The following is a 138560-nucleotide window of genomic DNA, read 5'->3' as shown; positions in this document are numbered from 1 at the left end:
GCAGCCAGGGAAGGAAGGCTCTAAACCAGCAGTCAGACATCCCCCCAAGGGGTCCTGGATTGCAAGAGGGTGCAGGTGGCTGAGGGACATCCCCCCCTGCTTGATATTCCTAAACCATCTTTACATTTACAGTTCAACTCTTCTTAGTCACTTTTTGAACCCAAGTAGTGGTGTGTGTGTGTGTGTGTGTGTGTGTGTGTGTGTGTGTACAACATAATCTTTTATGCTTCAAGAGTATGGGGAATGCAGTGTGAGAGTGCTCTGTTCTGAGAACAGCACCCTTAAGGGATTAGTTACAATGGTGCCATCTTGTGGACATTCTGAGAACAGCACCCTAAAGGGATTAGTTACAATGGTGCCCTCTTGCGGACATTCTGAGAATACTGTCCCCAAGAGTGCTCTGGACTTTTCTTCCAAAGTACTGATACCCAGATGTAAATTTGATGCTGGCACTTTGTCTTACCAGCAGGGACAACTACTTCACTCCTGGCATCTAACCCACAGCCGTTATATGAGCTCACTAGATTTCAAAATGAATCTGCACTTTAGAATGGATGAAAACTGAAACTCTGCTAAACATTATTTCCAGTATCTGTGCTTACATACAAAAGAATAATGAATGGATAAGTGAGAGAAAGTTTTAGATAAGGTTAGACAGAAATAATTTGGTAAAAATTGATCCCTATTCTACACTTTATCAACATGCAAGATTATCATCAAATTCAACAGCAGAAAAAGACCTGAAGAAAATGTAGTTTAAATATTTTCCCATCATATGGTATATTGATTACTAAAAGATCCTGCCCCCCAGGGTTAAGGAAAAATGATTATGAAAAACCATAAAGAGGTGAGAGTCATTGATTTCTCAAATCTCATGGTTCAATTTTAGACAGTATTGATTGATTCCCTGCTTCAAAAGGTGAGGTGGTTAGCACAGTTACATGTCCTCCCATTATTGATTGCCCAATTTGTTACTTCTGTTGATTTTCCTCTCATAGGGATATACAATATATATATTTTTTTCTGTCCTGTATAATAATTTCCATATTATATAGTTAAATGTGTCTGTTGCTGACTGCCCAGTCTTTTGATACTGGCATTTAAAAAATATTTTATTGATTTTGTACAGAGAGGAAGGGAGAGAGATAGTTAGAAACATCGATGAGAGAGTCATCAATCAGCCGCCTCTCGCACACCCCACTGGGGATGTGCCCACAATCAAAGTTCATGCCCTTTACTGGAATCAAACCTGGGACCTTTCAGTTTGCAGACTGATGCTCTATCCACTGAGCCAAACCAGTTAGGGCTGGCATCTCCATTCTTAAGTTCTTTTGTTTTTGTAATTATTTCCTTTTAAAGCAATATATAAAAAATATAAAAAACTTGATTTAAAAGTCAAGTTTTACCACTTGACTCTCAATGAAAGATAGCCTGTCTTTGCTCCATGTCCTTACCCATCCATTCCTCACTGCTCTGGGGGTGCAGTCCCCATCTACCGCGATCTCTTTGCCATCACATCCACACCCCAAAGCAGTGGCTTCCCCGCTGTGGCAGTGGAGGCTCTCTAGATCATTTACTGGGCCCTTTCCCTAATGCACACACACACACTCAACCTGCTCTCATCCTCCAAAAATAATGATCACCACTTTCCACTGAATCAATATCCAGTACATTTGGGTATGGCAGCATGTGACCATTTTTTTGACATCAGTAATAATCATGAAATAAAACAAATAATAACAACAGTCAGAAAAGAAATACAGAGTAAAAATGTTCTTTTATTGAACTTTCTATAGATAATGCCAGTCAAAATAATTCAAATTACAGTACAAAAAAGGAAAAAGTAATCACCCAATTTTATTGTCTCAAGCATAGTGCTTTGGGTGTCTCAACTTGAATTTCTTAAGATTTTTTCATTACCTTTATGTAATGTTGAAGGTATTATATGTTTTACAATAGATCCAAATATTGCTTTTGTACATTTTCCTTATTGAACTCTACTGGGTTAATATTGATTCATGTTAATGTGGGTATTGCACTTCAAGTTTCTTTATGAAATTCAAAATAATTACGGGCTGAATCAGTGGCTGGTTTCACAACCATATCACAAATGTTGATAAGTTCTTCCAAGTTCACACAGGACAAAAAAATACAACAATTTATCTAACAAGTTTTATAGGTACTTAATAAATGTTTATCCTTTGTTAAAGTCTGATAAAATATTTTAGATAAGTAATTCTACAATAAGCCATCAAGTGTTTTTCTTTTGTTTCAGTGTGAAGTTTTTGTAAAAATGAAAGGTACATTCAGGAAATTACTACTAACTGCTCTAATGCCACATTTGATTTTCTGGATTCATTCTTTGGTTTAAAAACATAATAAAATTAGAAAGAATACATTTTGAATTATTCAAATTAAGTCAAACATCTTGTATAAACTAAAATTTGAATTTACCAACCAAATACACCTTGCAGTTTGCACAATGTTTCACTGTTTTATATTTTAAGCACAAACAAGAACTCTGAGTGGTCACATGGAATGGCAGGATTAAAGTAACTTGAGAACAACCAAAAAGCAGGATAACTTCAACAAAAAAATTTAGTCTTGACAAAAATGCAAAGACAATTCAAAGGGGAAAAAGAATATTCGTTTCAACAAATGCTGTTGCAACATTGGACATCCAGATACAGAAAAATGAACTTTGCCTTAAATTTCACACCTTATACAAAATTTTCAATTTTGGTGGATGTTTTCAGAATGAATTCATATACAGAAACCTAAGTAAACAAAAAAAGAGGCAATTATGAACTCCAGAAAATACAAAACTTGAAATGTAATTGTAGTACAATATATGGCTCACCCATCAATATTAATTGTATTATCCTATCTAATAAAAGAGTAATATGCAAAATGACTATACATCCGCCACACCCACCAGCCACATGCACCAGCCACACCCACCAGCCAATCAGAAGCGAGTATTTAAATTAACCCAACCAAGATGGCTGCAGCCATGGAGCAAGCAAGAGGCTTGGGTTTCCCTGGCAATGGAGGAAGCCAAGCTTTCTGCACACTCTGGCCAGTCCAGGCCTCTGCTCAAGGCTACAAAGTTTCAATTATAGAAGATAAATAAATCACAACAAAAATGGCTGCAGCCACAGAGCGAGCAGGAGGCTTGGGTTTACCTGGCAATGGAGGAAGCCAAACTTTCTGGTTGGCTCTGACCTCCACTCAAGGCTACAAAGTTTCAATTATAGAATATAAATAAGTCCCAGATTCCAGGGCCTCTGCTTGGGTCACCGGGAGGCATGGCCAGCCTGCAAACCACCTCACGCCCCAAGGGAACCCCCATCCTGATCCAGGACACCCTTCAGGGCAAACCAGTTGCCCTCACCTGTGCACCAGGCTTCTATCTTATCTAATAAAAGAGTAATATGCAAATTGACCATCACTTCAACACACAAGATGACTGCCCCCATGTGGTCAAAGATGGCCACCACAAGATGGCCAGCAGGAGAGGTCAGTTAGGGGTGACCAGGCAAGCAGAGAAGTTGGGGGTTACCGGGTCTACAGGGAAGGGCAGTTGGGGGGAGGGGGACCAGGCCTGCAGGGGAGGGCAGTTAGAGGCAATCAGGCTGGCAGGGGAGCAGTTAGGTATCAATCAGGATAGCAGAGGAGTGGTTAGGGGAGGAAGGCAGGCAGGTGAACAGATGGGAGCCAGCAGTCCTGGATTGTGAGAGGGATGTCCAACTGCAGCCAGACATCCCTCAAGGGGTTCCAGATTGGAGAGGGTGCAGGTTGGGCTGAGGGTCACACCGCCCTGTGCACGAATTTTGTGCACTGGGTCGCTATTCTTAATAATATAAACACCCAGGGGCAGGATGGTAGAGCAATCTGCTCCAAGTGCAAGCAGTAAGCATGCATTCTCTCAGACAAATTAAGAGCAATAATAAAATTTGGATATCCTATTCTTTGGTTGTTCTTTTTTCTTTTAATATTGAATAATTTTGGATTGTATCCTGAAAATATCAGATTGTGACAAAAATGTGAGTGCATTTCTAGACTCTATTCTATTTCGTTGATCTGTGTGTTTATTCCTTTACCAATATCACACTGTATTTATCACTGTGGCTTTATAGTAACTCTTAAAATCAAGGAGTGTGATTCCTTCAACCTTATCCTTTTAACATTTGGCTATTCTAGTGCTTTTGCCTTTCCACAGGCATCTTGCAATCATCTTGTCAGTATCTACCACAAAACCTGCTGGGATTTTTGTCGTGTTTGCATTGTATCTACACATTAGTTGGGGGAGAATTGACATCTTAACAATATTGTGTCTTCCAGATCATGAACATGGTATGTCTCTCCATCTATTTAGATCTTCTTTTATTTCTTTGATCATCATTTTATAGTTTTCAGCATACAAATCCTATACACATTTTGTTAGATTTATACTTAAGCTCTGCATTTTCAGAGCTATTTTAAATGTTTTTCTTTACATTTTGATGTTCAATTGTTCATTGCTAGCATACTGCCATCTTGCTAAACTTATTAATCTTAGGTTTACTTTTGTGGATTCCTTAGGAACTTCTATATAGACAATCATATTTTTTGAGAATATGGATATCAGTATACTTTTTAAAATGTATTTTTATTGCTTTAGTGCTGGGACTTCAGTATGATGTTAAATAGCACTGGTGAGAGTGGGCATTTAAAAAAATATATATTTTATTGATTTTTCACAGAGAGGAAGGGAGAGGGATAGAGAGAAACATCGATGAGAGAGAATCATCGATCAGCTGCCTCTTGCACACCCCCTACTGGGGATGTGCCCACAACCAAGGTACATGCCCTTGACCGGAATCGAACCTGGGACCTTTCAGTCCGCAGGCCGACGCTCTATCCACTGAGCCAAACCAGTCTTGGCGAGAGTGGGCATTTCCAACTCTTACAGCTTCTTACACACAAATGCCTAGACATGCCTCTTGCAGGTCTTTAAGTCTTCAAGAAATTTCATTTCAAATTATTAATTTCATCATATTTAACAAGTTTGCTGAAAGCCTATAATAGATCAAGTTTGATATGCCAAAACAATAAATCACATTGCAATCCATTTGTAAAATAGAGAAAGAAAGAGAATAAACACCATGTCCCTTGACATTGGGTTGTTGAGATCTGGGTATTGACTCTGGTTATTTTTGAACAACACAACTTTTAAAGTGGTTCCAGCGAGCCTTGTTAGTTGCAGTGGCCATGGCTCTCTGCCCAGTGTTTCCTTTAAAAGTTTATCGGCCTCAGGAGAGGTAGAAGAGGTAGCTTAGACCTCTCTTGGGTTCTGACCTTCCGCTGGGGCACAGCAGAGAATCAGTTTCCAGTGGGAATTACCAATAAACTACCTCTCGTTTGAATATGATTTTCTATTTCCCATGTTCCTAGAGCAGTTTTAGGTCATTTGTTCTCATCTATAATCCTCACTGTGCCCATTGTATAGATGAGGAAATGGAGGCAATCAGCAAGGGGTGATGGAAAGAGCATTGATATTATAGTCCTGAGTGTACCCAGATATGCCATTAACCAACCACATGACTGGGAGCAGGTTCTGTCAGGTCTCAGGCCTCACTTTCTGTGAAGGTAGAAAGTTGGCGTAGATGACCTCTTAAACTACGGCCCGTGGGCCACATGCGGCCCGCAGAGGAGTCTGATCTGGCCCGCCAGGTTTTTTGGGCAGTGAGCGCAGCCGAGGTGTTACAGTAGGAATTAGTAGTTCATATAGTCCGGCCCTCCAGCTCTCTGAGGGACCGTGATCTGGCCCCCACTTTAAAAAGTTTGAGGACCCCTGTCTTAAGGCTTCAGAGAGCTTCAAAATTCCATGACTCTAAGTCCCAGTTCAAGGTTACATGGCTTGATGTGGCTTGTTTGACTTGGTCAGTGCTTATCTGATCACATCACAAATAACCCGAGTTCCTCCATGAGAATTTCCTCCAGAATGTGTGGGTGCTGTGGCTTCTGTCGCCTTCTCCTCTGTCCTGTGTTGAGCTAGAAAGACTTGGCTGGAGGGAAGGAAAGGGGAGAGGTCTGGGTGGATGAAAAAAACAAACAAACAGAGCTATGTAACAATTTGCACTTAAGCTGAAGCCGGTTTGGCTCAGTGGTAGAGTGTCAGTCTGCGGACTGAAGGGTCCCAGGTTCAATTCCGGTCAGGGGTATGTACGTTGGTTGCGGGCACATCCCTGGTTGGTGTTTCTCTCTCATCGACGTTTCTAGCTCTCTATCTCTCTCCCTTCCTCTCTGTAAAAAATCAATAAAAATATATTTAAAAAAACAAAAAAACAATTTGCACTTAAATCTGGGCTATAAAGAAGAATGATCCAGGGCAGAAGTGGTGAAAATCTTGGAGGAAAGTAGCCAAGTCACTTTTTGGAGCATTTTTTGGGGGAGAAAGGAATGCAACTCGATCACGTATCCTCAACCTTGAGCAAAGCAGCTTTTAAGCATGAGAAGAAAACAAGTCTGATTCCACAAGAAGAGATGTTTCTGAAAGACAGTGTATCGTAAGGAGAGGCACCTGCCCAGTGGCAGACATGAACGTTCTGTGAACCTGTAAAATAGGCTCAAGGTTAAAGCAGGAATGAGCTGAGTCTTTGGAGAAGGAAAACGAATCCAGGGAAGTCCAGAGAGCACAGAGTTACTCCAGCAAGGGCGACATTGAAAGCAGAAAAGGGACGGGCACACACACAGGGAATGAAACCCTGGAAAAGTGGAAGATGTGGCGTTGGGAACATGGACCCAGACACACAGTCTCCTGGGCAAACTCTGACCATGTGCGAACTCAGCCATGACGGTGTTCTCTCTCTGTTTTCAGATGGGATATTATCGATGGCTCTACCTTCAAATTCACAGACTCTTTCCTCTGTCATCTCCATTGAGTTCCTTCAGTGAATTTTGTATTTCTACTGTACTTTTTTCAGTTCTAAACTTTCCATTTGGTTCTTTAAAAAAGTTTTATATATATATATAAATAATTGATTTTACAAAGAGGAAGGAAGAGGGATAGAGAGTTAGAAACATCAATCAGCTGCCTCCTGCACACCCCCTATGGGGGATGTGCCCACAACCAAGGTACATGACCTTGATTGGAATCGAACATGGGACCCTTCAATCTGCAGGCCGACGCTCTATCCACTGAGCCAAACTGGATAGGGCCATTTGGTTCTTTTTTTAGAGTTTTTACTTTTTGGTGAGAACTGCTATCTTTCCACAGGTTTCAAGGGTGTTCACTTTTACCTCTTTGGTCATTTCAACATTAACATCATGTGAAAGTTGATATTTGTTAATTGTTTTCCTTGCAAATTGTTGAAGTTATCCAATTTTTTTTTTGTTTTTTCCTTTAATGTTAAATAATTTTGGATTGTATCCTGAAAATATCAGATTGTGGAATATCAGCCCTATCAGTATCCTCTGAAAAATGTTGATTTTGTTGGTTTGTTTGTTTGATTGTTTTAGCTGTCCGTTAACCCTGACCTGTCTTGTGTGAGGTGGGGTACCAATATCAGCAAACTTTTCAAAGCCTTTGTGGGCTATTTGGGTGTGCTCCACATGTGAGACCTGGCCTTAGTCCACACTATCCCTCAGATTTCAGGGTCCTTTTTTCTCTGTGATTTGTGCCATCTGGCTCCTAGGGTCCCCTTTCTCTGGCTGCAAAGACAGGTTATGCCTTCCTGTGCTGTCACAAACCTCCCATGACTGGGCTGTCTCTGTGCCAAGTGGTGAAAGTATAGAGAGAGAAAAAAAAAAAATCCTGGGGAATCTTCCCGTGATTTGGACTCTGTGAACCTGTTTTTCCAAGACTTCTAGCACGAGAAGGGTTTTCGTTCAGAATCTGAGTGCTTGTGCAGCCGCTGCAGGATGGTAGCTCCATGACTGGAGGTTAGGAGCAGGAGAAAAAGAGGATTTCCCTACACATTCTCAGCTCTGCAGGGGCTCCTTTTCCCAATCCTCTGGCCATAAAGAGAGGGGGCTTTTCTTGGAGTCTTGTTTTGCCTGTACATTTCTAGGGTTCTACAGTTTAAGTCATCCACCCAGCCATGGAAGGAAAAAAGATCAGGGAACCAATCACTGTATTGGTTGTTGAGTCAAGTTTTGACTTCCCTCCCCAGACTGCCAGCTGTTGTTCTCTTTTCAGTATCCTCAGCTTTTATTTGTAGCACCGTAAGGGGGAGGGAGTCTTAGATCTCTAAGTTGTAGGCTTGTGTTTTTATTTTTATTTTTTTTAGAGAGAGAAAGGAGAGGAGGGGAGAGGAGAGGAGGGGAAGGGAGGGGAGGGGAGAGAGGGGGGGGAACTATTGAAGTGAGAGTGAATTGATCAATGGGCCATCTCTTGCAAAACCCCAACCAGTGATCGAGTCCACAACCTGGCATGTGCCCTGACGGGAACCAAACTGGCAACCTTTCAGTACAGGGAGGACTCCCAGCCAACTGAGCCACACTGCCCAGGGCTAAGTCCAGTTTTGATTTGTTTGGTGGCCTTTCTGGTGTGATCTCATTGTCCGTGGGATATTATTCTGCTCTTTAGTCATTTATTTCTGATAACAACTTTGTGTGCGATTTTTCCTGGATATCTTTCTGTGGCTCATTTTTATGTAAAAGTAATTTTGATGAACTTTTAGAAGGAAGCACAATTCACACCTCTCCCAGCCCCTTCCATTGTTTTTATGTAGTATTTTTTAAAATGTGATTTCTTGCTTTCTGAGAATGACCATCTCTGTCAGAGCTCACTCTGTCCTCCCAGGCTTTTTGGTATGTACCTTCTGTTCCCTTTGTCTCTGTTGTCTCATCTGGATCTGTTTTGATCCCATCCCCAGCAGTACCTCTTTCCTGTTGGGTGTGTGCTGGGAGGAGGCTCTGGTTGGTTGGTTCTGAGGGCTCCTGTGACTGAGACAGCTCCGGTCCCTTCAGGGGGGACTCCAGAATCCTTGCACTCTCACTCCACATTAGGGAACTAGAAGAGCAAACTAAACCCAAAGTCAGAAGAAAAAAAAGAAATAATAAAGGTTAGAACAGACATAAATGAAATAGAGGAAAAACAACGGAAAGAATCAATGGAACCAAAGGTGATTCTTTGAAAAAATGAACAAAATTTACAAATCTGTAGCTAAACTGATTTAAAAAGAGAAGACACAAATAAGTTAAATTAGAAATGAAAGTGGGAGCTTTACTACCAGCCTTATGGAAATCAAAAGGATTATAATAGAATATTACCCTGTCTCCCCGAAAATAAGACAGTGTCTTATATTAATTTTTGCTCCCAAAGATGCGCTAGGTCTTATTTTCAGGGGATGTCTTATTTTTCCATGAAGAAGAATACAGTACACATTTATTGTTAAATGAAAATAAAGGGAATTTATTACCTGTATATGGTACGGTAATACGGTAGTTGTCAACACAAACCAGACAAACTGTGAATCCTACAGTATCAAGAATTTACTAATTTATTCAATGACAATCATGTCATTATCTTCTGGAACATCATCATAACAATCCAATTCCTGAATTTCCTGGTGAATTTCTTGTGACTCCATTTCTTTCAGAATCAGTGGACCAAATCTCTCATGTTTAGCAATAGCACTGTCTTTAAATGAGTACTTCTTGTCAAGGTAGCCTGCTCGCAGTGCATTTGCAATGCAACTGTCAGTGATTTTCTCCGATGAATTCTTCACCCAAGTCACAACTTCTTGCAGTTTAGGTTTTACAAAGTTTCTGAGACAGAGCCTGGGGGGGCCTTATTTTCGGGGGGATGCCTTATATTTCACTCAGAAGGAAACCTGTAAGTAGGTCTTATTTTCTGAGGATGTCTTATTTTTGGGGAAACACGGTAGGAGGAATTCTATACCAATAAATTAGATTATCTAGATTAAATGGACAAATTCCTAAAAACACACAAATTACCAAAGTAATTACTTAAGAAGTAATAGAAAATCTCACCAGACCTAAAAGAAGTAAAAGTGCATTAAAAAAAATCTCCCAACAAAGAAAAGTCCAGAACCAGTTGGTTTTATTAGGTGAATTTTACCAAAAAATTAAAGAAGTAATACCAATACTACTCAAATGCTTCAAAAAAAAAAAAAAAAAAAAAAAAAAAGGAGTAAAGAGAACATTTCCTAACAACATTCTATCAGATCTTTACCCTGATATCAAAGTCAAAAAAAGATACCACAAGAAAATAAAAAAACACAGACTATTTCTTATACATATAGATGCAAAAATCCTCAACACACACACATACACACACACACACACACAAACAACTAGCAAACCAAGTTCAACAGTGAAGTAAAAGGATTATACACCATGCCCAAGTGTGATCTATCCCAGAAATGCAAAGATGGTTTAGCATAAGAAAAATGAATCAGTGTAATACATGACATTAATAAAATAAAGGAAAACCCACATAATCATCTCAATAGATGCAGAAGAAACATTTGAAAAAATTTAAGACCATTTCATGAGAAAAAAAAAATTAGCAAATTAGGAATGTAAGGGGGTTATTTGTGAAAAACCCATAACAAACATTATCCTCAATAGTGAAAACTAAAAGTTTCCCCCACTAAGATAAAGAACAATAAAAAGATGCCTATTTCATCCCTGCTATTCAATATTCTACTGGAAGTTCTAGCCAGAGCAATTAGATAAGAAGAGGAAAAGATACCCACATTAGGAAGGAAGAAAGAAAACTGTCTCTATTTGCAGATGACATGATTCTATATATAGAAAATCCCATATAATCCACAAAAATCTATTAGAGGTAATAAGCAAATTTGGCAAAGTTGCAGAGTCCAAGATCAACATAAAAATATCAGTTGTGCTTCTATAAACTAGTAAGACACTTATAAAAAGAAGTTTAAAAATACCATTTAAAATAGCATCCAAAAGAATAAAATACCTAGGAAAACGTTAACCAAGATGATGAAAGACTTGAAGGCTACAAAACATTGCTGGGGGGAAAAAAAGAGCTAAATAAATTAAAAAGACATCCCATGTTCATATATTGGAAAGCTTATTATTATTAAGATAGCAATACTCCCCAAAGTGATCTACAAATTCAATACAATCCCTATCAAAATTCCAATGGCCTTTTTTTTTTTTTGCATAAATGGAACATCCAATTCTCAAATTCATATGCAATTACAAGGTCCTCCAATCAGCAAAACAACATTGAAAAAGAAAAACAGAGTAGAAGAATTCACACTTCCTAATCTCAAAGCTTATTAAAGCTACAGTAATTGAAATAGTGTGGCATCAGCCCAACAGATAAACATATAGCCCAATGGGATAGAATTGAGTGTTCAGAAATAACCCAAAATATATATGGTCAATTGATTTTATTTACAACTAGGGGCCCAGTGCACGAATTTGTGCACTTTGAAAGGAACTGTGGGCTGTGAGGCTGCAGTGGGCACCTGGCCAGATCTCGGTCCATCCTCCATGCCCTTGCCTAGCGCCTCCTACTGAAGCCTCTGGTCTCCTGTCTCCTGGCAGCCCCATTCCCATGCACTGGCAGCACCAGCCCTGCTCACACCCGCCAAAGGCGTGGAGCGATTGGGGCCGGCATCAGCAGCGGGTGTGAACGGCAGCTGCTGTCTCAATCACCCCTCAGAAGGAGGGGAGGTGGAGAAGCCCTGAGGAGCAATTGGGGCCAGCAGCCGCCACTTGCACCTGCTGACGGTGCTGATGCTGAACGATCGGGTGGTGCCAGGCGCCGTCAGCGGTGCGAGCAGTGGCTCTGGCACTGGCAGCAGGTGCGAGTGCCTGGTGGGACTGCAGTGCACAGGAGCAAAGAATTTTCAGTAACCACCAGAGGCTCGCCCTGATGACAGCAACCGGTGCCCTGCCTTGGTCTGGCAGCCCGCTCACCTGCTCTACCATCCTGCCACAGCCATGCCCGCCATCTTCCGCACTCTGCCGCCTGCTGCTAATGCCCCCCATGTTCTGCGTGCACCCCCTGGTGATCAGCGCAGATCATAGTGACCGGTTGTTTGGTTGTTCTGCCTTTTGGTCTATTTGCATATTAGGGTTTTATATATATGGGACTGTGGCCATTCAATGGAGAAAGAATAGTTTCTTCAAAAATTGGTGGGGACAACTGGATAACCACATGCAAAACAATAAAATTGGACCCTTACTTCATTCCATATATAAAAATTAACTCAACATGAATCAACTATCTAAATATAAGAACTAAAAATATAAAACTCTTAAAGAAGTAAATTTTCATGATCTTGAATTTGTCAATGAATTAAAAAATTTGACACTAAAAGCACGAGCAACAAAAGAAAAAAATAGGTGTATTAGACTTCATAAAAATGAAAATATTTTGTACTTCAAAGCACATTATCGAAACATGAAAAAATAACCTACAGAGAAAATATTTGTAAACCACGTATCTTATAAGGGTCTAATATCCAGAATGCAGAAGGAACTCTTATAACTCAACAACAAAAAGATAAATGACCCAACTGAAAAGTGAGCAAAGAACTAGAACAGACATTCCTCCAAAGAAAATATGCAAATGGCCAACAAGCATATAAAAAGATGTTCAATACCATTAAGGAGATGCAAATCAAAACCACACTGAATACCACTTCACTCCCACTAAGACAATTATAATATAAAGACAGATAGTAAGAGGTGTTGGTGATGATGTGTAGAGATCATCACTCTTCATGCACTGTATTGGGAATATTAAATGGTGCAGCCATTGGAAAACAGGCTGGCAGTTCCTTCAAAAGTTGAACATAAACTTATCATATGACCCAGTACTTCCACTGCTAAGTATATACCCAAGATAATTCAAAACATATGTTCACACAAAAACTTGTGTATAAATGGTATAGCAGCATTATTTATAATAGTAAAAAAGTAGAAACAATTCAAATGTTCAAGAACAGATTGATGGATAAACAAAAGTGCTATATCCATACAATGGAATATTACTCAGGCAAAAAGGAATGCAGTTGACCCATGCTACAACATGGATGAACCTTAAAAACATTATACTAAGAGAAAGAAGCAAGACATAAAATACCACATATTATATGATTCCATTTATACAAAATTTCCAGAATATACTAATTTATATGGACAGAAAATTAGTTTAGTTGTTGCCAGGGATTGGGGAGAGAACAGAGTGGGTAGTGACTACTAAAAAAAAATAAAAAAAATATGAGGTTTCTTTTGGGGTCATAAAAAATTTCTGGAGTCACATAGTGGCAATGGTTACAAAAGCTTGTGGACATACTAAATAACCCACTGAACTGTGCACTGTAAAATGGTGAGCTGTATGGCATGGGAATTATATCTTGAAGGTAAATGACACCCATCTATATTGGGAAGGTCACGATGGCTGTAAGCACAGACCAGAGATGTTGGAGTGAGAGATACCTTAACAACCGTACAGGTGACAAAGGCCTCAAAGGGTGTGACCTGGACATGTCCCAGGACGAAGTTCACTCTTTCACCCACAGTGGTGGTGGCAGAGGGTGGAGCCATGGTGCTGATTTTAGGGAGTTATTTCTTATAACCCTTCCTGAGAACTCATTTTCCTTAAGGGCTCTGAGCCTCCTTCATCTGGGTCCGAGGCTCCGTGCCCCTGAAGAGCTTATAATGGGGCATCTGATGCAACAGCTCACATACTTTTTAATAACTCCCATTGCTCTTACCCTCCGCAGCCTGAGCCCAGCGCCAATGCACAAGTTAAGCCTAACTTTTGTCCTCTGAGGCATGCCCCTTCCCTGAAGGCCAATCCTATATGTGTTCCTGGTCTTAGAGGGGCCAGAAACATGGAGCTGCAGGAGGAGGGTGGCCTGGAAGACGGGAGGCTGTAAGCCCACTTGGGGCTGGAGGTAGGTGATGGGCCCAGTGTCCTTCCCATGGACAAGTAAGTCAGCACTGAGAATGCTCCTGGCCAGAACCTATTGTAAGACAAGCATGGGGCCCTAGCCAATTTGGCTCAGTGGATAGAGCGTCGGCCTGTGGACTGAAGGGTCCCGGGTTCGATTCTGGTCAAGGGCATATGCACACGTTGCGAGCTCAATCCCCATTGGAGGGTGTGCAGGAGGCAGCTGATCAATGATTCTCTCTCATCATTGATGTTTCTCTCTCTCCCTCTTCCTTCCTCTCTGAAATCAATAAAAATGTTTTAAAAATATTTTTAAAGTAACATAAACATGGGGTAGAGGGGAGTTATGGGAATTCATTGGGCAAGAATGCTGGGAGGGAGGCAGGATTTGGGGACAGTTGATTTTATCTAGAACTAAGACTTTTTGTCTGTACTGGCTTATACGTTGGGTGGAATTCAGGAGAGAGGGTGGGAGGGAGAGAGGAATATAGATGCAGCTGCTTTCGCCCCTGCCTCCCACAAACCATCCACAGTGAATTCCCACACCGCCGAGAAAACAAACCAAGCCTTTCTCACACCTCCCACCCTGTGATGTTTCCCTTTTAATCCTCTTTTATTCCTTCACCTTCCTCCTTCTCCTGCTTCTCCCACTCACTCCGGGTTTGCATTCCTTCTCCATTGCTGTGCCTCCATCTTATTTTTCCTGAAATCTTGTGTTTAAGAAAACTTATTAGTGCTCCCCAGATGCCCACCAACCAGATTCACCCCCATTTTTTGGAACCACTTATTCCTCCTCCTCCTCCCCTCCTCTCTCCGAGTCCTGTGCGGACTGATCTGAGAGCAGGACAGATGGGAGACAAGAGTGAGTAACACCGGAAAGGATCCTGAGCCCTCCCGTTACCCCACACGTATCAGGTCCCCTTTTTAGGTCTCTCTGTTTTCTCTCCCAGCTAGACCCCCCTCTACAGTTATTCTCTGTGTGGGTGGGTGGAAGAATCATTTCCAAAGAATATTATGGGTGTGTAGAAAGAACGCTGGCCGTGCTAAGACAATGCTCCCAGGCTCATCCATCTGGTGATGCTGGGAATGTGGATCCGTGGACGCCCTTCAAGGTCCCTTAAGCTGAACCTTTTCATGCGGTGGCTGCTCCGTCTCCTTCACCTCTCTCAGTGGTCTGACCCACCCCTGGCTCCATCCACTAGAAACATATCCAGCGTTCTTTTGGAAAACACCCATGAGAACGGTTATGTGTGCACTAGGAACTGTGTAGCCCCAAACACATCAGCTTTACACTGAATTTGCAAACACATGTGAAGCGACAGAGGCTTCCTTATGGAAAAACACCAAGACCTGGCAATGCACGGGAGAGCTAATCCTCTTGGGCCTTGAAGGAGGGTTAGAATCCAGATGAGCGTACAGGAAGGGATGGCGATCAGGTTGGGCCCTGGCTTGACAAAAGGCACTGAGACCTGAGGCATCGAGGGGTGCGCCAGGACTCTTAGAGGGGGAGCAAGGAAAAAGAGAATTATAGTTGTGAATACAATTCCGGGACTGATCATCCTCTGTGTGACCTGGGGCAACCTCTTTCAGCCTCAGTCTACTTATCTGTAAAGTGGGGATAATTAATAGTACTTAATTGTCAGGGATTTAGTTCTTGTAAGTTCTTGACATTTTATTTACAATGGTATCAAGGCCATTCAATGGAGAAAAATAGTCTCTTCAAAGAAATGGGGGCAACTGGATAACCACATGCAAAACAATAGGGTTGGACCCTCACTTCATGCCATCTGTAAAAATGAACTCAACGTGAATCAACTATCTGAATATAAAAACTAAGAACATATCTATATTTTATAAGCATGAGAACAATGCGTGAAAATCAAACAGGACAATGCTTACAAAACGCTCAGCATGGGGAATAGCACATAATGTAAACACAATACGTGCTTACTCCTGCAACGGCCACAATTACTGCCGCCAACAACGGGCATTTCATTGCTTCTGCTGCCGCTGAGGGGCAGACGGGTCTGCGAAGACAGGTAGGGGCCAGGTGGTGAGGAAGCCCCTGAAAACCCATCTAAGTATGAATTCTTTCCTGTAGACAATGAAGAACCACAGGATTTTTTTTTTTTTTTTTGAGGAATTCATAATCAATTTGATTGGGTTCAGACCAGAAGTCCATGGGTGTTGAGGACCTTTATATTTGTCCTTCTCTCTCGCCCCCCTCCCCCTTATGTTCTTTTGGGCTTGTTTCTTATAAGCTGGGTTTTTGTTTGTTTGTTTGTTTGTTTGTTTTTCTTCCAGTAAAACTCTTGGCCTTCTCCTTCCTCTTCACCAGAGAGGCTGTGACTGCCTGATAGTTCCAGCCAACTCCAGGAGCCCGGCGCCCCAGGAAGGCAAGCTTCCATACAGGTTTCAGACGCACAACTTGGAGGGCGGCAGGAACTACTGTTTGCTTTTTCTTGTCATGGGGCGGCTGGATTCCAATGAATACCCGGAGGCGGTCCAGGGAAGCCAGGCCTCCCCTGGTCTTGGGCAGCAGCGTGCCCAGCACAGTCTGCCTGAAGAAGTAGCTGGGGGCCGGCTAGGAAGCGGGAGGGGCCGTGGGATGGGGTGATGTGCAACTGCTTGCTGGGGAAAGCCAGACACTTCAGCTTGTTTGCCGGATACATGGATGCCCTCACAGTGTGCATCTCTGACTGATAAAGGTGTATAAGAGGGGATGATAGTTGGAATCTTCATACGGACAAAGATAAAAAGAGAGATCCTAAAGCTATGCTGTTGGCATTTTAGGAATCAATGACCAGGTGAGAGTTGGGTTGGGGATGAAGGGTCAGGGGTCAGGGGTCAGGGGCTTTCTCAGAGAGACTAAACCACTCCATTGAGGCTGCAGCCCACGCAGTCTCACCTCCACGCGGACACAAAGCCAGAGACAAAGCCTAATCGCCCTCTGCGGGGCGGGGGGGGGGGGGGGGGGGGGGGGGGGGGCGGGGGGCGTGGTTGCTGTGACAAGGGCCCAGAAGTGTCAGCTCCCCAATTGCCTGCCTCAGGGCTTCCCGCCCTGATGAGCTGGGACACGCCCACCATAACGGGCACCAACAGGTCGTTTTCCTTCAGAAGTCTGCCAGGGCTTCTCCGCTGCCCATGGAGACACCTTTCAAAGGGTCCTGTGCCAGAGTCAGGGAGCCACAGGACAAACAGATGCCTCTCCCTGAAGCATCATCTTTACACAGCTCTTTAGGATAAATGCGAGTTTTGAATGAGACAAATACGGCCATATTTTGAGGGCCGTAATACCTCACAGATAATGTTAGAGATAATTCTGCTTTCTATTTGTGTAATAAGTTGATAGAACTTCTTTTTGCATATATTTTTTTCAACTCCCTTGTGAAAAGGGCATCCGTGGAATTCTGCTGTCCCTGCCCTCGAATCAGGTGGGAGGCAGGGAGGGGAGAGTGTCCGTGGTTACGATCTTCCTTGGGGGAGAAGGGGATTTGGCAAATTTTTCTGAACAATTACATTTTGGAAAAGTGTAACCCAAGGGGATTGGTTTCAACACCAAAGAACTCAGTTCATTTTTCAGAACCTCCACCTGCTGAACTAAAGAACCTTCCCTACCCTATATTTATTTTATATATAACACCTTGGGCTTACCAAAGTTTTACAAGCCACAACACTTAAATTACAGATTTTGTAACATAGAGATCCACGCGTGAAACCTATTGTGTTCCTGTTGACCCATGTCACCCCAGTAAAATTTAATTTAAAAACACACACAAAACCCTCTCAAAATATGCTCTAGAAACACAATAGAAAATTCACATCCATGTAAAAATAGAACACATATGAGTTCAAGGAAGTTTTGCACTTGTCCTGGGCTGCGTGGGCTCCCTCTGCACGCGGCTCCCTGGTGAGCTGGGACACGCCCCCTACAGGACAAATGCCATTAGAGAAATATTTCTGCACAAACGTTTGAGAAGCACTGACCACCCCACCTCGACTACAGTCCGGATCTGCTTGTTTTTCTTTACATTTGTCTCTGAGTTGGCCCACGACAATTTTGTCAAGTGCACACCCCTTTTCCTTCCACAATGAGCCATACGAATCTTTTGAAACCCCTGTGGTGAAGAAGCATCTATTTGTGTATTTAAAATGATTCGTCTCTACTTTTCATACTCTAGGTTTTTGCACTGAGGTTGGTGATATTTGTGGTCAGTGGTACTTGCTGGCATGTTGATTCATGGATTAATTCAGGAGTCAGCAACCTTTAAGACATAAAGAGCCACTTGGACCCATTTTTGAAGGAAAAAAAAACACCTTGGAGCCGCAAAACCATTGCGACATAAGTGATACAGCTCCCCGCCCCACCCTGCTATCTGCCCTGCTAGTGTCGGACCTGCTGGGGGCCGCAGCAAAGGTTCAAAAGAGCCGCATGCGGCTCCGGAGCCGCAGGTTGCCGACCCCTGGTCATTAATTGATTCAACTGTATCTGTGGAGCCTGTGGTTCACAAGGTACATATTGGGGTCAGCGGGTAGGAGTCAGAGATGAAACCCACGGACAAGGACAGCATGGTTCAAAGGGGGCCATGCCAGCAACACAATGTAGGGTGTGGTTAGGGAGATGAGCCTGGGAGAGCTTCGAGAAATAGATTCAACTCCACGCCAGGCTCTCCTACGCTTCCTCTTGGGATAATACAGAATAATGACTTTGATCAACTCCATCCTGACACGCCACAGGAAATCGAGTGAATTTTCGTCATTTTTGCTTTGCAGGTTCCTCTCTGGGCATGTGGGGAAGGCCCCATGGAACCACGGAACCTCACATGGGTGTCCGAGTTTGTCCTCTTAGGGCTCTCCCAGACCCAGGAGCTCCAGAAACTCCTGTTCCTGGTGTTCCTCCTTGTCTATGTCATCACTGTCGTGGGAAACCTCCTTATCATGATCACGGTGACTTTTGACTTCCGGCTTCACATGCCCATGTATTTTCTGCTTCGGAATCTGGCTGTCATAGACCTCTGCTATTCCACGGTCACTTCTCCGAGGATGCTGGTGGACTTCTTCCGTGAGACCAAGACCATCTCCTACCAGGGCTGCATGGCCCAGATCTTCTTCTTTCATCTCCTGGGAGGTGGGACCGTCTTCTTCCTCTCCGTGATGGCCTATGACCGCTACATTGCCATCTCCCGGCCCCTCCGCTATGCCACCATCATGAACACTCGGCTGTGTGTGGGGTTGGTGGTGGCTGCTTGGGTAGGGGGCTTTGTCCACTCCATTGTCCAGCTGGCTCTGATGCTTCCGTTGCCTTTCTGTGGCCCCAATGTCCTGGATAACTTCTACTGTGACGTCCCACAAGTGCTGAGACTCGCCTGCATGGACACATCCCTCCTAGAGTTCCTCATGATCTCCAACAGCGGGCTGCTGGTCCTGGTCTGGTTCCTCCTCCTCCTGGCCTCGTACACGGTCATCCTGGTGATGCTGAGGTCCCACTCGGGACAGGCCCGAAGGAAGGCAGCATCCACCTGCACCACCCACATCATTGTGGTGTCCATGATCTTCATTCCCTGCATCTACATCTACTCCCGGCCCTTCACGCCCTTCCCCATGGACAAGGCTGTGTCCATCAGCTACACCGTCATGACCCCCATGCTCAACCCCATGATCTACACCCTGAGGAACCAGGAGATGCAGGCGGCCATGAAGAGGCTAGGCAGACACCTAGTGATGTGCAACAGGGAGTGAACTTTAAAAAGGTCGACTTGAAATGGCAAACTTCCCTCTGAACGTTTGTTACCCCAGGTGGAAAGTGGAGGGAAAGTCTTTATGAGAGTGTGACAATTAAGATTAAATGAATATTTCTACGGACACACTCCTGTGTCAGATACTGTGTTGGGCACTGTTATACTTTTATCTCATTCTCATAAAGTTCATAAGGAATACCCTATTTTTATATCAAACGGTTTCACCAACGAGGAAACTCAGAGAGAAATGACTTGCTCAATAATGAACCGCAAGGGGGTTCCTCTGACTCCAAGATTAGAGGTATGAGGCATGGATGGGATTTAAAATTCATGATTGCCCTAGCCGGTTTGGCTCAGTGGATAGAGCGTTGGCCTGTTGACTGAAGGGTCCCAGGTTCGATTCCGGTCAAGGGCATGTTCCTTGGTTGCAGGCACATCCCCAGTAGGAGGTGTGCAGGAGGCAGCTGATCAATGTTTCTAACTCTATCCCTCTCCCTTCCTCTCTGTAAAAAAAAAAAAAAATCAATAAAATATATATAAATTTTTAAAAAACAACAAAATTCAGGGTCTCCTCATCCATGGATCAACATCTGTGATAACTAGTCAACAGTTTCATCTTACCTCTGGACCAATCATTCTTTTTCTCTCCCTGCCTCATTATCCATTGTGGTATTTGGGAAGTGGTCTTACTTTTAACATTATATAAATATTTCCCATAAGGACATTTGCCCTTAGGATTTCTTTTCCTACCAAATACCCCTTGTATAACCTGCGAACTGTTCTACTTTTCCAACACGGTCTTTACATCAGTTGGATGAGTTGGTTGGGAGGAGAAGTATGGAGTTTGGGGGACCAAGGTCAGAGAAGGCAGGGCATGTCTATCCACGTTCGGGTCTGGGGTGGGGCGCTCAGTCTGAGGCTCACACCTGGTGGGCGTTCTCTTTGATTTCCTGCCCTGGGACGGGAACCCCAAGAGGGCAGATGCTCTGCTTCCTTCACCTTTAAGTCCTCCCAGCGCCTTGAGCAGTACCTTCCACAGAGAGGCGTTCCAGTTTTTCCTGCATCTTGTTCTTCCCCCTGCCAATTTCAGAATCTACGTTTTCTGTCTCTCTCTGTTAGCATTTATTCCCTCCATCTCCTTTGAAGTATCCTTCACTTTGTAAAAATCTCTGGTCAGGTGTTCTGTTGATTCAAAGTTAAGAAGATAATGTAGAAGCTTTTTTGTTCCTTCCTCCCTTCTGGAAACCATCCCATCCCAAGAAATAAAAGTCCTTTGGGGCTCTCTCTAAGCCATCATGGCAACTCTGACTCCACCCTCTTCCACCTCCACTTTCCTGTCCTCGTTTCTCACATTTCTCCCTACTCACAGTGGACCTAAGGAGATGAGGGGAGAGAGAATGGACTTAGTGTCATATTTGATCTGTGTGGTCCCTCAGAACAGCTTTTCTTGCTTTTATGTTAATTTTTTTTTTTAAACGACTGATGATACGTTTCTCATCCTCCAATTTGCTCTTCTCCGGATGCAGCGTCTGTATTCCTTCAATTGTCCCTGTTGTGACAAGTTTCCCTACTCCACCATCCTCTGTGACATCACCCTCATATGACAACATCCTCCTTACGATGAGATGCTCCTCTCATGACACACTGCTGCGCTGGGGGTCTGAACTCTTTAGAAAATGGTTATCCCACTTTAAATATATATTACTAGAGGCCCAGAGGCCCAGTGCATGACATTCATACACTGGAGGGGCCGGCGGGGGGAGGGGGTGTGAAGGGGGCATTCCTCAGCCCAGCTTGCACCTTCTTGCAGTCTGGGGTGTCAACTGCTGTGGAGGTGGGAGAGGTTCCCGCCACTGCCTCTGCGCTGGCCAGCTGTGAGCCTGGCTTCTGGCTGACCACCAGGGGGCAGCTCCTGTGTTGAGTGTCTGCCCCCTGGTGGTCAGTGCACATCACAGTGACTGTTCAGTTGATTTGCATATTAGGGTTTTATTATATAGGAGGATAAAAATGCTTTTGACTGCAAATAGCAGAACAACAACAACAAAACAGTGGCAAAAATAATGAGGAAATTATCTCACTGTAAAAGAAAGACTAGAAGATAGGAAATTCCAAAGTTGGTTAATTCAACAGCTCAAACATTTTAGGGCTCTGGGTTGGCTGTTCTGAAATTCCTTGCTTTTCTCCTCATGATGGCACTATGACTGCCAAACTTCCAGGCATCAGATCTTTATATTCAAGTAATCGAGCGAGAAGGACTAGAAGAGGCGTCCATGTGGTTTTTCATTTTTACCAGGGGACAGAAATTTTCCCTGAACCACTTCAGCAGAATTTTCCTATGATGTGATGCCAGAACTGGGTCATATGGTCATCCCAGTCTGCAAAGGGAAATGGAAGGGCGAATGTCTGGCTTTTTCAGTCAGGAAGAAAGGGTTTGGGAATGGCCATCAGTGGTGTCTGTCATAGGTATAAGCTCCTGGAAGTAGAGACATGATTGGCCTGACTCAAAAATATTTTTAAAAAAATATATTTAATGGAGAACCAAAATGGCCTGTACTGGTTGCCTCCTACAACCACATCAAAATTACAACTAAAATAGAGCACATCATCCAGAATCACCTGAAAGCTGACTAAATTTAGTCTTACAACTAGAGAAGAAAGCACATCAAGATGGGTAGGAGGGGAGATGGGTAGGAGGGGCAGAGGCCCACGGACTAGGCTGGTTGACACCCACATGTGCAGTTTTTAATCCTGAGGGTCATGTCTCTGTGGAGGCCGCCCCTGAGGAGCAAGGGGTCCCAGCCCCACACCACACCCCAGCCCAGGGTCCCAGAGCTGGGGAGAGAAGTCCCCGTAACTTTGGGCCTTAAAAACCAGAGGGGATTTTGGCTGAGTGACACAGAGGCTGCTGAATCCCAGGTGTTCCTCTTAAGGGCCCGCGCACAAACTTACAAGGTCTCGCTTCTTCTGGTCTCTGGTGTTAGGGGAGGGGGTGGTGGTGGCGGCAGGAGCTCGGGGTTGGCTTTCTCCCTGAGCGGGGTGGGAGGGCATGGAGGGGAGGGGGGAATGCTCGCAAGGATCATTGTTCCTGAGCTGGGCCTCCTCTGTCGCAGGGCTGACTGACAGCTATGTCAGCATGGCCCACATTGCTTGCTCAACCCAGGGGAGTCCCTGAGATCCCACTCCTTCCGATTTGCAGCCCCACCCAAGCTGTTTGCAATGGCTTTTCCATAGGAATGGCCTGCCCTGGCTCAGGCCTCAGACTTGGTTAAAGTCTTTCAAACAAGCTGCAGCTGATCACTGTGCCCCAAACCATCAGTCAAACGTCCCAGACCCGGCTCCAGCACCGGCCTACCTTGCTTCATAGCTAGGCCTCACCTCCTGCACATAGCTCTCTCACAATGGCAACAAGCACACATCTATCAACAACTAAATCTAAAACTCAAAATAAAAGAACAAGAAATCTAATGAACAAAATGAACTGGTGAATAAAGCAGAATCAGAGGCATGGAAGCACCGAACAGACTGACGAATCTCTGAGGGAAGGGGAAAGGGGGCAGGAAGAGATTAACCAAAGATTTTACCTGTGGACACAGACAGTAGGGTGGTGAAGGCCAGAGGTGGGATGGGAACCGAGTGGAGGGGACAATGGAGGGGGGGAAGAGGGGGAGGCAACTGTAATACTCTCAACAATAAAGATTAAAAAATAAAAATATATTTATCGACTGATTTTAGGGGTGGTGGAGAGAGAGAAAACATCTATTTGTTGTTCCGCTTCTTTATGCATTCATTGGTTACTTCTTATATGTGCCCTAACCGGGGATTGAACCCACAACCTTGGCATATAGGTAGGGCGCTCTAACTAACTGAGCTAACTGGCCAGGGCACAAATGCTAGCATTTTATAGATGATGTGAGTAGACTAGGATACGGATGGTGAATCAACATTGGCGGTCTGGTGGGCAAAATAAAGGACAAGGCTTACAGGGTAATAAGTTTCCATTGTTGTATACAAACATTTTCCCACCTGAGTAAATATTTTATATTAAGTTTGAAAGCAGAAGAAAAAGAGAAGGAAAGGAGGAGAAGGAGAAGAAAGGAAAGTTTCAAACCGGTTAATCTTGATGATGAGAGCGACCAGTCCGCTGTGCTGAGGAGCAAGCCAGTGGTTCTCAACGTGTGGTCCCAGGAACAGGAGCGTCTGCAGCGTCTGAGGGCTTGTTACAAATGGGAATTCTTGGCCTCGCGTTGACCAGCTGAGTGAAACAGTCTGGGGCTGGGGCACACTAATTTGTTTTTCAACAAGCTTCACAGGTGATTCAAGGGTAAGAATCACTGGCCTAAGAAACAGGTTCTAAAACTCGCAGAGAGCCCGGCTGGTGTGGCTCAGTGGTTGAGCATCAACCTATGAACCAGGAGATCACAGGTTCAGTTCCCAGTAAGGGGTGTGCAGAAGGCAACCGATCCATGTTTCTCTCTTATCATGGATGTTTCTATCCCTCCTTCCCACTTCCTCTCTAAAATCAATACACACACACACACACACACACACAAGCAAACAAACTCACAGGGAGCCTGTTCCTTTTGAAGAGACGCTTGACCTTTTGGATCGTGGCCTGAGCATCCTACATCCCACAAATCTCTAAACATTCATTATCCTTGGTGCCTTTGGCCCCCAAGGAGGAACTCTCAGAGAGTATGTGTTTTTGAGAAACTTTTTAACAACTCCCATTGCTCCTCCGGCCCCAGTGGTAATCAGCCCAGTCCTGCTTCCTGAGCCCAGTCCAATCATTTCTCCCTGAAGATACCGCCTCATCCCCTAGGGCCACACCCATTGTGTGCATGATGTATGGGCAGTGGGTAGGAAACTGAGGCTGCAGGAAAAGGATCTTCCAGAAGATGTAAGACCTGATGCCTCTCTCTCCTTCTGAGAGACCAGGGTTTCCCCAGCTGTAAATAGATCAGCCATAAGAAGGATCTGGGAACACTTGCTGGAGCGTGGGGAGAATAAACACGTGACATGGACTTGACGGGAGTAAGTCTCAAATGTGAAGAGAGCCTCAGGCAGAAATGCGGGGGAATGTGATGTTGAACACGGAGGCCTCAGGTTGCATGTGAAAACCCAGGCTTTTAAGGATCGAGGGAGGCATTGGCCCTGTGGGTTAGAGGAAGGATGCTGAGAGCAAAGGGTAAGGAAATAACACCGTGAAATTCTCCACGTAGTCACTTAGAACGAGATCACATAAATTGCCTACTAATACATTAAGTCAGAAAACGTAAGTATGTCTTTCTACCTTGAATTGATTTACAAAAGCTCGGTAGGGGACTTCTAAGAGTCTGAGTTTTAAGTGGTGGGCACCACATGATCAAAAGATTGCACTGAGGGAGAAACAAGATCAGACTGTGAGTGTAGAAAGATCACTTGACAGCTATCTAGAAAATGGGCTGGAGTGCCAGCAAATGGAAGCAGAAAGATGAGACTAACAAGACTTCTAATAGATTGCAGCAGGCATTTGGGAGAGGATGGGAGGCTGAGACACGGTGGTGGGATTGGGAGGCCACTTAGCCTCTCCTTTGTTACCCTCTGTCTCTCATCTTCCATCCCCTTCCCCACTTTGGTCCTGTTCTCTCCCCACCACTTCATTACCTCTCCACTTCCTCGTCCTTCACTTGCTCTATTCCTTTATCTCACTCCTCTTCATCTCCCTTTGTCTATTCTATGTCTCTTATTTCAACATCACCCTTTGTTTTCTACCCTTGTATTCAGTAACATATTTTAAAATTCTTATTCCTTTCAAAGGAGCTCTCTGAGTCCCCTGCATACAATTTCACCATCATCTATTTCTTAATCCAGAGAATTTCTCTCACCCATCTCTCTTATCTCAGTATATACAACATGCATGTCCTGTCTTCACTCAGTAAGGGGCCACCTACATTAGAAAGGTGCAGGGGGCTCACCCTATAGCTATTGGACCAGGCAGCAGCCAATATCACAAGCTATTTGAGTATTATCTATCAGCAAGATTGGGCACAAATAAACTATAAGATCCACATTTATGTCTCTGGGAACTTACAATGAATTATGGAGGAAAAACACAGACACGTGAAAAGTTCATCAACATTATAATGTGTTCAGTGTTGCATGAAAAATGATGGGTAGAAGAATGTATTAGAGACAGGAAGAAGAGAGGGTAGGAGGACTATACAGAGGAGTGTGATTGTCATTTATTATTCCAGGCACTGTTCAAGGAACCTTATGTGTTACTTTATTTCACTCCCTAGACTAGTCTACAAAGAAAACATTTTTATTCTCACCTTGCAGATGTGGAAACTGAGATCCAGAGAGATTAAGTAATTTACTGAAGGTCAACTCTTGAGGACATAGTCTGAAGTTTGGCTGCAGGTCTGTTGGACTCAAAGCTCTTTCCACCGCTCATTACACTGAATCTTTGAAAGGCAGGCTGCATGTGTCTCTGGATGGCTTTAAGATCTCAAATATTCATTCCAGCAGTGACTGCAAACTCTCCAGAGAGAAGGTCACTTAATCAGCACCCGGTTATACGGTCTGCACATGAGGATGACCAACATATGGACCTGGACAAACCGATTTAGCCCCTGAGCACTGAACGTGACTTCATGTATCTACGTGCTGGTTCACTTTCCTCGGGTGTATGGAAGACAGGCCATGGAGTCAGGGAACCTCACCTGGATATCAGAATTTGTCTTCCTGGGGCTCTCACAGACCCGGGAGCTGCAGCTTTTCCTGTTTCTGGTGTTTCTGCTGGTCTACACCACCACTGTTCTGGGAAACCTCCTCATCATGATCACAGTGACTGCAGACTCCCAGCTTCACACCCCCATGTACTTTCTGCTTCGAAACCTGGCTCTCATAGACCTCTGTTTCTCCTCAGTCACTGCCCCAAAGATGCTGGTGGACTTCCTCTCTGAGAAGAAGACCATCTCCTACCTGGGCTGCATGGCCCAGGTCTTCTTCTTCCACTTTCTGGGCGGCGCCATGCTCTTCTTCCTCTCCGTGATGGCCTATGATCGCCTCGTTGCCATCTCCCGGCCCCTCCACTATGTCACCATCATGAACACTCAGCTCTGTGTGGGGCTGGTGGTGGCTGCTTGGGTAGGGGGTTTTGTCCACTCCATTACCCAACTGGCTCTGATGCTCCCACTGCCTTTCTGTGGCCCCAATGTCCTGGATAACTTCTACTGTGATGTCCCACAAGTGCTGAGACTTGCCTGCACGGACACATCCCTCCTAGAGCTCCTCATGATCTGCAACAGTGGGCTGCTGGATATCATCTGGTTCCTCCTCCTCCTGGCCTCGTACACGGTCATCCTGGTGATGCTGAGGTCCCATTCGGAGCAGGCCCGGAGGAAGGCAGCGTCCACCTGCACCACCCACATCGTCGTAATGTCTATGGTCTTCATTCCAAGCATCTACCTCTATGCCCGGCCCTTCACTGCCTTCTCCATGGACAAGGCTGTGTCCATCAGCCACACCGTCATGACCCCCATGCTCAACCCCATGATCTACACCCTGAGGAACCAGGAGATGCAGGCGGCGGTGAAGAGGTTAGGGAGACAGTGCCTGGTTTGTAAAAAGGAGTGAGAGTGGGTAGGTCACTTCTATTTGGCTCTGTTTTCCATTTGTAGAGTGGACAGAGAGCTAGTATCTCTTCTCTTAATAACTGGTGGATATGTGGAGAGGGTCACTGTAGAAATGAGTGAGTTCTGAAGCTAAGCAACTTACTCAGATTTTTAGGCAAAGGAAAATTTCTTTGTTTTGGATTGTGATGTATGATTTGAACACTCCCATGACAATAAAGTCTATTCCCATTTAAACATTCTGGAAAGTCACTCCCTCCTTTCCACCTTCTTGATGGGCAGTTTCCTTCTGTGATGACAGCATTTCTCCATAACAGCAGTTCTGTTTTCTGTATTTTGACCTCTTTTTCCAATTCCCCTTTTGGTCGTTGTCCAGAGTGATAGAGCAAGTGCAGAGCCTGGAGACTTAGCCCTAAATTACCGGCCCATGTTCCATTACCTACCAAACGTGTAACCTTGGCTGAGCCACCTGGCCTCTCTTGCACTTACGGTTTCTTTCTTAATGAGATGGCATAAAACAGTATCTGTTCCTACAATCTCACAGATTTGTTATAAGATTCAATATGAAGTCAGTCATCGAACCTATGTAAGGATTAATGTTATCGTTACTATTAGGCCTGGCATTTATCCTTTCATCAGTTGAGTAGTGTTTTGGGAGTAGGGCAGAAATGGGAAGTAAGTGCAGTGAGGGTGGAGGCTGAACTCCAAGGGTCCACGCAACTTCCCCAAGGGTGAGACAGAGAAGAGAAAGCACATAAATTCAGGGCATGGATGCAAGACTCTGACTTCTTACTGCTATTCCCCTACCTACCCCCATTTTCAGACTCTACAAACAGGAATGGGAGGTCCATTCATTTGTTCATTCATTCATATTTGTGAATATGCATTTGGGACCTGATATAGTTTTCTAGGAAGGGCTCTATAACAGTTTGTGGGCTCTTTATCTCCTTCTTCCTCCTACATTGATAATATAGCACCTTCCCTTTTCACTCTCTCCCTCCCTACATTGATTTTGCCCTGTTTAGTCTTGGCATCCCTCTGGCTTCCTCTCCCACATCACTGTTGCCCCTAGTTTCCTCTCTGCCTTGGTCCCCCTTGCTCAAGGTACCCAGGGTGGTACTGGCTCCCAGGACAGCTCACCAAGGCCCCATAGTAAGTTTTTTCTGGTCTTGCTAAAAACAGAACAACCAGCCCTAGCTGGTTTGGCTCAGTGGATAGAGTGTCGGCCTGTGGACTGAAGGGTCCCAGCTTTGACTCCTGGTCAGAGCACAAACCTGGGTTACGGGCTCGATCCCCAGTAGGGGATATGCAAGAGACAGCCAATCAAGGATTCTTCCTCGTCATTGATATGTCTACCTCTCTCTGCCTCTCCCTTCTTCTCTGAAATCAATAAACAAACAAACAAACAAACAAAACAGAACAACCCGCCTCTCTCAGGAGAGTCCCCAGCACTGGAACGTGTACATACAAACATGCACACATGTGCACACACATCTGGCCTGTCCCAGCCTCCACCCAGTGACCTCAGTGTTCTTGTCATGAGATTAGGTGCAAGGACACCATTCCCAGGAACCCCTGGGAACAGGAGCAGGCCCACCAGGCCCTGAGCCCTGCTCCACTGCAGCTGTCTCCAGGGGGGCCGTTGGAGCTGAGAGATAACGAGGTCCAATCAGGCCTGTGGCCGGAGGGCAGTTTTTGTGAAAGTGGTTGCAGAACGCTGAGGTTTTGAGGTTGGCAGGGGAAGGCGGGAAGAAGGTTCTTGGGTATTACAGCTGAAAGATGCCAGGGAGGGAAGGCTCCTGCGTGGTCTTGGGTCAGAGCCTCAGCCTGGCAGGACCAGTCTCTGCAAAGGTGTCCACTGACCCGGGGCTGGCCTGGCCCAGAGCAAACACTGCCCATGACCAAAGGCACCAGATCCTAATAGATGTACAAGCACAAACCCAATGCCTGACCCAAGAGCTGTGACAGGCAAGGTCACCGCAGACGCATCCATCCCACAGATATGCACTGAGGCCCTGCCAGGCATCGTGTTAGGTGCCGAGGCCACAGTGAGCAATGTGACAGGCACACAGCTATTGTGTGTGGCATTCACAGACCTGCAGGGAGCCGTGGCTTCACCAGAGCCACCCACAGACATACACGTGTAAATAATCAGTGATGTTAAGTTCTGTGAAAGAAGCTGTAAGAGTAAGGACCAGGGAGACCTAGATACTTGTTTTGGACAGGAAAGGCTTCCTATGGAGGGGGCCTGGAGGGTCAGCAGGAGTCGCCAGCCACAAAAGGGGAAGGGTCTTCATGGCTGAGATCCAGGGCAGGTAGGATAGGCCCATTGCTGGAGCTGAAAGCCAGAGGGTTTAGAGGGCAGAGGAATAGAGAGAGGAGACGGGGCTCTGGAGAGGGGAGGTGGCAGGAGGGAGACTGAGAGCTGGGGGCCCCCTTCTTTAGGAGACGCTGCACGGAGGCCAAGGTGTGTTGGCAGAGGGAACAGTAAGCTCATGGGACCCGTGGTTCCCAGTCCCTCAGGCCACATAGTCCTATGGCCACCAGGGAGAGAGGGAGAGCCAGCTGGTCAGGACCCTGATCCCTGAGGATGCCCCCATCTTTCCTCTTGCCCCCTTATTCACAGTTTCCAAGCAGCCTTGTCTCCTCCTGTCACCCGAGGGGTCTTTTTGATGTGTCCCATTACAAATTTTTTCTTCCTATGTGGCTCGGTCTTGGAATCTGATTTGCAAACGGAAAAAGAGCTCTACTGCATGGACTCCCCAGCCCGAGGCCCAACCAGGCCAAGCCTGTAAGCTTCAAATGAAGGCATCTGTGCTCCTTATCCTTCAAGCAGCGCCGAATTCTACGTGGACGCCACTTCTCAGTCCCATGGGGCTCCCTCGGACACACGCATCAGCTCTGAGAGTGGAATCAGGTTTGGAATCCTCTGAGCTGGCGGCGGAGGCTACGCGTCACGCCTCCCGTCCTCTGCAGCGATGCGTGTTCGTGCGTTTAAACAGCCGGTGTGAACGGCGATCACTCAGCGATGGTGAAGATGAAGAGACAGGACTGGATGTCTTTCAATTCTGTCACGCCACGTGACCCTGTGGAGTTATAATTTGTGTTTAAAATTTAAAACACTGAAACAGAATGCAAACTGCTAAGAATCATATTTTTAAGTGCAAATCTTACTTTATACATGGTGATTTTGCTGAAGTTGAATATCTTTGCCATTAAAACGTATCCTTTTAAAAATGTTTTTTTTTTTTTTTTTAAACCAAAAAACAGAAAAAAATCAAGAAAACGGAAACTGGCCTGGCAGGGGTGGAGGCGGGAGGGTGCTGTGTGTGGAGGATTCAGGGGGCCGGGCTAGGGGCAGGGCCCTGTGGCAGGGCGGGCAGCAGAAAGCAGGCTGAAGGCGGCAGATGCTAGCGTCCCCTTTGATCCCTTTGCCTGCATTTCTGCCTGCCAGTCCTGCCCCAGCCATGCCCGGAAAACCCACCCTCCATAGACTGGTTGTATAGGGCCCCTCGGCAGCCCCTTTCTATCTGCTTGTCTCTCATCAGCACCTCGAGCAGATGAGCCAATATGGCAGGCAGGATCTAGAGCCCAGGGCCCTGTCTCCGGCTTGTCCCAATAACCTGCAGCAGCCCCCGCTGTGGCAAACCCCTGCACACTCACTACTCTGAGCTAGAGTCCTCTAGGAGGGCAAGCAGCGCTCACGCTGAGTTCTCCTTTGTGGGTGCTGGCAGGTAGGCAGCCTAGGTCCCACCCTGGCTGCCAGCCTCCTGGGAGTACCTGGCTCCCCCAGGTCCAAAAGGGGAAGCACATTTGAGGAGGAAGCTCCCACTTTTTAACTCTCTCTCCCTCCTGAGGCTCCCTGTCCCTGTGTCACAGAGGTGGACGGCCGAGGCCCAGGGAGTGGGGTGGTTCACCCCAAGCCATGCAGGGGGTATTACGAGCACTTTTGGCGCCTCCACGGAGAGGAGACTTTCCATCCCGGCCCCCCATTAACAGGAGAGGGGCCCCTGCTGAAGATAAGGAGATAAGATCTGGGCCCAGGCCTTCAACTGGAGCTTGTGAAAGGGATTGCTGAATGGGGCTGTTTCAAGAGCAACTGTCAGGCAGGGCATTGGGGTGGGCGGAGGGGGCTGCCCAGGCCTGGGGCTGGGTTTAGGTAGGGCATGGGGGATGGAGGGTGAGAGTCAAGGACACTCAGACGGGACTAGAGGCAGAAATGCAGGCAAAGGGATCAAAGGGGATGCTAGCATCTGCCGCCTTCAGCCTGCTTTCTGCTTCCCCCCCCCCGCCACAGGGCCCTGCCCCTAGCCCGGCCCCCTGAATCCTCCACACATAGCACCCTCCCGCCCCCACCTCTGCCAGGCCAGCTTCTGTTTTCTCGATTGATTTTCTTTTTTTGTTTTAAAAGAAAAAAAAAATTTAAAAAGGATAAGTTTTAATGGCAAAGATATTCAAATTCAGTAAAATCGCCATGTATAAAGTAAGATCTGCACTTAAAAATACCATTCTTAGCAGTTTGCATTCTGCTTCCATGTTTTAAACACAAATTATGACTCCGGATAGCTCTGCGGGGAGTCTGGAGCAGGGACCGGGATGGGCAAGTCCACCTGCAGACGCGGGGAGGACAGGCGGGCTGCAGAGCTCAGGGGGTGGGGGTGATTCTGGAGCCCAGTGTGGACAGATGAGCACTGGTTCCCCAGGGAGACCAGGCTGGGGTCAAAGCAGAGGGTGAGCCTGGCTCCTGCAATGGTGGGAACTGCAGGAGGCAAGATAAGAGGGTATGAGAGGGCCTGTCGCTTGAGGGGAAAGACCCACTGGGGTGTTCTACCCTTAAGATATGGAAATGAAGGCTTAGCCTAGGTCCCACAGGTAGTGACCGAGCCAGGTGGCCCTGAGCCCCTGCAGCAAGCCTCCTCCAAGGAGGCCCGACAGGAAGTCAGAATTTACACCTGCTTCTCAGCGCCCACCTCCTACTGCTAAGCACTTACATTCAAGGAGGAGCGGGAAGCCCGACAGGTCCTCAGCGGTGATGGCGGATGGAGGCGGCTGCCATTGCTCTGCTGGGTGCTTTACTGGGACATCTCACGGTGTCCCCAGATGACCTCATGAAACAGACCCTTAATTTTCGGGCCCCGACTCAGTCATCTCTCCACTGGCATCTTGGAGGGAGCTGGTAGGGGAGGGAGTAAGGGGCAGGGGCTGAATCATTCATCTTTCAACATGAATTTACTCAACAAACGTTATTGAGCACCTACTGAAGGCCAGGCCTTGTGCTGGGTGGGTGGTGAGGGTATGGGGAGATACCACAGCGAGGCAGACCCAGTCTCTGCCCTGTTGGGCAGGAGAGGAGCGCTTCCAGTCATCTGGCCCAGGCCCCATGTTAGGGATGTGGACACGGAGTGTGGGTAGTGACCATACAGCTAGTGAGTGGCAGGACCAAGCCCAGTCCTCTGCTGAGGGACACCCAGCAAATATCCCCTGAGAGACACGTGCAGGATCAGTGAACTCGGCAGCAGAGAGGGTGGGACGCGGAGTGGACAGGAGGGAAGGAGGCCCCTAGGCTGGTTGAGTGGCAGGGTGGGGTGGGGATTTCAGTCTCACAATGTCCCCCAACCCAACCCCCCTGCCTCCCCGCATCCCCCCTAAGAGGGAAGTTCCAGAGCTCCACCTCAAGAGGTTGGCTTCTGGGGCCCAGAGCTCCCCTGCCCCACCCTGGGGCCGGATATAAAAGTCCCTTCCTGGCCACTTGGGAAGAGGAGCAGGAGGGCCGCCAGAATGCACGGCTCGGGTGTTGGTCGTGCTGCTCACTGCCCCGCTGTGGCTCAGGGTCTCACAGCGGAGAGGAAGCTGCTCCTGGCCCTGGCAGGGCTCGTCCTCACCCTCGTCCTGGCCCAGCCTTGTGAGGCCACCGCCCCAGGTAACGGCCCCTTGGACAGCCGCGGAGAGGGGCTATGGAGGGGGAATCGCTTGGGCCTGGGGGGCACCCTGAGTCTCCTTCCCTCTCTGAGCAGCTTCCCCCGGGGCCGTGGAGACCTCGGTCCTCCAGAGCTGCATCGCAGAGGCCAAGTTCCTGGTGGACGCCGCCTACAACCAGACTCAGAGGAGGTGGGTCTGAGTCTGGGGTCTGTGTGGGCCTGGGGAGGGCCGAAGAGGGAGGGTGGGCTCCAACCAAGGTCATCGCACCCATCACCCTGCCCCTGGGCACCACGGGGGCAGTGCCATGTTGGTAGAGACCCTCCCTTCCATCCGTCTGTTCACACTGTCCCGACTGCCCCCCGGCATGGGATGGGGCTCTGCCGGGTGGCTCTGCTCCCTTAAGTCAGCTCCCCCTCCCCCTTCTCTCTTCTGGGCAGCATCAAGCAGCGCCTTCAGAGTGGCTCTGCCCGCCCCACGGACCTCCTGTTCTACTTCAAACAGCCGGTAGGGGGAACCAGGACAGTCACCCAGGCTGCTGACTACATGCACGTGGCCTTGGGGCTGCTGAAGGAGAAGTTACAACGCCAGGAGCCCAGCCCCTTCAATGTCACTGGTACCGTGCTCCCCACGGAGCCCCCGGGCTGCCCTGGCCTGGGAGTGGAAGGAAGGCAGGCAGGAGGGGGGGCGGGTGCGCAGCTCTGAGGTGTTGGTAGGGGCGAGGGTAAGGGGATGGGAGGGAGGTACAGAATAGTCCACCTCAGGAAGGTGCCAGGAGCCTGGATCCAGGGCCCTCCTGCCTGTTTCCCCCCCCTCGCCCCCCCCCCCCCCCCCCCAGAGATGCTGACGGAACCCCAGCTGTGGCTGCTGTCCAAGGCCAGTGGCTGCACCGCCCAGAGGCAGGAAGAGAAGTGCAGTAACAAGTACCGGACCATCACGGGGAGATGTAATAACAGGTGGGAGCGAGGGGCTGCCCCTGTCCCGGGAAGGGGGGAGAGGGGCCTCCCTGCCCTCCCCTCCCCTCCCTGGATGCTGAATGGCCTCCCCCCGGGGACCCTGCTGACCCGAGGGCGCCCCCTGCCGCAGGAGGAGGCCCTGGCTGGGGGCCTCCAACACCGCCCTGGCCCGCTGGCTGCCGGCGGAGTACGAGGATGGGCTGTCGCTCCCCTACGGCTGGACCCCTGGCAAGAGGCGCAATGGCTTCCTCCTCCCGCTTGTGAGTAGGGACTGAGGACCTGGAGGATGCTTGATCTCGGCTAAACTTGGGGTGAGGGGCGTAGGGGGAGGGGGTGAAAGCACAGCCCAGAGTCAGCCAGCAGACGGGAACCCAGGCTCTCCCTCTGGCCGGCTGGGTGACTTTGGGCAGGTAATAGCGCCGAGTCTCTGTTTCCTCATCTGTAAAATGGCAGCACAACCTGCCTCATGGTGCTGGCATGAATATTAAACAAACACCCATATATGATAGAATTTAATGCCAGCCATTATTATATTTTTTTCCTGAAAGAATTAAGGCCAAAGTATCTTGCTAAATAGAGGGGTGAGCAAAAGTAGGTTTACAGGTGAGTATGAATTTAAACAGAATTAATTCTTGTATTGTCTATTAATTATTGTATTACTAATTTGTATTACAACTATCAACCTACTTTTGCCCACCCCTGTATAAAGAGCTATACATCTTCATCTACTGATAAATGTGCTATTTCACATTTATCAATTTCTATTCATATGTCAATATAACAACCTATCAACATCTATTTATTAATTTTTCTTCTCAATAGAGAATCCATTCTCTCTACATTATCCATTACCTAACAGCCAATCCCTGCACCTATCAATCATCTCTATCATCCAGTTTCTATCAGTTTATAAATTGATCTACCGGTTTGACGTAATAACCTCTCTGGAAGTGCTGGTGGAGTCTGAGCCGGCCAGCCTGGCCTCTGCCCTCCTCTTTCCTCCTGGAGCCCCCAGGAGCCAGGCCAGAGCCCATCCCTCCGGGAATGACAGCCAGGGGGTGGGACCAAGTAGGAAAGGCGAGGAGAGACTGTGTTAACTCTGGCAGAGGCAACCTGCTGCCCCCCGAGTCCTGGGTTTCAGGGTCCAGAGCCCACCCCCCACATGGACCTCTCTTCCCTCCAGGTCCGGGCCGTCTCCAACCAGATCGTGCGCTTCCCCCAAGAGAGGATGACCCAGGACCGGAGCCGGGCCCTCATGTTCATGCAGTGGGGCCAGTTCATCGACCATGACTTGGACTTCTCCCCCGAGACCCCAGCCAGAGTGGGCTTCGCTGGAGGCGTTGACTGCGAGAGGACCTGTGCCCAGCTGCCTCCCTGCTTCCCCATCAAGGTACCCCCAGCCCATCTCCCGGCTCCTGGCCGCCATGCTGGGCCAGAGCTGGGGCGGGCATCTGGAAGGCTTAAGTACCATCCCGAAGGCGCTGTCCATGACGCTGGAGTATCAGACAGAGACAGGAAGCGCAGCCCGCTATGCACTCCCGTTCTTTGCGGTTTGAGGGGTGGGGGTGGGACAATCTGCCAGGAGGTTCGTTGCAGGCTCCAGGGAAGGGGAAGCAATCGAGAGACTGGCTTTGACCCGTAGGTCTGATCCTGGTGGTGGAAGCCTTGGCTGCTGTTTTTGGGTCTCTTACCTCTCAACTTCTCTCCTTCCTGGGGTGGGTAGTGAGCAGGGAGCTGCCCTTCAGGCTGGGAGGCAAGGGTGGTATGGAACACCAGAGAGGAGAGGATGCACTCCAGGGAGCAGAGCCTCTGCTGTGTGTGTGTGTGTGTGTGTGTGTGTGTGTATGGGGGACACACACCTCCACACACACCCTCACCCCTGCACTTGCCCTGACAGGTAAGGGGATTTCCATGGGGTATGACCTGTGAGGGCCCCTGGCTGGCTCCTCCCTGCTGTAACTTTGCCTATTCTTCAAGCACTGGCTCAGGGGCACCTCCTCTGGGAGGCCTTCCTGAATCTTCCTATGTCACCTGTCACTTTTGGCTTTTAGATCAAGCATAGCAAATGGCACATCGATTTAGAGTTACATTCCCTATGTATGTGTCTGTTTTCAACTGAATCGTGAGCTTCCTGCAACCTGTACTGGGCTTTGCTGATTTTCCTATCTCCCGAGCACCCGGCATTCGAAAGGTGCTTAGGAAACATGTTGAATGGAGCGGAATGAAAGGAGCCCAGGCCTGTCAAGAGAACTAGGTTTCAATATTTCCTCTCCTGCTAACGAGCTGTCACTTCCTGTCTCCAAGCCTCAGTTTCCCCACTGGGAAAATGAGGACCTAAGGTTTCATCCATTTCTGATCTTTCATGAATCTGTGATACAAAGTACTGAGGACATTCAAACCGACCTGGTGAGCAGTGAGAGTCTGGATGAGTCAAGGAGGGCTTCCTGAAGGAGGAGACGTTTAAGCAGGGTTTTGAAGCCAGTGTGGGAGGACCAAGAAGGATGAGCTTGCTCTCAAGGGGCCCCCAGTGTCACCATCTCCCTCTTGCCCCTCAGATTCCGGCCAATGACCCCCGAATCAAGAACCAGAAAGACTGCATCCCCTTCTTCCGCTCGGCAGTCATATGCCCCAATAAGAAGAACATCGTCCGGAACCAGATCAACTCCCTCACCTCCTTCGTGGACGCCAGCATGGTGTACGGCAGCGACGTTGAGCTCGCACTGCGCCTTCGCAACCGGACCAACTTCCACGGGCTCCTGGCCGTCAACCAGCGCTTCCGAGACAACGGCCGGGACCTGCTGCCCTTCGACAACCTGCATGAAGACCCCTGCCTCCTCACCAACCGCTCCGCACGCATCCCCTGCTTCCTGGCAGGTCAGGCTCGGGCAGGCGGGCGGGCGGGGTCTTCCTGGGAAGCCGCCAGCCTGGGGCTCTGGGTTGGGAGGCCCTGGGGGGAGGCGGTGGGGATACAGGTCCTCAGACTTCAGCATGAGGCACGCCATAGAACAGATCAGCGTGCAGCTGTCGTAGGACCCGTAGGTTGCTGGGAGACCCTTGGCAAACACCTATCTCCAGCAGTGCTGACTTTCAGAGAGGCCCTCCCATTTTGATCCAACATCCACCTATTGCTCTTCGTGTTTCTGGAACTGCAGAGAAGGAGCTGTCTACCCTTCGTTCACTATGGCTCTGTACTTGAAAGAAGCTTTAGTTCCACCTACTTTATTTATTTATTTATTTATTTATTTATTTATTTATTTATTTTTAATCCTCTCTGGGTTTTTACTCCCCACCCCTCATCCCCAACTGTTGCTAGACACTGGTACTTGGTACCTTCTTCCAGATGCATAATTGGGACCCTCCTCGGGCTCTTTGCCCCCATGTGCTGGTTGATATGGGCATCCTTCCTGGTGATTTAAGACACTTAAATGTGCCCTCTCCCGTCTTATAGCAGCCATGACAGGAGGCCACTGTGATCACCCTCATTTGACAGACAAGAAAGTGGGGCGCAGGGAAGATGACTCATGTGCCCAGAGCACAGAGTTCAGATGGCAGAGTCCACAGAGGGCACTGCGGTCAGTTGAGCATCCAGGTCTGTGCTCTGTCCATGCTGTGCCACCGCCTTCTTCTCAGGGAGTTGGCTCCAGCCCCCTTTTTAAAGACTGCATTTAAAAAAAAAATGTGGATTGATTTTGAGAGAAACATCTCAAAATTTGTTGTTGAATTGATTACTTGTTGTATGTGCCCCGACTGGGGATCAAACTCACAACCTTAGTGTAAGGCTCTAACTAGCTGAGCTACTGGCCAGGGCAAGATTGGTTTTTTGTTTTTTGGGGTATTTTTTGGGGGGGGGTGTGCTTTTTTTTTTTTTTTTTTTTTTGCACTTTCATGAGAGGCTTACTGAAAAGTGGATTAAGTAAGACCTTGTTCAAAAAGACTTAATAGTTAAAAAAACCAGGCCACTTTCAGGGATTTACTTTGCCTCCTGGCCTCTAGGAGAAAAGGTCTAGCTACAGAAAGAGGCTCTGCCCAACCCTCCCTCTTGCATGATGGCCATTCCAAAGCTGTGGAAGAACCTGCCCTCAACAGAGAACATGCTGTTCCTTGGGATGGGGGCTCCTAGTCCCCAAATCAAGGTTCCTAGAGTGATCCAGGTCTCCGCACCAGCTGTGGATCTGACCATCTTGTGGAGTAGAATCATTCGGCAATGACTCTCCTGCCCGAGGCTGGCAGCTGCCCTGAGCTTTTCTCCCCACACCCGCACCTGTTCCAATCGCTTAAGGATGCGAGATCCCGCTGTCTTCCCGCTCCTGGCCCGTCGTATTAGGGAAGAGGGTGGTGGTCAGTGAGTGGCCTCACAGCTGAGGAGATGGAGGCTGAGTGAGGGCCAGGAGCCTGACCCAGGTCAGAAAGTCCCACCACCTTTGACTAGTCCCCAGAACTCTGCCCTAGCAGAAAGACATTTCTCTGGGAAGAGCTATGGTGACTCTGAACTTGGGGTTTTCAAGGTGACGCTCGGTCAAGCGAAAACCCCTCGCTGACAGCCGTGCATACCCTCTTCATGCGAGAGCACAACCGGCTGGCTACCGAGCTGCGACGCCTGAATCCCCGGTGGACTGGAGACCAGCTCTACGAGGAGGCCCGGAAGATCGTGGGGGCCATGGTCCAGGTAGGCAGCCCAGGGGTCCCAGCATCCCCTAGAGGAAATCTGGTATGAGAAGCATCTGGAAAAGGGGCTCCCGCCTTCCTTAACACACCCTCGGGGATGTGCCTCAGGGAAGTCAGGTCTGAGAGTGTATGCCTGAGATCTGACCTGTACCCTCGATTCCGCCACCAACTCATGGCGTGAGCCTCGCCGTGCCATTCAGCCCCCCTGGGCTTCAGTGTCTCATCAGCCAATGGGAAATTAATGTTGCGACATCTGACACTATAGACATTCAAGAATGTATGTCTGAGGAGCCCTTGGAAAAGCCAAAGGTCTGTCCAAAGGTAAAGGAATGGGCTAGGCAGCCGCTAAGGTCATTTCTTCCTGCGTCTTCTCTTCTAGATCATCACCTACCGGGACTTTCTGCCCAAGGTTCTGGGCGAGGCCCGGGCCAGGAGAACCCTGGGGCGCTACTCGGGGTACTGCCCCAACGTGGACCCTCGCGTGGCCAACGTCTTCACCCTGGCCTTCCGCTTCGGGCACACCATGCTCCAGCCCTTCGTGTTCCGCTTGGACAGCCAGTACCGGGCCTCAGCGCCCAACTCACGGGTTCTGCTCAGCTCTTCCTTCTTTGCCAGCTGGCGAGTCGTGCATGAAGGTGACCAGGTTTTCCAGGGGCAGATGGGAGTGGGGTTGGGGAGCACACCCCCAATCTAGTTGGGCCAGGCCTACTGCCAGGAGGCCAGCTGCTGCTCAGGCCACTGCTAATCATCTCCCCAGGACAGTGAAAACAAGGCGGGGGCCACCAGGACCCTCAGTCCCGGGTCTCCCATCCCCTTTGGGATTGGGGATTTCTAAAAGGGGAGGAGATTAACATCAGACTGGTGGCTTGTGGGCCTGAAAGAAGCTTGCCTTCTACTCCTTTAAGAAGTAGGGGTGACCCCTTTCCCTGACAGCACCAGCTCTCCTCATGTCTGCCCAGGCCTCTGCTTTCTGAAATAATCGTCCCAGAATAAGAGTGACTGGCTTACCCAGCGCTGAGCTACTCGGGCCTCCTGTGGTGACTCAGGGGCTTCCCAGAGGTTGTTCCAATCTGTGCTTCTCTCATTCCCCACCACCAGGTGGCATCGACCCCATCCTCCGAGGCCTCATGGCTACCCCCGCCAAGCTGAACCGGCAGGATTCCATGTTGGTGGATGAGCTCCGGGACCGGCTGTTCGAGCAAGTGAGAAGAATCGGGCTGGACCTGGCGGCTCTCAACATGCAACGCAGCCGGGACCACGGCCTCCCAGGTGAGGGGCTGCCCACCCCTTCACCAGCCCGCTGCTGGTGGTGTGGAGGGGACAGGCTTCAGAGCAGGTCCTGGGTGCCTCCTCTCTGACTGGGACTGTCTACCGTCTGAGCTGTGGCTCCGAGGCAGGCGAGGCCGAGGGTGATGCGGAAGAACATTTCTCAGACCGCCTTTGTGCTGTCCTGCCACGTCTCCGTCTGTTGCAGGGTCTGCATCTTTGGGTTCACAACAGGACCAGGCCTTGGGCTCGGGAGATGAGCAAAGGTAGTCTGGAGTTTCCAAGTAGAGAGAAACAGATATAAAGGGCAGGGATGAACCGCTCCATTCCCCAACACCCTGGCAAGTTCCGAGGAGAAAGGCCCAAGTTCCAGGGACAGAGAAACTGGCTCTAAGCGGAGAGAGGCCGAGCCTGAGAGGCAGGGAGTGGGTGGAGTAAAACGAAGGCTACCTTGGCTGCTTGGTGAGGACACAGAAAGCTTTATCAAATTAGGCACTTTCATGGATATAACTCATTTAGTCTTTCCAGGGACCACGGTCATTTTATAGAAAAGGAAATAAGCTCAAAGACATCCAGTACTTTGCCCAATGCCACATAACTAAGGAGTAAAATGTGAATCAAATTCAGTTTCTCCTTTCTTCCCCCCTGTTCAATCCGCCATGTCAGGGGAAGGCTTTGACCACCACCTTGCTCCTCTCCCTCTCCCCACCTGCTTTCCTGTCTACCTACAGCCTGAAGCTCCGTCTGCCTCAACTAATCTTTGTGTTATAACAGAGTGGGAGGGATTCCTACTGCACCTAACGCAGCACCTGGCTGGCACACAGCGAGCGCTGAAGAATCAGTTTCTTTCCTCCATTATACTTGGGTGCCCCCTGCTGGAGAACGGAGGTTGTTAACCACTCAAGTTGCCTCAAAGAGATATTTTGTTCCCCAAATACCTGTTCCCGGCAAGCCGTCCCAGAAATATTTTCCTGATACTGTCTCTTACAGTCTATTCTAATTCCTTCCCAAATCCAACACCAAATTTGGAATGGGAAGATATGAAGTCCACTTCCTAGTAAACATCATGGTTGCTTAAGCTCAACAAGTATCCACTAATAAAATGGTAATGACAAAGGTGTTGTGAGGATCCTGAGAGATATACACGCACCAGAGCTTAGTAATGGTAAAGCATGACATGGCTTTCCTTTGTTCGGCTGGGGGATGGTTCTGTGAGCGGTAGGTCAATGGTTGAAGTTGGGCTAGTGTCCCTTCAGATTATGGCAAAGCCATCTCATAGGTTGATGTTCCCACACATCACGTGGCCTGATCCTGGTGTGAGATCCTGATAGCTGAGAAATCAGCATGGCTAGCCTTTGGAAGTGTCTGAGTAGGTGAAAAATTCAAATAATCGCTTTACTGAGATATAGTTAACATCTAAAATTCACCCTTCGAAAGTATACAATTCAATGACTTTAGTATAGAGTCATGCATCGATCATCATATCTAATATCTTTCATTCACAAAAGTAATAGCAGTCAATCACCACTTCCACCCCAGCCCTTGACAATCACTAATCTACTTTCTGTCTCTATCTATTTGCCTAGTCTGGACCTTTCATATAATGGAACCACACAGCATGAGGTCCTTTTCTGAGTAAACTTGATCCCTTTTCATTTCTTGTTTTGTTCACTCCCTTATTTCATTCATTCATTCTCAAACCCTTTTGTGTCCTGGGTACTGTCTCAAGTGTCACGCACTCCTCAGTCTGATGCACACAGAGCATGGCTGCCCGCTGGGGTTTGGTCTTTGTCTCAGGGCCTCTCCCTGCCTGCAGCGCTCTTGTTCTGCCTGATATTGCCAGACCACAGAGCTCTCAGGAGAAACGTGGAGAGAAGCAGAAGCTAATGGGAGGACAGCAGGGGTAAGACCGAAACTGCTTCTGCCCCCTTCTCCTCAGGGTACAATGCTTGGCGGCGCTTCTGTGGGCTCTCCCAGCCCAGGAATCTGGCACAGCTTAGCCGTGTGCTGAAGAACCGGGATTTAGCAAGAAAGTTCCTGAATCTATACGGGACTCCTGACAACATTGACATCTGGATTGGGGCCATTGCAGAGCCGCTTCTGCCAGGGGCCCGTGTGGGGCCTCTTCTGGCTTGTCTTTTTGAGAACCAGTTCAGAAGGGCCCGCACTGGAGACAGGTAAGTGTCCCGACCCTAAAGAAACCAGCCCCCGCGAGGGGAAGAGAAGCACTAACATTTAAAGACCCAACAATGGAGGAGAGGGCTCTTTTCAGCTTCATTTCTTTCAAATTCACAAGATCTGAGACCAAGAGGCTCCGGGAGAGCCTGGTCAGAGGGAGAGACCACTGACCCAGGAAGGCTGGTGCTACCTGAGCTGAAGGCACCTTTAACCCAGGAGACTTCTCAGCCTCCTCGCTATTCCAGGCTAACGGATCCCGGAAAACATGGGCAGGAAAGGCTAACCCTGGTTTCCCTCCTATAAGCTTGTGGTTTAAGACTGGGCTTCTTATTTGGATAGGACCTTCGCCTAGGTTCAAATCGAGCCCTGGCCACTTAAATTAATATTGGGCAATTTACTTGACCACTGAACCGGTTTCTTCATTTATAAAATAGGAATAATACCCATTTTGCAGGAACTTTGTGAGGATGGAATGACATAATGTACCTGGCACACCGCAGGTGCTCATTATACTTTCATCCATGTTTCTCCACTGTCTCGGCAGGTTCTGGTGGGAGAAACGAGGTGTTTTCACCAAGAGGCAGCGCAGGGCCCTGCGTCGGATCTCCTTGTCTCGAATTGTGTGTGACAATACCGGTATCACCATGGTTCCGAGGGACATCTTCAGGGCCAACACCTACCCCCAGGACTTTGAGCCCTGCAGCAGAATCCCCAGATTGAACCTGTCAGCCTGGAGAGGCAAATGAGGCTTCTGCAGGTAAGGGGAGGCCCGCCCCCAAGAGCCCTGGGCTGGGCCAGGTCCTCACTTCCTCCCCCAGATGGGATGGCGGAGTCCTCTTAGGCTAAGGTGACCAGATGTCCAGGTTTTGGCGGGACAGTCCCGATTTTTAGCAATTTGTCTTGCATCCCGTGGCGTTTTTAAAAAGTCCCGATTTTTAGAAAGAATCTTTTAAAGTCCACTTTTGGACTTTTTTAAAACGCCACGGGACAAATTGTTAAAAATCGGGACTGTTCCGCCAAAAGCGGGTCATCTGGTCACCTTCTCTTAGGCCTATAAGCAGGGATAACAGGGGACAAGGTACTCTTTCCATACAGGGATTCCCAGTATGCTAGCTTCCGGCTCCTGGGCTGAAAGTTAATCCCACGCAGGGCCTGGAACTTTGGGGGAGAGGGGTAGGAGCATGGGTAGGAAGTGTCCAGCTAGCCTTGGCTTAGTCATCAACACCCTAAAACAGCTCATTTCTGGATGCCCAGCAATTCCTCACATGTCCGCTTCTGCTGCTTCCACAGGCCTCCACCCCAAGCCTCCAACCCTGGAGACGGAACCAGGGAAGACTACAATTTTACCCTCCTCCCTGCCGCACCCCCACCCCCAGCAACCATATCCTGCTGATGCTTTCGCTGGCGACAGCTCCGAGTTTGTTCTTTGGCTGGGAGCAATGAGCCCACCTGCCTTGGGAGCCAAGCATGGAGGTCTTGAGGCCCACGTAAGAAGTCACCTGGAGGGTTTCCAGACACTTATATTTCCCAGCCCACCCCTGTCCTCTGTCCATGGTCCCTGCCTCCAGCCACCCCAGAGTTCTCCTCGGGAGCCTGCAGGCTGGGTGACAATAAAGCACTGCTTCTGCCAATAAAGCACTACTGAGGGCAGGAGCTGGTCTCTGCCTTGGACTGGGGAGGGCGTGACCTCAGTCCCAGGCTTTGCTGAGGATGTTTAAGAGGACTGGTGATACGACACAGCTGGCACTAACCTCTACGCCTCTCCTGGGGGCTGAGTGAAAGGACCAGAAGAAATACTGGAGTAGAAAAGGGCAGAAATGGGGAAGGGTACCACCACATGGGCCTCGCTATGAAGGGGAATACCTCAACCATGCCAGCGACCTGAGCAGAGAAACGGCCAACAGAACATCAGTCAGTATAACAAGCTTTTATGTATAAAAAAAAACACAATAAAAGATACCACCCAGCTAGCTGAGAGGACTGGGCACTGCCTCCAGAAATAGTCGTGTCGCAAATGCAACAAGCCTCCAGCAGCAGGACGAGGCTACCCTGGAGAGAAGGGGCTGAGGTTCTGGGGCTGGGAATTTAAGATCCCTCACTGTCCTTCGTTCTTGAGCCTCCTTTCTTGAGGTTGTAGAGGAGGCCCCTGCAGCCCATTGCTACTGAGACCTGAGACAAGCCAGAGGAGCTGTGTTGAGGAAAAGAACTTACTTACTATGGGTTTTCCCAAATTAGTTTCAAAAAAAAAAAAAAAAATGCCTGTTGCGATGCCCACTTGCAGTGGCTGACATGTGAATATGGGACCTCAGGGTCTCGGGCTTTATTGCCACATGGCGGGAGAAGAGCCTGCAGAAGACTAGGCAGAGGGGCCGACCTGATGATGTCTTGGCTCTTGTGGTTCTCAGCTGGGCTCTAGTAAGAAGGGTGAGGAGGAGGGAGAGCACCGGCCTTAGCTGTCACCTGTGTCCTCTTGCGCGGAGGGGCGGGGCTAGGAGGCCATGGTCCCCGAGGGGCTCCCGAGGTCCTGGGGGAGGCTTTCTCGGGCCTCCTGCATGCGGCGCCGGGCGCGGCGGAAAGCCTCTGGGGTGGAAGCAAACACAGTAGTCAGCTGCCGTGGTGTGGGGAGGCAGAGGGCCCATGCTGGCCCTGGGTGGCCAGCTGGGAGGACCGGGAGGGGTGGGGGCGGGGTGGGGGGGGGCCGGAACCTACCCAGCACGTTGTGAATGGAACTCTGCTGGCTAAATCCTCCCAGACGGTCCAACACGCTCCGCATCCTTCTCCGGAGAGCACTGGACTCCATGAAGGCCCTGCAGGGGAGCGTGCCACATGGCCCGGCTGCTCGCCACCGAGCCTCCCCTCCGCCCCCCAAGAATAAAGAGCCCAGGCCGGTCACTCACCTGGACTGCTGCAGACAGTGCAAGCGGAAGGTGACACTACCCGTGGTCTCTGTGCGGAGCCCGAAGCGGCTCAGGCGCTCGCCCTGTGGCAGTTAGAGGGCGTCAGGTCTCCAGTCTCCAGACCCCATGCCGGCCTCACTCCTACTCCCATTCCCTTTCTTAAGGGAAAGAGCTCTTGGGGAAACCTCATCCCAGCACCCGGACTCCGTCACCTCAGGCTAACACGGGGCTCTCAGCCACAAAGCAGGGGCCAAGCTCACTGAGGATCAGTCCCACAAGCTTCCTGCTGATCCTGCCCATCCCTGGCTATCGAGGCCTCGGCGATGAGTGTGCTGGGGGCCGAGGGAAATCTGGGGTATACCATTTCCCAGAGACCTCCTGCGAGAGCGGTGTAGATATCTGTACCTGGTTCACACTGTGGCTGTGACTTCCAGCTGAAGCAGCAGGAAGGAAGGGGCTTAGGAATAAGGAAGGGCCGAGCAATTAAGGGGCCCCAACCCAGTCCCACCTGCTACAGATGAGACAGGAACGCGAGTTCTCAGCACAAGGTCTCCCCAGAGACAGAAATCACCTTGAAGGTCCCTGGAACCCGCACATAGGAGAGGTCCTCCAGCTCCAGAGAGCCGCCGATGAAAAACCTCCGCAGCTCGGCCACCGTGCCCAGCTCCAGGGGTCTCCACGTGGACACGGTCAGGGTGTGCGAGCCTGCGCAGGAGGACGACAATGAGGCCAGGCTGGATAGGGCACGCGGTCCCTTGCTGACTCCCCACCCGTGGCACTGGCCTAGTCACCACTACAACGCCTGTTCTGGCAGATGGTCAGGGTAGCAATTTAGGGCACGGTTTGAAAACGAATCAGGCAGAAATTCAAATCTCAGCCCTGCCCATGAATACCTGTGTACCCAGGTTAAGTTTCTTGACCTCTCTGAGCCTCATTCCCGTCTAGTAAAATGGAAATAACACCTGCACCTCACAGAGCAGTTGGGAGGACTAAAGAGAAGCACTGAGCACAGTGTCTGGCACACGATGAGGGACAGCGGCTATTATCCTAAAACGAAGGCTGATCCACTCTGCCCCGCAGCTCCTCCCTCAGGGCTGCCACCCAATCAGAGGAGCAGGGAGTCGGGGCGCTGGACTTCACAGCGAGGGGTGCTTTCCTCTCAGCCGTCTCAAACGAAGGGAGGGCATCCCCCAACAGGAGCCAGGAACCCTGCAAGTTAACTGCTTCTGGTTCCTAATTCCCTCCTTCTCCCTGGCAGCGGGCAGGTCTTTTGGAGGCGTTAGTCTTGTTTCTAGCAGCCGGGGCATGGGACAAGAGGTCACCTGGGGTGGCGGGCAGCACCACAGCCCCGTAGCCTTCCACGCGGTACCTCTGCCAGAAGTCCAGCGAGAGGACCTCGCAGTAGAGCACAGGCCACTTGGGGAGAGCCTCTGCGAGCAAGGGAGAGAAGCGGCGGGTCACGGGAGGCCCTCACCCAGAGGGGCCCCCCACCCCGAGAGACCTGAGCCCGGGACCGGCTGCTGAGATACTCACCGGCTGACTCGTCCTCGTGCAGGAAGGAGGCCTCAAATGAGAACGGGTAGGAGAAGTAGGCCACCTTGTCCTAAAGAGGAGGAGCACCATTTTATACTCGGTGCCACGGGGTAGGCGAGGCCTCACCTGAGATTTGTTCTCCCTGTGGCCAACGGCAAGGCCACCTTCGCAAGGGAAAAAGGGAAACGGTCACCCCAGGCAGGAGAGAAAAGGCTGAGGCAAAGGGACACCCCGTGACAAGCTGCTCCCGTTCTCCCCAGGGACCGAGCAGCCCTGCAGGGCCCCCACCGAAGGGCTAGACCCAACGCCGGGACCTCCCAGAGGGCGTGGCTGCGGGCCACCCCAGGATCAGAGGCCTGTTCCCTCCCAGGCACCCCCCCCCCCTTTCCGTACCATTCCCAGGGACTTGGTGGCGCAGGTCTGTGTTATTCCCGAGAGCTGCTGGGCCGCTGGGCTGGACCAGTCTGAAAGCCGAAGACAACATACAGCCGGTTTACCGGGGAGGAGGGCAAGCAGTTGAGAAGGAGACAAGTTCCTTCATCCACTCATTCAGTCAGTCATTCACTGAACACTTCCTGAGTGCCCACTGTTTTGCTTTGAACAGTCACTGGGGATAACTTGGTGATCAGACAGAGAACATCCCTGTCTCAGGGACCTAACCTTCTAGGGGGAGGGAGACTGACAACCAAGAGGAGACTCAGGGGGTGGTGAATACTGCACTAAACTGAAGCAGGTGAAGGCACCGAGGGGCCCGGGGGCCGTGTAGGCCGAGGGGTGAGGGGAGACCTCTCAGAGGCCTGAACTCGGGAAGAACCCGTCGTGCAAAGATGTGACGGAAAGGGGTTCAGACACAGAACATGATCCCGAAAAGGCGCAGCCTTGGGTACTTGAAGAGTTGAAGAAGAGGAGGAATCAGCCAGGGAGGCTGATGATGGACCAATGAGAGAACAGAGGAGCATGGAGCCGGAGGCCAAGAGTTTCAATGAGGAAAAGTGAGCCGTGTCAAATGCTTCCGAGAGGCCAGGTGAGGTGGAAGCACAGAGGACACCACAGGGTTTGACAGCTTGGAAATGACCTTTGGCCTTGAAGAGAACAATGACAGTTTTGGTGCAGGAGCAGCGAAGAAGGCCTGACCAAATGCCTTCAGAAGCTCTCAGAATGGATATTAAAAAAATTCATGAATATTACTTACTTGTAGTTGGTAATTCCACAAAGAAGTGGACATAGAGGTTGTCATACTCATAGCCTTTGGCTGAAACTAATAAAAACAGGAAACCATTTCAACTTATTCTCCTATCCCCCTTAGCACCCACCCAGGCCTGAAGGGTTTCTATGCTTCTGGAAGAAAGTCCCTCGAGGGCCAGGAACTGTCCTGTGTCCAGGAAAGACCCATGGCTGGGTTTTCCAAGTCCTGCAGACCACCCAAGGCCTCCGTGGGGCCGGGCGGATTACTTCACAGCTCCGTGGGGCACCTGACCAAGTACAGGAGGTCTCTGCCCGGCAAGACACTTACCCACCTCTCCATTGACAAAGAGCCGGAGGGCGCCTGGGTCTGTCTGAGGTAGAGAGACGGGAAAGGTCAGGCGGCGTGGAGATCAGCACTTCCCCTGCCTGTTCACAAACTCCCGGAAGACCCGGCACTGGATGTGCCCCTAACGCATTTCCTCCCCACCCCGCCACCTCATAGATCTCTTTCCTGAAATATCTAAAAGTTGTAATGTGTGTGTGTGTGTGGGGGGGGAGTATATAATTTAAATGGTGGGGAGGGCAACACGGTGTGGGAAATTGACAACAGTGAAGGGAAGCCCTAACAGCTGTCCTTCGTGTGTCCTGGGAGGATGGAGACCCCGTTCCCTTTGGGTGGCTGAGAAACTGGAGGAGCTAGGGAGTTTCCCGTTTTAATTCTCTGTGTAGCTCTCTAACTTTTAAACACTGACCATCTGTTGCTAATGCAATAGAAGAAGAATAAAAGTTAATTTTTTAAAAAGAGAGAGGGAGACCAGGTAATTCTATCCTTGTTTCCAGATCTAGAAATGGAACTCCCGGAATGAGGGGCCACAAAGAGCAGGACCATAAAATAACTGGCCTGAGAGGTTTGGTTTTGTTTTTAAAGAGCCAAACTATTGGACAAGCAGGGATGACACCCCTTCCCTCTCAATGGCGTCCTTAGGAAAAAAGATCCACAGGGAGTGAGGAAGACGTTTTCATCTTTATATTTATTTTTAAAATAAATTATAAAGTAACACCTGAGTGTATTACCGCTGACGAGATCCAGAACTACATCGGCGCAGAGAATAAAAAGTAAACATCCTGACATATCACGCTCACCTCGAGTATTCATCTACCATCTCCCAATCCTACCCTTGCCCCAGAAAAAAGCCAACTATAGCATGCGTGTACCCTTTAAGGTATTTTCTTTGTACTAATAGATCTATATCAATATGCAAATTTTTAAAAAATATTAACAAGGACTATCCTCTATATGCTATTTTTTAATTTCCTTTGACACTGAAGAGTACAATTTGTCTTGGGGACCTTTATTTATTTATTTATCTATTTTATTATTTTTTAAAATATATTTTATTGGTTTTTTACAGAGGGGAAGAGAGAGGGATAGAGAGTTAGAAACATTGATGAGACAGAAACATCGATCAGCCGCCTCCTGCACACCACCCACTGGGGATGTGCCGCAACCAAGGCACATGCCCTTGACTGGAATTGAACCCGGGACCCTTCAGTCCGCAGGCCGACGCTCTATCCACTGAGCCAAACTGGTTTCAGCTGTCTTGGGGACCTTTAAGAGAGGCTCTGTGACTCAGCCACAGCCCGAGCCCAGCTCACAGAGCTGCGGGAAGCCGGGTACTCACCATCTCAAAGTCGGTGCCCACGAGGCTGCTGAGATACTCCTTGTGCCGGCCATAGAGCTGCGGAAGGAAACCAAACCAAAACCCAAGACTGTGACCCAAGCCAGACCAGGGCTCAGTTCCAAATGGGAGAAAAAAAATGCAATGATGGGAAATGTCACAGGGAACTGGAGGCCTAAGCATCCCAGCCGCTGACATTTGAAAGTGAAGCACAGAGGCTGTGCAATCCACTGGCCTGGGACCGACTCCTGGCTTTCACCCGTACAAGCTGTATGCACTTGGGCAGGCTGTTTAGCTTCTCAGTCTCAGTCTCCTCACTTGTAAATGGTAGTAATAAAAGCATTTACCTCAAAGAGCTGTTGTACGGTCTCAATGAAATAACGGATGTGAAATATCTAGCCCAGAGCATGGTAAGTGGTCAAATAAATGGTCATTATGCGGATGTTCTAATATGATCAGACACTTGGGTCTGATATGTCAGCAATGCTTCCTACGTCAGAGAGAGCCATTGAGAGCAGACTTTGCAACTGCTGACATCAGCCTCGGCCATGGTCTCGGCTCCCAGGCGCTGCGGCTCACCCGCCTGGTACCAGGGCTGGATTGGCTCTTACATCCTTGAACACACGCTGCTCCCGCTCCTCCTCCTCCGGCTGTGCGAGGGAAGACACGTTGTCGATTGTATACTTCCACAGCTCCTGCTTCTCCCCCTCGGTCTCGATTCTGTGAGGTCAAAGCCACAAGGAACCAACTCTAACAACAAGAGATGGGGCCCTCCAGATCTAGCCCAGAATTGAAGCCATCACTGGCCGTACACCCCATTTAGAGTACATGATGACAAGTGACGGTCAGAATGAAGATCGGGAGAGGGAAACAAACTGGTAAAGCAAGGGCACTAGACTAGACTGAGAGTACAGGTTCTGGGCCCATTTCCGATTCAAAGTCACGGCGAATCCCTAAAGCATGACATCCCTGGCACCCAGTTCTCTCACCTCAGAAACGGACAGGAGGGTCTAGGTAACTTCTAATGTACAGCTCTGTTATTCCAGGACGTAGAGATGAAAAAGAATTAGCCCAGAGGAAAGACCTGGTGGAGTTCACCACCCGTTCTGGTTAACCCCTATGCTCAGCAGCGCAGAGAATTACTGTCACTGAGCCACTCTGCTGAGGCTGGCACTTTCAAGTTGGTGTGGCTGCACGTTTTCTGAGATCGGGATCCCCAGCATCCTAGGAGCCAATGGCCCAGAACAGAACATGGACCGCTGCCCGGGAACCTCAGAACCGAGGGCGGGCTTTCTGAGCGTCCCTCAGCCAGGGGTGAGAAGCAAAGCCACGGGGAAGATGGCAGTCTCTACCACCCCTTTCTCTCTCTCCTCACCTGTAGGGTCCTTTGAGGCCCGTGAAGTCAGGTTTCACTGTGATCACACCATTGCTGTCCACCTTCAGAGTGCAGAGGACATGCTCATAATTCTTATAGCCAAGCCTAGAAACCGGAAAAATCAACAGCATCACGGATCCCACCTCCAGGGAAAGAGGAAGAGGCAGTCAGACCCCGTCAGGGGAGAGGACAGAGGTTGCAGGGAGAATTATCGCGGTAAGACACTTCCTTCTGAGAACAGCTAAGAAGCATAAAAAGAAAAAGAAGTCCCTTCCTCCCATAGGCCCCAGGGTAATGACACCAGGTAGGCGGTGGCCAGTGGAGGCGATGAGGATGAGGACTGAGCTGGGCAGGGAGAAGCCTCGCTTACTTTCCACAGGGCCCCAGGTCTGCCATGATGTACATCGTCTGAAGAGGGGTGTTGATGACGTGGTGGCTCTTGATGAAATCTTCTGAGGGCTCCCAGTTGACAATGCGTGACTTGAGGATGCCGCCCTCCCTGGGAGACACCACAGGAAGGGTCACTTCCCTGGGCCCCCCTGAAGAGCCTGGAGGAGGAACCCGGGGGAGCACCTCCAAGTGGGGGTCTACTGCAGAATGGGGAGCTGCAGTTGGTGCACACACCGAGAACAATGGTGCGAAAGGACCACAGAAGCCCCCCGAGCCCCCATGCACACGTGCACTCACACGCCTCGCCTGTCCTGCCGCCGCCGCCTGACGTGTGCCATTCGCTCCACCAAGAATGATGGCACCTCCCTGGCTGTGGTCATTTTCCGACAGTGCTGGGAAGAGAGAGAGCAGCCTTGTGTAAGCCAGCTGGCGAGGGCCACGTGGGACCAGTCACCCAGAGGGAACCTTCTGAAACCTCAGCTGGCACCTGGATCTAAAACAATTCCTTATAAGATACATGCTAGTGAAGAGGAGGAGTGGCACAAACAAGCCAGAGAAGACTCCTGCCACGCCTGGGTGTCTTCCTATCCTGAGATTAGCAGGATATTGACCTTTCGAGGTGAGTTTATTTGTGCTAGTATTTAGATAAGCCTGCAATTTCTGAGCACATGCCAACAAAACGTTGGGTGAGTTTGCTTGGTAGATGCTGACCTTCGCCAGGTACCTGGAAGATGCCAAATGGGGTACAAGTGTTCTGTGGGAAGTCCTCACACGGGAACTGGGCGCTAACTGCACTTTTATTCACTTTTCCAAACGGACAACCCAAACTGTATATGCTACCAACCCACAACTTTCCTGATAAAAGTACCGATCATTCAAAAATATTCCCTTAGCAACTGTTCCTCGCACAGATCTACAAGGTTGTAGACAAAAATCAGAAAATAGAGGCTCTATCCTCCCTCAATGAGTCTAAAATCTCACCGAGCAGACAGACCCATCAGGCAGTGACTGAAGAAAATGTTAAGTCCACTAGGGTAGCGGTCACCATCTGGTAGTCTGCAGACCACTGGTGATCCATGAGGTCGGAAAGGTTGGTGACCATTGCACTAGGGTATAACTGAGGCAAACTGAGGACATAACCACTGGCTATACGGAATTCCTCTTCAAACCCACACACTCAGAGTTTTGGCCTAAATCCTGGTGAATTTTATCCAGATAAGCAATTTTAGACCGGTGTCCTACAAGAATTTTTAAAACATGTAATATCTGACTGATTTAGTCAGGGGCACTGACCTTTTTCCTTAGTTTGTCAAATAAAAAGAAAAAATGACAACAGCCAACACAACAATAGCTGTCCAGTGTGAATGAATCAAAATGATACCTATTTTTTTGCCATATCAGCAAAAAATATTTTTTGTGTGTGTTCCACAGAATTCTAATTAGTTTATGTATGCCACGGAGATGAGAAAGGTTGAAAATCACTGATCCAGATGGTTCTAGATGCCAACCACCTTTCTTATCTCATGATAAGAAATAGGGGAAGTCAAGCTCCTGGTTTGCAGCCTTAGAGACCCTGCCAGCTCCTCCAGGCCCTCCAGCAGGCGGAGAAGAGAGCAGAAGCCACTCCACCTGTAGACTGAGGCTGCCCTATTCCAGCTCAGCTGCCAGCAGCACAAGGCAGATCCTAGACAGGCTCTCTGCCACCCCGTACCAGGCTCCTGATTTCACACACAGAACCCCGCGAGGCCAGGAAGCTCAGGGAGGCAAAGGAAAAGGAAGCCATGGGACCTTGGGAAGAACAATACCTCTTCCAAATTGGTGAATCTATCACAGTCGGTGTAGGTAAAGATCCGTCGGTTCTTCCTTCTCCCTGAATCCTCCAGCTTCAGGATGTCTTGGCGGTACTGCTGATCCAAAGGGCTCTGACAGGCTGCTTCATTTTGGTACAGATCTACTTCAAACTGAGGTCACAGGGAAAGAAAGATCTAGCGAGACCATGTCAAACTTTTGTTTGTTCCTGTAACTGTTTAATTAGAACAGTTCTATAGAGCTGATACAATCTGACATCTTTTCATAGCCAACTCTCATTTATCTAAACCCGTGGTGGGCAAACATGCGGCTTTTTGGCCTCTTGAGTATGGCTCTTCCACAAAACACCACAGCCTGGGTGAGTCTATTTTGAAAAAGTGGCATTAGAAGTTTAAGTTTAAAAAATTTGGCTCTCAAAGGAAATTTCAATCGTTGTACTGTTGATATTTGGCTCTGCTGACTAATGAGTTTGCCGACCACTGATCTAAACTAATGGAGGGCAGGGGATCCAAAGGATGTAAGAGCTAAAGGGAACCAGAGTGACGGTCTAATCCAACTCTGCTGTCACCAATGGCACGCTGGGGTGAAAAATGCCTCGCTCAGGATCATAAAACTGGGTAATGACAGTCACTATACTACACTGACCCTGTAACACATCAGGAGGAAGTATAAACTGGTACTATAAGCTTTCTGGAAATCGGTTTGGCAATCTGTATGAAGAATCTCTCCCTGCCACCAGCAAGGTGGAGGTGGAACGGGTGGAGGCAGACTGAGAAGACAGGTGACACTGGCTCACCTGGCTAAAGAGCTTCTCCTGCCACCCAATCACAAGCTCCTCCTCTTCATCCTCATCTGGGCGGTGTCCGCCTTCGAAGACAACAGGGTGAGTCAATGTCTGAGCCAAACCAGCACTACCTCTTGCTCTGTGGTGAGTTATAATCAAAGTCCCTGCTCTTCTATTGCCACAAAACCAGTTGGAGTTCAGTGATTTATGAACTACTCACTCTAGACTAAGGCTGGGGAGGCTGGGGATGAGTAGAAGCCAGGATGAAGACCCAAGAAGGATCGGCCTTAATCACTACCCTAATCTGAAAAGGAAGACATGCCTTCTAGGAATTATTTAACCCGACTCAGTGTCAGTAGTTGAAATTCAGGCTGCATAGCTCTTTCTCAATCCTAATTATCTACATTTGCTTAAAAGGAATCATGGCATTTTCCTCTTCACTATTCCTGAAGCCATATATCCAGAATCACAAACACTGTAGCCTTAGGACCAAGTATCAGAAGAGAAGAGGAAAGGCAAATAAATGATTATATAAAGAACCAAATATGACACAGTCCTGGCAGAGTATGCCTTTTTCAGAGACACATGCTTCACAATCCACCAGCCCACATTCTTTTTTCCCAAGACTATTTTTTTTTAACAGAAACAAAAGCAGAGAGACTAGTGGCCTAACACAAGCTCACTGTCCCCTCTTCCTCACTCACACGGCTGCCTTCCCAGATAAGGAAAACTGCAGGAGGACAGTGGATATTAAAATACACATTTTTCAAACTGACACAAATTTTCAAGTTGCTTTAAAAAAATGTTCTGATGTGTACTTAGGATTTGGAGCATATTTTCTTTTAGAAAAAAGAAAAAAAAAATGCCATGAAAGGAATTTAGGTTGCCAGGAAAATTTGTAACATATCTAAAGAATGGTTTTTTTGTGTGTGTGTGTTTTTCTATTTTTGTTTTAATTTCACTACACTGAACCACAATTAAGATCAGTATCTTGATGGCAGGAATCACGCCGTATTAAATTTTCATACACAACATAATATAGTAGTTAAAATCGTCTAACGAAACCCTGGCTTCAGCATTTACCGGCCATCTGACCCTGGGCCAGGAACCCAACCTCCCTGCCTTTTCTCAGACTAGAGCCCCGGGCCTTTCCTGTCTTAAGAAGCTAACTACCACCCTAGGCCCTCCCCAGGTACCCAAGGGGACACATCACCATCCTACACCCACTGGTGGTAGCCTGAGGCCTGAAAGTGGCCAAGTCAATGAGGTCCTTCCCATCCTGGGCAGCAGGCTGGTAATGGAGGAAGTTGCTTGATGTGATTCTTTGCAAGTGGACTCTGTCAGGAAGAGAGAAGCCCAAACACTCGTTAAAACTAGACACCCAAGCAGATGAACAGGGAGCAAAGATGGGGAAACACAATACATAAGTGGGTGAGCCTCTACGAAGGTGTGCCGGGTGCCCGCAAATGGAAGGTGGTGAGCGGGGTGCCGGGGATGAGTAGGATGGGAGAGTGTACTGGGGACGCGGAGCTCCGAGCACTCTGGGCGCCCTGATAGCTGTGAGCAGAGAGGGTGCCAGGCAATGAGGGGAGACGCAGGGAGACCGCGGAGGCAGTGACCAGAATTGTAAGCAAAAGGAGGGGCTGCCGAACACTAAGTGAAGTTCAGGCTCGAGTTATCTGAGGGCATAAAAGCACGGGGCTCCGGGGCGACGCGACTACCGGAGGCGCAAGTTGCGCACGGGGTCCCGGGAGCGATACACAGCCTCCCCGGTGTCTGTGTTCCAGACGGTGTCCGCCATGACAGCTGCGCCGCGCCGCGACGGCGCCGGAAAGCGCGCCGCTCCCGGTTCCCCTGGCAACGGAGACGCTGGGCTGGGGAGGCGGCGGAGGAGCTGCGTGCGCATGCGCAATCCGCGATTCCCAGCGCTCCGCAGCTTCTGCCAACCCGGTGCAGCCCCGGCCAAGGCCAAGTTCCTTCCTATGCGCCCTCGTGCTGGGGTCCCGCGGGATCCCCGCTTATCACAAGTGTGACCAAAGCTCACGCACACCCGAGGCCGACTTCATGCATTTTGCAAAATTGGGAACGAAGGCAGAGCCTTTGGCCCTTTTCAGGGAGATCCAGAAATGGTGATGGGGACCAGCCCCAGATTCTCCGCTGACACCCAATCACTGCTTTTGCCACCACACTGACTTCCATGGATGCTCAGTGCTTTGGCCTGAATCAGGATGTGACTCACAGGATGTTTCCATTCTTCCCAAAGGAGTCAGAGAAGGTGATGGCACTTATACAGACATGATCTTATATTCTTAGAATAAAATAAGAACTGTCAGAAGATTTATTAGTCCTTGTGTTGGCATTCACTAAGCCAGAGAAAGAAAAAACAAGGAAGCTAGCAGTAAGGAAGAAAACAAGGTTCTTGAACTATTTTTTTCCCCTGTATGAGTTAGTTCCGGGTTTTTGAGACTTAGATTCTGCACTGGCCTCCTGAAAAGCCAGGAAAGTGCCATTGAGAAGTCATGCTTCAGTGAACTATCAAAGGCAAGGCACACCGTAACCTCTTGTCTGGCTCCCTGGCACCCCCAAGGTGGTGTCAACAGCTATCGGCCTTTGACCTTTGCTACTCCCCCAAACAGAGTGAGCCATTGTCCCCTGAAATCATATGCCAGTTTGATTCTATAGCATTGGGAGCTCTGGGCACACATAGCTGCTGTTGTGTAACACAAAGGACTCACCATAATAGCAGCACCATTATTTAACGTCTAATACAGCCTGAGCACTTCATTTGTATTGTCCCTAAATGTCATAGAAACCCCTTAAGTAAATATTGTTGTTCCCATTTAATTGATGGAGTTAGTGAATGCGAGGGCTTAAAGTGCTGCTAAGGTGGAACTCTAACAAGTGGTGAAGAAGCTGGGATTCTAGCCAGGTCTGTCTTTTGAAACCTGAACACCTTCCATTCTGCCTCGCAGCCTCTCCTACCAGTTTATTCCATAAAAGCAAGTAATTTTCAACCTGGAAGCAATTGTTTCAACAGATGAAACCGTGGAGTCAGAATACTAGTTCTTAAGAAACAGTTTTTCTATTTTTTCCTTTTTTAAAAAATAAATTTTTATTGTTCATATTATTACAAATGTTCCTTTCCCCCTCCCCCCTCCATTGCTCTCCTCCACCAGGTTCCCACGCCTCTGGGACCTCCTTTCGCCACTCCCCTGGGGTTCCACCTTACAGCCCAGCTCCCTCTGTGTGAGCCTGGGTCCTCGTGGTCTGGCCTAGAACTGGGGTTCAGAGCAGTCGGAACTGGGGCCCAGCACAGTCAGAGCTTTTTTTTTTTTTAAAAAAAAATATATATTTTATTGATTTTGTACAGAGAGGAAGGGAGAGAGATAGAGAGCTAGAAACATCGATGAGAGAGAGTCATCGATCAGCCGCCTCTTGCACACCCCCTACTGGGGATATGCCCACAACCAAGGTACATGCCCTTGACTGGAATCGAACCCGGGACCTTTCAGTCCCCAAGCTGACCCTCTATCCATTGAGCCAAACCGGTCTCAGCCAGTCAGAGCTTTTATCTCCTTCCTGCTAGGGAACGCCAGCCCCTCCTCTCCGGCTCCGTCCTCTCCGTGGGCGCCGCGTGTCTCCGTACCTTAGGCTTTTATAGCTCCTCCGCGCTTCCTTCTGGTTTTCTTCTTGCTTCTCGTTGTAGAATTTCCAGTCAGTCGACTTTCCTGTAGTTCTGGGTAATGTCTATTTTATATTTAAGTTGTATTTTATTGAAATTGTTGTGTGTGGCTGCGGCTAGATGTTTACCTGTGCAGCCATCTTGGATTCTCCCCTATTTTTTCCTTTTAAAAGTTGTGAATAGGCAGAACTGTGCCACATGAACAACAAATGATAAATATGGAGGCTGCATCAACAATTTAGTTTTATAATCAAATTAAATTTATAGCAAAGTCAATTTGACATAATTAGAAGCAAGATAAGACTGTACCACATGGTATGGAAATATAAGCTATTTGTATAAGTAAGCACAATGGAATTATTTTTATATAGGCAACTAGGTGTTTATGTTTGTTTACTGGTACCTATAAATCAGCATTCTCAAAACTGAAGTCCATGAGTGGTATTCAAAGGGTCTATGAACTGTTTCCTAGAATTCTGTGGGGAGCATTTTCTGGAAGGAGTTTATAGTTTTTATCAGATCCTTAAAGGAGCTTGTACCCCAGTATCAAGAATGATATTGTGCCGGGACTGGTTTGGCTCAATGGATAGAGCGTCAGCTTGGGGACTGAAGGGTCCCGGGTTTGATTCCGGTCAAGGGCATGTACCTTGGTTGCGGGCATATCCCCAGTAGGGGGTGTGCAAGAGGCAGCTGATTGATGACTCTCTCTCATCGATGTTTCTGGCTCTCTATCTCTCTCCCTTCCTCTCTGTACAAAATCAATAAAATATATTTAAAAAAAAAAAAAAGAATGATATTGTGACCCCCCCCCCTATATTTATACTAGAGGCCCAACGTGTGAAATTCATGCAAGGGTAGGCCTTTGCAGCTGCCCTGGCTGCTGCCTCAGCCCTCGCAGCCCTGGCTTCATCCAGAAGGTTGTCCAGATGGTCGTTTTGCATATTACGATTTTATTATTATATAATAGATACTAAAATCTTGTTAAAAGTCAAAAGTTTGGATTACAAAGCATAAAGAGCAACTTTTGTACCAACACCAGCAACCTTTCCACCCTCACCCCCAACCAGGGTGGTTTAGAGCTTACATTACTGTGTTCTTTCCGAAATAACACCATCATTGGAGAAATTTTTGTGTTTAGAAAACAATTCCACAAATCATCATAAAGGGTAAATATTATTGCTTCCATTTCACCTATTTATAAACCAAGATATTAATTACATTTCTCACAATCTGAGGAAAGGAAGCAAAGAGCCTGGGATGTAAGTCCAGATGTTCTGACTCAAACCCATGGGATCTCCTTCGAACTGTGCTGCCTTCTTATATCTACTCATCCCCATCCCCTCCCCCAATTTTTTCTTTTCTAAACCAGCCCCATCTGAGCCACATCAGAACAGCCCGCCACTCTCCCTTTTCCCCTCCCAATTGGCACTTTATCACCTTCTTGGGCTCTCCTCACTACTAGACTTTAGGAAAGCAGAAGGAAAAGAAGGAGAGAATATCACAAAGTGAAACATTTGCCTGTTAAAGTTGTGATCCAGCAATCCCACTCCTAATTACTTACTCAAAAGCAACGATAACATATATCCACACAAAGACCTATATATGAATGTGCATAACAAGTTTATTCACAATAGCAAAAATAGGTAACAGCCCAGCTGTCTACCAACATGTAAATACTTAAACAAATTGCATAGTATCTATACAATGGAATACTACACCACAATATAAGTAAAGTAACTACTGATACATCAAATGGATGAATCCCAAAAATTATTATGCTAAGTGAAAGAAGCTGAACACAAAGGGCTATATCCAGTGTAATTTCTTTTTATGACATTCTAGAAAAAATAAAAACTATAGAGGTTGCCTGGGGTTGAGCTTGGAAGAGGGGTTGACTACAAAGGAGCAGGTAATTTGGGAGATAATGAAAGTATTATATATGGAAATGTGATGGTACACAACTCATTGCATTTATTAAAACCTATAGAACTGTCTGTCATGATGAGTGATTTTACAGTAAGTAAATTGTTGTAAACTATTTACCAAGTTTTGAGAGACACCTAAAATGGAATATAGACTTATTACAAAGGACTCTCACTGCGTTACAAATGATTCACATAACCACACTGAAGGGAGTGAGAAAGAAAGGAGCCACCCTTATTTAACTTTGGGAAATAGTGTTTTAGCTGGAAACTGAAGGCTAAAAATAAAAAGAATTATCCATAAATGCTGTGCTCTAGTTGGTAAATTTGTTTCTCAGAGGGGGATGGTTTATCAATTTTGAAACTATATATATATATATATATATATATATATATATATATATATATATATATAATATATATAATTATATATATATCTATATATATCTATATATATAATAAGGTTGAAAAAATAAGTAAATATATTGTAAGTAAAAAGAGCCATATTTTTTTACTGTCCGAGAAAAAAATTATAAATAAGAAAAGGGGTAAAGGCAAGAATGAACAATGTAGATTACAGTTGGAGTAAGGAGTAAAAACTCATGGTTATATATAAAGACATGGTCAGAAATGAATATAGTTATGTGTGTACATATGCATGAGTTGGTATCCATACGTATAGTTCCTAGTTATGTCCATTGAGACAGTCTAGAACAGGGGTGGGGCATGTCTGACCCTCGGGCAGTGTAAGACCTGAGAAACCATTTGGTCTGGCCCTGCCAAGGCATTGGAGGTGAGTTAATTAAATGTTTGAGCAAATACAGCAGGCTGACTTTTAAGTTGATAATTTTGTATGGCCTGAGAATGATGTTATAAATACACAAAAGGCCCTTGGCAGAAGAAAGTTTTCCAACCCCCCCCCCCCTTCCCCTACCCTTCCATCCCCGCCCCCCACCCCCGGGCTAGAAGCAATCACTCCCTGATAGAAGTGAGCACTCCCAGTGTCCAGTCTTGGTTTCTAAATACCATTCTCTGATGAAGCAATCAAGAGTTGACTGATTCCCTGAAAGAAGCCTATGGAGTCTATCAGGCATTTCTAGGCTAGAGAGCTCCCAGCCAAGGGGAATCCTGAGATGGGTGCAGGTATGAGCTGTTAACAGCCATGGTGTTCAGCAGCTGGTCAAGAGCTTCTGCTACAGGAACGTTTTGTAAAGGTGATCTGAGGAAACGCTGATATGGGAGTAGGCTAAACCCAGGCCAACTTACTCCGGGCACCAAGAGAGTGAGCATCTCTACCTTTTCCCAGCCCCTTCCAGGTGGATTGTCAACAGAGAGAACAGGAGAGACCACATGGGTATTTCTGGAACTGACCCTATCTGAATCAGAAAGAGAAGAAAATAGGTCAGCAGTACCCAGAAGCTCCACCTCTAAGGTTCATTTGTATGTCAAAACCAGATTTCAATTGCTTTCCCGAAGAAGCATATTCAGCTTTTGTCTGGGAAAACCCCTTTCCCTTACCGTGTGTTCCAACAGGTTAGCCTAGTCTTCAGTGACATGTCAAGACTTAGAGCAAAAGGAGTGTTCTAAATAGTAGGACTCTGATGACAATGGCTTCTCTGAATCCTCACCCTCCAAGAAGACATTTCTATTTTTAGAAATTCAGAAACTTGGGGGGAGAGAGGGAGTCAATCAGGGAAAAAGGCGACATATGTAATATTTTAAACAATAAAAAAAGAAAGAAAGCTAAGAAATACAGAAACTTTAAAAGTCACCTTCCATGCCCTTCCCTTTCCTGACATTCTCCTGAAAATATGAATAAATTAATCTCTTCAATAAATTCTAATAAGTGGCAGAATTTTCTGCCAACTGTAAGATTCTTCAACTTTAATCTCATTAAAGTTCACTGAATTTTCCCAAACCAGCAATGACCTTTTGAAAGTTTATATTCATCTACACAATAATTTTGAATTAACTTTTTGGCTATTATCTCAAAAGAATCATTGGCTTTAGCTATTGGGGTTGACATTAGGTGGTAATCCAAATTATTTAAGTAAGGATTCTCAGCATTCCTATCTGAGCACCTAAATGTTGATAGTTATGAGTTTGTCCCATGATTTATTATTTAATTTTAAAGCTTTATTGTTGAAAGTATTACATATGTCCTCTTTCCCCCTGCATTGACCCCTTCTAGCCCACCCCTGCCTCAGGCCTTCACCACCCTATTGTTTGTGTCCATGGGTTATGTACAAATTTTTTGGTTGGTCACTTACCATCTATCCACCCTCCCCTGCCTTCCCTCTGAGATTTCACAGTAGTTCTAGGCTTCTATGTCTCTAGATCTATTTGTCTTACAATTTATTAATTCATTTTCATTCATTCATGTAATGAATATTTATTGCTCTTCTATATGGGGTGGGCACTGTGGTAAACCCTGGGGACATACAGTCTCTGAACTCATGGAATTTACATTATGGTAGGAATGGATAGATATTCAGTAAACAAATAAAAAGCGAATACAGAGTACAATACATGGTGGTCAGTTCCATGAAGAAAGATAAAGCAAGAAAGGATGATAAGAATTGTCAGGAGAAGAAGTTTGAAATGTTTTAAAAAGGGAAATCAGGAAAACACTAAGTGAAACTGTGATATTTACGCAAATACCTGAAGATGGTGATAGAACAAGCCATGTGGATATCTAGAAAATGAACATCTGAGCCAATGCATATAATTATATAATGAATAATTACCATAATATATAGTTAAATCAAATCTGACTGCAAGCTTCCACTCAGCAAAGCTGATGAGATGTCAGTCATTACTGGCAGCCCTTTCCACTCACTGGATTCAGAGTGGAGTCCCCTCCCTGTGCCCTGGAACAAGGTCTCCACTCCATCGTGGTCATTGCTGGGAAAGTCATGGCTCAAGCTTCCAGCTGAGCGAGCTGCTGTCTCAATTACCTGTATGTTGTTGTTGGCAGTGGTGGTGGTGGTTGGTTTATTGTTTGTTTGTTTAAAACAAAGCTTATTAATTTCCCAGGAGGCAGGGAAATTCCAGCCCTCCAGGATGCAATGCTTTTAATTGTTCTCTTGAGGGAGGGTTGAGGGATGCGGAACCCGGAACCTGAAACCTAACATTGTCACCGGTAATAAAATATAAAAAGAGCTGGCCAACCTTGATGGCTCTGAATGGTCCGAGAAACCAAACCTAACATTGTCACTGGTAATAAAATGTAAAAAGAGCTGTCCAACCTTGATGGCTCTGAATGGTCGGAGGTATTAATTCATCGTCTAGTTAAGATAGTGGTGGTTGAGGCAAATTTAATTTGTTAATCATATGTAAATGTAAATTCCTGTTGATTTTCTGTTGTTGGAACTTCCCACCTAAGAGATGTCTTTGTTTCAGAATCTCAATAAAAGGAATGGTAAAAGGCCAGAGCATGGGTTAGTCTTCCCACTAGAGGTGGACTTCCCACCTGGCCCCCATTTTCCCAAATTAACTCTTTTCCAGTCTTTTCATTTTAGTGTGCGGCCTTCTCCAGAAACCGGACCCTGAGTGGGCCCTGAACCACGAGGGTCCTGTTAAGGGATCCCACAGAGGGAAAAGTATTTTCATTCTTTCAATAGAAGAACACAGAGTTAAGATCCACATGAACATCTGTGGGATCTTCTCCCAGCTCACCAATTACAGCCTTGTCCCAGGGTACTAGGAGTTCCTGCCTACATGATTTCAACAGGTTCCTACCTGACCTCTCCTGATCCAGTCTTGTCTCCATTCAACTCTTCTCCATACTGAAACCAAAGGAACCTTTCTAAGGCAATTGTCTGATGAGGCTTAAAACCTCTTTGCCAGTGAAGGAACAGGCATGCAATCCAATTTAGGCCAGGGAGAGAAGAGGTGCCAGGATTTCTGGGAAAGAGATTGTTTCTCTTCTATGAAATTCTCTCCTTTTCTCTGAATGTGGTTGTGTGCCATCTTGCCTCTAGAGGAAACTTGACGTAGAAAGTGAGAGGGCAGGGCGGAGTTATCCTCCATTCTGTAATTGAACCCTAGCCCTCACCCAACCAATCAGGGTTAGCCAAGGCAATGACATCACCACCGACCGGAGTAAAACCCCTGGACTGGGCGAAATTCGCTCTCTCTTCCCCCATGCTGCCAGCGTGAATGGGACAGAGCCCATGCTAGCATGGAAAAGGCTCTTTTGTTTATTGCATCGGACTCGGCTCCCTGGTGGTCCTTGGGGATCACGAAGGATGTCGTGGGAAATCCTACAGTACATAGAAAGTTCCACTAGGTTAGAAGTTTCCCAAACTGCCTGCATGTCAGACTCACCCAGGAGATTTATTTAGATTTTCCAATGCCAGAGATGTGAATTCTTAATTGAGAGGCAGAGCCTGGAAACCTGTATTTTTAATAAGCTTTCCACTGATTCTGTGGGTTGGGAACCATTGAATCAGAGGATTCCTAAATTTATTTCAAACTCTGAGCTTCCTTTTCTGAAGAATCTGACAATTGTAAATCAGGATGGAGCAAAGCCAGGTTGGCCATGATTCTCCCATTATATTTACATTGTAAATAGCACAGGGTCAAAATGCTCTGCTATTTAGGAGTCCTAGATTTACACTCACTCTCTTTCCAAAAGGCAGAAGACTTCTTCCATTGTGCTCTCAAACAGCTCAGTTAATGATTTATTGAGCTCCACCCAAAAGAGGAACTTCTACATTAGGTTTCTTGGAGAATATTTCAAAAGACAAAAATAACAGGAACATCTAGGATTGTGTGACACATTGAAAATATCCCTTGCCCTAGCCAGTTTGGATCAGTGGATAGAGCATCAGCCTGCAGACCTAAGAGTCCCACGTTCGATTCTGGTCAAGAGTACATGCCTTGCCGAAACCGGTTTGGCTCAGTGGTAGAGCGTCGGTCTGCGGACTGAAAGGTCCCGGGTTCGATTCCAGTAAGGGGCATGTACGTTGGTTGCGGGCACATCCCCAATAGGGGGTGTGCAAGAGGCAGCTGGTCAATGTTTCTCTCTCATTGACATTTCTAGCTCTCTGTCTCCCTTCCTCTCTGTAAAAATCAATAAAATATATTTAAAAAAAAAATAGTGCATGCCTTGGTTGCAGGCTCCTTCCCAGCCCCAGTCCTGGTTGGGACTCATGCAGGAGGCAACCAATCAATGTGTTTCTCTCACATCAATATTTCTCTCTGTCTTTCCCTTTCTCTCCCACTCTCTAAAAATCAATGGAAACATATCCTCGGGTAAGGATAAAATAAGTAAGTAAGTAAGTAAGTAAGTAAATAAATAAATAAATAAAAATCCCACCAACAGGAGTGATCCAAACTGAGCTTGTGAGAACCAGGATCTCTTGCTCCAGATGCAGAATCACAGAATGGTTTGAGCAATTTCTGTTTTCCTACCTGCCCATCATCAGTATCCTCTCTTGTGACCGAGCCACATATGAGAGGATTCATGGAGACTGGCAGGAGGCTGGTCCTAGAACTTGGGGCTCGAGAAAGGGGCTGGACTTCCATCCCTTGCAAGGGTTAGGAGAAGGGCTTGTTGAATTGGTTAAGATATAAAACCCAGTGAGGACCATCATGGGTTACAGCTGGTGACCTGGAAAGAAGCAAGCATTAGGGAATGCCTGTAAGATGTGCCCTGACAGGTGTCCTGTCAGGTACCCTGACAGGTGGCCAGAGGAAAGAAAATAGGTAGGCTAAATCTGGGCAATCTGACCACATCCTCATCCCTCCAGTGTTATCTCAACACACAGGATGTTCTCTATCGACATAAGCACAGCGCGTCCTTTCTGCCTGGTATTCTTCCTTCCCTCCCGACAGCCCTTGCTTGATCTCACTGTCCTTCGTACACTCCTCAATCAGCCCTTGCTCAGAGCAGCCTCCTCCACCCTTGACCCTGTTAGCCCCTCACCTTATGACCTCAGGTCATATGTACCCTATTTCCTGGCACTCGGTTTGTAGTTGTACCATTTAAAGTGTGACTTTAAAAAATTGTCTACTCTAACTCCATGAAGGCAGAAATAATGGCTGTCTTGAGTCCCAAGGCATCCCCAGAACTTATGTGCCCAGCACATGGTAGGCACTTGCTCAAGAAAGGAACAATTATCTTTCTATACCTTTCTTCCCCAGTAACGAGTGAACCTAAAAGAACCAGATTCAATTTATCTTCGTATCCTCGGATAACCCAAGCAATGACTCAATGAATAATCATCTGCATTGTACTAAACTCAGCCTATCAGGAGCAGCATTGCCCCGGGCACTGGGCTGGGATTCAGGGGAAAATTCCTCCTCCTCCTCCTCCTCCAGTCTGTGAAATGCAAGCCAGCAATGTGGACATGCGATTGAAGCAGTTTCTTCCTTAGTTTCAGTTTTTTACCTCCTCAGAATTGTAGCTAGAGATTCAGAGGAGGCCTAAACACGATGTCTCAAGAACGAGTTCCTGCTAAAGTCACTGCTGTCCTCCCATGACTGAGAACTCAGCCCGATAATCATCTGTTGCTTGTGCGCTCTCTGTGTCTGGTGCATGGTCTCGGGTGGCCCACACAGCAGCTGCCCTACAGGTTGGCCCTGTTTTCCTTCTGCCAGAGGAGGAATCGGGGTCTCTGAGGAGAGTGATTGTTGGGGTTGCAGAGCCTCTGGACGGGGCTGTCAGGACCCAGTGAGATCTTCCCACTTAGCTCTGAGCCCACTGTCCTAGACTCATGCTGCAGGAGCTTCTGGACACCTCTGGGGGCCAAGTAGCCCAGAGAACAGAGCACAGGCTCAGTGAGGCCCGCATTCCTCAGGGTGTCCATTGTAGCTTGATGTGAAGTAAACTTAAATTTTATATTTAAAAAGTGCAGATAAGTTCTGGAGTAAGACACAAAAGGGTGACTTTGTTAGTTAAAATGTGAGATCTCAAACCTTCAGTTGATAATAATGTTACAATGTTGGTTCATTATTTGTGAGAAATGTACCACAGTGATCAGAGGACAATGATAACTATCATGGAAACGAGGTGTGGGTATATGGGCACTCTATACCATTTCCCCAATAATTCTGTAAACCTAAGACTGTTCTGAAATAAAAACTTAATTTTAAAAATTGTGAGCTATCAAAGAAACTGTATTTCCCTTCAGGGGTTTCTGGTCAGAGGTACAGGTACCTCTGCTAGATATATGTCAGAAGCAATGTTTGCAGAAGGACAGTCTACCAGCATTTTGCAAAGCTTGCATTTCTTTTTTTTTTCTTTTTTTAAATATATTTTATTGATTTTTGTACAGAGAGGAAGGGAGATAGAGAGTTAGAAACATCAATGAGAGACAGTCATCGATCAGCTGCTTCTTGCACACCCCCTACTGGGGATATGCCTGCAACCAAGGTACATGCCCTTGACCGGAATTGAACCCGGGGCCCTTCAGTCCCCAAGCCGACGCTCTATCCATTGAGCCAAACCGGTCCCGGCGCAAAGCTTGCATTTCTTAAGAACAAAAAAGTAGGATGGTAAGGATATTTTCACTCCTCTCCCATGGCTACTGTCCCCTTCTTAGCACTGTGAGAAGAGAGAGAGGCAAATAACCAATTAGCCCTCCCCACCTAAGTGGAATTCTATTACCACAAAGTATGCCTCACCCTATTCCAGCCTCCACCACATTCTTCCAGAGCATGTTATTCTTGCACACCCCTAAATCATCTGGGTGGAAACCTAGGAAGAAGTAGTGAAAACAGCCATTTACGGTAAGTCCGAGAGGACACACCCTGGCACCCAATGGACACCACCCATTAGTGTTGAGATAGTCAGCCGGGGAGGGGGTGCCTCTTCAGGGATATCCATTCAGGACTTTAGCCTCCATCCACCACAAAGACCGAACGATAGAACTTCATGAAACTGGGCCGATGGGTTCTGCTGCTTCTGAAAGAGTCTTTAGCCATCTGGGAAACAGGTGTTGGCATTCCAGCTTAGGGCTCAATAGGTGGTTCAAGCTGCTATTTCTCCCAACTGTAAAGGGACCAAGACTCAGATGTTCGTCATAATCTCTTGGCTGTCTGTTTCTGTGCAGCTTAGGATGGGCAGTAGGGCTCTGACGTTGGGGAAAATAAAAGAGAGAGGAGAATCATCCAGAAACTCTAGCTACACTTTAAACACAGCATTGTAATCAAGTTAGGGTATGGTTTCCAGAAACAGCTTTGAGAACTGACAGTCACGAATCTGGATTTAAACAACTAAATTAAGCCAAGTTAAATTTTACACCAGGGTCATCATGCTTATCATCAAAACAAATATCATTGATTGCCCAATATAATTTAGAGCTCTTAATGAGTTTATTACCTAATTTGGGCAACAGGAAAGATGCATCAAGAGATAATAAACAAGAAAAGGAAAGAAGAGAAAAAGAAAACCAGTGTACAATGCTCTCTAAGGCTTGGCAGGTAGAAAGAGCTGGGGTAGAGGATTGATGTGTGATGGGAGACATAGGAGGGTAGGCAGGATAAAACCTTCGCTAAAACTTGAGATATGCCCTGTGGGTAGTGGGGAGCACAGTGGTGGAAACTTTAGTGTAGAGGAGAGGCATGGGGTAGGGAGAAGTGGGGGCAGGGAGACCAGTGAGAAGGGTGTGGAACTGGAGCAAAACTGAGATGATTTAGGGCAGATAACTATGTGAGAAGGCAAGGAAGTGACAGATGCACAAGATTTATGAAGGACAAACTTATAGGAATTGGTGTTTGAGACGTGAGATGGGAGGAAGGAAGAAGAGAAAAAAGAAGTGTAAAGGCACCCAAGATGACTCTCTGGTCTCAGGCCAGAGTGACTGAGAGAAAAATCATATTCCCAGCAGAATTTTTCTTCTCTTCTCTCAACAAGATTCCTCTCATTCTTTTATTTTGGTTTTTCCTCAACACTAAAGAAACCCCATCCCAGCCAAAACCAGTTTGGCTCAATGGATAGAGCGTCGGCTTGGGGACTGAAGGGTCCCGGGTTCGATTCCAGTCAAGGGCATGTACCTTGGTTGCGGGCATATCCCCAGTAGGGGGTGTGCAAGAGGCAGCTGATCGATGACTCTCTCTCATCAATGTTTCTAGCTCTGTATCTCTCTCCCTTCCTCTCTGTACAAAATCAATAAAATATATTAAAAAAAAAAAAAAAAGAAAGAAACCCCATCCCAGCTGGTCCTAAAAGTGGATATATAGGATTCTGATTCCCTTTTGTGTAAAGAGAACCGAGGATATGTGATTTGTACAAGATTGTACGACAGGGCAGAAGCAGGCTGGTGCTAAGACCTAGATCTGATGGTTCACAACATAATCCTAAACCAAAGATTTTAAGGGAACTCTACAATTACTTAGTGGGCCCACTTATTTTTACTGATAAGAAAGTTGAGGTCTGCAAATGAAGAGTGACTTCCTCAAGGTCACATGGTCAGTGAGTAGCAAGCTCAGACTAGAACCTAGCTTTCTGAATCCTAATCTAGCCTCCTTGCATTTTCACTTATTGCTTGGTATTTTATCTGTGTGCATGCGGTGCATAGGCATACTTTCTTTAAAAAAATTTTGTGGTTTTTTTTTTTATTATTATTATTTCAAAGAGGAAGGGAAAGGGAGAAGGGGAAAGAAACATCAATGATGAGAATCATTGACCAGCTGCCTCCTTGATCCCTCTCACTGGGGATTGAGTCTGCAACCTGAGCATGTGCCCTGACCGGGAATTGAACTGTGACTTCCTGGTTCATAGGTAGACACTCAAACATTGAGCCATGAAGGCTGGGCCACATTTGCTTTCTTGATCAACAGAGGACTATATTGGAATGCTATTTTCTCTGTGGATTTACTACAAAACATATCTCATCAGACTCCTCACATAATAAAATCCTTAAAATCCTGGGTTTATTTGTGACTTGTATGATAGTTGGCCTATCTTCCATCTTGACTCTGATTGTCTCTGGATTTTTTTTTTATTTTTTATTTTTTGGTCAAATTATGTTGGCTGAGCTCTGAGATCTGTCACTTTTCCCAGCCCTACCCCTACATTACCCTGACAAGACAGGAAAGATCTGGCACCTTTTTCATATGAGGTGAACTTATCAAATTTCATCATTTGTAAGCTAATTGGGAAGACAACGGATTGGGAGTAAGAAAAGGTAAAAGCAGGAAGTACATAATTGTAGGTGCTCAGTGAATATCTAAGAGGGAGATAAGAGAAAAGAAGATACAGAACACTGATGGGAAATGGAAGAATAGCCTTGATTGGAAAAAGGATTTTTGATTAATGAAGAGAAGGGAGGGGCAGAATTCTGCTCACTCCACCAGAGTGGTTCTTGGGAATTCCCTCTGCCCACTCCACCAGGGGATTCTTGGGGAGGCCCTGAACCAGAACCAGCTCTTCAGTTTCCGGCATTCTGTCGCTAATTGAAAAAAACTCATTGATACTAGACCTGATACTATGCTGGTCTCAGAAGTTGCCAAACATCCAGTCACTCCTCCCCCTAAAAAATACTTAGAGAAGACAGCAGAGCCTTTTTCTGTCTGTTGAGGGAGACACACAAAGAATCCCAGACATTTTTCTCTTCCCCAAATCCCTCCTCAATCTGAAGGGGGCTGCCTGGCAGTGTTTCCATCCTTCCCAAGGGCCTGTGTTGCCCAGGGTCACCATTCACAGACAATTTGTCATCTCCAACACCCCTCCGGAGGCCTGGATGGCTTATGTCAGAGCACCCAAGTTCCTCCCTTCTCTGGGATAGAGGAAATGGATGAGTCCCAGAAAGAATAAACATTGGCATATGGAGCCATGGTGGGGACAAGAAGTCTACTTGTTTGGTGTTCTGGGGAATGAACAAGAGGAAATACATTTTAGCCAGGAAATTAAAAAAAAAAATTACCTGTCAAGTTGTGAATGACAGCCCAGTCCGGGGGAGTTGGGATGTCAAACAGACAGATGAGGAAGGAAGGCACTGGCTAGGCTCCCAAGGAAGATGGCACCTGAAATGGTGGGGATGGTTGGCAGGCCACGGCCCAGTGTGAGAGCTACGATCACCTCATATAACAGAGCGATCACTTTGTCACTGGCCGTGAGTGTCCTATCGATCAGCCAAAGGTTTCATGTGCAGTACGCAGAACTCTGTTTCTGGAAGGGCATAGAAGAAAAGTAACCATGTCCAAGGTAAGCCTCATTTATAAACTGAATTCCTAGAAAGTGAATGTGTGTGTGTGTGTGTGTGTGTGTGTGTGTGTTGCCATGTGCCAGGGATGGACTTCATTTTCATTGGGTATTTCCTGCTGCTGCTGCTGCTGCTGATGCTATTACTAACATTTCTTGAAATCTCTGTGCTGATAGATGAGAAGCTATTGGCTGTTTTAGTTGTTTACTGGACTTTCTGTCTTCCAGTCTCTGCTTCTCAGGCTAATTTGCCACTTCCTAATGGGGAGACATCTAACTGTACTAAGCATATTTAACTAGATTGAGGTAAATCCATTAACACACGTCAACACATGTCAGCAGAGCTCTGAAAATACAAATTAGCCATAGGACAATTCCATGTCCACTGTGTCTCCCGGGTATGTTTTATGCTCAAAACAAAGGAAAGACTATACCAATCTGGTGCTGATACGTCCCTGCCCATTTCAAAAAAGGATAAACCTAGGACATATTGTATCTTATCATAACATGATTGAGACCAAAAGACAATTAAACCTGCATTTGGCTGTTAGCTGACTCAAGTATCTCACTGTACATTGCACATAGGAAAGCAGTATTATCCTATAGGATCTTCCAGAATGAAGTTCCTTCTTGAAATCCTTCAGAACCAACTCGCTCAAAATCCATGTAAAGACACAGCTTCACTAACCTGGAAGGTAGAGCCTTGAGAAGCATGCTCCAAAATTTAGGGAATGGTAAAAGAAAAACAATGGTTGGCCGAGGAGTGGAAATGTCTTTCCAAGAAAACAAGAAAATCCTGAAGTCTCTCACTCAACCTTTCTGGGCTAGCTGCCTCTTACTGAAATGCCCAGCTCATTTGTCTGGATTCATCACAAGAAAGCAGCTTTGAACTATCAATACATTCCATCAGCTGGAGAAAGGGGATATTACTTTTTGGAAGGTAAACACAAGGATTTGGTTTTGGGTTGGTGAATTCCTCACAGTACTCCAGAGACTTTCAACCTAAAGTGTAATTTCATAAAGAGGCTTATACTTTAAATTGCCTGCTTATAAAACAAGCTTTCATGATATTTTGTTTTATTGGACCCTTGCTGTTTCCTTCCTATGGATCTAATGAACTTGACATTTCAAAGTCATTGAGGTAGAGAAAGTATATACCATTATACCTGTGCTTTAAATCAATAAGCTTCTGGATATTGGTGTTTTTTTTTTTTTAATGGGCTACCCTACAGCAGGCATGAAGTCACAGAACCATCAAAATCTCTAAGCCAGTGGTCGGCAAACTCATTCGTCAACAGAACCAAATATCAACAGGACAACGATCGAAATTTCTTTTGAGAGCCAAATTTTTTAAACTTAAACTTCTTCTAACGCCACTTCTTCAAAATAGACTCGCCCAGGCCGTGGTATTTTGTGAAAGAGCCACAGTCAAGGAGCCAAAGAGCCGCAGTTTGCCGACCATGGGTCTAAAACAACCATCTCTTTTGCAACTAGAGAGTATGAGGCGTCAGAAGGTGAAGTGACTTGCCCAGAGCCACGCAGTGACAGAGGCAGAGACTTAACCACTGCCCTGGCATCAAGTTCAGGCCTCTTCTCACGTCTCTTGTGTCCCAAGAGCAGCAGCATTTTGAAATTTTGAACCCCAAAAGAAGAAGTCATTTTAAACCTAATCACTTAAAAACCGAAAGATGAATCCATTGGCCTCCACAATGGATTGGGTGAAAGGCCAGGCAAGGATCAAATGGCAGGGAATAAGTGAATGGGGAGAGAGCCACTTATTTGTTTCTAGTTTTAAGAGTGACTCGGGTCTCATGAAGGGCTTACAAGGGATAGCCCGCTCCAAGTTTGGAGTTTTGCCTTCCATGATTGCATCGGGGCCATGGGTTTAACCTGGAAAGTGGAAAGAAGGGGATCTGCTTCACCCGGAGCCAGGGATATTGCAGCAGCCAATCCCTGCTGTTCTGCAGTTTCCTCATGCGTCTGCCTGGAGTCACGGGGTGTTTCCTGCTGAACCTGAGCCTCTCCTCCAAACCACATCAGCCCCTCAGAATATTTCCTTCTGGGCCTTTCCCAGAAATAAATTCTTGGGAGCAGTTATAAAAGACCAGTTCCTCTAAGCAGAGCAACTCCCCTGGTTTCTACAGGAGACCAAGGCATCTGGCAGGTAAGAATCATTTCACTTGAATTTTTCCTAGTTTCTGCAAAGTTGATGATGACATTTCCTGAAGGCTTCTCAGAAAGCTTGGTATGGGATTTGGACTTGTCGGGCATTTTCTGGTCTCAGATTTGGCAGCCATCCCTGTTTTACGTACGGGAGAATGTGATTATATCCATTGTGGGGCAAGGACATGTGTTCAGGGCACACAGAAAATTGGGTGGGGAGATAATAACAGAATGATGCTCTATGTGGTATTTTTGAGACTGGTGTGATATCATATGAAAACTTTGCAGTGTTTCAAAGGGTTTCCTAAGCCAAAGCTGTCAGATCTTCATCTTGTTTCCTGTATCTCATGTCTATAGCAGATTTGAACATCTAGTTAGCCTTGAATGTCTAGTCCCAGGTGTCTTCAATGCCCTCTGGGCATTTGGCTCTCAACCAAGTGTATGAATTGCAGCAATATTAGACAGGTTTAATTTTGGGGTGGATGAAGCAGTTGAGTCACATTATTTTTTAGGTGGTTTAGATGGCTGAGATAAAGGTTGTTGCTGCTCTCGATGGCTTAAAAACAGCTATCTCCACTCCATTCTCCTCCTGATCCTGAAGCTGCTCAAAGGATCAACTAGAACATTCTTGGGGGTGTTTGGGGTGTTCCTTGGTTTTCCTACTGACTCGCCCACCACCCTCAACAGAGCTCGCACCATTCATGAAAAAGAATCCCACTGACTCCTTCCTTTCCCAGGTCTTCCTGTAGCCTCCTTGGCAATTTCTCAGCAAGTGTGAGAGCCAGACTCTGGAAGGCCTTAGTCTTCAGAGTGTGATCTGTAGCATCGGCACCACCTAGGAGCTTGTTAAAAGTACAAACTCTTGGGCCCCTCTAGGACCCCAAATCAGTATCTGCATTTAGCATGATCCCCAGGTGATTAATAGGCTCATCAAGGTGTGAGAAGCCTGCTAAGGGACAGTCACCACCCTCTTCCACTGCACCATCCAGGTGCTGAACTTTTCTGCTCTAGGAATTTCTTTTATTCAGCATGGACCCAACACCTATTAAGTACTGACACTAGGCTTGGGTGCTTGAGAAACAAATAAATAAGACATATCTCTTGAGGAGCTCATGGCCTGGTAGGGGAAACAGACATGAAAACAGTGCTATGTGAGCTGGGTGAAAAAAAAAAAAAAAATAGAGAGGCCTGGGGCATGGATTTGTGCACCAGTAGGGTTCCTTGGGGTGGCCTACAGGAGTCCTTTGCTGCTTGCCACTCCTGCTCGTCCCAGCCCCGCTGCACCTGCTGTCCCTGCTCGGTAGGCTTGCTGCTGCTCTGCTGTGGTCTCCAGGCTACAACAGCCAGCCACAGTCAGTTGAGTGGCGCTCCTGCTATGGGAGCACACTGACCATCAGGGTGCAGCTCCTGCATTGAGCATTTGCCCCCCTGGTGGTCAATGAGTGTCATAGCTACCAGTTGAGCAGTTGCTTAGGCATATATATATATATATATATATATATATATATATATATATATATATATATATATATACTAAAGGCCCATGCACAAAAATTCCCTCTGGCTGCTGGCAGGCACCTGGGACCCAGGTTGCTTCCTTTCTCCAGCCACCAGCAGGCACCCGGGACCTGGGCTGATTCCCTCTGGCCCCAGCTTCGTCAGGAAGGACATCCCTTCTAATTAGCAGATTACCCTTTTATTATTATAGATGATACCTTTTACTCCAAAACCATTCTCTTTGCTTGGCTGAAAAGGTAGGTTTCTGCTGGCTCGATGGTCTCCTTGAGTCACAAAGAGGACTCTGGTTCTACTTGGGCCCATATAGGTATAAGGACAGGAACCCATCAAGGGGTCAAATCCTTTGAGAACTCCTCTTAGAAAAAATAACAACAAATTGCCAGGGAGAATCTTGGTCAGAGTTATTTGTTCTTATCTTGCCTTTTTCTCTAGAGTTAGCTTATAACAAGACAAAAAATATTAGGGGACCATGAAAGGGCATAAGGAAAGATTGAGGGAGTGTGAGAGAGGCTGAAACTACCAGTTCTTCTTTCCTGGTCTGGCCTAATCAAGGGGCTATTATCTAGACAGTGTCTGGAAGACTGCCTGGGTGGTCTGTCTCTCAGGCCAAGCTCCTGAACTATCATTTCTCTTTGGGAGCTTCGAGCAGATAGGGAGGGGATGGCCAATCTGAGAATATTCTCCTTGACGTGTTTCTGGAGTCCACCAGTGAGCACACACTGAGGGGAGAAGAATGCCCTCTTGTGCAAGCAGAGGGCCTGCCAAGAACATAGTCTAAACACCTGATCATTCCATCCGCTTATGGACACCTCCCTAGGCTGGAGCTAGAATCTCCTCAAAAGATGTTTAAGGTCTATTCCACCAAACCTAACAAACACTCTAAGCCAGGGGTCTTCAAACTACGGCCCGCGGGCCACATGCAGCCCCCAGGGGAGTCTGATCCTGCCCGCCAGGTTTTTTGGGCAGTGAGCGCAGCCAAGGTGTTACAGTAGGGATTAGTAGTTCATATAGTCCGGCCCTCCAGCTCTCTGAGGGACCGTGATCTGGCCCCCACTTTAAAAAGTTTGAGGACCCCTGCAAGCCCTTAAGCCCCCATCAGCAAACAAAGCTGTACAGGCTTTTGCCTGATGATTCAGGTTCCAAGTTAAAGCTCATAACGAAAGGAGCTGGACTCCCTCCAGGCTGCCTGGGACACAGCTGTGGGCTCAGAGGAGTCTGGGCGTTGCCACAACTTTCATTCCCGTGTTCCCATCAAATGGGCTTTTTGAGGGAGGTGGAGCCCCTGCCAGGTCTGAAGGGAATTGCTGAGTGTCTGCTCCTAGAGCACACTTCCCCGGTGCTGGGCCAGAGGATGGCTTGCAAGGAGCAATATATGCTAAGGGGAAAGAGGGAGGGAACCCACAGACATGTTCCAGGTTTAGTAACAGCATTTCTCTTTGAGACAGGTAGGTGACAAGACGGGTACAGGATCTCAGTCACTGGCTGGCAGGACACAATAAAAAGTCCTGGATCACTTGGTCCAACCCTCCTCACTTGGCAGGCCAGGGCCCCAGAGCTATTAAATTCAGTAACCTGTCCAGTGTCATAGAGATACTTAGGGCAAATGCAGAACCACAACTCAGGATCTCCAGACCCCAAAGCCTGAATTCTTTCCCCCTCACTGTCTCATTCTAGTACCTACATGGGCCTACACATATGGCAGATGCTGTTACTATAGCTCCCCCTTCTCTGTTCCAATGTTAGGGTGTCTGGTGTCCCTGGGGCTTCTCTGCTTTAGCATCCCCTTTCCAGGGCTTTGCAAGGCTCACACCATGATCTGCATCTTGTTTCAGCGATGCGGGCCCTTCTCAGTGTTCCAGGCCTCTTGGCTTCCCTGACCTTGCTCCACGCTGCAGCATCTTCCACAAGTGGTAAGTGCCTCCCTGTATTGTTTTCCTGGGGCTACTGCAGCAAGGGACCACAAGCTAGTTGGCTTAAGACAACAGAAAGTTATTTTCCGACAGTTTAGGTGGTTAGAAATCCAAAATCAAGGTGCCAGCAGGATGCTCCTTTGAAGACTTCAGAGGAGCAATGTTCAGCCAGTATACCACAAGAATTGTTAAAACATGCAATACCATACTAGTTAGGGCACTGACCTCTTTTCTCTTAGATTGTCAAATTAAAAAAAAAAAAAAAAAATGACAACGGTCAACATAACAATAGCAGTCAAGTGTGAATGCCCTGTCTTGAACCATAAATATATAAGTCATATAATAGAGTTGCAACTTATTGGTCACATCACACAAGGTTGCTTCTGATTGGTTAATTATTGGTACCAGAAATCCTTCTATACACGTATAGGCACCTGATTTTTTAATTATTATTACTAGTGGCCTGGTGCACAGATTTGTGCACATGGAAAGGAAATTAATTAGAAGAAATATTTTAATGCTAGAGGCCCAGTGCACAAAATTCATGCACAGTTGGGGTCCCTAGGCCTGGCCAGCAATCAGGGCCTATTGGGCCGTCTCACCCAGTCCCAATCAGGGCCAGGCCAGTTGGGGCCTGCTGGCTGATGGCTGGGGACTGCCGCCTGGGGGAGGTTGGCTGTGGGAGTGCACTGACCACCAGGGGGCAGCTCCCGCATTGAGTGTCTGCCCTCTGGTGGTCAATGCACATCATAGTGACTGGTCATCCCAGTCATTCCAGTTGCTTAGGCTTTTATATATATAGATTGCTATTCGCTATAATAGAAGTGTCAACCAAATTCATGACCAACAATGACAGATCGAAACACATGCATGCGATTGGCACCAGCAAGAGCTTTATATAAATCTTATATGCACGAGTCAATGTTTATTTTTAAATTGCCAGTGCGCATCATGTGTACTGGCTGGCCAGCCGGCCGGTCGATTAGACGGACAGAAAGATGGACGGTCACCTAGCTTTTACATATCTATAGATTGATTTCACAGAGGAAGAGAGAGGGAGAGAAAGATAGAAAGTTTCCTAGTCTTGATCTTCTGCTTGCTCAGATTTGCGGGGGTGGGGGGAAGGGGATGAGAAAGAGGGACAGAAGCAGAGGGCATCTCCAAGGAATGACATCTGATACCCTGCTGCTTGTTTCTCCCCCTCCAAGCACAGGCCAACAGGACTGCTGCCATGTCTTATGTTGTGAGTCAGGTCAAGGTCCAAGTCAACAAGGCCTTTCTGGATTCCCGGACCAGGTATTTGAGACACAAAGAGGAAGGTTTCCATAGTGGCAGGGGAGGGAAACACCGAGTATATTTCAGCAACTATCTCCAAATGAAAATTCTCTCTCCCTCCTTCATGTCAATCCTCTTATAGCCCCAAGCTGGGGATAGAATAAACGCCACAAAGTCAGTGCTCATCACTTCCCATGCAAGTCATGCACAGGATGACCAGCCCTGCTTTAGAACTTGTCCTTATTCATTAGTTCTCAGACTTGGGGGCCTCCTGGAGAGGTAAAGAATCACATTTAAACCGCTTGCTACACAAGCACATCAACAATCCGGTAGTCATGACTGGTGATGGAATGAAGGCATCAACAAAGCAAGGGTTGCTCCTGCAGGTACAGGAGTCAGGGAAGCTGGACGGAGGATGAGAAGGAGCCAGCCCTGTGGAGAGGCAGAGGGATAGCATACCAGAGACTGGAACAGCAAAGAGGTTAGGGTTCCTTTTTATCAGGGTTGGGGCCAGTCTGGAAGGGGATAGGCCTGGTGATTAGAGTCCAGTTATCACAGTCCCTATGCTTGCCCCACATGCCCACATAACCCCTCAGGCTGAGACCCCATGTCCCCTCACACGTGAAATGGAGTTAATAGTGACAGGCCAGTTGTTGCTATAGGGGCAGCGAATTGCGCCCCTAAAGCAGCACTGTCTTTTGTGTGAACTCGAGCCTCTTCCAACATTGCAGGTGACCTCAGAGAACCCCTTCACCTCATGCATGAGGAAACTGAGGCACAGGGAAGGGGAGAGTGTTCTCATGGAGAGACTTTTTGGACACCACCCTGTCTCAGTCATCTCTGTATCATCACACACCTCTTAGTGAAAGGGATTGGGCTTCTCCTTTTACACATGGGACATTAAGGAATAAAAAGGCTTAACCTCTGGCCCCCAAGAAATGGCCAGCCAGAGGCTGGATGCTAGCAAGCCCACATCTAAACAAACTCTACCCCGACTCTAGGGCCAAAGGTGATGAAGAATGCTTTCGTGGGCATGCCATTTCCAGAATTCTCGGCCCACAAGGCGCAGTGAGATGCTAGGTCCGTGTCGGGGGTCCTCAGGCTGAATCTGTATGTCCTGGGACTCAGGTGTTTTTAAGGTTCCCCAACTGATTCTGCCACCGTCAGCACGGCCGCCACCCCTCCGGTTCTAATCCAGGCAGCACTCGGTCCATCTGCCGTTCCTCTCCCAGAGCCAGACCTGACGAAGCTTAAGGGCCCACGACAGCTTCCTCCTCCCAGAATAGCTTTTCCAGAGGCACCAGAAGAGAACGGAGCAAAGATCCTGAAAGCACACCCTCCGTGGCCTCCCCATACACACACCACCACACACCCCTTCTACCGGTCAGAGCCCAGGGCGCCCAGTCATGACCCCTCCACCCCCCCCCCCCCTTGCTCTTCACCGCAGGCTGAAGAATTGCCTGAGCAATAAGACAGCCACTACCCAAAAGCTCTCGGAGTACCTCAAGCATGCCAGGGGCCGGACGCGCACAGCCATCCGCAACGGGCAGGTGTGGGAGGAGGCCTTGAAGAGACTGAGGCCGAAAGCTTCCTTCCCCAATGGCACAGGTACGAACACCCGCGAGCCCGCTGAGGGCAGGAAGGGGTCCTTCCGCTCAGGACAGAGCGGGAGACACCCAAAGCTGCGCTCCCTCTGAAGAGCCATTCCTCAGAGAAGCGCCCCTGCCTCTCCCTTCTCGGAACTGCAGAGCCACGAGGGGCTCCGAGGGCAGTGAGGCCGATGCTCTTTTGGGACAGAGGAAGGAGCGCAAAGCCCAGCAAGGCCACACTGTCGACCCCAAATGGGGGGACGGTCGTGCTCCTGGAGCACATCCCTGAGGCCTCGGTCCAGAGGGAGCACTAACGTCAGGAAACACGGGGCTCCCTGTTCCCTGCCCCAGGGGCACCACTTCCCGCCTGTGAAGGGGACACGGGAGCCGCCTGGGTCCGGGGTATCCACAGGAGACGAGATTTCCAGTTCGCTCTGGGTAACGTGGAGCCGGACCAGTGAGCTGATGGATTGATCATGAGTTCCCCCTCCGCCATCCCCGACCCCGTGTCCCAGCTCGAGAGAGCCATGCGGGACGGGGTTAGGTTCTGACATCCACTGCGGAAAGATACACGGCCTAGGACTCAGGCAAACCCCAAAGGTCCCCAAGGAGGAAACTGGGGCGAGGTAAGGAGAAAGAGGGAGGAGCCCTTTGGACTCTGAGACTCAAAGGTGCTGGGGGTTGAACCCCGGTCTCCGGTCTCCTCAAACTTGCACAGCTGGTCCCCCCGAAGAAGCCCGTGGGGCCGGATTCCCTCGCCCGTCTTTCATTGTGGGCCCTGGGAGGGACCACAGGCTGCAGAGGAGGTTGGCTCTCTCTCCATTCTGTGCCCGCATGGAGGCCACTGATGCCTACCCTCCCTCCTCTCCTCTATGTTACTTCTACCACAGCGCCCCTCACTTAAAAATGACCCGTTCCACTGGGACTGGTTTGGCTCAGTGGATAGAGCGTCGGCCTGCGGACTGAGGGGTCCCAGGTTCGATTCCGGTCAAGGGCATGTGCCTTGGTTGCGGGCACATCCCCGGTGGGGGGTGAGGGGGGTGCAGGAGGCAGCTGATCGATGACTCTCTCTCATCGATGTTTCTGACTCTATCCCTCTTTCTTCCTCTCTCTGAAAAATCAATAAAATATATATTTTTTAAAAAATGACCCGTTCCTCCCCAACATCTTTCCTCTCTAGATTCCTGCGTGCTCCCTACTGTAGCTGTCAGGGAAGCTTTAGAAGGAAAAGAAAGATCTGCAATTTAAATGACCTCGCAAAGAGTCACTAACAGTTCTGGGGACTTAGTTACTACCTGTGTGGCCGTAGGCCAGACTCTGAGCACTGTGGTCTGAGTTTCTTCTCTGTATAATGGGAATGTAAAGTCTTACCTGAACGAGTTGTCAGGAGTAGATGAGAACCCACCTCAGGGGTGCTTGCTCAGAACATAGAAGGTATTCCAAAAGGTGTGAGTACACCTTTCCCTTTCCCGCCTCCCCCAGGGCCTCCGAGGGGAGAGAGAAGTCAGCCCCTGGGGCGTCCCCTCTGTTTCAGACCTGGGCCTGGACTTGACTGCGCTCTCCTGGAAGGTGGGCTGTGGGGCCCCTGTCCCTGAAGTGACATGCGACAACAGCTCCTACCGCACCCTCACAGGAGCCTGCAACAACAGGTGAGGGCCTGGGCCGCTGGGGGGGCCATGCCCTGGCTACCACCACAGCCAGTCCCCCTGCCTTACCCACCTGCCTTACCCACCTACCTTACCCCCCTGCCTTACCCAGCCCACCTGCCCTACTCACCAGCCCAGCCCACCCGCCCACCTGCCCAGTCCAGCCCGGCCAGGGGCTTTGCCCTTTGGGCATTCCAGGCCCAGCCACTGGAACCTGTTCTGTTGGAACCCTCTCCCAATTCCCATCTTCTAAAGAGACTACCGGATCCCACAGGAGGCAGCACCTTTCCTCAGGGCATAGGCGCCCGGCGACTGCAGGAGTGGGGGTAGTTCAGAAACACCCCCGTTTGAGAGGCGCCTCCTGCACCCCCTTTCCCTCGGCAGAGGCTCCGGCCCTTCCTTAGGGAGCGGACTGGCCCAGGCTGAGGGGGGTCCTGCGGTTTCAGGAGGGACCCCGCGCTGGGCGCTGCCAACAGGGCGCTGGCGCGCTGGCTGCCAGCGGAGTACGAGGACGGGCTCTCGCTGCCCTTCGGGTGGACGCCGGGGAAGACCCGGAACGGCTTCCGGATCCCGCTGGTGAGGCCCCAGCAGGAGGGTGAAGGATGGGAGTCAGAGGGCAGGAAGAAGAAACAGGTGGGAGGACAGAGGGTGTGCGGTGGGGCCGCAGCAGGAGAGATGGACTTGAGGACTCTCTGCCTGGCGCTGTTCCCCGACATGCCACGAGAGGGCAGCAGAGCTCAGAGCCCGGAGCCTATAGCCACGTGGCTGTCACATCCCAGTTGCCCACGGGCCAGCTCCCCTGGGGTGTCCTAGGCAGATGGCCTCCCTGCCCCATCCGGCTCATGCTTTCCCTGCCCCAGCCCCCGGAGTGCATCAGCTGTTGTTTGCCTGGAGGTCCTCTCCCTCGGCCTCATCTGAGTTGGCAGCCTCTCCCCAGAGTCTCTCCCTTTTCTCCTCCCAGACACCTGGCAGCTCTGAGACTCTGCCCAGGCAGCCGCCTTTGTGTTCCTTCTCCCCAGTGGATAGGGCACTAGCCTTGCAAGCCATCAAGTCATACAGGCCTGTGTTTAACCCCATCCCTGCCCCTTTGTAGCTGGCCTTGGAGAATTGACCTCACCTCTCTATGATAAGGTGACCAGATTTTAACATTGGTAAAGCGGGACACCATTGGCATGGCCGAAAAAAAATGGTATATTCCCTTCCCGTTTTCCCGCCGTTCCCTAGCTTGTCATACATTCTTTCCAAAAATCGGGACTTTTTAAAAGCGGGACGCGGGACAAATCGTTAAAAATTGGGACTGTCCCGCCAAAAGCGGGACGTCTGGTCACCTTCATCTTCAAAATAGGGGTAATGCACATACCTCACAAGCCTGTCGTGAGGATTAAATAAGCGTACCTTATTTAATCGTAGGAACTAAAAAAAAACAAAAAACACTGCAGTTGAATCTGAACCCTCAGCGCACTTTTCCCTCCAACCCTCCTTTCCCTCCCTCCCCTCCTTCCCCCTCCCGCAGGCCCGGGAGGTATCCAACCAGATCGCCGGCTACCTGAATGAGGACGACGTTCTGGACCAAAACACGTCCCTGCTCTTCATGCAGTGGGGTCAGATTGTGGACCACGACCTGGATTTCGCCCCCGACACGGAGCTGGGGAGCAGCGAGTACTCCAAGGAGCAGTGTGACAAGTACTGTCTGCAGGGAGACAACTGCTTCCCCATCCTGGTAGGCCCTGCAGCTGCGCGTCCCCGACCAGCCCTTGCCTTCCGGATTGGCCCGTCCTTTCCGGCCCGTCATTTCCGGCCCGTCAGCCAGGCTCTCTAAGTAGATTTTTTAATGTCGATCTGACAGCTTCCCGGGGTCCTCACATGTCCATTCATTCACTCATCCATTTATTCAGTAAATAGATATGAATCACTGACTCCGTGCCAGGCAGCGCACTGTGTGCTGGAGATTCAAAGGCGAGTAAGACACCGTCCCTTCCCTCGAGGAAAAAGGGCCCCGTGTGGGAAATGGGCAAGTAGCCTCTAATGTAAGGTGACCAGACGTCCCGATTTCTAACAATTTGTCCCGCGTCCCGCGGCGTTTTCCAAAAAATCGGGACTTTTTTAAAACGCCGCGGGACGCGGGACAAATTGTTAGAAATCAAATTGTTAGAAATCGGGACTGTCGCCGAAACCGGTTTGGCTCAATGGATAGAGCGTCGGCTTAGGAACTGAAGGGTCCCGGGTTCGATTCTGGTCAAGGGCATGTGCCTTGGTTGCGGGCACATCCCCGGTGGGGGGGGGGGGGGTGCAAGAGGCAGCTGATCGATGACTCTCTCTCATCGATGTTTCTAACTCTCTATCTCTCTCTCTTCCTCTCTGTTCAAAATCAATAAAATATATATATATATATATATATATATATATATATATATATAAAGAAAGAAAGAAAGAAAGAAAGAAAGAAAGAAAGAAAGAAAGAAAGAAAGAAATCGGGACTGTCCCGCCAAAAGCGGGACGTCTGGTCACCTTACTCTCAAGGGTCAATCAGGAAGCTCTGGGAGGGCTGTCTACACCCCCAGCCAGCAGCATCGGCACCACACAGGGGCACAGGAGACATGTAAGATCGCAAGCCTCACCCCAGGCCTGGGGAAACAGAACCTGCCATTGCCCAGCCTCCCCAGGAGATCCATTTTATACACGGTCAGTGTGTGGGACTCTGCCGTGATAAGTCATCTTGAGGTCCAGAAGATGAGCCAAACAGTGGTGGATGAATCAGAAATTGTGGGGGTTTCCAGCAGGAAGGGAGAGGAACTTGCCACGGTGCCCCTTTTCTTCTTATTCGTGGATGTTAGGGTTAGAGAGTGGGGTTTTTTTTTCCACTCAAACAACAAACACGTCAAGGCGATGTGGTGTGATGTGAGGAACCTGAGCTGTGGAGTGAGGCCGATCTGGGTCTGGATCTCACATCTTTCTCTTCAAATTTGTAAGTTTTGGGGCAAGGTACTTCGCCTTTCTGAGCCTCAGTTGTCTCACCTGTACATGGGCCTGCATCAGCTACCTTCCGGGGTTGTATGAAGACCAAAAGTAGAAAGTATGCAAAAGGCCTAGCACACGGTAGTTACAAAACACACACACACGGTAGCTGTTGTCGGTAGCAATAATGGGCAAACCTGTTCCTGTCTCATGCCCTGCTTCCCTGTCCAGGGATCTTAGGACTCTCTCCACCAAAAATGGGAAGCCCTATCTCTGGAAGGTTAATGATCCCCCTCAGCCCTTTTATACAGCAGGAGGCAATGAACTTCAGGGATGTGGGCCCAGGATGTGCAAGCATCAGCAGGGGGTGTCTAGAGTCCATGTCTGATACTCGGGTCCCAGGAGGACACCGTCAGCATCTTTGCCAGCTTCATCCAGACCTGCCCAGAGGAGAGGTTGCCCGAGCCAGCTGTACCACCTCTGCCCCGTCTCCCACCCCCAATCTCTCCGCAGCTCCCGCACGATGACCCCAAGGTGAGGACTCAAGGGAAGTGCATGCCTTTCTTCCGATCGGGGTTTGTCTGCCCGACTCCGCCTTACAAGACCCTGGCCCGCGAGCAGATCAACGCCCTGACCGCCTTCCTGGACGCCAGCTTCGTGTACGGCCCCGAGCCCAGCCTGGCCGGCCGCCTCCGCAACCTCAGCAGCCCCCTGGGCCTCATGGCTGTCAACCAGGAGGTCTGGGACCAGGGGCTGGCCTACCTGCCCTATGACAACAAGAAGCCAAGCCCCTGCGAGTTCATCAACACCACTGCCCGCGTGCCCTGCTTCCTAACCGGTGAGTCTAGGATGGAGAGAGAGGGGCCCCTGCCGAAACCGGTTTGGCTCAGTGGATAGAGTGTCGGCCTGCGGACTGAAAGCTCTCAGGTTGGATTCCGGTCATGGGCATGTACCTTGGTTGCGGGCACATCCCCAGTGGGAGGTGTGCAAGAGGCAGCTGATCAATGTTTCTCTCTCATCGATGTTTCTAACTCTCAATCCCTCTCTTCCTCTCTGTAAAAAATCAATAAAATATATTTTTTAAAAGAAAGAAAGAAAGAAAGGAAGGAAGGAAGGAAGGAAGGAAGGAAGGAAGGAAGGAAGGAAGAAAGAGAGGGGCCCCAGGACAAAGGGAGGGAGAACAGAGGAAGGCAAGAGAAATCTCAGGAGGACTCTAGACAGCTTTTCCATGGCTTCTTCTCCTCATCTTCTGGAAAAACACACACCAAGCCACCACTGCCTCAGGCACTCGTCCAGGACTGGCAGATGGGCCCAGATGAATACAAAATCTAAGAACATGTGTTCACTGTAAAAAAATAAAAATTAGGGGAGTCCAGAAAAACATAAAGAAAATAAGAAAATAAAATTCAACCATCGACAGAAAATCGTTGTTAACATTTTAATGCCTATCTTTCTGGGTTTTTTTTTTTTTTCTATTATAGATATAGTTCTACATCATTTTACATAATCAGTGTCATACAGTAATGCTCTCTAACCTGGTGTCTGCACTTAATATTTCTTCTTAAATATTCTTCTGCAACATGATTTTTAATGGCTGCCTGGTAGCCCATGACATATCACCATAATTTATTTTACCAACCTTACTTGGAGACAGTGAAGTCATTTCTAGTTTTTCTGTGATTTTTTTTTTATTGTTGTTGTTTTAGGTACTGGACATCCTTGTTGATGAATTTTTGTTCTCATTTGAATAATTTTATTAAGATAACTTCCTAGAGGAGGAAGTTCTAGATGAAGAGGAATGTATATTTTTTTACAGTGTTTTATAAGCTTGGCACAAAGCCCACACTCCATATAGCCTGTGCACACCAAAGCCCCCCAATTCTGTTCATTCGGGGACTCATCTCCTCCTGGTCCTCTCGGTCTTGGGCTTCTGGATGCCTTCCCTTTGCCAAAACTTCACTCTCCCAGGACAACCCCCTGCCCACCCTGGCATGGCAGAGATTTCTTCGTGGATCTCTTAGATTCTGTGTCCACACGTGACTCCTATCAATTCAGACACAAAGCCGAGCCCCTTCCTGTTTTCCACAAAAACACCCACTAAGACCAAGCATTTATGAATTGAACAGACTTTCCCGATGATGAGAGGACACACGGAGAAGTCGTCAAGTGAAACATCTGGTCTTTTACCATTTACCCAACCCCCACATCCTGTTCCTCCTTCCCTCCCTCTCTCTCTCTTGATAGCCCCCATCCCCACATCCTTCTTCCTTTAGCACACAGAGGAGCTCAGTCCTGCCCAGGCTCCTGCCCTCAAACCTGCGTTCCTAAAACCTTCCTAAAAACACCTAAAAAGTGTGTGTTTGTGTGTGTGTGTGTGTGTGTGTGTGTGTGTGTAGCCGAGATTCAACCCTCTGGATCCCCGCCCTGCCCTCTCTCCACCTGACTTCCCTTAAGTTAACTGCAAGCAGGGGCTTAGGAGAGGGTCCCTGGGGGCACCATCATTTATGTTTTTGTGCAGGTTACTAGGTTCTGGGGCTTCTCAGGGGGAACCCACCTTTCTGCCTTCTGGGCTTTCAGGAGATTCCCGAGCCTCGGAGCATGTCCTGCTGGCTGCATCCCACACCCTCTTTCTGAGAGAGCACAACCGGCTGGCCAGGGAACTGAAGAGACTCAATCCTCATTGGGATGGAGAGAAGCTCTACCAGGAAGCCCGGAAAATCCTGGGGGCCTTCGTGCAGGTACAGAGTCCCAGCACCTTCCTCACAGGCCCTCCTGGCTCTTCCCTCTACTCACTGCCACTCTCAGGCTACCTCCTCTGCTTTTCACACCTCCATTTCCCCATCTCCTCCTCCGTTGCTTCTTGCCAAATGTCTCGGTCTTCGAAGTCCTCCCCTTTGTCTCTTCAACTTCTCTTCCCCAAAATGAATCTCCAAATCTAGAGTATTCAACGGAGTCATTCATATGTTGGCCACTCAGTATGCTCTGTGCTGGTGCCTACAGGGGACTGTAGGTTCCATTGCTCCTGGAGTTGGTACATAGCAGTTATCTTGGTTCTTTATTTAGATTATCTTTTTTTCAATATGTCATAGGCATAGTCAATTGTTCTTGTTGATTGGCTGATTGACTAACTAGAAAAGACTTAGAAAGCTTGATATGTTGATATTAAACATGTATGTATTTTCAAAATAAAAATTTTGAAATTATTGTTGATTCTCAAGAAGTTGTAAAAAAATATATACATGCACCCAGCCTCCCCCAATGCCAAGATTATGTATAACTATGGTACAATATCAAAAGCAGGAAGTTAACATTGATACAAACCATAGCACTTATTCAGATCTTACCAGTTATAAATAAAATCATGCATGTATGTGTATGTGGGTGTGTGTAGCTCCATGCAATTTTATCACATATGTCGGTTTATGTTACCACCACCACAATAAAGATGCTTAAGTGCACCCTAACCACAAAACTCCCTTAGGATACCCATAATAGTCATATCCACCCTCCCCTTGTCATACCCTTTACCCTTGGCAACCACTAATCCATTGTCCCTCTCCACAGTTATGTTATTTCATGAATGTTACATGAATGAAATCATGCAATATGAATCTTTTTGAGACTGGATTTTTACATTTAGTATAATTTCCTTGAGATTCACCCTGCTGAAGATATTTATAGGAAGTTGTCCAAAGAATAAAAAGTATCTACCTAAACATTATCTGAGTTTAGGCTTGTATTCGTTTATGCAGGCTGCCAGGAATTTATTTTTTTCACAGTTCTGGAAGCTGGAAAACCAAGGTGTTAGCAGGCTTGGTTTCTCATGAGGCCTCTTTCCTTGGCTTGCAAGATGGCTGCCTTTCCTCTGTGCCCTCACATGGTCTTTCCTCTGAGCATGCACCAATCTCCAAACACAGTCAGAGCTTTGACACGTGAATTTCAGGGGGACACAATTCCATCCATAGTAAGGCTCTTTGGACAACAAGAAAAAGAAACCCACTCAGGCTAGTCCAACGTTCAGGACGGGTTCAATCCTCTACATGTGTCAAGTGGAAGCTGAGAAGGGTTTCTTCTGGAACTCCAGGAAAGGGAGTCCAGTTGGGCCTCAGATAGGGTTAGAGCCAGAGATGGGGAACCATCTGGAATGAAAGCAGCTACTCTCACTCTGTCCCTCTCTCTTCTCTGCTCCCCTCTCCACTTCTTGGTTCCCCACTCGCTCTGCAGATGGGTTTTCTCTGCTTTTCTGCACATGGTAGAAAATGAAAACCCACATGCCCCCCTCTCCCACCCCCATCTCTTTGGATCAAACTGGGCCAATCCACTGTGGCCAAAAGCAGGATTCTGTCTCCTGCTGCTCCCCATGGCCCGAGGAGCAGACTGCCTGCTCCGTCCACAAAGTCTGTGCTGCTGAACAAATTGGAAACAACCTAAGAGTAAGGGAGTAAGAGAAGGACCCATGAGTGCAATAGCATATTATACACATGTAGTTACAGCATGGCGAGTTAGGTAGAAATGTGATAAATGTTAAGTGAAAAAGCCAAATGCAAAAGTTTGCTTTCTCTAGGATTACAACTATGTAAAATGTATATTGTATCGGCAAATATTAGAAAGACTAACCATTAATATAATTATTGTCTTATGTGGTGGTAAGATTTTCTATTTTTTTTTTTTTTTGAAAAAATTCTTCATTTATGTTAGTGCACTGCTTTCAGTAAAACAAAACCAGAAACTGATCTCTCCAGGATGCAGCGTTGCTCGCACGCACCCTTTCCTCATGACTTGTTTCTCCTCCCAGATCGTCACCTTCAGGGACTACCTCCCCATTGTGCTAGGTGTGGAGATGGAGAAGTGGATCCCTCCTTACAGAGGCTACAACCAGTCCGTGGACCCCCGGATTTCCAACGTCTTCACCTCTGCTTTCCGCTTCGGCCACTTGGAGGTTCCAGCCACAGTGTCGCGCCTGGGTGAGGACTATCAGCCGTGGGGGCCGGAACCAGAGCTCCCCTTGCACACCCTCTTCTTCAACAGCTGGAGGATCGTCCACGATGGTAAGTCCCTTCAGCCAGCTGCCTGTCTCACCTGGCTGTCTCATCCTGCAGCCTGCTTTTAAGGAAACCTGGCTTAGAAGACCCTTTCTATATGACGTTGGGTAAGGGAATTCTCCTAATTGGGCCTCAATTGAAAAATGTGGACATCATAGTTCCTATCTCACTAGGGTATAATTTTTTTTTTTTTTAATATACGTGTAAAGCACCCAGCAACAGCTCCTGACATACAGAAGGTGGTCAACAAATTCTAGTTATTATTCTTTCCTCATCTGGCCTTTAAGGTGCCAGGTTTTTCCTACCTCCTTTCTCTGTGTCAAGCTTCCCTCATCCCTGTAGAAAGAATTCATGGATTTGGTAAATAAATTGCTCTCCTCTGCTCCCCTCTATTAAGTACCATCTATAGAAAAATGCACCATTCCTTAAGGGAACATATGGAAGGAGAAGGAGCCAACTCTGGCTGGTGTTCTGTTAGGGCAGCACCCCATGCACCCAAGGGTCGTGGGTTCAATGCCTGGTCAGGGCACATACTCAGGTAGCGAGTTCGATACATCCAGTTGGGTTGTGTGTATGAGGCACCGGCTGATATTTCTCTCTCACATCCATGTTTCTCTTTCTCTCCCTCTCTGTCTAGAATCAATAAAAAACATTCTCGGGTGAGGGTTTAAAAAAAAATTCCGATTCTTATCTTCATGCTATTATTTCACTAATGGCCCCTCTGGACTGCCCCCTCCCCCAGCGCAACAGCACCCTCTGCAGGCTGCTCTGAGCTCTTCCCTCCCCCACTTGCAGCCGGAGAAGTTCAGTTGGCCCTACTTGAACGTCAGAGAAAATGTCTGGTGGAGGGAGGGAACAGGAGTGGAAGATGACCCACCCTCCCCTCACCACCAGGTTCCTTGCAGGTGGAATTGACCCTCTGGTTCGGGGCCTACTGGCCACAAAGTCCAAGTTGACGAAGCAGGATAAAATGATGACGGGAGAGCTGCGTGACAGGCTTTTCCAGCCCACTCACAAGATCCACGGCTTTGACCTGGCCGCCATTAACATACAGCGTGGCCGGGACCACGGGATGCCCGGTGAGTGGGCCTGGGTCTGACCTGGCCTGGGGAACAGGAAGCTGCTTTCTGGGGTTCTAGAGGACTCTCTTCTATCCTCCTGAGGATCAGATCAATTCTAAAAAGAGAAGGCAGCTATGCCGATGTTTAAAACTCATTTGCTCATCTGTGACGTGCCATTTCCCATTCTCCCTAATGTAGAAACAAGAGACCATACCTGGTACCATGTTGGAGATCCCCAAATGAAAAGAGATCACCAACTGACTTGTTAAACCAGTTTGAAAGCCCAGAAAAAAATTTTTAGAAAAGGAGAACAGAGAGAAATGGATGATTATGGGACCTTTCTTTTTAGACCTAGGGGAGGCAATTTATTATTATCATTAAGAGCCAGACTACCTGGCTTCCAATCCCACCTGTGCCAGTTCTAGTTACGTGACCTTAGGCAAGTGTTCTAACACCTCTGTTCTCCAGTTTCCATCGGTGCTTAGGATAGGGTCTGGACCCACATAACCTGCTAGCCCTCTTGAGACTGACGTACCACCGGTAGAACACGGTGGGATCTCATCACAAAAGCTGGACTCTCTGGAGCTGACGGAACTGGAGTGGGGATGTCCGTCAGGGGGGCTTTGGACAGGTGGTCCCTGGTTACAGCGTCACTCCCTCTGCCTAGGGTATAACTCCTGGAGAGGCTTCTGCGACCTCGGGCAGCCCCAGACACTGGCAGAGCTGGGTGCCGTGCTGAAGAACGAGATGCTGGCTAAGAAGCTGCTGGATCTCTATGGGACCCCTAGCAACATTGACCTCTGGATTGGGGGCATCGCAGAGCCCTTGGTAGAAAGGGGCCGGGTGGGGTCTCTCCTGGCCTGCCTCCTGGGGAAACAGTTCCAGCAGATTCGCGATGGAGACAGGTAAGTGAAGCCTCAGTGGGAGGGCAGGGGAGGGCAGGCCCTTCCCCGAGGTGGGTGTCCCCGCCTCCTGCGTGAGGACTCACACAGACCTCAGCGTGTTCCCCGTGACCTCCTTCCTTCCCCGTCGGCCGGGCAGGGGAGGGCCAACAGCCGGCCTGTGTATACAGACTGTGCTTCTGCGTCGGCAGGTTCTGGTGGGAGAACCCTGGGGTCTTCACCGAGAAGCAGCGGGACTCTCTACGGGGAATGTCCTTCTCACGCCTCGTCTGTGACAACACCCACATCACCAAGGTCCCGCTGCACGCGTTCCAGGCCAACAGCTACCCCCACGGCTTTGTGGATTGCTCAGCCGTTGAGACGCTGGACCTCTCACCCTGGGCCTCAGCGGGGAACTAGGGACCTTCCACCCTGCAGGAAAGCGCCCTTTGGTCCATGATGCCATTTCAAGCAAGTTCAACGACCACTCCCGGAGTCCTCCACACCCCGTCCCAGCCCTTCTTTCCAGCCAGGTCTTGCCACGCGAGCCCAAGGCCAGAGCCTTGGCCATTCCAGTTCTTCCACTGGAAATCCACTGCTCCCAGCCCCTCATTGATGTTTCTAAATCCTCCTTTGTCATGACGCAGACCTGCCGACATGTCCTTCCAGTCCAGCTTGCCAGACGCCACCTATCCTCTCCCTGGAATAAGTCTTGGCCGAGGCTGTGGCCTTGGCACCCTTATCTTTCCTCTTTCTTCTCAGCTAGATTGTAAGTTCCTTGAACCAGGGCATTGACCTGCTTCTGAGGGTCTCGCGTGCCACCCAGCAAGGTGCTTGGCACACAGTAAGCACTCAATAAACGCCTGATGATTGACTAAGGATGCTGGCAATGACGCTGTTCCCTTCTGGGAGGCAGGCCTTGGAATCACTGCCAATTAAGTAACTAGATGGTTAGTTTCATCGCTAAGAGGTGGGCACGGGTCTGGGGCGCTGAGAGGGCTTAGTTTGGTAGAATGTCAAAAGAGTTCTCTCAGAAGAGGAGAAAAGGAGCAATGGCCATAGAAAGGCAAGAGAGAAGGCCTGGTAACATCCAGGGGTCAGGGAGGAAAGCCAGGCCTGGATTCCCCTCTATCTGGAGCTAATTTCCCTTCCAGAGGCCTTTCTAGGGCACACCTTGGAGCCTGGGAGGCCTCTAAAGGGACATCTCCAGAATATTCCTTGTGCTGCGAGCCAACCCATATCCACATATTCTTTTAAAATGAGCCCTAGCCAGTTTGGCTCAGTGGATACAGCATCAGCCTGTCAAGGGCACACGCCCAGGTTGCAGGCTCAATCCCCAGTAGGGGTGTGTAGAAGGCAGCCGATCAAGGATTCTCTCTCATCATTGATGTTTCTATACCCCTCTCTCCCTCTCCCTTTCTCTCTGAATTCAATAAAAATGTATTTAACATAAATAAATTAATAAAATGACTCTCTGGGTAAGGTCAGCCCAGCCAGGGCCTCCAGGTGACCTCCCTGGTGGGATGGGGTGGGGATGGATAGGAGGTACATAACCATCTTGTGGGAACGGCCCAGAAGCCGGATGACCTGGGCTGGAGCCCTGGCTCTGGTACCCACTTCTTCAAGGCCTTGGAGAAGCCCCTTCACACATCAAAGCACCATACTCATCATCAGTGGACTGAAGGTAAGTATTATGCCGCTCTGGCGAGGCCCTAATGTGGCCTGGGGCTCCTATGGGTACATCAGCTCTAGCATCCTACACACTTTCAGGCTCCCAGTTGAGGGAGCCCCTCCCTAATTGTGGAAAGAAAGAAGGAGAGGGAACCCATCTTTCAGATTACAGGGGTCATGCTCCGGGCAACAGGGAAGAACCCTCCTCCCTCGTCTCAGCTCCGGCCACATAAAGCCAGGACTGAGGAGTCTACCACGTGAGGGTCCCTGAACCACTGTGCCAGCTGCAGGGATTCAGGACCCAGAGGTCCCTTCCCATCACACCTCTTCTCTTGACTTCTTCTTCTTTTTTTTAAAAAAAAATATATATATTTTATTGATTTTTTACAGAGAGGAAGAGAGAGGGATAGAGAGTTAGAAACATTGATGAGAAAGAATCATTGATCAGCTGCCTCTTGCACACCCCCTACTGGAGATGTGCCCGCAACCAAGATACATGTCCTTGACCAGAATCGAACCCGGGACCTTTCAATCCACAGGCTAACGTTCTATCCACTGAGCCAAACAGGTTTCAGCATGTTCTTGACTTCTTGCAGAACAGTGTTTGTCTCCTCTATTTCCCAGCACCTGACACATGACTGAGATAGAGTGAGCGTGTAGCAAACACATACTAGAGCAGTGCATGAACATAAGAACTTGGACACAATTCCTGTTCTCCAGGTGAGGTGGGAGGAAGGTGAGGGAGGAGGGTCCCTGCTTGGTTTGGCCTGGCCCCTAGGCTTCTAAGAACGGACTGCCTCCCATGTGTAGATCAGCTAAAGGAAGACTGCTGGACACCCTCACCCCCAATTCAGAAAACACAGGGCCCTGAGGCACAGACCACACTGGGTTCAAGTTCAGAACCCAGAGCAAGCCCTACATGGAGACTAGCCCCCCTGCAGACACACGGTAAAGATCCCCATCAGTGCCACTTTATTATCATAAATGTCAGGTACAAACAAACGGTACAAAAGAGCCAACGTGCCCCAGTTCCTCTCCAGGAAGCTCCTGTGAATAAGCAAGAGAACAAGGTAAGGAAGCAAAAAGGGAGCCCTGGACTGAGCCTGGCTCACCTCAGCTCATAGCTCAACCACCACATACAGCCCAAGTGCTAATGGCCACTCCTCCAGGGTCCCTTTTAACCAGGACACTGTTGAGGTGTAAGCTCCACGAGGGAAGAAGCAGTGTCTGCCTTTCCCTGTCGTTCCCATGCCTACCACAAGGCCTGGCAGAGAGCCAGTGCTCAGTGATCGAACAACTGGCGGATGCAAACGAGCCCTGGAAGCAACCAGGACCCTGTGATAGTAGCTGTTCCCGAGAAGGAAGCCCAGGCTTAGCAAGACTGAGTCATGTGCCAAGGTCGCACCGCTGGTAAGCTGCAGAGCAGGGATTTGAACCCAAGCAGCCCAGCTCCTGAGGTTGTGCTCCTCACCAATCCACTCCGCCGACTTCCATACACTTAATATTCACAGACACAGCAAACACACCGCAAAGGACACACATACCCAGCACACACCACACCACCCACGTTCACAGATAACACATGCACATATAATGCAATTCATATACATTGCGCACGCACATGCACACACACACACACACACACACACACACACACACACACACATGAATGCATGTCTAGCCATTTGTTTTCTCGGCCGGCACCCAGAGCAGGGGCAGGGGCTAGGGAAGAAAGAGCTGTGGTTGCCATTGCCAGCCCAGGGGTGCCCAGCCTTCACCTCCTTGCTGCACCCCCTTACCCAGCCTCTAGTCCCTCTCCCTCCAGGATGCCAGGTCCAACTTGGGGACGCTAGTGCAGTTGACAAAGTCCCGAGGGAATCTGTTGGACATGAAGATGTTGTTCTTGGACACAGTGTTGATGCCTGTGTTGTCGCAGATGATGCGAGGCAAGCTGATCTTGGCCAGGGCCTGCTGCTGCTGCGTGGTGAATATGCCCTTGTTCTGCCACCAGAACCTGCATGGGAACACCGCGGCCATGGCATCTGAGGCTCGCCAGGGCATCCCCCGGCTTGAGCCACCCCCTGGATGCCAGAGAACCACAGCAGACACCGCTCTCCAGCACAGGAGAGATCCGGGCCCTCAGGCAACCAGGGGTTTCCAAACAAGCGAAGCCCCACTCAATGCCCAGCTGGCCAGATGCCCTCCCCCAGCAACCTGCGGGCACCGCTAACGCTGGACAGGGAGCGGGGCCCGTCCCGGGCCCTGGCCTGAGCCGCACCCACGGGGATGGAGAGAATCTTGGGGGTGTTTATCATCTGCCCCCCTAGAGAGGGACACCTTTTTCTAATCTTCCCAAAGGCACACACCCCAGGCGAGGTGAGACGTAGGTACGACAGATGTCAGAAGCACGATGAGATGACACTAGGAGCAGCATGTGACTGTTCAATGGTGGCTGACAGCACCAGGACGGCGCCCGAAACACAGAGAAGGAAAGGGTGGCATTTTCTCTGTCTTTCCCGCCTTCACAGCCAGGGGCCCGGGGCCCCTCCTTGTCACCCCCCCCCCAACAGGTTCAGAGCACGTGCAAGCTGCCCTTAAGGTTCCCTGAAATATACTGGGAAGCCATGGGTTCCTCCCAGCCCTTCGTGTCGCTGGAAAAAGCTGGGGACCCAAGAGATGAGGGACAGGACCAGGGCCACCCAGCGCGCCCGGACCACCTCCCCCTGCCTCCTCCTCACCGATCGCCATCGCGGAGCTGCCTGAACTGGGTGCCGATGATGCAGGCCAGGAGCGGGCCCACGCGGCCCCCGCTGTTCAGGGGCTCGGCCACGCCGCCCATCCAGATGTCAATGTTGTTGGGCGTGCGGTACTGCGCCATCAGCTTCCGGGCCAGGTCCCCGTTCTTCAGCACCGTGGTCAGCTCGCCCTCCGTCTGGGGCTGAGGCAGTCCACAGAAGCGCCTCCAGGCATTGTACCCTGCGTCGGGGGAGGGGAGAGGTGGCTGCGGGTGCATCTCAGAAAACGCTCCTTCCCGACACACCAAGGCCATGTACAGAGTCACAGAAGGGAGGGGAGGTCGCAGAAGGGCTTCTCCCGGGCTTCAGCCCCCTGGGGAACCCTGACCCCTCAGCTCAGGCCAAGGGGAGAGCTAAGTTGCTCTAAGACCCTCTCTGTCTTTGCTTTGCCCTCCCACACTGAAGCAAACCCTCAGTTGCCTTAACGCAGGTCCAAGCACAGGACCTCTCACTGTCCCCACCTCTGGAGATCTCAGACCTCGGAGGGGTGACGTGTGTCTAGAAGGTTCAGCCAAGACGGCTGTGCCATTTCCACAGGCATTGAGGTCAGGCCGATTTGGGTTCCAGCTCCGTTCCTGACTTGGCTGGAGAACCCAGGCAGGTCTCGCATCTCTGCAAGCCTGTCTCCTCGTCAGTAAAATGTGTGAAATGATACGCTTCCCCTCAGAGTTCAGGTAAAGTGGAGCAAAATGAAGTGATGATGGAGACGGGTTTTCAGGCTCCGCAGGTGAGGGGGCTTGTTGTTCTGATGCTGATGCTCCAAGTGTAAGGGTGTCAGCAATGCAGAGGAGGCCAGGAAAATGGACAAGGTGGGCCCAGGGAGGGGTAAGTGCCTGACCTCAGACCGATTCCTAAGGGCAGGGTGCGAGGGCTGGAGGAGGAAGCCTTGGGTGGCTGGGGACACGGGAGCGGGGATGGGGAGGAGGATCCCGCAGCCCCTCACCTGGGAGGCCGTGGTCCCGGCTGCGCTGCATGTTCAGTGCGGGCAGGTCCAGCCCGATCCGCATGACCTGCTCAAACAGCCGCTCCCGGATCTCATCCACCACAATTTGGTTCTGGCGGTTCAGCTTGGCAGGGGTGGCCATGAGGCCCCGGAGGATGGGGTCGATGCCACCTGGGGGCAAGAGGAGCAAGGTTGGGGGGGGGGGAAAGGGTGTCTGGCTCAGCATCAGAGCTCAGGAAGGCGTCAGGGGTAAGTCCACGGTAGGGTCAGGCGGATTGCAGAAGAGGGCTGTGCATACGCAGCTCCTGGTGCCAAGGTGGTCCCAGTGGGAAGGCTCTCACTGGGGCATCAAGGTCTCGGGGGACTATGTCATTCGGACTTGTAAGGTCAGGGTACTCCCAACACCCCTGATCTCAGGGGTCTCAGAGTCACAACACACAGGAAGGAGCCAGCTCCCTATGAGCCGTCTCCACCCCATTCTTTATGCTGAGATGTAGAAGCAAGTCAGGTAAACTGAGGCTGGAAAGTCAGATCAGACCCAGAGAAGCGGAAGGAAAGAGGATTTCTCCTGCCTTAGCTCCCTGCGGCTAAACCCATCCCTCCCGACCCTCAGCTGCCAGCTCACTCTCTCCTGGCCGAGGTCCCACTCACCTTCCTTCACAACCCTCCAGGAGGCAAAAAAGACCTTGCTGAGCGGAACACGGGGATTGGGCCCCTTGGGTTTGTACTGACTGTCCAGGCGGAACATGAAAGGTTGGATGAGGGTGTGGCCATAGCGAAAGGCGTTGGTGAAGACGTTTGAGATCCGAGGGTCCACCGAGTCATTGTAGCTGCGGTACTTGGGCAGGTACTTCTTCATGGCCTCTGGGCCCAGCACCAGGGGCAGGTAGTCCCGGTAAGTGATGATCTAAAGAAAAGTCACTCAGAGTGGCCTCTCTACTCACCCCTCCCTGCAGAGTCGCCACCTGCCCCTGGCTCGGGGGATACCAGGGAACTACCACCCATAGCACTGGATCTAAGTCTGACAGAATGGCACCCAGGGCATATAAGCAGAGCTTTTGCCCGCTGTGTGACCTTGGGCAAGTTATTAACCTCTCTGAGCCTCAGTTCCTCAAAGGTAAATTAAAGTTAATTTTGCTGCCCTCTGCCTGGGATTAAGTAAGAAAGGGCCTCTGTTAGTCATTGATAACTCCCTGGACTTGGAGTTATCCATGTCTCATTTCTCTTACTAACTGAAAAACCCCTTGTAGGCAATGATTATATCTCCTTTCTCTTGGAATTGCTCAGTGCCCAGCAAGTACCTGGCTCCCAGTAGGGTTCAATGTATGACTGTGGGAGGAGGGGAGGCAAGAAGGAAAAGGACCACCCGCCCTAGGTGGCTTTCCCCAGGGAGGAAGAGATACAGAACCACCTCACTCTAGACTCTAGACTCTGGAATTTCCTCCAAGGCTTAAATGAATCTCACTTAAATTCTTGGTGCAGCTCAGAAACTCATCCTCTGCTCCTGCAACTTTCTCCCCTACCAGTTTTTCAAAGGTGTGTGTGTGTGTGTGTGTGTGTGTGTGTGTGTGTATGTCTCCAGGAGAGGATGGGGGATGGGGGATGAGGGTGCTGGAACATCAAAGGTTGGAAGAGGAAACCAGGAACACGGCCCGGGAATAAATAAGGTTAAGGAGATGGGGTGAGCTAGGATAAAGCAAAAGAGAACAGGTAAGTGGGTAAAAGAGCCAAGGGTACCAATGAAGTAAAGGAAAGGAGAGGAATTTATGTAACTGCTACTTTAGACCCAGGCGTTTAACCCTCCCAGTTCCATTCTCAATGGACAGAAGAACAGACAGGGGAGCAAGCCTGGGAAAGAGAAGATGGAAGACAAGCATTACTTGTCAGGCATGTAGTACCTGCCTGGTGTGTTCATACATGTCCTTTACTCTTTGCAGTATCATGGATGAAGAAACGGAGGCCCCTGAGGTTAAACTGCCCAAGGTCAGACAGCCTGTGCCAGGGGCACGTGTGGGTGCCAGCTCTGCCCGGGCCCTGGCATCACTGGTGCTCAGGATCGCCTACCTGGACCATGGCTCCCACAATCTTCCGGGCTTCCTGGTAGAGCCTCTCCCCATTCCAGCGGGGATTCAGGCGCCTGAGCTGTGTGGCCAGCCGGTTGTGCTCCCGCAGAAAGAGTGTGTGCATGGAGGTGAGCTCGGGCATCTCGCTGGAACGGGTGTCCCCTGAGGATGGAAGTCACTCCTAAGTCCTCCATCCCATAAAGGACTTGCTCCGTTCAAACTCCCTCCCCTGAAATGCCTCCCGCCCAGTCCACCCCTCTTTGCACACCACGTTCAGATCACACCTCCCGGCCTGTGGTGATTCCCCGGCCCACCACAATAGCTCCATCCTTGGTCTAGGGGCGCTGCTGGTCAGAGAGGTTCATTCGATAGGGGTCAGATCTGACATAGGACTTGCTACCTTCCCGCACCTGAGACTGGGGAGCTCCTTGAGAACCAGGCTTGCTGTCTTTTGCCTTTTTTGTTTCTGACCTCTCACCCCACATACACAGGAAGATGCACGGGGTTTAACACGGTGCTTGGTGCAAAGTAGGAGAGCCGTGAACACGGCCTGGTTGACTGATTCCCTTGGTTTAGGGAAAGCCAAAAAGCAGCATGCCTGTTGGCACTCCCTACTTCCATGCTCCAGTCAGGAACAGCCAATGATCTCAGCATTCTAACTTGCTAAAATCAGACGCCACCTCAGAATCCTTCTCAACACGGGACTCTAGAAAGCCACTACCTTATGAGTTAACTCTGGTCAAAGTTGCCATCCCCACCCTGACTACATGCTAATTGTGCAGCCTATTCAGGGAAGTGGCTAAAACAGAGAAAAAAGTCCATTCCTGAGACTCTTAAAAAAAACACACAACTGAGTTAGACCCTGGTCCCTCTAGTCCTCCCCCCACCCTTCTCTGGGAGGGCTCCAGGCCCGCTTCAGCAGGGCATTGGGGTTAGTCCTCACCAGCTCTAAACGGCTGGTGGGAAGGAATTCCATGACAGCAGCTTTTCCATCCCAGGAGCTGCCAGAGATCGTGATGATCCAGGTCTGGGAGAGGCAACTTGCCAACCCAGGCTGGAGGCAGCCGAGGCCGGCTGAGGACTGCAGCTCTTCCCTCACTAGCCCCAAAAGAGTCCACACTGCGCTCCTCCCCAGGGCTCAGCCATGAGAAGCCACCGGGAGGAGAGGTTGGGAGGTCACAGGGAAGGGCCCAGGCCCACTATTGGATCTACATTAAAAAACAGTGGCGTAGCCCTGCTCGGTGCAGCTCAGTTGGTTGCAAGTTGTCCCGCACACCAAAGGGTCGCTGGTTCGATTTCCACATGTCCGGGCTGCAGGCCTGATCCCCGGTGGTGGAGTGCAGAAAGCTATTGATCAGTGTTTCTCTCCCTCCCCTTTCCTCTCTCTTTTAAAATAACTTTTTAAAAAAACCCACAGATAAAATGAAATGTAAAAATAAAGAATGCATCTCTTACCTAAGTATGTTCTGTTACTAAAAACAAACAAAAAAACATTGGGGCAAATTATACAACTGTCTAATCACTATGCTATACACCAGAAACTAATCTACATAGCAAAAGCATAATATGCTAATTAGACCAGACGTCCTTCTGGGTGACCTTTCAGATGGAGCCGGGCGGCAGGGGCCGAGCCCCTCACATGAATTTCGTGCATTGGGCCTCTAGTATAAAATAATACTGAATGCCAACTGTAACTGAAAAACAAAAATTTTAAAATAAAGTTCAAGACAATTAAAAGACCCAGTGGAGTGGGGCGGGGGGATTGGAAAATTTCTGAGTATGGGCACCATCCCTGCCCCAGTGGTATCCCCAGGGCCGCCAGCTGTTCACAGTTACACTCCCACGCTGTCTCATTACAGGGACTCAAGATGGGCAGGAGGCGATAGGGAGCATGGCCGTCCAACAGTGCTTCCTGAATGGGAGCCGCTAGCCCGTGAGGCTGGGAAGCATGTGAAATGTGGCCAGTGCAGGGGAGAAACTGAATGTTTAAAGTACATTCATTTAAATTAACTTACGTTTGCATGCCAACAGCCACCTGTGGCTAGTGGCTACCCAACTGACGATGTGGTTCAAGAGGGTGATGGTCTCCCATTGTTCTCTGTCCCTTAGCTCCCCGGCCCTGGGGACTCCACTGTCCTCTATGCCAGAGTCCAGAGGGAAAGAGAGACAGACAGAGAAGCGAGTGGACAGAGGCTCCTCCGGCCATTCCTGAATCTCCTTCTTAGGTTTGAGTTTTTGTGGGGTTTTTTTTTGTTTTGTTTTTTTGTTTTCCTTTCTGGCTCCATCAACTTGTCACCAAGGCAACTGGAATAATATCATGAAGTTGGTGAGGGTACAAGCTGCTTACAAATAGGCCCTCTGCCGAAACCGGTTTGGCTCAGTAGATAGAGCGTGGGCCTATCAAGGGTCCCAGGTTCGATTCCGGTCAAGGGCATGTACCTTGGTTGCAGGCACATCCCGTGTAGGGGGTGTGCAGGAGGCAGCTGATCGATGATTCTCTCTCATCGATGTTTCTAACTCTCTATCCCTCTCTCTTCCTCTCTGTGAAAAATCAATAAAATATATATATATATATATTAAAAAAAAAAAAAATAGGCCCTCCGTGGCTCCGGCAGGGGGCACCCCTGTGCCATCCCGGGTCCCTGACCAGGTCTGACCTGCCAGGAAGCAGCGGATGTTCGCGGAGCTGTTGGTGAGGAGGCAGGGGTCATGTTCCAGGCGGTCGAAAGGCAGCAGGGCGCGGCCGTTGTCCTTGAAGGCCCGGTTGACGGCCATCAGCCCCAGCTGGTTGGACATGTTGCGAAGGTCCGTGGCCAAGGGTTCCTCGCTGCCATACAGCATGCTGGCGTCCAGGAAGGAGGTGAGCGCGTTGATCTGGTTGCGGATGGTGATGTTGTTGTCTGGGCAGGCGGGGCAGGAGCGGAAGAAGGGGATGCAGTCCCGGCGGTTCCTGATGCGGGGGTCATTGGGCGGGATCTGCGTGCACAGAGGGAGACCCAGCCAGCTCACCACGGCGGGGACAGCGGGCAGGAGTGGCCCACCCTCCTGAAGGCCTGGATCCCACCTCGGAAAGCAGCCTGCAGCCGAGAACCAGTGGGGGAGACCCAGACACCAAAATAGGGTCCCTCAGGACTTAGCCATCTGAGGTTCCCGGGGCAGGGTGCCTCTGAGCTCCAGGGTGATGGCTAGAAAGCTGGGCTGGGGACGTGGGGCTCCTCGGAGATGAACCCACCAGTCCTCTGACCTTCCCCCTTCACATCCTGTCTCACTCCTTCTCCGCTCTGGGTCTGCTCCTCCCTCCCGCTCCTCTTCTTTTCCCTTTCCTGTTCTGGAACCTCTCCTCCCGGTCCCTTTCCTGCCTCTCAGGTTCTCCTTCCTTCTCTCCTACTCTCCCTACACCAACCAGCCAGGCCCCACAACCCAGGCCCTGAGCATCAGGTACCCATGCACAGAGGTTTGGAGGACAGTGGGAAGGGCCTCAGCTGGGGGTGGGAGGAGGGGTGCAGGGAAGAGAGGGCTGGGGTCAGCCTTACTAGGGAGCTAGGGAAGGAAACCTGAGCCCAGAGGGAGGTGCCCATTTCTAGGAACGATGTCTGCTTTCCCCACCCGGCAGGCAGGCAGGCGGGAAGAAGAGAGCGCGCACCTTGAGCGGAAAGCAGGGCAACTGCTGCAGGCAGCTGGTCTCGCAGTCAAGGCCGCTGACAAAGGCGACCCGCGCGGCCGGCTCGGGGGTGAAGTCGAGGTCGTGGTCGATGAACTGGCCCCACTGCATGAACAGGAGCGAGCGCTCTTGGTCCGGGGTCAGCTGCTCCGTGGGGAAGCGCACGATGGCGTTGGAGACGGCGCGGGCCTGCGGGACGCGGACGTCAGGGGCTGCCCCGGGGCCGCCCGGGCCCGGTCACCCACGCCGTCCCTCCCTGCCGCCGGCCAGGGCTCACCAGGGGCACCGGGAAGCCGCCGCGCTTGATCCCCGGCGTCCAGCCGAAGGGCCGCCCGACGCCGTCCTCGTACTCCGCCGGCAGCCAGCGCGCAAAGGCGCGGTTGGAGGCGCCCAGCGTGGGGCGGCGCCTGCGGGGACAGGAGCGGACGCTAGGTGGCGCTGCGCGGGCCCCGGGACGCCGCTGCCCAGACCAGCCCGCCCGCCGGCCAGGTGCCCCCCCCCCCCCCCACGCGCCCCGGGCACACCTGTTGTTGCACTGGCCCGTGATGGTGCGGTACTTGTCCCCCTCGGGGCACGTCACCCCCACGTCCCGGTAGGCGCAGCCGCTGGACTTGGACAGCAGGTTCAGCTGGGCGGGCGTCAGTACGTCTGCGGGCAGGGGAGCGAGAGATGGGGGAGCTGAGCCCCTCGCTTCCTCTCCTAGGCTGAGAAGCCTGGGTTGGGGAGGGGAGGCTCGATGTCCCTGAGAGGAGTTGGGGGGGTGGGAGGGTTGGATCTCTGGGAGGTGGTAGAGTCGCTTGGAGGGGTCCCTGGTGGAGCAGGCGTTGGGGTGCAGGGGCAGCAGTACCAGTGACATTGAAGGGTCTTCTTGACCGCAAGGGCCGCAGCTTCCCCTCCAGCAAGCTCAGGGCCACGTGCAGGTAGTCAGCCGCCCGCGCAGCCGTCCTGGTGGCCGCCACGGGCTGCTTGAAGTAGGACAGGAGCTCCATGGGGCTGGCCGATCCGCTGCGGAGCCGCTGCTTGATGCTGCGTTGGAGAAGGGAGGGCCAGGGAAAGTGGGCGGAGCCCCTCCGCGGAGCCCCAGCCCCGCAGGCGGACACACAGGACAGTGTGGCAGACTCAGACAGGAAGGCTTCCCTGGATAAGCGGGGTATGGACCTGGGTGTCCAGGCAGAGGCAAGGCCAGGGGAGGGGTGGCTCTGAAGATGTTCTCACACTCAGAGACTGACAGACAGACAGACAGACAGAGGGCCCCGCCCCACTTCCCGTGCCTGCTTCTTTTCCCAAAGGCCTGGCAGCCTTGCCCGGAGCCGGACAGTGCCCGGCACCCACCTTTCCCGCCGCTCCTTGTAGGCCTTGTCCACTAGCCGCTTCGCCTCCTCCATGCAGGTCACCACCACGGAGGTCTCCACCTCCCCCAGGTCAGCTGCCCGGATTAGGGGTTGCAAGGTCAGGATTGGGCCCAGAACACACACACCCCGCCCCCTGCCCGTGAGACCCCCGAGAGCCAGGATGGCCTTCGCTGAGGAAGGAATCCCTGGCACTCAGACCCACTCCCCACACACCGCCCCTCCCTTCCTTCTGGACGGTTACCTGGAGTGGCCCCCTCAGAGGGCCGGGGCCAGGCCAGAGTGGCCAGGAGCCCGGTGAGGGCCAAGAGCAGCTTCATCTCTACAACAAGACCCCACGCCCAGTCAGTGTCCAGAGCTCACGGTGCACTGGGGAGAAGAGAGCCCCACCATCCCACTCCTCCCAGCCCTCCTCCCCCTCCTTTGCACCTTCCTGCCCCAGTCCCACCTCACTGGGCCTTGTCTATAGTCAGAGCCCAGGCCTCCTTGAGCGAGGGGTGCGCACGCAGTGCCCCTCCTTTGCTAGCTTCCGTCACTCAGCCCCCCCAGCACCTGACTTGTGAAGTTCCCTAGCATTGGCAGAGCCTCTCAGCTGGCTCTAGGCTTTTATGTCCTCCAAGCTGCGGGGGGAGAGGGGAGGTTTGAGGAAGGCAAGGCCCGCCCCTAGAGACTGAGCTCTCTCCCCTCCCCCACTGGAGAGAGGTCCCTGATAGGGGAGAGAAGGGCAGGACAGGAGGGTCCAGAACTGTCCCCTTGTCTAAGCCCACCTCCCCTCCCCAGTTTCTGATCTAACCTGGTCTCCAGGGTTCCTTTGAAAAGGACAACGGTCAGGAACCAACAGCCCAAACAATGATGGGAACTCGAGAGAGACACCCGAGGAGGAGGGAAGGTAAAGGGGAGAGCTGGAGTGATGATGATGATGATCCCATCAGCCTCAGGGTACTGTCCCCACCCCCAACTGTAACCTGGCCCCCGAGGCCAACCCCGGTGGGCAGCCGCCCATTCCCAGTAAAGGCTAAAGGGACCGGAAACCTGGCTGGAGACCGTTGGGTTTCACAGGAAAGAGGACCCCCGGGGCTATGGGCTCAGGACCAAGGTAACTTCCTCTATCTTTCTCTTCCTCCCCTTCCTTCTCGGCTTTTGGTAGGGGGCTGCCTCCAGCACCCCCACCATCTGCTCCCAGACATCAGGAACCAGGTTGTGGTTAGTGGTCTGTTGGGCGATGCAGCCCGAGGCCACTCTGAGACAAGACCAATGCAGCCAGGAGGACTGGGGCTAGACTCCGGGCCTGTTCTGAAATAGGAGAGGGGGAAGTTTCTCCGCTGAAGCAGGCTGCCAAAGGGGCCACCATTCGCAGGCAGGAAAAGAGCCCTGGGACTAAGGACTGCATTTGTCCACCTGCCTGGGACCTCATCAGCCTGGGCGCACACCAACCATGGCTCCCATGTCCTGTTTGGCCGAGCCACACCTCCTACTCCCGCCACCTGCCTGCCCTCACTCTTGTCTTCTGTGCCCAGAACACATCTTCCTGGTCAAGGAATAAGGGACAGCAACACACCCGGAGCACCGCTCCAGAGACCCCGAACCCCACTGGGGAGCAGAGCCCGGGGGCCCATGAGAGAGAAGACGTTCTCCCAGGCTTGCTTTGCGAGGTGTGAACTTGGACAAGCAACTCTTTTTTTTTTTTTTTTAATCTTTATTGTTGAAAGTACTACATATGTTTCCCCTTATTCCCCATTGACCCCTTCTATCCCACTGGACAAGGAACTCTTTGTGAGTCAGGTCCTACAGTTTTATAGACTTTTGAAGATACTTTTTTAATCCTATAAGATAGGGGTGTCGAACTCAATCAGAGAAGGGGCCAAAATCTAAAATCCAGCCTAAATCGCGGGCCGAATGGTTTACTGAACAGTCATAAACTGACAATGTCATAAACTGACAGCGGAGTGCAGTGATGACAGCGCGGTGCAGACCACATTGCAAGGCCTGGCGGGCTGGATTTGGCCCGCAGGCCGTGTGTTTGACACATGTGCTATAAGAAATATATTTCTAGCCGAAACCGTGGATAGAGCGTCGGCCTGCGGACTGAAAGGTCCCAGGTTCGATTCTGATCAAGGGCATGTACATGGGTTGCGGGCACATCCCCGGTAGGGGGTGTGCAAGAGGCAGCTGGTGGATGTTTCTCTCTCATAGATGTTTCTAGCTTTCTATCCCTCTCCCTTCCTCTCTGTAAAAAATCAATAAAATATATTTTAAAAATATATATATTTCCATTCACAAAAAAATTATAGAACACAAGCACAAAGTTTAAAAAATCAAAATTACTTATAATTAGTGAGCATATATGTATTATTTTTCTTTCCAGATTTGTTGTTTTTTACATAAATAAGAAGCAAGAGATGCATCATTCACCGATAACCTCATGTCATAATTAGGTATCCTGTGTGTAGATATCATATGTATTTTAAATAATGGTGAGAACAGACTTTAAATATTGTTTTATGAACCTCCTTTCAGTATTTAACAATGTAGCCTGGACTTCTATGTTAACAAACACAGATTTACTTTATCTTTATGTCTGCGGAGTATTTTCGTATAAAATACGATGATTCATTCGGTAATCCTCTCTTGTCAGGTACTGGGGTTGTTTCCTATTTTCACTATTATAAGCAAAACTAGGATCAACATCCATGGAGTTAAACTTCTAGTCACATCTTCAATCATTTCCTTAGGCAAGAAGTTCTGAAAGGCCGAAGCCGGTTTGGCTCAGTGGTAGAGCGTTGGTCTGCGGACTGAAAGGTCCCAGGTTCGATTCCGGTCAAGGGCATGTACATTGGTTGCGGGCATATACCCAGTAGCGGGTGTGCAAGAGGCAGCTGGTCAATCTTTCTCTCTCATCAACGTTTCTAACTCTCTATTTCTCTCCCTTCCTCTCTGTGAAAAATCAATAAAATATATTTAAAAAAAAAAAAAAGAAGAAGTTCTGAAAGTAAAATTGCTGTATTTTGAGTATCCACATTTTTAAGGCTTTTTACAAAAAAACAAAAAACAAAAACATTTGTCACATTGCCTCGTGAAATTGCACCTCATCTCCCATCAGCATGCAAGCACGCACTCCCAGCACCCTCATCCATTCTGACGATCAGTGTCCTTTCGCTCTTTCAAGGAAATTGTCAAGGCTCTGGTGGGAAGAGACATTTAATAAAAGCTCCTCTTGGCACAGATGAGAGAGAGAGAGTGAAAGAAATGACAGCCAACGGCAGCGCAGTAGCGCCGTCGGAACAATCTAGCCAGGTCTCTGGACATCCACACCAGCACTCTTCGCCCAATGGCCTCCACACACTGTTTCTGACCTTGAACTCGGGCATTTATTCAGCAGGTATTGACTGCCAGGCAGGTACTGTGCTGGCCACTAGGCGTTCTCTGCTGAGCAAAGAGCAGGCCTTGTCCTGGAGGATTCGGTGGAGGATGCAGAAAGACACCCCAAAAGCTGTGTGCAGGGTTCTTTGGAGCATCGGAGAACAGCACTTGAACCAACTGGGGGGGACCTAGAAAAGCTTTCTTGAGGAGCTGGTGCTTGAGATTATCTTGAAGAATGCTTAAAAGTTGGCTAAGTGGACACAGCACAGGACTGGACACAGGTGGGCTCCATGCAGATCATTACACCATGAGACGGTGGAGTAGGATGAGGCGGAGGCCCAGGACCCAGCACCCTCTGACCTGCTGAGAAGTCCTTGTCCTGAAGACTCCAGGGGGCCACAAAGGCTATGCAGTGCACGGTGACAGTTTTAGTTTAGAAACCTCACTTGGGCAGCAGAGCGGAGGGTGCACTGGGGCAGGGATAGGGCAGGCCCGGAGGCACCCTAATGATTCATGGGCCTCAAAAGGTCACCCCGTTTTCCCGGGGGTGGCGATGAATGTTTGAAAAACGAAAGCCTTTTCAAAGAACGACGTGAAAATCCCCTTCATTCTCAAGACGTATGAGCTCCAAACCATCTGCCTTTGGCTCTGGGCGGGGGCCGTGGGCCTGCCTTTGTGTGCAGAGGCTTGAGATGCTGCTCTGTGACTTTACAGTGTTTCCAACCAATGAACGGCCCGACCAGGATGGCTACACGGAAGCCCACTGCACCTCTGCGGACCCCTCGTCTAGGACCTCCTTGTCTGGCCCAGGTGTCCTTGAGGTCCTAAGGGCTTCCCAGCGTGCACAGCAACCAGAAGGAGAATGCATTGTCCCAGGAGCTATTCCAAACAAGCCTTGTCCCATGAGTTCCCCTCCCCCTCCCCCCACCTCCCCATCCCGCAGCCCCCCATCCTGGGGGTGGCCTCTGGAGGGCACTGCGGGGACCCTGCCTCTCAAGCCCATAGTCCTTAGAGGATGTCCCCGACCCACCCCTAAGGTGAAGTCCAACTGCCTGTGGGATAACGGGCCCTCTCCGCCACAGTTTGCAAAAACAGTTTGTTCTTTCTTCATGCTGTTTGGGGAACAGTTCAGTTGGGATTACTGCCAGATTTCCTGTGCTCGCGTGTGGTTGGAGAGCAGGAGGCCATGGACGCTGGGGAGGGGCGGAGGGCGATGACTCCTCAGACACACCAATTGCACCCAGCCCAAAAACCTTGTTTCCTCTCTCTTTCAAATTTTAAAAATTAATTTTGAATTATCCAGGTCATCCTTAGAGCCACTTTGAGTAAAATTAAAATATAACGAGTCAGGTTCAAGCTCTCTTTAGATTGGGGCATTGCACCCTCCCCAGTTCCAGTCCCCTTCCTCCGCTCCTGAGGCAAGACACACGGGGCATTTTGTGTTTGTCCTTCCAAACCTTGTACTTTACATTTGTTTCTATAGATGGATCTGTGGGAAATAGCCTTCAGTTTTCCATAAATGCTATCACATTATAGACACCGCTGGGCAATGTGCTTCTCTCGCTCAACAGTACGCCTAGACAGCAATCTCACTTTTTAATTGCTACGTAGTATGCTCTCACAGTTGTACCTTCATTATGCAAGCATTTCTTCATTGATGGAAATTTTCCTTTTTTCCTTTTTCAGTAATAAAGACAATGAAATAAAGGCCTCTTTGTACACACACACACACACACACACGCCCATGCACACGTGTTCTCCAGGGTGACGCCCATTCACACGTGTTCTCCAGGGTGAAGCTTGAGACGTGGGCCACAGATTTTGTGCATTTTAAAATTTTAACAGCTAGATGTTGCCAAACTGTCCTCCAAACTTTGTAAAATTTTAAAGATTGGAATCCCATTATTGGATCAATGTTTATTTCTTTGATGAATAGTGAGACTGAGCACCTTTCCATTTGTATTATCTCTTCTGCAAATTTCCTGTATTTGGTTTTATCCATTTTCCTAATGGGTTGTCCCTTCTTATTGATTTGTAAAAGATATTATGTTCTGGATAAACACTAATCTGCCAGCTATGTGTGTTACTAATGTGTGTGTTTTTTCCCAGTCTGTCACTTTTCATTTCTGTTGTTTTTTTTTTAATAGGGTTTTAATTTTTTTTTTTTATTAAAGTTACAAAGTCTTTTTTTTTAAATTTATTTTTTATTGACTTTTTACAGAGAGGAAGAGAGAGATAGAGAGTTAGAAACATCGATGAGAGAGAATCATCGACCAGCTGCCTCTTGCACACTCCCTACTGGAGATGTGCCCGCAGCCAAGGTACATGCCCTTGACCGGAATCGAACCCGGGACCTTTCAGTCTGCAGGCCGACGCTCTATCCACTGAGCCAAACCGGTTTCGGCTAATAGGGTTTTAATTTTGATTGGTCAAATTTACCCATCTTTTCCTTTATGTTTTTTTTTTTTTTTCCAGACTTGGTTAAGAGGATCTCTCTTTCTACAAGATCATAAACATATTTTCTGATATATTTTTAGTACTTTGATTTTTCACATAGAGATTGCTAAACTATCTGGAATTTTTGTATATGCATAATGTAAGGGAGGGAGCTACTTTCAATATTTTCCAAATAAATAACCAATTGGCTCAATGCCTTTAATTGAATAATCTATCATTTCTCCACTGAAGTGAGATAAGTTTTTATCCCACCATAAATGTATATTTTATTCTACTGATCTACAAGTCTATATATCCATTCCCATGCTAATACTTCATTATTGCAACTACCTTTTCTAATATGCTTTGATTTCTGGTAAGATAAATTCTCCTTTTTTCAAAAGAATCTTCAACATTCTAACACATTTAGTCTGTCTCATGAACTTTTGAAAGTGCAATTCCATGAGAACTCCTATTGAGATTTTTATTGATATTGTATTCAATTTATACATAAACTTGGTGACATTGACATCTTGATGATATTAAGTTTTCCCATCTATGTACATTCATTCACTCAACATATATTTACTGAGCACTCATGTGCTGACCCTGTTCTGAGTCCTGGGGATATAGCAATCAACAAGTTACTTGCTCTCATGGAGTTTCCTCTTTTGAGTAATGCACTGAGTATACATTCCTGAGTGTATAATTTTATTTCAGTCTACTTTTCTATTCTCTATTGAACTGTTATTGTTTCACCTTCTTGTTAGGTTTGTTCCTAAATACTTCCTTTTTGAAAAATGTATATAAATTTGATCTTTAAATTTCTCCACAGAACTTGTAAACTCTATAAGTATTCTTTCCCATAAAAGCATTCAAGGTAACTATTTTAAAGATAAAAAATCCAGTATGCTTCTTTTCATTTTCTTTAGGAGGTAGATTCCTAAATCTGAAAAGCACTGGACATTTTACACCCACCATTCTAGAAAGGTTTCATTCTCTATTTAATAAAAACAGATTAAAATTTTTCAAAGAGTAAGTATTCAAGCTTTTGTTAGTTTCAAATACTGCTTCAAAAATTTGTTTAGGGAAGTATTTTAAAGGTAAAGACAAGTTAAATTACATGACTATACAGATGTTTGATAGTTATTCTGTTAACTCCCTTTATACTTGTGTTTATTGGTGGGGGGTAGAGGAGTAAACTTTTATGAGACAAAATTCTACACAAACACACACACAAAAAAAAACACCAACAATTCACACACACACACACACACACACACACACACACCCCACCAAAACTCAAGGAAAAAACAATGCAAGATTCACATTAGTTACAATTCAGAGACTGATAAAGCTAATGCCAGTCAGCACGTGAAAACGTAAGTGCAGCAATGGGCCCCCTGCCATGGGATGGCAATTGGGCAATGTTAGTCAAAGTCCAAAATGCATATTTGCTCTGACCCGGCAATATTACATCCAGGAAGGAGCTTATCCCCCAGAGGCAGGCTTAGGAAAGCGTAAAGACATCTGCACAAGGGCGTTCACTTCAGCCTCATTTCCAACCACCAACAGATGAGACACAGGCCAAACAGCCATCGCAGAAATCTGCCGCATTGTGATGCTCCACTGGATGCGTTTTGTTGTTGTTGTTGTTGTTCGTTTTTGCCTTTAAGACTGACGAGGGAGGTCAATATGTAACAATATGGAAAGATATCTCCCCCAATACATCTAATTAAAATAATGTAAAAATAAAGGCAGACATTCTCACTTTTGTCTCAGGGCCCCTGGGGAGAAGGAGAATGCACAACAGTCACACTTGGAACACCCCCCAACCCCTACCCCCACCCCGTCAGTAGCCCTGGGGCACCTTCTGCTCTGGGCCGCCTCCAGGCCCCGAGCTGTGTGCCCAACTCCGCCATAGGCAGCCTGCTCCGAGGGTTCTGGATAGGACCGCCCATCTGTCTGTCTTTTCTGGAACCCTGCCATTGCTAGTCTCGCTATGCATGGTGAGTGTTTGCTTCTTGGTTAGTTTTTCTTGCATCGATTATCTCCGTGCGTTTGGTGCAGGGGAATCAAGACTGCAGAATGTGCCTTGTCTGTGCTCCCTCCGTCCCTTGCCCAGGCCTCTCGCTCCCTCCAAGACCCTGCCCCAACTCTCAACACCCGGCCCTGCAACCAGGGAAGCTGACAGACTGTCTTCTGCAGAGAAGAAGCTCACCAGCGGCTGGCTGCTCCCTCCGTGTGCCCCAGGCACCCTGGGATGTAACTTCTAGGCCAGTGTTTCCCAACCTTCTCTCATGATGAGAATCACCTGGTGGAGTTGTTAAAACACAGATTCCTGAATCCCAACTAAGAAGTGCTAAACTAGAATTTTTGGGAACATATAGGTAAAATTGTATACTTAACTAGTGCTCTAAGACAGATTTTATATACAGAGCACTAAGTTAGGTATGCAATTTTACCTATATGTTCTCAAAAATTCTAGTTTAGCACTTCTTAGTTGGGATTCAGGAATCTGTGTTTTAACAACTCCACCAGGTGATTCTCATCATGAGAGAAGTTTGGGAAACACTGTAGGCTCTCAAGTCCAGCATGACCCGCCCCTGCAGGAGTCCTCCGCCCCAGGAAGAATCCAGCGTGGGTTTTGTGAAAATAGACTTTATTATAATAAAATGTCTTTTTAAACAAATACCGCCCGCCATCCCTCACCCCTGGAGACCAAGGCGGGGGTGGGGTTCAGTCAGACAAGCTCCCACCACAGCGACGGAAACATGCAGAGACACTCACCCAGCGGGCGGGTGGGGGGGGGGGTGGATGGTGAGGGCCAGGGTGGGGAGCCCCACCCCACTCTGAACTGGAAATGTATGAAAATAGCTGCATAAATCTGTCCTTTCCCCCAGCCCAGCCCGGGACTCCGACGGGGGCCGGAGGAAAAACGATGCAAAAAGAGAAATTCAATCTGATGAGTAAAATAAGGCAAACCCAACTCCTGCTTGCTGCCTCCGGCCCCCGGGGTCTCTGGGGTTGGGGACACACAGGGGCCAGAGGCTGGGCTGGCAGGGAGGGGTGGAGCACTCTGGGGGTCAGGCCTGCTTTGGCATGGCCTTTCTCCTTCCCGGGCCTGTGCAATGGATGCGAGATGGAGGAAGCTGGACTGAGGCACTGAGTATGTACATATATACACGGCCCGGGGCTCGGGACAATCCAGTGCAAACTTTCCTTCAGGGCAGTGAAGACACGACCGGGAGAGCCCGTGCCATCCCAGGGAACAGGCCCTTCCTCCCCGGGGTCCCCGGTCCTAGGGGCGGGAAGGCCAGAGAAGGGACCGGCGTCCCCTGGTGAGAAACCGGGCATAGGTGGCCGTACTAAGAGTCAAGCCCTGGCTCTGTGGCCACGGTGAGTTACTCCCTCTCTGGGCCTCAGTTTCCCCTCCCGTAAGAGGAAGGTGCCCCTTCTGGATTCACCCTCAAGGACTCCTTCAGCTCCGACCTTCCCCGAGTCTCTGATTCTATTCCAATTACCACAGTGTTAACTCAGAAGAATGGAAGTCCAGAGCTGTCCTCCGGCCGACCCCCAGGACAAGGCCGGGGGTGGAGGCGGGCGGGCGGGGAGGGCAGGATGAGCCGGGGCATCACGCCTTCTTTCCAGAGCCCAGTTTCCTGAGGAGCTGCTTCCCCTTGGATAAGAGGCCCCGCACCTTCTCGCTGGTGCCCTGTGGCCCCCCCAGTCCAATCCTGGGCAGGCTGCCGGGGCCAGGGGCACAGGGCCCACCTGGAGGCACCGGGGGCGCTTGTGTTGAGCCAGCCCAGTCCTGGAATGTGAGAGAAAGGGGACAAGGTCAGGGCCCAACTCCCTGCCCCAATGGGACTCCTGTACCCTACAGCTTCGGGCGCCCAGAACTCCATGTTGCAGAGCCATGGTCAAGAACCAGAGCCCACCCGGCCGGTGTGCCCAGTGGTTAGAGCACCGGCCCATGCACTGGAGGGTTGCGGGTTCGATTCCCAAGAAAGGTCACGTACCTGGGTTGTTGGTTCGGCCCCGGCCCCAATGGGGGCACGTGTGGGAGGCAACCCATCTATGGGTCTCTCTCACATCCATGTTTCTCTTTCTCTCTCCCCGACCCTCCCTCCCCTTTCACTCTCCCTAAAACAAACAAACAACAACACAGAGCCCTACTACCCCGCCTGTCCCACACACAGAGCACAGCGAGGTGAGTGAGCGCAGGGATGCTGAGGGAGCACTGAGCTAGGAGTCTGAGGGGACAGAGGCAAGGGCGGTTCTGCTCCCGTTCACCTGGGCCCTGGGTGAGCCCCTCCCTTTCTCTGGGTGTCTCTGCGGGGTGCTGAGCTGACAGAGCACAAGAGTCCTTGGACCTGACCCTCAGGAGGAGTTCCCCAGTTTCCCCCTTGTCATTCCCTCCCGATGAAGGGAGAGCAGGGACCGGGACCACGCAGAGGCCGCGGTCCCCTCCAGGGGGCAGAGGGCACGCCCTCCAGCCCAGCAGATGCGCTTCCGGGGCCTTCAGGAGGGGAGCAGATCAGAACTCTCCCTGAATGGCCCTGAGAGAGCAGCTGGGAGCCTGACACCAGAGCTATCCGGGCGTCACTCAGCCCCCAGCACAGGGATGGAGGCTGCCCTGGCCCCTCCGTGAGCACCTCTCCCTCGCCGAACCTCCCAGCTCCATCTGCAGCCGGAGTGCTGCCTCTGCCACAGACCCACCCGGTCAGCGCTGTGAGTGGCCTAAGGACAGGAACTGGGCGAACAGAAGAGCGGCCAGGAAGTGTCTCCTAACCCCGCCCCCCACATTCCCAGATTCCCCACCATGACCCCCCGTGCCTGGCACATACCCTGGCACAAGCCAGGTCTTGCCGGCCTGCATGTCCTCCACACACCACTCCCTCAAACCTCCACGTGCTGCCAGAGCCAGACACGGAGCCCAGCCCAGAGGCAAGGAGCTGGGTGCCCCGCCTGGGACCCAGCCCCACCCAGGCCCCGGTGATGGAGCAGCGCCTGCCCACCAGGAGGTCTGCTAGCACCTAAAGGTGACGGACAGCATCTACTGCCAACCAGTTGGGGTTGATGGCTGACCAGTAGGGAAACAGAGGAGTCTCTAAGTGCCTCCCCTCCCCCGAGGAGCGGTGTGGTTCATCATGGACCCCACTGTGTAAACCCCACCCTTTGTCATTCCCCTCAGCAGTGGAAATGGAACGTTGGAAGCAACATCATGCATCTGATCCCCCAACAGGTCATGACGAAAGAGGATGGGGTGGGAGTCCATTATTACTGGTGGCTTTACAGTGTCATCCTTCTGTCACCAGTAATAATCTTAATATTATAATACCGCGGCGCACAGTATCATAATACACTGGTGAGTCATCGTGTGGATGCCATGTAATATTCTATAAGCCGTACGTTATAGAATATCCGAGGAGTCTGCTAATATGGGACCTTACATACTAAGATGACATGTGTTTCTATGGCAGCTGGCACTGGCCAAAGGCAAGGGGAGGGGATGATCCTATGATCTCACAGCAAGGGGTCCCTCTCTCACTCCCGGGAGGAATGCAGAAAAGCCAGGTCAGCTAGGGCATGCGAGACGAAGGAGTACCGTCTGGTGATGGTGATGAGGAGTGGGGGTCACACGGACATAGGGGCCACCCCCTCACTTACATGTTGCTTTCTCTACATATATCTATCTCCATCTAGCACTGGACTCTTCTCTTCCTCGTTCTCTGAAGAACAGGGAACAAAGAGAGGAAAGGGGTTACGGCCGACGGCTTCGCCCAGGCACCAGGCCGCCCGGTCCCAGGGGCTGGTCCGGCTTTGCACCGCCTTTGAAAAACCTGGGTTTTCTGGTTTGGGCCTGGCCTCCTTGCCCTCTCCCTGCCCTGGGAGGCTGGAGCTTGACTGTCCCCCACCCACCCCAGGAGGAGGCACGCTCTAAGAATGAGAACCCTGGAAGCTGCCTGGCTGGGCAACTGGCTTTGAAAGGCTCCGGGCAGACAGGGAGAGCCAGCAGGTGGAACCGGGCCAGAGGTGTGGAGGCTCAGGGGTTCTTACCCACAGGGCCCCTCATCTGCGTCAGCCCGGGGTGCGGGCAGGTGGGCTGGGGGTCACCCCTCTGCTGAAGGGGCGCCTGCTGGAGGGCGCTGGCCTGGCTGGGCTCCTCTGACAGAGCTCAGCAGCTCCAGCCGGGGCGCAGTGCTCACTGATCATCGCCCTCTGCACCCTTCCCACCACACCGCCCTGCCCCCCTCCACACCGGCTCCTCACTGACCTGGCTCTTGGTCGGGGGCGTCCCAGGCCCCCTGTGGGAGCTGCCCGCCTCGGGCCCAGGGCCCTCCAAGAAATTGGACGGAACCAGGCCCCTCTGTCCATTCAGTTCCCCCTGAGGAGGAGATACCGGTGAGATTGAGACTAGGAAACGGGCCTCAGCCACACCCCCTGGACCCGGAAGCCCCCTGAACAGCCTGGGGTCAGCATCTCTGTCGTGGGAGGTGGCTTGTCCATTCCCCCAGGATCGTGCCCTCCCCAGCTCTGGGAGAGCCCTCTCTGCAGGGCTGTGAGGTGGGAATGGCTCCCCCGCCCCCCTGCCCCGCCCCCCCCTTGTTCTCACATAGTAGAAGCCATCATCATCCATGCCCCCGAACACAGTGATGATGTCACCGGCTCGGAAGGGCAGCTCCGCCTGTGGAGAGACCAAGAGACAGGTGTCAGGCCCAGGGAGGCCCTGCCCCCGCCCACCCCCGCTGGCTGGCCTCTCCCTAAAGGTCCTCACCTCCACATCCATGTTGGGGGAGCTCTCCCGAGGGTTGTAGTCAAACGCAGCCACCATGGAGCGGGGGGCTCTCAGGCTGGCAGAGGAGACCAGCAGCGGGGGGGCTGCGAGGGGAGAGGAGAAGACTCGGGACTCTCTCTAGACGCCCCACCCCACCACCACCTCTGCCCTGGAGGTCTGCTGACCCCCTATGCACACCTTCCCCACTCACTGTAGCCTCTGAGCAGAGACCAGAGGGACTGGCTGACCCTACCCCTTCCCCCAGTCTCCCCACACAGGATGGCCCCTCACCTGCACAGCGCTGCACAGGACCTTCTGGCTCAGCTGCAGAGAGAATGTGTGTGTGTGTGTGTGTGTGTGTGTGTGTGTGTGAACCCCGCCCCTCACTCCCCTGCTCCTCCCAAGCAGGGGGTGGGTGGTGCAGGGCAGGCGGGATGCTCAGCCTCACGTCAGGGATGCAGAAGGATGCTCAGAGGGCACATGAGCCCAGCCCTTTGGTGTGGGTCATGAACTGAGGCCCAGGAGGGTCAGTGATTTCCTCCAGGCGGCACAGAATTTACAGTCAGAGGCCTTTGGGGGCAGAGGGCCCGGCAAGCCGCTCCAGGCCCCTGGAGAATGAAGTAAGCTCCCCGAGAAGGGATGGATGGTGTGAAGGTCTGTCCTGATCCCCTTTACCTCCTCCAAACCCCTCATGCATCTCGCCAGAGAGCCAAGCAGGGACCCCATCCCCACTCATCCTCACGGGCCCCAACGGAGGGGGGGTCTCACCCACCTTTCTTGGAGCGGCGGGGCTTGGGGGGAGGCCCAGGTGTCCGGGCTGAGGAGGAAAGAAAGAGATCCAGGAAGGCAAGTAGATGTGAGAGGGAAACTGAGGCAGGGATAGGACAGGGACTCTGGAGTTTCCTCTTGGAGACACACACCAGGGGCCCTGTGCACAAGTCTCTAAAGAGCATTCCTTCCCTAGATGGCTCAGTGGATAGAGCATCGGCCTGCGGACTGAAGGGTCCCAGGTTTGATTCCAGTCAAGAGCACACGCCTGGGTTGCAGGCTTGATCCCCAGCAGGGGGGTGTGCAGGAGGCAGCTGGTCAATGATTCTCTCTCATCACTGATATTTCTATCTCTTTCCCCTCTGAGACCAATAATAAATAAATAAATAAATAAATAAACAAACAAACAAACAAATATATATATGTATGTATTTTTTTTTTTAAAGAGCATTCCTCTCCCATCCCCAATCTCCAGGATCCAAAATACAAAGCCCATCCCCTCTGCAGCAGACCCTGTTCCATGTGGCAAGCTCCACTGGCCTCAGTCTCTGTGAGGCCCCAGTGGCGGTGCTAGACTCTTGAAAAATGAGGCTTCCCACCTCCCCAGACACACAAATGCTCCATCCTCCAGACACATAGAGCTTGGGGGCTGGGGGCATTGGGACCGGGGTGGGGGCCTTGGCGGAGGGACAGCGGCAGGTCATACCTGAGCCCGCAGCGAGAACATCTGGGGACAAATAGCCCCGCTGCAACAGCTGCTGCCTCCCCGCAGGGGAGTCCACAGCCACCTCGGCCACCATGTTGCAGGGGATGTAGCCGGTCCGGCCTCCGCCTTCGCCCCGGTAGAAGCCGTCGGCATCCTTGTCCCCAAACACCTGGAGGCAAAGAGCAGCGGTTTGAAGAGGTTCTTTGTCCCCGGGAGGCCAGCTGAGCTTGATCCCCGTGCCCCAGGCCCCAGCCACGCAGCATTACACCTGGAACTGCAGGACGCTCTGCCTTTTGTGGCTGAGGAACACGAAATAGGGGGAAAGGGCCAAGAATAAGGGTCAGAGAGAGGATAGAAAATAGCCTTTTCTGAATTATTGTCACCCACTATCTGCGTGCCCATTCCCCTGGCCCTACCTCAGACTAGATCTCCCCAACCTCAGAGCAAGAGCAAAAGCCTTCAGTAAATACTTGGGAGCATAATAAACGTTGTGATGCTGCCCGGCCGATGTGGCTCAGTGGTTGAGCGCCGACCTATGAACCAGGAGGTCATGGTTTGATTCCCAGTCAGGGCACAAGCCTTGGTTTCTGGCTCTATCTCCACTGTGTGTGTGTGGGGGGGGGGGGGGCGTGGGGGGTGCAGGAGGTAACCGACCAATGATTCTTATCTTTAATGTTTCTGTCTCTCATCTCCCTTCTTCTCTGAAATCAATACAAATAAATATGAGAGGCCTGGTGCATGAATTCGTGCATGGGTGGGGTCCAGCCAGCCTGGCCAGGGGGAGGGGACATGGGCGGTTGGCCGGCCTGCCTGCTGGTCAAACTCCTGGTCGAATGGGACAATTTGCATATTAGCCTTTTGTTATATAGGATATACACTGAGCGGCCAGATTATTATGTGTTCCGAGAGCATAATAATCTGGCCACTCGGTGTGTGTATTTTTTTTTAAAGTGGTGATGTTAACAGCGGTAGTTCTATTGGGCTATGTGCCAGGCAGTTTAAGTACCCTGTGTGAATTGAATCATTTAAACCTCAAAAGAGCCCTGTGAGGTAGTCATTAACATTGTCGCCATTTTACCAATGAGAAAAGGCGCCCGGAAGAGTTCACCTATTCAAGGTTACACAGCCAGAGTGACAACCCCACTTCCCGTGGCTCTGAGAGCTGTGTTCTGGCCCGCGCATGCTTACAGCTCCGCACAGTCAAGGAGGGAGGCGGGAGGACCAGACAGTGCGTCACCTTCAGGATCTGGCCTTCCTGGAAGGGGAGCTCCTCTTCCCCAGCATCCGGGTTGGGTGACATGGACACGGGGTCATAGTCAAACAGAGCCACAAAGACCCTGACAGGCAGCACGTCTTCCGGGGGGCTCCTCGGAGGGGCTGTGGGAAGTGGGGGAGGAAGAGAGAGCGATGATAATGAGCTCTGGCCAAGAGGTTAGTTAAGGCCCCCCACACCTCGCTCAGCGCCCCCATCGGGTGCTCACCCAGCTCAGTGGTGTCTGGCCTGGGGGCTCGGGCCCCTCTCCGCAGGGGGCCCCTCTGCCCAGACCTGTCCTGCCCTCTGGGCTGCCCAATCTCTGTTGCCTGCAAAGAGGGGGCAACAGAGGGCAGAACTGTCACACCATCCGTCCGGCGGGCACCCCAAGAGGGGTAGAACCCCGCACGTGCCCCCCAGCTCTGCCCCGTCAGCAAAAGCAGCACAGCAGAGCAGGGACACCACATTCCTCTCCTGCAGTCTCGGTCCAACCTCTCTGGAGACTTCAGACACCCCCATGGGGGGCGGGAGGGCAGGCGGGGAGCCCCAGCTCCAGCCACCCGGGTAGCTGTGTGCAGTGGAGGGGACTAGGGTGAGATCTGAGAGCCGGCCCAGGAGAAACTGAGAGGAGGGCCTCTTCCCAGCGTCAGAACTGGGTGACGCTGGACATCACAGTCTGTGTCCTAAGCAGAGGAAGGGGCCGCCCTGCCCGAAGGCAGGGGGCTGGCTGGCGGCAATTGGTGACATTTGATAACAACAGAATATGGTGCATCCCAGTTCCGATCAGCAGAAGCAGCAAAGCAGTGGAATGTGGGTGGGAAGAGACAGATGAGGGAGCCCGGAGGCCCGGCCCCACCTCTGCTGATGAAAGCGGCAGCGTGGAATGGGAGTGGCTGGTGGGCAGCAAGCAGAGCCACCGGGCGGCAGCAGGCAGGGGGCTGCCAGGGCGGGGAGTGGGCACGGACCCGGGAGGCTGGCTCCTTGGCTCTGCCCGTCGCGCTGCAGCCTCTCCGCTCTGGCTCCCCTCTCTCCCAGGCCGGGGGGCGTGGGTAGGGGTTGGGGCCTGAGTTGGCCTTCAGAGTGCCCCTGGACCTTCCTAGGGGCGCCGTGCCCCAGGCCTCCCCGTCTCTGAGGGAGCAGGAGCTGCTGATGCTGACACCCCCGCCGTCTGCCTCCTGCTCATCCTCAGAATCATATTCGATGCTGATTTCCAAGCACTTGGGGGAGAGGCAGCTGGCCAGGACAGATTCCGACGTCCGGCCGTGAGGGGACCTCTGGGAAGGGGCTGGCCGCCCCCTCCCACCGGCCTCTCCCACAGGTGGGCCACCCCTGTCCCGGGTGGGGCCGGGTAGTCCCGCGGCCTGGGTCCCGCCGTTGCTGAGAAGGCGGCTGCAGTGTTCTCGGGGGTCTGGGGACTGCCTGCAGTTTGGGGGCTCCTCGATAGAGCCACTTCCTCTCCCCCAGCTGCTTCCACCAGCTAGCCCCGGCATGTCCTCCGGGGGGGCCCCGGCACTGGAGGGCCCAGGAGGCAAGGGACATGGTCCAGGTCCTTGAGGATGACTGCTGTCGCCACCCAGCTCCAGCAATGGGGGCTCCGGCGGGCGGCGGGCTTGGAAAGAAGGGCCTGTCCCAGGCTTCGCCTCTTCCTCCTCCTCCTCCTCCTCCTCCTCCTCCTCCTCCTCCTCCGGGATGCTAAAAAGCTTCTTGCTGCAGAACTGCTGGAGGGGCAGCTCCAGGATCTGCTCCAAGATCTCCTCGTCACTGTCAGTCTCAGAGAAGGGCTGGGGCTGGGGCTGGAGGATGGAGGATGGAGGATGGGAGATGGGGAGGGCAAAATGGGGGAGGAGGGCAGCAGGGAAGGGAGGTCCATGGGAAAAAGAAAAAGCTGTGACCTTTGCCCTCGGATGAGTGCAGGGGTTACAGGTAACCTCACAGCCCTCCCTCAGCTTCCTCCAGGAGGAAGGACCAGAGAGAGGGCGGCCCGGAGGCACATGGTGTGTCCAGGACAGAGCCAGAGAGAATGCGGGGACACACTCAGGATAAGGCTGCACCGATGCTCGGGGCCCTGAGTGCCAGGAGCAGGCCCTGCTGTAACAGCAGAGAGGACTGTGGCTCCTTCCCCGGTGGCTCCCAGCACAAGGGTCTCAGAAGGCCCGGGTGCTGCATCTGGCGGGTTGAAGCCAGAGCAGGTGCAGCCAAGAGCTCCTCATCCTCCCCTTTCTTCCCAGGAGGGCAGAGGTCAACCCTGAGCCACTTCCTGTCTGGGGCTCAGGACCGGGCCCAGCCCACACACCTAGGTTGCTGGCACTCACTGGTGGCTGGAGCAGCTGCTGACACATGGGGTGGAGACCCCTGGCACCCGAGGTCTAGGGCCCACCAGCCCCTCCTCACCCCATTACCTTGGGCCCATTCTCCCTGATGCTGATGCCAGCAACCTGCTTCTGGAAAGAGCAAGCCCTGGAAGCCAGCTCCTGCTCCTCCTCTTCTTCCTCCTCCTCTTGGATGTCTGACAGGTCTGAGTTTCGGCCATGGTCCCCAAGGGAGTTCACCAGACGCACCCCGAGCTCTGCCATGTCTTCCTCCTGCAAGAGGTGAGACAGAGGAGGAGACGGGGAGGGCAGAGAAGGGGGAGGGCAGAGAAGGACTCGGGGTGGGGCACTCTGGCAGGGTCCCGCCCCAGCCCGAATGAAGCCAGAACGAAAGGAACGCCTTGGCAGAGGGAGAGGGTCGTGTCCCAAATGGCCCCACGAGGGGGTGGAGGAGAAGGATGGGAGCCAAAGAGAAAGAGACATCTGGGAAGATAACGTGGCCAAGAAACAGACAGATACACAGCACAGGTCGGAGCAGAGGACCAGCCGAGAAGGCCACGCTTTGGCTGATAGGAGGCAAGGAGGCAGGCCCGATTCTTGGAGGTGGCAGCGTATGTCCCCAACCTCTTACCTCCGCCCTGGGCCTCAGCCCAGCAGCCCCTGCGTCTCCTCCGAGGCTGGCCTCAGCACAGGGCACCTGCAGGGCCGGGGCCCCCTCCGGGGGGCAGGGTGCCAGGCAGGCCTCCCCCGCGGTCCGCTCAGCCTGGTCCCGGGCCAGTGAGGAAGCCGCAGGGCCAGGAGCTCTCTCCCCCACGGCTGGCTCTCCGGCCCTCCTGTCATCGGAGGTGCCCGGCACAGCGGCCCCAGCCTCCTCCTGGAAGGGAAGGCACTGAGAAAGGGCCCAAGCCCTGGCCCTTGTCCCAGCCTCCACCTGCGCCCACCCCTGCCCAGGAGGGTACCTGGGCGCCAGGTGCTGCGGGCTCCTCTCGGGATCCTCTTGTCTCTCTGGGAGGGCTCGCTGCGGGAACTCCATGGGGCTCTCTCGTTCCATGGGGCTCGAGGCATCGGAAGGGAGAGCAGGGGTCCCCAGGAGCCGGGGAGGCTGGAGCAAGGGGCAGCCTGGCCTCTGAGCCTGGCCGTGGTGAGGGGCAGAGGACCCCAGCTGGCAGGCAGGCCGCAGCCAGGGCGGGGGCCACGGGAGCCGGAATGGAGTCGGCCGACTCGCCGTGGGGCGACATGGTGCGCACGGCCACCTCGCTGCACACCTGCAGCAGCTGCAGCTGGGACACCTCCACCAGCACGCTGCCCGCCGTGGGGGAGGCCACCTCCATGATCTGCAGGGCGGAGGGAGCACAGGAGGGGAGAGGGAAGCTGGGATGACCACGTGTGAGGACACGACGACGACGGTGGCTCGCACTGGCCTCATTGAATCTGCCTGCCACGGTGCTAGAATGGTGTTCTGAGTCCACAGTTACCAAAGCCCATGTTCTTAACTAATCTGCTGCCTAGTGCCCACAGGCCAGGGGCTGGGCATCGCTGTGCCAGGCTGGGAGACTAGGCCTGTGAGCATGGCAAGGAGAGTCCCACCTCCTGCCCCTAGGGAACAAATGGACAGAGTCCCCGGGCCGTACCTTCTGCCCGTCCGCATAAATGGCATAGCCTGTGACCCGGACGCCATTGGAGGTCCCAGCGGCATCGATGGTGACGGGGAGCCAGCTGATGATCAAGATGCCAGGAGAGGGCCCTGGCTCAATCTGCACATCCAGGGGGGCATCGGGGGGGCCTGGGGGAAAGAAAGGGACACGAGACCCAGTGATGCAGGACACTCACTGCCGGAGGCACCGCCCACTTTGCCGCTTCCCTGGACATTCTCATAATGACAGCCTCTCCTTCCACAACCCCTCCCGCCCCCCCGCCCCCACGGCCCGGCCTTCTGGGCGTCACAGACAGCCAATGCCCACGCCGGCCTACCTGCCGGGAGTGTCGTGAACTGCAGGGCGGCGGTCCGCTGCTCCGGCCTCTCCCAGCCTGGTTCGCAGGGTCCTCCCGGGAGGAGCTGAGCCTCCACTCGGGCCTGATAGAGCGTTCCCGGCCGCAGGTTGCAGAAGGTGGCCCAGTAGGTGCTGGGGCGGGCAGGGGGGCATTCTTCCCCGTTGAGGTAGATGGCGTGAGCCAGGTTGCTATTGCCGGGCACCCAGGTGATCTCGGCGGAAGTGGCTGTCACTCGGTGGACCCGTAGCTGGCTGGGGACCACCCCGGCCCTGGCCCCCACGGCCAAGCAGCAGCGCAGAGGGTCCGAGCTGCCCCGTCCGGTCAGGGCCTGGACAGAGACGCGGAGCGGCCCGGCCCGCAGGTCCAGGTTCTCAAGCACGGCCTTGGGGGGCGCCCCGGGTCCCAGGGCCTGACGCAGCTCCCCGTTCACGCAGATCTGGTAGCCGTGCAGCTCCACCGGCTCAGGAGGCGGCTCCCAGGCCAGCACCACGCTGTGGGCCAGCTGCCTGAGGACGACCAGGCGGCGGGGGTAAGGCACAGCAGGGGCCTCGCCCAGGCCTTCGGGCGAGGGGCTCAGACTGAGCTCGTCCTCTGCGGTCTCCTCCTCTGATCGGGGCTGGCTGCGTCCCCCGACGCTCTGGCCCCCGCTGCTGCTGCCACCTCCGCCGCCGCCGCTCAGGAAACTGAGTTCGGGGCCTGAACTGTGGGACAGATCGGCCAGCTCCGAAGGGAGGGAGGTCAGGAGGTCGTCGTCAGACACGCGCTCTACAAAATTGGAAGGAACCAGGCCCCTTCGGCCGTCCATGAGCTCCCCTGGCGGAGGGCGGGCGGGGTAGGGAAAGGCAGAGAGGAGGAGGCAGAGAAAATGCGGTCCAATGAGTGCATTTTACAATGGCGAGTGGGTGATCTTAAGCATTTGATTCACATCGAGGTTTGCCTGTCAGCACTTTTAAAAGACAAGAGCAGTCGAGCCCAAACCGGTTTGGCTCAGTGGATAGAGTGTCAGCCTGAGGACTGAAGGGTCCCAGGTTCGATTCTGGTCAAGGGCATGTACCTTGGTTGCAGGCACATCCCCAGTAGGGGAGTGCAAGAGGCAGCCACTCAATGATTCTCTCTCATCGATGTTTCTAACTCTATCTCTCTCCCTTCCTCTCTGTAAAAAATCAATAAAATATATTAAAAAATAAAAAATAAAAGTCAAGAGCAGTCGAGACCTAGATTAGGGAGTTACTGCTCATTCTCCTAAGTGTGATCCCAGTATTGCGGTGGTATAGCACAGGGCTCCTTATTTTTAATGTGCGCGTGAGTCATCTGGAAATGCAGATTCTAATTCTGGTGGGTCTGGGTGAAGCTGAGAGGCTGCATTTCTAACTAGCCCGGAGGTGACACCGATGCTACAAGGATGCACGCGAATGTCCGTGCCCTGGGGAGCTGCATGAAGTATGTCCCCGGTGGGATTAGAAGCAGGCCCGGTCTGGGAGCATGACTGGCGGTCAGTCTAGGCAGCGACCCAAGGTCAGTTCTGTTGCCTGTGCCCGCTCCCCTGAACACCTGGCCGCAGAGAATTGTAACGTGCTGCTGTGTGTTTGAGGGACGCCAAGGGAGGAAGAAAGTGGGCATGCAGCATTTCACGCCAGCTAATCTGAGAGAAGGAAACATCCCCGGGGAGCAGTGGCTGCTGTGCCTCAGTGGGAGGCAGGGGCAGCAGAGGGTGCTTATAGGGCCTGCGAGTTTCCCCAACACCTTCCCTTTCCCTCAGGCTAGGAGACAAAAAAAAAAAAAAAAAAAAAAAAAGGCAAGGAAACATGAAGAAGAAACAATAGGGACATTATAAATAAGTTACTGTTAGCACTGTAGTGGGTGGAATAGGGGCCTCCAAACATAGGTCCCTGTCCTAATCCCTGGATCCGATGAATGTGACCTGATTTTGGAAAAGAAAAAAAAAAAAAAATCTTTGCCCATGTAATTAACTAAGGGGCTCGAGATGAGGTCGTGCCAGGTTACCTGGGTGGGCCCTAAATCCAACGACAGTAAGAGACGCACAGAGAGAGATACTGAGAGAAACGGAGGAGGCAATGCGATGACAGATGCAGCCACAAGCCAGAGCACACCTGGAACCATCCCCTCGAGCCTCCAGAGGGCGTGTGGGCCTGCCAACACCTTAACTGCAAACGCCTGGCCCCCAGAGACGAGAGAATACATTTCTGTTGTTACAAGCCACCCAGTTGGGGGTGATTGGTGATGGCAGCCCTTGGAAATTAACAGAAGCCCTGATATGACGTGAAGATAGGAGCCTTCATCCTAAGCAGGTCCGCAGCCCCGAAAGGCTGGTGCTGGAGTCAGGCACATGCTCCAGGGCTGGTACCACCGAGAGCAGTCCAGGTGGGACCAGGTGCAGCTGAACCAGTCACTTAGCTCAAGTTTGGTGGGGAATATGGATGGCATCCTGCATCCAGCCATCTCCATGCCTTTAATTCTATCCCAGGCTGTATAATTCAGATTCTAGAAATTTGTGGTTGGTTGATATTTATGTTTTTGCTGCCCTCCCACCCCCCAATCCCTCAAAAAATAAAAGGTGTCAGCTTTGTGTTTTGTTTTTTTTCATAACAAAAAACCTGGTGCCAGGCCAGGAACACCCTATGGAGCCTCTTTTGCAGGCCCTGCCCTGTTACCCAGTCTCAGTGATGGAACATCTGCCTCAATTGCCTGGTCTCCCCCCCTGGAGAACTGCTCTGGAGCCCACCCCCTGCCTGGGCCCTGACACCTGCAACCTACTTGCTAACACCCTTTCCTGGGCTCTGGACCCTGATTCCTCCTCCCTACACCCAACTGGAGTCCAGCATCAGATCTGTGCTACATGTCTGACCTCGATGCCACTACTGTTAACCACTGCCATGCTCTGTCTGCCAGCACAAAAGTGAATTCAGTCAAAACCCTGTGTCACTATCAGCTGCACTGTGCGAGGCCTTGTCCTGACCTGCAGTCAGGCCGGCGGCCCCCTTTCCCCACAGGCTTCCTTTCCCATCCCCCACAGGCTGCCAGGTCGCTGCTGCCTTGTAGGTGAGTCTGAAAAGTTACGGTGGGCTGGCATGCTGGGGAGAGGGTATGGGTGGGTGGAGGTCTTTGGGAAGAAGAGCTTCAAAGCAGAGGGATGGACAGAATGACCCCACCTTCCTACCTTCAAAAAAGCCATCCTCATCCATGTTGCCATAGATGTAGATATACTCGCCAGCAGTGAGTGGAAGTTCTGCCTCTGGATTCTCATTGGGGCCGTCGAATGGGTTGTAGCTGTTGGAGGAGGCACAGAGGAGGAGGAGGAGGAGGAGGAGGAGGAGGAGGAGGAGGAGGAGGAGGAGGAGGAGGAAGAGGAAGAGGAGGAGGAGGAAAAGAAGAAGGAGAAGGGGGGAAGAGAGAGAAGGGGAGGAGGGGGAGGTTGGAGGAGGATTGTGACCTACATCCTACCTTCATGTCTCATTTCCTCTCCCCACTGCCTAGGCCTTTATGGAGACTCGGTTGTCCACCTTTAGCCAAAGAGAATGCTCTCTGCACCCACCTTGGCCCAACTAGGTTCAGAGGACATGTTCACCTGGGATTCCTGTACCAACCCCATCTTCCCCAGATGCCTCTGTCTTCTCCAGGCCCCTTCCTCCCGCCCACCCCGCAGGCTGAGGGGACAGGGAGCAGGGTGAGAGGCCCACCTATAGCGTGCTAGGAAGACCTGGATCCTGGCTCCTCCCCGGCTGCCCTCGGGAGCTGCTGGGAGCAGGGAGACGGTGTCTGCCTCCAGCTCCTCCACCTCACTGGCTGTGTCCACCTGGGGGGAAACAGGAAGGGCCAGTCCTCTCCATGGCCCAGGGTTTCCAGGCTGAGCCAGAGGAGGACCCGCTGAGAAGGGAAAGATTAGTACAAGACCCATAGCAGCGGCCCCGCTGTTTTCTAAATCAGCTCCTGAGCCAGCTGATCCTAGCAAAGCCCCGCTGCTGCAGAGAGAGGCAGTGGGGGTAACCTGGAGCCCTCCTGGAGCCCTGGCCTCTACTGCACCAGGAACTGACCACTCTCCCCATCGGAGAGGGGGCCGGCCACACTGCTATGGGTGGGTGTCCAATGGCAGTGATCTCCGTAAGGTAAAAACACAGCAAAGCACTCGAGCTATAAAGAGGTGAAGGCAAAGAGGCAAAAGGACAAAGAAGCCCTAGCCGGTGTGGCTCAGTGGATAGAGCATCAGTCTGCGGACTGAAGGGTCCCAGGTTCGATTCCAGCCAAGGGCACAGGCCTGGGTTGTAGGCTCGATCCCCAGTAGGGGGCATGCAGGAGGCCAACCAATGATTCTCTCTCATCACCGATGTTTCTCTCTCTCTCTCTCTCTCTCCTTTCTCTTCTCTCTCTCTCCTTTCCTCTCTGAAATCAATAAAAATACATATATATATATATATATATATATATATATATATATAATTTTTTAAAGGTGGGGGGCCCCACAAAGAAGTCCCTTTGTCCCTTTGTGAGAAGTGTCCTGAGCACTGAGCATCGACATCTAGCACCACTGCTCTGTCCCACAAGGGGGCAGTAGAGTCGGGAGTGATCCCCAAGAACTCGGTGATAATGACAGCTGCCACATTTAAGTATTTAGCGTGTGCTCTGCACTGAGGAAGCAGTTCCCTTACATTTTTTTATTTAATCCTCACAACAAACTTACAAGGCAGGTTTAATCAGCTCCAAAATCCAAACAAGGAAACCAAGTCCCAGGGAGGGTCTTGCTAAGACAACACTGGGATCTGAGTCCCGGAACCTGTGCTCTTTCTCGCATGCCCATCACTTCAGCTGCAGCCACTCTCATTATGTGGAACCCGGCGCCATGGCATCTTCCTCCGGCCAGCCCAGGGCTTCCCCAGGGCTTCTCTGAGCCCCGGAGGGGCGGGGCCGGGTGGCTCCAACGTAGGGCCTTCAGGGGGGCCCTGGAGACCAGCATGGCTCCTCCTTGAGCTCCCTGCGGACCAGGAGGAATCTACGGGTCCTTCTCTCCCAAGGCCTGGCTCCTCCTCCCAGGGTGGGAACCCCTCATAGGCCAGCGGTCACCCAACTTCTGGGGACTCCACCGAGGTCAGGGCCACCTCCCCTACCACTTTGCCGAGGCAGAGCCAGCACCCGGGCCCCTCCCCTGCACTGACCTCAGGCGTAGGGCATGACTTTGGGCTGTTGTGGATGGACTCAGAGTGAGAGGAGTTGGAGAGAGACTCTGCCTTCCTGGCTGTCCTCCGGGGGCCCCCGGCAGGGGTGGCGGGGGCAGGCTCAGAAGACTTTGGGGTGCAGCGTCCTGGGGAGCCCGGCAGGAGGTCAGAGTCTAAAGGACAGATGGCACATGGGTGGGGGTGGGGTCTGTGGGCTGAAGAAGGACCAGGGACCAAGGTCGAGCTGCTTGGATGATGGGGGTCAGGCCCGCCATAGCTGGGTTTCCTTACAAGAAGGGAAATATTTAGGAAAACTTACTGAGTAGAGGTAGGGGAACGTTATGTATATTATTTCGCATGAGCCTCAGAGAAGCTTGATAAGATGCTCTGCGTTTTTCCTTTTCCATCACTTAGGAAACCGGGGCCCCGTGGATTAGCAGCAAGCTCAAAACTACATGGACTACTGGGCGAACAGAGCTGGGACCATCAGGTCTGATGCCCAACTCCTTACAAGCCCACCCTGCCTGCCATTGAGTTCTAGAGCCCAACCACGGACACAGAGGTCTTACTGGAGGGAAGGAGCAGTGGCCTGAGACACCTGGGCCACTCCAGGCCTGGCTCTAACATGCTGTGTGACTTCGGGTGACTTGCTAGCCTTCTCTGACCTTGAACTTTCTTCTCTTTACAAATCCCCAAGCCTGGGGATTCCAGGCTCATGGCCCTGGGAGTCTACCTTACCTTTGGGGCCAGATCCCCGGCAGGGCTGGGGGTTGGAGCAGCAGCAGGGGGGTGGTGGGCGATCCCCAAGGGCACTGCAGCCCAGGGCTGAGGTGAGCAGATCCAGGGGGCCGGGGTGCAGGCGGAAGGCCTGGAGTTCCTGTGCCAAGAGGCTGAAGCGTTCTGTTTGGCTGCGGCACTGCTCCTCGAGCTCTCGAACCCGGACCTGAACCAAGACCCACCATGAGTCACCAGGCCCAGCAAAGCTGCCCGGTCCCAACCTGTGCCATCTCCACGTAGCCGCACAGAGGGCATCAGACCACATGGCCCAGCCCCTAGGCCTGGGTATCAATCCCGGGCCTGGCTGCCCCATTGCCCTTAGTAGTGTCTAAGCTCAGGGGAAAGTGCGGGAGCTGTGGCACATCACATGACTCTCCCCCAGAGCAGAGCTGGGCCTGCTTCACGCTCAGCACACCCTCTCGCCCCAGGCAGTGGCACTTCCTGCTTCTGGCTGCTTTCTAGGCCAAAAGCTCCCATCCCATCACTACCACCAGCATCAGCTCAGGAGTTTTCCTGGCTCCGCCGCTTGTCACCCTCCCACAGTCAGTGACCCAAATCCCTGCCCCCGGAGAGGTCCCCAGAGAGACCACACACAGGAGCGAGGGACATCTTGTGACAAGAACGAGCCAGTTCTCAAGACCTCTTCATCAGGTATCTCGAGACTCTCAGCCTAAGGGGCCCTCCTCTGGCCAACAGCAAGAGGATTATGGGTTAGCCGAAACCAGTTTGGCGGAATGAAAGGTCCCGAGTTCGATTCCGGTCAAGGGCATGTACCTTGGCTGCGGGCACATCCCCAGTAGGAGGTATGTAAGAGGCAGCTGATCGATGATTCTCTCTCATCGATGTTTCTAACTATCGCTCTCTCTTCCTCTCTGTAAAAAATCAATATATATATATATATATATATATATATATATATATATATATATATATATATATATTTTTTTTTTTTTTTTTTTTTTAAGAGGATTATGGGTTAGGCTGATGCTGGACTTCCTCTTGGGCTCAGTGGCTAGGCTTTAGAGGAGGGAAGGCCCCACGTCTGCCAGGTGTAGCAGCAGGTCTGGGACAAGGAGATGGCCCGCATGTCCTGTGGGAACCCCAGCCCATCCACAGCCTCCCGGGTCTGCTCCCAGTCACTCCATGCTCTGTGGGACATGGGAGCTGGGACCACGTGGACCTGAGGGAGGAGCTGCAGCTCAGTGGGCCAGGGAGGTGGGAGATTGGGAGGCGTTACCTGCATGGAATCCAGGGTGGACTGTGGCAGGAAAGAAAAGCACAGAGGAGAGATTAGATCCTGAGACTGTGGGTCATCACCCAGAGAGGAAGAGGGAGAGACAGGGGCCCGTGTGGACACCCTCTGGCCAGCTCCCTGGACTGACGGAGCAGTTCCTAAACCGAAGGCTATTTCAAGGTGAAAGCATCCTGGGCGGGGGTTGGGGGGTGAGGGTGGTAATGAGACTCCTGCCACCACACTCTGCCTGGTTGTGCCCTAGCCTGAGAAACAGGCCAATGGTAGAAGGGCACTAGAGTATTTAAGGGGCCTTCCTGCAACCCCACACCCCACACAGTCCACTCTAGCTCTCTCTTAACTTCCCCTGCCTCCCTGCAAGCTGGTATTGCTGGTGGCCCCCTCCAGGGACTTACCTCCAGCAGCTGCATGGCCCCTTCATGTTCCCTCTTAGCTTCCGCCTGGGCCTACAGGTGGGAGGAGGCAAAATGCTGGAGGGGAAGGATGAGGAATGGGGGTGGGATAGAGGGAGATGCAAAGGAGGGTAGGCAGGGAGGATGGAGGGCAGAAAGAGGGGGAAGGAGAGGGAGAGGCAGAAAGAACGGGGGAGGGGGGGCTGAGGGTTCCTCCCTTCCAGACTCCTACCCCTGAACCATACCTTAGGCCAGAAGGCAATAAGGCCAAGGAGAGGCGGCCCTGATGCCGTCTCTCTCTTTCCAGGGCATCCACCCTCCAGGTTCCCTCCAGTCTCCCTGGGAGCACCTTCTCAGTCTCTTTCCCCTGCTCCCCTTTGGAATGCTGGGGTGCTCCTGAGCCCACTTTATACTCGTTACTCTCTCCCAAGAGGCCCTTCTCCTCAAATGACTAGACTCGCCGATGAGGGAGTCTACAAACCCAATACCCAGAGCATACCTGCCAGACCAACTGGCCCGTGACTCCAGACTCATTGACCCAACTGTCTATGAGCATCTCCATGTGAGTGTGTGACACACAACCCAAACTCAGCCGAGGCAGAACTCAGGACCCGGGCTCCCTGCCGCTCAGGTCCCGGGGCGTGAACGCCCACCCTTTGTCAGGGTTTGCTCAGCAAACGGGTAACAGAGTGGGGACTGTCACTGTATGCCTGGAACCCGTGGAGTCTTATCTGTTTTATCTCCAAAATACACTTCAAATGCATCCACTTGTTCCCACCTTCACTGCCTGTTCGTTCCCTAGTCTAGACGGCCACCATCTCCCACCCCTGCAACAGCCCCTGCTGCGTGCCCACTCCCCCGGCCCACCTTCCATGGCGCCGCTCATGTCGCCGTCTAAAACGATGACATCAGATCGGGCTGCTCCCTACTGGGGACCTTTCGATAGCTTCTAACCGCTTGGAGAGCAACATATCCGAACTCCTTCATCTGTCTTTCATGCTCAGGGTGGCCTGCCTCCTGCCTGCCCCCGTGGTTTTGTCCCTCCAACTACATTCTAGCCACTCTGGTCTGGATGCCAACCTCTTTCCCACAGCAGGGCATTGGCGCCTCTAGTCCCTTGTGACCGGGAGTGCTCTCCAGCTGGCTCCCTTGTGACCTGGAGGTGTGAAAACCTCCCCTGCTGACCTAAAGTGGTCTCTCGGTGACTGGGTAACATAGCCCTCTCCTCCATAACCCTATCCCCGGCCCCCACTGCGATCACCTCAGTCACAGGCCAGCTTCTCTGCTGATGGGTCAGGGACATGGTCTTTGCCCACTGTCCCCCAGCCCCTGGCACATGGTGGGGGTTCGGTAAATGCTTGTTGGGTGAGTGGATGACTAGGCTGAGGTGCATCAGCCTCCCCCTCCTCCAGCGTCCCTGCCCTCTGGACAGCCTGCCCCCACCTGCTGCAGCCTCCGGACCTCCTCCTGCTTCTCCTGAAGGCTGAGCTGAGCCTGCTCATGCTCCACCTCCAGCTGCTGCCGCCGCTGGGCCACCTCCCGCATGTGCTGGAACACAAGACCCGGTGTCAAGGCCCGAGGCGCACCATATCTGAAAAGATCTAAGGTGAGGGAGGCTCAGATAACGGGTGTCCCAGACACCCGTTACGGCCACACAAGGAGAGTGGCTAGCAGCTCCAAGAGGGGAGTGGAGGCTAAAAATCTGGAATTATCTATATATATAAAAGCCTAAGCCACCGAACAACTGAACAACAGGTCAAACAGTCACTGGCCTCAGACCCCAGTGTCCCCACCAAGGGCACATGGCACTGCCCCACGTTTCTCTCTGTGCCAGGTACCAATACTCCGCCCTCCTCCCCACCAACACAGCCCTCTCACCTTCAGCACCTGCTCCAGGCTCTCCAGCTTGCTCTGCAGGCCCTGGCTCTTGCGAAGGGCCAAGTCCCTCTCCTGTGTCACCCCCAGGAGCTGGTCCCTCAGCTCCGCATTCTCCCACTCCACCTGGAGGGGGGGGGGGGAGCAGCAGGGAGCTGGGTGTGTGAGCCTCGTCCGCCAGCCCCTTCCCCAGGGAGAGCAGCACCCTTCCGACCCCAGCCCCGTCTGAGGTGTGGAGGAGACGGCCCCTTGCTGGGGACCAGGGCCCGAGCAGGATCCCAAACCACACAGCACCTGTGTGGACTGGCTACCTGGTCCTTCTCCGTGGCTCTCCCACTGAGCCGGGAGTTCTCGTCCACGAGGCGGGCATTCTCATTCTGGGCTTCTCTCAGCTGCAATTCCTGAGAGACCGGAGGAGCTCTGGGGAGGAAGCCTGGCACCATATTCCTCCTCTCCCCACCCAGAGGACCCTGCCCTCCCCCACCCGGTGCCTGCATCAGCCAGGAAAGGCCGCAGCCCAGGGGAAGCGTGCTCCTCAGGGCAAGAGGGATAAAAGCGGAGCGGAGAGAGAGCCCACCCCCTGGCTGGCCTGGGAGGCGGGGGAGCTGGCCTGTGGAAGCCCCGCAGAGCTCACCAGCTCCTCACATCGCCTCTGCTTTTTCCGGGCTTCCTGCTCCAGGCTCTGGCATTTCTTCCGCTTCTTGCTAAGCTCTGACTCCTGCGGGGTCAGAACCGAGGGCTCCTCGTGTGGGAAGGCAGCGCTGCCCACAGCAGGCCTCCTCCAGCCCTGGCCCCGGGACTTACCAGCTGCTGCACCCTCTGCGGCTTCTCTGGCTCCCCTAGGACCACGGGTGGCTTTTCCACATCCTCCCGGGGAGTAGCCTGGAAATGCCCAAGGGCACGGGACTGGCACCCGAGAACAGGGCCCCCAGGCAGCCTGCTCCCAGCCCAGCCTGTCCCTGGGAGGTCCCCACCTCGTCTCACAGTCAGCCAAGAGGTCTCTGTCCAGGAGGAGGAGGGTGGGTGCTCCCTCCCCATCCCATCCCATCACCTCCACCTGATGTGAGTTCTCTGGCTCCTTCACCAGGGAGCACAGAGATGGGTCCCTTATCCAGGCCAAAGCTTTCCCTTTTTAGCTCCTTCCAGCGGCAGCCCTGCTCTGCACTCAATAACTGCCCCGGTGTCCTTCTATGCCTGGCAGAGAACGAGGCGGCCGCCTGGGTCCCTGGGGGCGTGGTATCCCCAGAGCCAGGGGTTCTGGACAACCCAAATCTGGGCTTGGCCTGCCTTAGAGCAATGCAAAACCCGGCCAGGCCCTTCTGCAGCTTCCCCAAGCCCACCCTGTGGCCACCTCCCCTCTATCTGTGCAAACTCTAGAGATAGAGTTTGGATGCATCTCCCTCCCTGGGCCAGGCAGAGGAGCAGAATCTAGCAAGAAGCACCCTGCACCAGAGGGAGGTGGACCTAAGGGCCACCCAAGGAGAGAGGATGGAGAGGAGCCAGACTTCCAAGTTGGGGGGGAAGGGGGGAGGCTGGGGCGGTCCCTCGCCTGCGCCACAGGGGCTGAGCCCCGCGCCCAGGGTGGGTCGCCCGTACCTGGAGCCGGGGCGGACGCTGCCCCGAGTCCCCGGGGCGGGCCTGGCGGGCCAGGCAGGCGCTGAAGGGGGCGTCCCCGCGCAACGGGAGGCGGCGGGAGGCGGCGGCGCAGACGGAGCCCCGGGCGGCTGCCACGGCAACCGGGGATTTGCGGCCAGGCCGTACCACTGGCGGCGCGGGGGCGGCGGGGCGGGGCGGGCGCCTGCGGAGGGCGGACCTCGAACTCCCGGGGAGAGGGGGGAGGGAGGGCGCAGGTACGAGTGCCGGGAAGCCGGACCGGGACCCCACCTCTGGGTGTCAGGAAAGGTTCCCCCAGCCCTTGGGGTGCACACGCCGCCACCGGATCCTCGGGGCTCTGAGCGCGTTTCGGGAGGAGATCCCGGCGGCCCCCCACCCCCCTCCAGCTACACACACCTGCCCGGGCGCCGGCGCTCACCTCTCCCGGGGCCCTGGGGGTGGGCGCTCCTGCTCGGACCCGGACCGTGGGGCCCGGGGGCCGGAACGGCGGGGCCGGTTCCTGCTGGTTGCGCAGGGCGATCTGCCTCTGCAGCCGCAGCACCTCCCGCTGGGACTCGCGAAGCAGCCGGTCGAAGTCCCTCCAGTGGAGCCACTGGGGACCCTCCTGGGTTGGGGCACAGGGAGGGAGATTAGGCCTAAACCCCTGCCCGCCTCCTCCCTCAGCTGGTCCCCTTGCCAGAGGGGCTCGGGTGCGCGGGAACGTGCACATCCTCCCATGCATGCACGCTAGAGCATGCCTTGGTCATAGGTGCGTGCGAATAGCACTTGCTAGCCGGCGTGCGGACGTACAGGGACCCGTTTACTGGGCACTCGCCGTGTGCCCGGCGCTGTGCTGAACGCCTTGTGAGCATCACTTGACGAAAGTGTGAGCTATGTGTGGATTCATACACCCAAACCCACTGGCATGCAGCCTGGAGCCTGGAGCACAGAAACACCCAGGTCTGGGACTTATGGCCCCGCCCCCTTCAGCACAGGCTTCTCCCCCCTCCCACCTGGGCCGTTGCCAGGGGAACCTACTCCCCAGCAGCCTCCACCTTCCCGCCTCATTTGCATCTCATTTACATCTCCGTGCACATCCCACAAGCCGGGCAGGCGGCTCTGGGTAGGACGGAGCTGGATGAGGGTGACCAGGGCCTCCTCGCACCTTGCCCGCCAGGGTGAGCCTGGCCTGCAGCTCCCTGCACTCCCGCTGCAGAGCAGCGATCTGCTTGTCCTTGGCCAGCAGGGCGCTGGCTGTCTCACTGAGGTCCCGGGTTCGCTGGCGGGCCAGGGCCTTTCGGCACAACTCCAAACTGGGCCCTGGTCGGGGCACAGGGGCACTCACCTGGCCAGAGGAGGGGTAAGGCCAATGGTCATCTGAGGGCTAGGGCACTGCTCCCACTTCTCAGCTCCTCCCCTAGGAGGGGTTAGGCTGAAAAACCTACAAGTGTGGCCTCTTGCTTTTACCCTGTCTGCGGCGGCAGGGCACCAAGAGCCTCATGTGACCCCAGCAATCCTCAAGCAGGACTGACAGAGTTAACGTCACATCCTGGTTTAAGCTCAGAGGATGCTGCTAATTTAGGGCTGCCACTGTGATGGGTCTCCGTCCCTGCCCCCACAGGCTCCGTACCCAGAGATGAGCTCAGCGGGGAGACGGTAGCCAGCACCAGCACGTGGTGATCCAGGATCCTGCTCCCTGCCTGCTCAGGCACTCCCCGCCCGGCCCTTCCCTCCCTCCTGTGGCCCCAGAAATCCTCAGCCTCCTCGCCTGGCCGGCATTTGCCCTCCAACACTTTGTCCCCCCTGAGTTCCTGCTCCCCTGGGTGCTCAGAGCCCGTGACTCCTAAACCCCACCCCCTCAGGCCCAGCCCTGACTTCCCTCTTCCCTGGTCACACAGCCTTCATCCTGCAGCCTCCGTCCGGCCTCCCAGCCTCACCACCTTCAGGTTAGTCTCCTGCAGCTTCCGGGCCCGCTCCTCCAGGCGCTTGGCAATGACCGCCAGCTCGGCGTTCTTTCGCTTCAGCCTCCGCACCTTCTCCTCCGTCTCTGGAAAGCTGCTCTTCCTCTGGACAAGGGGTCAGCCAGAACAGGGCATGTGGGAAGCACCCCCCGCGGACCCAACCCTAACTGCCCAGGCCCTGGGCGAGAGCCCTGGGCTCACAGTGGAGTCCTCAGCAACTCCAGATAAGGGCTCAAGCTCTCCGGGTCAGGGATCATGTGACCTCCATGCGGCCCCCATTGCGGGATTATATATATATATATATATATATATATATATATATATATATATATATATATATATATATATATATATATATTGAGGAGGGCACCGAGGCAGAGGGGCAGAGTGCCTGCGTCTGCCTCCCCCCAGCTCCAGCCAGGACCCAGGACTCACCAGCCTCTGGTTTTCCTCTTTGAGGATGGCACAGTGCTGCCGCAGCTCCCTCAGGGCCCGCAGCAGCTCCAGGCTGGGCCTGTCCCCGAAGCCCATGCTCAGCTTGCCCTGGCACGGGAAAGGACAGGGCACGGGGCCTCAGGAACCCACCGGACTTGTCAGAACTCTCCCACCATGGCCCCAGGCGGCACAGAGACAGGAAGGTTCTCCCCCACACCCCAGGCTTTCAGAGTCCGCTCGGGAGGTCCAGGAGGACGGGCTATCTAGCCTCCCTGCCCGCACTGGCACCCCCAACCCTGGGACCCTGCCTGGTAGCCCCCAGTTCTTCCCATCCCTGCTCATCTCCTCCTGGGGAATGCCAGCCCGAGTTCCCATGCCCACCCCTCCCGGCTCCATGGTCCCTGGGTCCCCTCCCCCAGAGTCCCACTCCCTCCATCTCACACCCACCCCTAGCCTTGTCCTCCCTGGCTCAGCCCAACTCCGAGCGCCCTCCCCTGAATCTGCTTTCTCTCCACTCTCATTCCACCATAGAGCTCCACATACCCCAGTGTCCTCCAGCCCCCAAGATCAGAGACTCGGGGAGGAGGAGACACAGACAGACAGACCATCAGAGAGAGAGATTAACAGAGGAAGAGAGAAGGGGGTGGGTAAGGGCAGGGCCAAATGTAGACAGACAGAGAGTCAGAAGGACAGACAGATGGCAAGAAATGGAGCCACTGAGATTCCTGTCCAAAGATGGGAGGACAGACAGTCACAGAATTGGAAGCCACAGACAGAGACAGACCAGGAGAGGAGAGGTGGGCTGCGGGGTTGCGTATCATGCCCATGAGGAGAGGCCCCCACCCCTCAGACCAAGCCCTCCGCCGCTCCCTTACCTCTGCCTCCACCTCCTCGTCCTCCAGCCCTGGGCAGCTGGGTCTGGAGCTCGCTGCTTGCTGCCCCAAGCTGGGCAGCCCCGTTTCTGTACCTTCAGGGTCCATGTCCTCCACAGGCCCAGGGCTCCAGCCTCCCTCGGGCTCGGAGCTCTCCAGAGGCCTCGGTTCTCCAACCTGCAGAGCTGCCGGAACGTCGGCAATGCTCGGGGCTGCCCCTCCAGGTTCGCCCTCCTGTCCCGGAATCCAGCTCTGCCAGGCAGGCTGTGCCCATGGCTCCATAGCTCCGGGGTCCCCCGGCCGCAGGAGGGGCGTCAGTTGCTCCATGGTACTGCCAAGGGGCCCCAGGACTCGGGCTGGGGGACATCACCCAGCCAAGTGGAAGGGCTGGCAAGGGTCATGCCAGACCAAACCCTCTCCTCTCTGAGCTCTTGGCTTCACCGGGGCTGCATCCAAGGCTGGTCGAGTCCTTCCTCACCCACAACGCAGGCTGCGGGAGTCGGGATCGCCAGAGCCGGAGCTGGGCTTGTGTGAGCTGTGTCTGTCTGTGGCTGTGTATGTGCAAGCGTGTCCCTGTGAGGGCTGGGAGAATGTGCAGAAGCCTCCGACAGCAGAGCCTGGGTGAGAGTGTGCGTGTGTCTCCAGGGCTGCCTGTCCAGGTCGGCACTGCCTTGTGTGTGTGTTTGCAGGATGGTATCCCCACTTGTGTGTGTTGGAGGATAAGCGGTTCTGTGTGTCCCTGCCTGTGCCTGTTTCAGAGTTACCAGTTGTTTCTCTGTGTGTGTGTGGGTGTCTGTATTGCAGGGCTGTGGCAGTATGATGCTGTCACTGCTTGTATCCGAGCATCTCAGTGCTGTGCTGCTGTGTGCATCCGTGTCGTTGTGTGTCCATCAGCGTCTGAGAGTCTGGCCATCCGTCACGACCCCTCAGCCAGCTTGGGGTCCGCAGGCTGCTGGGGGGTGGTCCCCAAAGGTCCGTGGTGGTCCTTTATCTCCGGCTCCTCTCTCCGCTGCTGCTCGCTAGCTTGGATAGCTTGCTGAGCAGCCCGGCTGGTCCTAAGGAGGCCTGGGTCGGTGGGCTGCTCGCCTCATAGTCTCTACCCCTGCTGGCCTCGGCTCTGGGAACTGCAGGGGTCCCCCACAGCCCCGGAACCCCGAGATGATGGGCGCCGAGAAGGCTGAGCCTTAGAATCTAGGGGGTGAGCAGGGAAGAGCCAGCCGTCCCCTCCCCTCCCCCTCCCCTCCCGCCCACCAATAGGAAGTCGGCTGCCGGTTTCCATGGTGACGGCGCTGGACTGGTGGGCTGGACCGGCAGATAGGGTCGGGACAGAGAGAAGGGCAGGTTCCTCACGGGATCCCAGCATCATGCCCCCCACATGTGACTTCCCACCGCACCCCCATACGTTCCGGGGTACACAGGCAAGGGGGGCTGCAGTGGGTCTTTCCCACATCGGCCCCAGCCCAAGAGGACGGAGA

At 51.1% G+C, this 138560-nt stretch overlaps 7 protein-coding genes across 18 annotated transcripts; 4 read left to right on the top strand and 3 right to left on the bottom strand.

The window, feature by feature from the left end:
* Positions 1-18697: 18697 nt before the first annotated feature.
* LOC311610676 (olfactory receptor 4D1) lies at positions 18698-19633 on the top strand (the record flags this gene model as incomplete). The annotated part of the gene is made up of 1 exon (XM_084862195.1): positions 18698-19633. The coding sequence occupies one exon, from the start codon at positions 18698-18700 to the stop codon at positions 19631-19633; it is 936 nt and encodes a 311-aa protein (XP_084718321.1).
* Positions 19634-26313: 6680 nt separating this feature from the next.
* Positions 26314-27249, top strand: OR4D2 (olfactory receptor family 4 subfamily D member 2; the record flags this gene model as incomplete). The annotated part of the gene is made up of 1 exon (XM_084862194.1): positions 26314-27249. One exon carries the CDS (start codon positions 26314-26316, stop codon positions 27247-27249), a length of 936 nt encoding a protein of 311 aa, XP_084718320.1.
* A 5771-nt stretch (positions 27250-33020) lies between these two features.
* EPX (eosinophil peroxidase) lies at positions 33021-44002 on the top strand. The gene is made up of 13 exons (XM_084861766.1): positions 33021-33165; positions 33260-33353; positions 33602-33777; positions 34000-34117; positions 34248-34377; positions 35301-35507; positions 36673-36991; positions 38623-38783; positions 39162-39417; positions 39881-40051; positions 41988-42225; positions 42771-42983; positions 43517-44002. Exons 1-12 carry the CDS (start codon positions 33024-33026, stop codon positions 42970-42972), a joined length of 2214 nt encoding a protein of 737 aa, XP_084717892.1. The 5' UTR covers positions 33021-33023; the 3' UTR covers positions 42973-42983; positions 43517-44002.
* A 140-nt stretch (positions 44003-44142) lies between these two features.
* Positions 44143-55732, bottom strand: MKS1 (MKS transition zone complex subunit 1). Of its 7 annotated transcripts, none has more exons than XM_084861768.1 (19): positions 55600-55732; positions 55100-55215; positions 53891-53961; positions 53091-53246; positions 51583-51677; positions 51266-51394; positions 50896-51000; positions 50132-50240; positions 49524-49580; positions 48170-48212; positions 47849-47914; positions 47050-47120; positions 46657-46726; positions 46446-46553; positions 45695-45828; positions 45124-45206; positions 44936-45033; positions 44687-44806; positions 44143-44414 (listed from the first exon to the last, which is right to left on the bottom strand). In XM_084861768.1, exons 1-18 carry the CDS (start codon positions 55677-55679, stop codon positions 44715-44717), a joined length of 1683 nt encoding a protein of 560 aa, XP_084717894.1. In that variant the 5' UTR covers positions 55680-55732; the 3' UTR covers positions 44143-44414; positions 44687-44714. The 7 variants fall into 7 exon arrangements, with proteins under 7 accessions (XP_084717894.1, XP_084717897.1, XP_084717893.1 ...); XM_084861771.1 differs by having other exon boundaries at positions 55106-55215; XM_084861772.1 differs by having other exon boundaries at positions 44146-44395; positions 55106-55215.
* Positions 55733-72664: 16932 nt separating this feature from the next.
* LPO (lactoperoxidase) lies at positions 72665-92125 on the top strand. Its single transcript, XM_084862680.1, has 13 exons — positions 72665-72798; positions 76148-76225; positions 77434-77521; positions 78948-79108; positions 80624-80738; positions 81182-81311; positions 82249-82455; positions 84204-84528; positions 86268-86428; positions 88486-88738; positions 89638-89811; positions 90461-90698; positions 90887-92125. The coding sequence occupies exons 2-13, from the start codon at positions 76150-76152 to the stop codon at positions 91092-91094; spliced, it is 2136 nt and encodes a 711-aa protein (XP_084718806.1). The 5' UTR covers positions 72665-72798; positions 76148-76149; the 3' UTR covers positions 91095-92125.
* A 1158-nt stretch (positions 92126-93283) lies between these two features.
* MPO (myeloperoxidase) lies at positions 93284-104100 on the bottom strand. Of its 3 annotated transcripts, none has more exons than XM_084862435.1 (14): positions 103950-104100; positions 103401-103478; positions 103140-103233; positions 102655-102833; positions 102332-102455; positions 102085-102214; positions 101790-101996; positions 100804-101122; positions 98148-98308; positions 96735-96990; positions 96084-96254; positions 95084-95321; positions 94145-94359; positions 93284-93392 (listed from the first exon to the last, which is right to left on the bottom strand). In XM_084862435.1, exons 2-13 carry the CDS (start codon positions 103474-103476, stop codon positions 94152-94154), a joined length of 2163 nt encoding a protein of 720 aa, XP_084718561.1. In that variant the 5' UTR covers positions 103477-103478; positions 103950-104100; the 3' UTR covers positions 93284-93392; positions 94145-94151. The 3 variants fall into 3 exon arrangements, with proteins under 3 accessions (XP_084718561.1, XP_084718560.1, XP_084718562.1); XM_084862434.1 differs by lacking the exon at positions 103950-104100 and adding an exon at positions 103605-103736; XM_084862436.1 differs by lacking the exon at positions 103950-104100 and adding an exon at positions 103623-103700 and having other exon boundaries at positions 103401-103481.
* A 7497-nt stretch (positions 104101-111597) lies between these two features.
* Positions 111598-138255, bottom strand: TSPOAP1 (TSPO associated protein 1). Of its 4 annotated transcripts, none has more exons than XM_084862545.1 (31): positions 137089-138255; positions 136214-136321; positions 135755-135883; positions 134983-135162; positions 134257-134442; positions 133029-133106; positions 132859-132942; positions 132536-132625; positions 132228-132350; positions 131793-131897; positions 130353-130403; positions 129943-129963; positions 128667-128871; positions 127929-128101; positions 126459-126574; positions 125939-126048; positions 122740-123573; positions 122400-122551; positions 121728-122102; positions 121400-121642; positions 120859-121041; positions 119425-120252; positions 118689-118788; positions 118445-118584; positions 117208-117376; positions 116506-116550; positions 116025-116057; positions 115734-115837; positions 115572-115643; positions 115233-115343; positions 111598-112766 (listed from the first exon to the last, which is right to left on the bottom strand). In XM_084862545.1, the coding sequence occupies exons 1-31, from the start codon at positions 137410-137412 to the stop codon at positions 112587-112589; spliced, it is 5652 nt and encodes a 1883-aa protein (XP_084718671.1). In that variant the 5' UTR covers positions 137413-138255; the 3' UTR covers positions 111598-112586. The 4 variants fall into 4 exon arrangements, with proteins under 4 accessions (XP_084718671.1, XP_084718672.1, XP_084718674.1 ...); XM_084862546.1 differs by having other exon boundaries at positions 135758-135883; XM_084862548.1 differs by lacking the exons at positions 134257-134442; positions 134983-135162; positions 135755-135883; positions 136214-136321; positions 137089-138255 and adding an exon at positions 135163-135170.
* Positions 138256-138560: the final 305 nt, after the last annotated feature.

Source organism: Pipistrellus hanaki (genome assembly GCF_964339955.1).
Source record: "Pipistrellus hanaki genome assembly, chromosome: 16".
NCBI lineage: Eukaryota > Metazoa > Chordata > Mammalia > Chiroptera > Vespertilionidae > Pipistrellus > Pipistrellus hanaki.
Note: the sequence above shows the minus strand (reverse complement) of the source record. Positions and strands in the feature narration are given on the sequence as shown.

What these genes read in the sequence shown, in the direction of transcription:
- MKS1 (XM_084861773.1), bottom strand. Translation starts at nt 55,679, where the DNA reads ATGGCGGACACCGTCTGGAACACAGACACCGGGGAGGCTGTGTATCGC. An exon ending in GATTCACCAATTTGGAAGAG is followed by an intron (nt 51,678 to 53,090) that starts GTATTGTTCTTC and finishes CTCTCTTCCCAG; the next exon opens with CACTGTCGGAAAATGACCAC. An exon ending in TGGGCACCGACTTTGAGATG is followed by an intron (nt 48,213 to 49,523) that starts GTGAGTACCCGG and finishes TCTCTACCTCAG; the next exon opens with ACAGACCCAGGCGCCCTCCG.
- EPX (XM_084861766.1), top strand. Translation starts at nt 33,024, where the DNA reads ATGCACGGCTCGGGTGTTGGTCGTGCTGCTCACTGCCCCGCTGTGGCT. An exon ending in ATGGCTTCCTCCTCCCGCTT is followed by an intron (nt 34,378 to 35,300) that starts GTGAGTAGGGAC and finishes TCTTCCCTCCAG; the next exon opens with GTCCGGGCCGTCTCCAACCA. An exon ending in CTCCCTGCTTCCCCATCAAG is followed by an intron (nt 35,508 to 36,672) that starts GTACCCCCAGCC and finishes CTTGCCCCTCAG; the next exon opens with ATTCCGGCCAATGACCCCCG.
- LPO (XM_084862680.1), top strand. Translation starts at nt 76,150, where the DNA reads ATGCGGGCCCTTCTCAGTGTTCCAGGCCTCTTGGCTTCCCTGACCTTG. An exon ending in ACAGGAGCCTGCAACAACAG is followed by an intron (nt 80,739 to 81,181) that starts GTGAGGGCCTGG and finishes CTGCGGTTTCAG; the next exon opens with GAGGGACCCCGCGCTGGGCG. An exon ending in CTGGAGGATCGTCCACGATG is followed by an intron (nt 88,739 to 89,637) that starts GTAAGTCCCTTC and finishes GGTTCCTTGCAG; the next exon opens with GTGGAATTGACCCTCTGGTT.
- MPO (XM_084862435.1), bottom strand. Translation starts at nt 103,476, where the DNA reads ATGAAGCTGCTCTTGGCCCTCACCGGGCTCCTGGCCACTCTGGCCTGG. An exon ending in GCGGCTTCCCGGTGCCCCTG is followed by an intron (nt 101,997 to 102,084) that starts GTGAGCCCTGGC and finishes CGCGTCCCGCAG; the next exon opens with GCCCGCGCCGTCTCCAACGC. An exon ending in TTGTGGGAGCCATGGTCCAG is followed by an intron (nt 96,991 to 98,147) that starts GTAGGCGATCCT and finishes ACTTTTCTTTAG; the next exon opens with ATCATCACTTACCGGGACTA.
- TSPOAP1 (XM_084862545.1), bottom strand. Translation starts at nt 137,412, where the DNA reads ATGGAGCAACTGACGCCCCTCCTGCGGCCGGGGGACCCCGGAGCTATG. An exon ending in CCACCCTGGATTCCATGCAG is followed by an intron (nt 128,872 to 129,942) that starts GTAACGCCTCCC and finishes GTCTTGGTTCAG; the next exon opens with GTCCGGGTTCGAGAGCTCGA. An exon ending in GCCAGACACCACTGAGCTGG is followed by an intron (nt 118,585 to 118,688) that starts GTGAGCACCCGA and finishes CACTTCCCACAG; the next exon opens with CCCCTCCGAGGAGCCCCCCG.